The following is a 143,640-nucleotide window of genomic DNA, read 5'->3' as shown; positions in this document are numbered from 1 at the left end:
TTGGAACACATAAAGAAAGAGGAGAGTTTGAGGAAATGGGGGGATATGTGAAAAATCATTTGCATGACAGGGGAGCATTCTGGTCAATGCAAGATTAAGTTTTTTTGTGCTTTTGCAGCCTGCAAAATGAGTGAGCCTGGGAATAAAGGGGACTCACTAGCTTGCTCCTGGTCATTTAAGTGGCTTGGGAGGTGGTTACAATCAGCTGGATGCCACTCTAGGGAGAATTTCTGACAAGGGTGAGGGTGCAAACCTGCATCGCTAAGATGGAGATGACAACCAAGGACCCTGTCAGGCATCGTGCAGAGGAAGCTAAATTCTCATGGTCTTCAGGGACATTCACATGCAACCAGAATTACTTTCTTCCTAGGTTCCCAGGATCAGAACACTCACTGGCCTCATTGCCAGGGTCCAGCTAGGCAAGAAAACCAACATTCATAGTTTAGAAGCCGTGTTTCTTCTATATAAATCCTTTCCTCGCTTTCTGAGATGAAATCAATCTACACTGTTTCCACTCGTTACAAGTAAATAATATGCCAATAATTAACTCAATGTCTTTGAGTTATTTTTTAACTGAAGGCTCCCTCACTTGCTAGCTGGGAAATGACCTCTGGCATGCCATTTAAGCAACTGAGCCTTATTTTTTTTCCTTTTTAAAAAAATTATTATTAATACCTTTTAATGTTTCACATTTTCAGAAGATTTGTAACAAAAATACATGGAATTTAGTGTGTTTCAATAAAATGGGTAAATACAGAATCTGAACAAGACAAGTCTATAAGGTATAATCCTTCTTGTGGGGACAGAACATTCCACTCCACTAAGAAAAGAGAATCACAACATTATTAGGCCCGATTATCTCATATTGCTTACTGTTCTAATTTCAGAGACTGGCGGACTTGGAGAAATAAACAAATGAAAAATAAATAAATAAGACTGAACACAGTCAACTGCCTCAATTCCCCTCTCCTTTTCCCTTTTCCCATTTTCTCCATACAAGCCAGATGAGATGAGGATGTGATGAGCCTCATTTTTCTTCTCTCTGATATGGTGGATAATAGTTTCGCTGCTAGGATTCTTGCAAGGATTATATAATATAATCTATGCAAAGAGTCATACACATGCCCCACATGTACTAAATGCTACTGTTACAATCATTATCACTTTCGTCTTGCTGCTGTTAACAAATTGCCACAAGTTTGGTGGCTTAAAACAACACAGACGTATTCTCCTAGAGTTCTAGAAGTCAGAAGTTTGAGATGAGTGTTACAAGACTAAAATTCACCGTGTCAGCAATGCTGCATTCCTTCTGGAGACTCTTGAGGAGGGCCCATTTCTTTGCTTTTTCTAGCAGCCTCTTGCATACCTAGGCATGTGGTCCCACTCTCCCTCTTCAAAGCATCTCTGATCTCTTTCTGACTCTGGCCATCCTGTCTACCCCTTATAAGGATGGTTTCGATGACAGGGGACCCACCTGCACAATCCAGGCTAGCTCCCCATCTCAATCGCTTTAATTTCATCATCTCTGCCAATTCTCTTTTGCTATATAAAGGTCACCATATATCCAGATTCTGGGGATTCGAAGGTAGACATCTGGGAGTGGGGGTGAGGGTGATTAGTCTGTCTACCATAATCATTAACATTTTTATCAAGACTAGCTCATTTAACTCACCTAATCCTCACTAAGACCCATGAGGTAAATAAAATTTTATCCCCCTTTGGAAACTGAGGCACAGGGAAGTTAAGTAACTTGCCCAAGGTCACACAGGCAGTAAGCCGTGAAGCAGGGATTCCAACCCAGAAAGCCAGCTTTCGAGTTCACGTTTTTTGTTTTGTTTTGTTTTGTTTTTTGAGACTGAGTCTCGCTCTGTTGCCCAGGCTGGAGTACAATGGCGCGATAGCGACTCACTGCAACCTCCACCTCCTGGGTTCAAGCGATTCTCCTGCCTCTCAGCCTCCTGAGTAGCTGGGAATACAGGCGCACACCACCACGCCCGGCTAATTTTTTTTTTTGTATTTTCAGTAGAGACAGGGTTTCATCATGTTGGTCAGGCTGGTCCCAAACTCCCGACCTCCTGATCCACCCGCCTCAGCCTCCCAAAGTGCTGGGATTACAGGCGTGAGCCACCGCGCCCGGCCCAGGAATTCACGTTCTTAAGAGCTGAAATATGTAAAGTGGCACATAATAAGCACTATATTAATGTTAGCTATTATTCTTGTTATTTCTACTAAGATTAATATAATAATCCTTATCTCGTACGCTCTTTTAAGAACAAACTATTTAGCGTGTGAAAAGTGCCAGGCAGCAGGTCCTCGAATTGTAGTTAAATTCTTCCGATCCTCCCAATCCACCTTTCCCGAGACGCTCGAGTTCACTCCCTCAACCGTCAGCCTTCCCCAAGATGGCGTTATCTTTGTTCCCAACCCCACATCCGCCCCACCCAATATGGCGTCTATCACGATCAAAAGCTTTATTCCGCCCTTCTCAAGATGGCGCCCACACCAATCTTCGTTACCTTCCGCCCTCAAGATGACCTTAGCAGTTAGTGTCAACCTTCGCACTCTCTGACCTTTCCAAAATGATGGCGAACGGAATACGCACCACACTCTGACCTTCTCAAGATGGCGTTGAGCTGACAAACTCGCGCCGCAAACTCACGCAAACTCAGTGTCGCTATCGAAGACACTTCCGGTTGCGGCGGAGGTAGGCTTACGAGGCCTGTGTTGGGTAGGAAGGGTCTTTCCTGGGCCAGGACACTCTGGCACGACCATGGACCGTAGGAAAAAGCCTTTGGACGTCACGGCCTCCTCGGTGAGTGAGGGTATGAGGTAACTCCACGGGCTCCGGGTTCACCCTCTCTCCATCAGACAAGAACGTCGACCTAGCTTGTTTCTTCACTCGGGGACCCACAGACCGGACCTTTCCCCTCAAACAGGAACCCCTGAACTGGATTTTCTTCTCCGGCGGGAATCCGGTTCAGTTTTCTTACAGGACCCTGAACAGGGCTACTCTCCTCTGACATGCGCCCGGACCAGAACCCTCAGACACGTATCTGAACCTGGTGTCCCGTGGGTCAGGAATCTCCCTACCTCCCCTCTGCCCTGCCCACAAGGACCTGCACCTCGTCAGCCTTCTCCCTTACAGTCGGAAGGAACCCTAGCTTCTTTTTGCTATGCAGATATATCCTCTTCCTGGTTTCTCCTCCATCCAGGGACCCGCAAAGTCCTCCCAGAACTTTAGAGTGTGACATATTCTGCAGGACCCGAAAGTGCCCAGCGTACCCTCCCTGGAACTAAACAGTTCTTAATGCAGCCATAGGGAGCTGTGAGGTCTGAAAGGATGTAAGCAGTTTTATTAAATCAGCTACTCTAGAAAGAAAACTTGTTCTAAGTACACATTTTGTGCCAGCACTTTATATGCACTATCTCATTGAATCCTCCCAATGGCTTTAGGAGGTAGGTGCTATTAATATCTCTGTTTTATAGATGATGAAATTGAGGCCTAGAAAGATGAAGTAGCTTTCCCCAACTTACAGACAGAAATCTTAGTGATAGCTGGGCGTGGTGGCTCACGCCTGTAATCCCAGCACTTTGGGAGGCCGAGGCGGGCAGATCACCTGAGGTCGGGAGTTTGAGACCAGCCTGACCAACATGGAGAAACCCCGTCTCTACTAAAAATAAAAAAATTAGCTGGGCGTGGTGGCGCACACCTGTAATCCCAGCTACTCGGGAGGCTGAGGCAGGAGAATCGCTTGAACTGGGGAGGCGGAGGTTGCGGTGAGCCGAGATCGTGCAGTTGATCGTGCAATAACCTGGGCAACAAGAGCGAAACTCCGTCTAGGGGGCGGGGGGCAGGGGGGGAAGAAATCTTAGTGACAGACCCTTGCTCACTCAGTCTAGTTGACTCCAAAGCTGCTGCCTTTTCATCATCAGAGCAAATTGCCCAACCTTTGATTTAATCTTGAACTTACTTCAAAGTATTAGGACACAAAGTGATTACGAAGGAAAACATATAGGTGTCCCAATATTTGAGTACTAGTTATTATTGGTAACTAGTATTGGTTAAAATTGGTACTAGTTATTATGTTCGTTTGAAGATCAGGAACCAAAAAGCTATAAATGTTAAAGCCAACCTATACTGACAGGTTAGCAATAATTGTAATAAGAATGCTATTTGAGAATTTACAATTTTTTGAGCATCTTTTAAAGTTAAAGGCAATTGTAGACTAGGAAGATATGTGGCTGGAAAATTTGGTGTGGTTAAGTAAGCTCAAAAGAAAAAGTAGAAGTTTTTCATTTGTTTTTAAGAATTTACTGTATTAGGGTCTGCAATGAAACTGCCCTTTGCATTATTAAATGGTTACCTTTTAAATCGATTTCTTCCAAAATGGAAATTGAACTCAGCCATTTTTATTTTCCTTAACAAATAAAGTGATTTTTTAAGTATCTGATGATTAAGTCATTGGTTAAGTATCTGATTTACAAATGCCCATCCATCAAAGCAGCTTTACCTGGACCCATATAAGCAGCTGTACCTGGACCCTTAAAAAGGAAACTTGTTATATCCTTTTTTGCAGAGTAGGCAGGGGTGACTAATGTAGCTGAGGGAAAGGTACTAATATGTCACCCAACTGCCCCACTCCCTATGCCTTGGCCTTCTTTCCTGTTCTTGAACCGTGTGATTCAGCCAAGCTTACGGTTTTTGAAATTGATTAAGTCAAATGTGGAGCTGTTATAATTCACCCAGTCTATTTTATTTCTAGCTGTTGAAATAATGTGTCTTTAAAGGCTCTGCTCTAAGCTTTCTCTGATCACTCTGCTCAGAAGGAAATGCCCCCTTATCTGAACTTATGTGCTACTTTGTTCCACTCTAGAGTCATTTGTTACATTTTGCTGGTATTATAAATTACTTTCCTTGTTACATTGTAGGCTCTTTGAGGCAGAGAGTATGTCTAATTCATGTTTATGTTCTGCTCTTCAGTGTTATTTCTACAGCATTTCCCTGTAGAAATAAGTTGTGATGATTAAATGAGTGCAGTGCTAGTCAGAGAGAAGGTGCTTAATAATGCAAGTTTAATCTGAAACTAAAAGATGCAGACTTCATTAGTTGATTTTGCTTTATCACTTTCTCCTTGCCTAAGGAAAGCCTCGAGTGTTGAAAGTTAGAGTAAAAATGCATTTGCAGCAGAGGTAGAATGAAACATGACTTAGCTTAATTTGTGTACTGGATTCTACATTTAAACATTTAGTTATTTAAACATTTAGTTTTTTAGCCATATTTGTCCATTTAGCGGAACTTGAAATATTCCTTTGGAAATTATAATAATTTAGTAATCCAGTCACCTGCAAGAATTTAATATTTTTGTTTACTTACTGCTTTTATTCTAGTTGGTAGATCTTAAGGCTGAACTCTTCCGAAAGCAAGAAGAATTCAAACAAGAAAAACTTCTAAAAGATTCTGGAGTTTTTGGAAAACCAAAAACAACTAACAAGGTAAGAAATAAGATCTAATTATCTCCATGGGTTCCAAACATGGGAGAATTATACCATATTTAAGTGTTTTAAAATTGTCAGTGGTATCCGTACACATAAATGTTAAGGAAAAATCTCTGTCTTGTATTTAACATCTGCATGAAATGTTATTAAAATAGAAAGTAGTAAGATTAGGTAAAAGTACATAGTAATGTGCTAATTCTTTAGCACTTCTTTTGGAAAAACGTGAATTGTTTACATTTCATAAGCAGATGGAAGGTTATCTGGTTCTATAGGTGTTAGGTATCCAAACAGAGATAAACAATTAGATAATATAGGAATATAGCAGAAAATATGAGGGTGTATAAGAGCTGTGAATGATTTTTCCAGTTTTATAGGTAATAGTGTCTACTATTTGTATTACTAATTCTCTGTAATATGTACATTTTCATTAGTCTTGATTTAGGTTGTAATCATTCAGGAGATAAAAGATAGTAGGAAGTGATTCTGCACTCAAGAAGCAATATAGGCTGGGCGTGGTTCCCACGCCTCTAATCCCATCACTTTGGAAGGCCGAGGTAGGCAGATCACTTGACCCCAGGAGTTCGAGACCTGCCTGAGCAACATGGCAAAACCCCGTCTCTACAAAAAAAAATTAGTTGGGCATGGTGGTGCGCACCTGTATTCCCAGCTACTTGGGAAGCTGAGGTGGGAGGATCACTTGAGCCCAGGATGATGAGGCTGCAGTGAGCCGAGATCACACCACCACACTCCAGCCTGGGTGACAGAGTGAGATCCTGTCTCAAAAAAAAAAAAAAGTTATTTATATAATTGAGGGCTCTTTTTTTAGCTCCTGCTTGCCATGTATAGTCAGTATCTTTGTAGGACACAGCTTATCTAGTTATCTCCGTTGATTCATAAGAGCTCATGATCTCCTTTGTTTTTTTTTTCCTGATGCACAAGTTGAGATTTTTTGGCAATCATGTGGTTCTGTTTTGTCTTCTAAAATTATTCTCCAGAAACCAAGTATCTGGAGCAAACAGAATGTAGGCGTTTCAAATCGAGCTGAGAAGGATGCTGAACAGAAGATTGAAGAACAGAAGACTTTAGACAAAGCAAGGTAAAGTTATAAGCTCTGGTAAATATAGTTAGCTTTGAGGCTACCCAGGCAGAGAAATGGAAGTTCAAATTTTGTCCTTTTTGATTTACAAATTTTATTTTTAACATCCTTCTAGCCCAATGCTCTAAGTACTCTAAAAATAATATAATTTGCAGATATATCTGTAGTCTTATAAAAAGGTAAGACATAGTCACAGTTTGTAAGATGAAACATTCCTGCTTTCAGCCTTTGTTAGACACTAAGATGATCAATACATTTTTAAGAAGTTTCCCCATGGTGTGGGCTAGGCGGGATGACATTAGAATTTAGAAACCCTAAATTTTTCACCCACCCTTTTATTTTGAAAAACTTCAAGGGTACATAGAACATTCTAATATTCTTCACCTAAATTTCCCAGTTTACATCTTGTCACATGTGCTTTCTCTGTCTCTCTCTCTTACACACACACGTGTGTGTAGAGAGACTTTGTTAAGCTTCATACTTTCCCTCTAAATCGTTCAGCATATATCTTCTGAGAACAAGGACATTTTCCTACATAACCACAATAATGCTATCATACCCAAGAAATTTAACACTGATAAATTAGTATTATCTATTTTGTGGTCCATATTCAGATTTCACCAGTTGTCCTAGTACAATTATGTACTTTATAGATTTAAAAAAAAATCTGGGATTCAAAGATTACACATTGTTTGTAGTTGTGAAATCTGTTTAGTCTTCTTTAATCTAGAACAGTTCCCTTGCCTTTTGGTTGTCTGTTATGCCATTAACGTTTTTAAAGGGTCCAGGCCAGTTATTTCTGCAGTGTACCACAACCAATTAGAGTCATATGAAATGTTTTTGGTAAGAATACTGTGTAGGCAGTGGTGTGTCCTTCCCATTGAATCACATCAGGAGGCTCATAAGGTCAGTTTGAGTCATTATTGGTGGTGATAGGTTTGATTACTTGGTTAAGGTATGTATGCTTGGTTTCACCACTGTAAAGGTGCCTCCCCAATTTGTAATTAATAATAATCTAAAGTGGGAAATTTGGACACTTGTGTTAATATCCTCTTCACCAACTTGTTTCCATGCAATGATTTGTTATCACTGATGAGTCTTGATAGTTATCAGTTATCACATTGCTGGTTTCAGAATGATGATTTTTCTAATTCTGTCATTCCATATTTATTATTTTTCTAAAGAAAAGACAGCATCACCCTCAGAATCCCAAGTTTTAATGTTTGGCATGACTGCTACATGTGCTTTTGGATACATGGAATAATAAAATTCTGTGGTCACAAACAGTAGTTGCCAAGGTTGCTCAGCAATCTTGGGTCTGAAGATAGAAGGCAGACTATTAGTCCATTTGGGGACTTTTTCTTAGCATTTGACCTGTCCCCAACAGACCTCAGGCTTTTCTTAAAGATATGATCAGTTTTGAGACATTTCCCACTGTTGGACATATTCTCAGAATTTTAATTTTGTCCGAAGTTACCATGATCTTTTATTATTTTGCTCTGTGTATCAAGAGTTTTTCTTGGCACTTTGCTTTTTCTATGCAGTAACTTTTATGAAGCACTTTGGTTTTGCTGTGTTGTGGCAGTCAAGACATCTGCAGGGTGTCTGTCTCCCTCCAGAGTTCAGAACACACAAGCACAGTCCCAGGCTTTTTTGAGGTAGAAGGCCTTGGGCAAGTTAGTTATCCATTAAGACTCTTTCTTTATCTATGAAGTGAGGTGTTTAATATTTAGGTTATGAAGTCCTTCAGGGAATTAAAGGAGATACATAGTGTCTGGCACTTAGAGGTTGCAGGCAATGTCCCTGCTCTCATGCTCTGAATTCCATCTTTCTCACTCAACAGAAGAAATTGTTCTTTAAAGTCACTAGTGACATCCTCATCCACTAAATCTAGCGGCCGTTTGCCTGACACCTTCCTTGATCTCGATTATCTATTTGTAGACTGTTCCTGACCCCTGAAAACTGTTCCTACACTGCACCAAGTTTCATATCCTTTCTCATGTGCTCTCGTCCCTGCCTGTCTCTATCTATATTTTGCACCATTCTCTATTTTGCTCAGCGCCCTCTGCTCTACTGGTCTGTCTTTCTTGAAAATGTCAAGCTCATTCTCACTTAATCTTTCCTTTTTCTGACCTACCTCCCCTGCCCCTAGATCCTCCTGTGGTTGGCTGCTTCTTGCTGTGCAAGCCGTGGCTCAGTTGTCAGGTTCAGAGAGGTTTCCCCTGACTGCCCTCTGTCAGTCAGTGTCCTGCCCACTCACTCTAACCTGACGCTTGTTGCTTTGTGTTTTGTTTGACTTTTAAATTTTTTCTAGTTTTCTTTTCATTAAAACAGTAAGATCCTCTGATGACCAGCTAGTTACATTAAGAGCCCTCCAAAATAGGGGTCTTAGAAGCCTGATTTGAGTGAGCCGGTCCACCATGCACTGCATTACTGCATGTCAAGGGGCCTCTCTGCTGGCATGCGTCTGTTCCCTTCACAGCTCTTCTCACAGTCTCAGGTCCTCCCTTTCATTGCTTTATTTATTGTCCTTCTCCATCTCTAGAATGGGAACTCCCAGGAAGCTGGGACTTTTTCTTGTTCCTGTGAGTCCTCAGTGCCTAAAACAGTGCTTGGCAGGTAGGAGTTATGCAATAAGTACTTGGTGAATGGATGTGTAAAATAAAAGAGGAGTGTTTCTGACATTGTGATTAAGAGTGATCATTCACAAGAGAACTCGCAGATGACCTCTTTGGGGCTTCTCTTTACCATCATTAAGTATTTCCAGAAGAAAGAATTGCTCACCCTCTCATGGTCTGTACCACTGAAAAATACATGTCATCAGAATTACTGTGAGCAGAGAGGCTGCTTTGTTGGAATGTTGATATTTGTTTTAAGTTGGCAGTTAAATTAAGTTGTTGGATTCTTAAGTCAGTTGATCCACTTATTCATTCATCAAATATTGATTGAGAACCTACTGTGTGCCAAGTGTTATTTTAGGCCCTGGAACCAAGTAATAAATAAGAGGACACAAGCCATGCACTCACGGAGCTTCTGTTTTCCTTGGCAGAGCAGACTTGGGGCAGGGTGGTCTGAGGGTCTCCTCAGGATGGTGTGGTCTGTGCTGATTGTGGTTGTCTTGACAGGCTGGGCCTCATGGGCAGATGGTACCTGTAAGGCAGGGAGTGTGGGGGCAACCAGGATGAACAGTTATAAGACCATTTCTGATACTTGTATTTTTTTTCTCCTAGGGAAAAATTGGAAGAAAAAGCCAAATTATATGAAAAAATGACTAAAGGAGACTTTATAGGTAAATAAAATTTTTTATTTCTACTTTATTTTCTGTAATGCATACAGCCCTTTGATATTACATTACTTGTTAAAATAACTGTAGGAGTAGAGAGAATATTTAGACGTCAAAATTTTACTTTCTGTGGCTGCACAGAGACAAGAAAATCAGCAATAACTTACCAATTGTCTGGTGGGTGCCTGGCAGCATGTCAGGTGCCTGGAAGGGACAAACAAGTACTGGAAGCCAGATCCTCTGCCTCTGCCCTCAAGGCAGGGTCATCTGGTGGAGGAAAATGACACAGAACAAAGCAAAGTTAGGGAACAAGGTCTGAGTAGGCCACAATTAGCTACAATTACAGCTGTGCTAAAACAGGGTGGGTTGGGCTGGGTGGAATTTTGGTTCTGTCAGGTGCTAGAGTTATGTTTCTTGTTTCCCTATTTTCCCTTTATTTTCTATTTTTTTTCTGTGTTGTGCTTATAATTGCTTTAAATCTGTTTGGGTGTAGTGGCTTATGCTTGTAATTCCAGCACTTTGGGAGGCCAAGGCAGGCAGATCACCTGATGCCAGGAGTTTGAGACCAGCCCAGGCAACATAGTGAGACTCTGTCTCTACAAAAAGTAATTTAAAAATTAGCTGGACATGGTGCTTCATGCCTATAGTGCCATTACTTAGGAGCCTGAGGCTTGAGCTCAGGAGTTTGAGGTTACAGTGAGCTGTTGATCATGCCACTGCATCCTGGGTGCAGTGAGCTATGATCCAGCCTGGGTGACAGAGTGTGACCCTGTCTCTAAAAAAAAAAAAAAAAAACCCTTTTCTCATACCCCCCAGAAAAAACCCAATCCATAATTAGACAACAGTAGAAGAGATTTTATGAGGCAGTACCTATTTCATTCCCAAAAGGCAGGGAAAGTGAATATGTAATCAGGGAAGTCTCTTGGGAGAAGTTGGGCTTAGCTTTGACAAGTTGGAGAAAGGGATCCTGCAGGGGTAGATTGGTAAGCAGACCAGCCAAGGAGGGCAGGGCCAGAGGTCAACAGAGTCACCTAGCCTAGCATGGCTGGGGCCCAGGTACAGTAGGAGAGAGGCCAGGCTGGTCCTAGGTCCCTGGCCGCTTCTTCCCAGATAGCAGGGGCACTTTCGTTGTATAGCAGGAGCCCAGCACAGGAAGGTCAGACACTCAACAAAGCTAGGTACTGTGGGAGAGATTTTGCCTTCTTCCTGAAGGGGCAGCAGGATGGCCGCCTACCAGGAGGCCTCACTAGCCTATGGCCTTATAACTCAGACTGCATTTCCTCTCCATTTCAGGTATTTTGTGGTTTTTAAAAGTAAGTTTATTTTAGGCTAGGCGTGGTGGCTCACGCCTGTAATCCCAGCACTTTGGGAGGCCGAGGCAGATGGATCACAAGGTCAGGAGTTTGAGACTAGCCCGGCCAACATGGCGAAACCCCATCTCTACTAAAAATACAAAAATTTGCCGGGCATGGTGGCAGGTGCCTGTAGTCCCAGCTACTCGGGACGCTGAGGCAGGAGAATCACTTGAACCCAGGAGGCGGAGGTTGTAGTGAGCCAAGGTAGTGCCACTGCACTCTAGCCTGGGTGACAGAGTGAGACTCAGTCTCAAAAAAAAAAAAAAAGTTTATTTTATTAAAGTCTTTTCTCTTTTGATTCAAACTTTACTTATATTGTTAATATAGAAATCAGGTCCAAAGGAGTGTGAGTGTAGAGACCTGATTTTGTCAAAGCCAGCAAGCCCACCTCCTGATAGATATGTCAGACCTGCAAGTTTGGGCAAGTTATATTTTGGAGCCTCAGTTTCTCTTCACCTTAAGGTGGGGAAAACACCACCCCTGGTAATAGGGAGCCTAATGTGGGTTCAATATAGCTTAATCTCTGTCATCAGAGAAAAAGACTCAAATGACTGTGTCCTAAATCCAGCATTGTGAAACTTTAGGTATGCATTATTTATGCTACATGAGCTATCCTGGGTTAAATTAGGTAAGTCACGGATTGTTTAACTTTCAGTGTGTGTTTTAGCTCCTCAAGCGGACCATAAGCCCTGCAGGCAGAGAGTGTCTTGCATATCTGTATATGCCCTGCAGGGCCTGGCTCCATGCCTTGCCTGGAATTGGTGTTCATTGGCTTGACAAGAACTCAGATGACTTCTTTTACCTGTATTATTACCTTTAAAACACATATCACAGCAGTATAATCAGGGTTAGTGATCCAGCCCACATGATGAGACAGATATATAACGCCTAAAGCAAGAAGTTCTACTGTCCTGATCTGATGACATGGAAAATACAGTTTTGCTTCTGTATGATGTAATTGGTTGGATGAGTTGCATAAAATCAGACTTGTGTTATCTTAAAATGACATTCTAAGATAGTTTTGCTCACTCAGGTAGTGTATTGATGAGGCGACAGAAAACTTTAGGCTTTTTCAAGATTTTTTTGTGTAGTATATGTCAGTTCCCAAGGTAGCTGTGTGTCTTTGTAAACGTTTGGGGAGTGGAGGCATTGGCTGATGACCTGTCAGGGGTGATGGGGCCACCAGGCAATGAATGTGACTGCTTCTTGTCAGTTCCATGTGTGATTTTCCTTTTTGATGTCTGAAAACTGATTTTTATGTCCTAGATGAAGAAGTGGAGGATATGTACCTTGTGGATTTCACGCAGAAGATCATAGACAAGCGCAAAGAAATGGAGGCATCTGGTGCCCATAGAGATTCTCAAAAGGCAGGAGAAAGGGACGACGATGAGGAAAACCTTCCTGAGGGAGAGATCCCTCCTCCCCAAGACCCCAGTGAAGAATGGTTGGTAACATCATGGATTAGCTCAGAGGAACATCCTCAGACTTGTGCTGACATTTTGGGAGTGATTTTGTTGGGTTGTTATCAAGCCATTTCTCTTTATTCTTCCTGGGTGTTCTTTTGAGACTTCCCTTTAAGTTAGGTTGGATTAGGTTATTATTGTTGTAAAAACAGTAGCTCAAATGAAGACATAATTACAATAATTACATATAATTACAAATACTGACTGGGCTTCTGCTGTGTGCCCAGCCCTGTGCCAGGCTCAAGGAGACCCAGTGCCTGGCAGACTTGGCTTGCCTGGCTCACTAACATGAAACAGTGCAGGCAGAGCGCCTTCCTTTTGTACCTGTGCTGCTGCCTTACCCATGTTCTCGTTCTGACATGGTGGAGAGCTGTCATCTAGGAGAAGGAAGCTGGCAGAGGTGGCACAGTGTGTTTTACTCCGCCTGTGGCATTGTTTGGCACTGTGGTGTGGACTCGTGGGCCTTGGACGGTTCCAGCTGCACCTTTTACTGGCTGTATGATCTTAATCAGGTTCCTCAGTCTTTGAGGCTCAGGATCTTCCGTTATAAAATAGAGATTATAATGCCTCATTCCCATGGCCCTTTGCTTTAACCCCCGCTTCAATAAGTAAGTGTTCTGGGCTACACAAGAAAGTGCAGCCTGTGGAGTATAAGCAGGCATTTTGTAAACCTTTATTATTGACATTTTCCTGAATTTTGCCTATATGTAGATGAATGATAGAAGAACCAAACTCGTCTTTTCCTTAAAGAGACTTTGTATCAATAAGTAAAGAGACCAGAATGGGAATTCTGTTACAATGATTTTTTTCTACCTAAGATATTATTGTTTGGAAACTGTTCAGCAGTGCTTGAAATTGCTGAGAGCTGTACCGATGCTCTGACAATTTCCTGGGAACCCATCCTCTTGCCTTTGGGATCCTTCTTATCCTCCTTTCAAGGCTCAAATATCCTCCTCATGGTGGGCATTTGTTAGCAACTGCTCAGGACTCTTTGCAGCAGGCGCTGATCTTTTGTCAGCCTTTGGCCCTGTGGGCAGTCATTGATGAGATGAAGAGAGCAGTCCCAGCTACTGTGGATGGCAGAGAAACTGCATCTTCATTCTACTGAGGGTGTCCATGTTGGTTTAGAAATAACATTCTCATTGGGATAAAACAGGTATCTTACCTACTTTCTTAAAAACTTACATCTAAATAGTTTGATACCTTTTGGAGCAGGCGTCAGCCTGCAAGCTATAAGGAACCAAAACAGAAGAACATACAGTCTCTTCTTTTGGTGCCTTTCTTCATCATTTCTTTCTTTCTTTCTTTTTTATTTGTTTTTGAGGCAGGGTCTCCACACTCGGTCACCCAGGTGAGAGTGCAGTGACATGATCATGGCTCATCGTAGCCTCGACCTCCTGGGCTGAAGCAATCCTCCTGCCTCAGTTTTAAATTTTTTCTGTAGAAACAAGGTCTCACTATGTTGCCTAGGCTCTTCTTGAACTCCTGGGCTCAGGCAATCCTCCCGCCTGGGCCTCCCAAAGTGCTGGGATTACAGGCGTGAGCCACCATGCCTGGCCTATCATTTCTAATGTCTAAGTGATTGCTCCCTCCTCTGAAGTCAGGTAGCACTTAATATACTTCCTGCTCTTCGGGTATTACCTTTTATTTATTATTGACACATACTAGGCCTCATTATCAGAAAAAGATTTTAGCAAACTTTTGGTAGTCTTTACGTACCCAGTGTTGTTAATAAGCGTTTCATGGGTGTGTGCCTTAACTTCCCCAGACCCTTGGAAGATGGCATGGCTGTTAGCCCTCTTGTATTACTCTCCTTGCCTGAGGAAAGCTTTGTGTGCCTGCAGGGGTTTGCTCAGTGAGTGATTGCTGATTAGATGGAGCCGTGGCTGACTACTGTCTTGCCACTTCTATTTAATGGGATCTGTATGTTTTGGAGGCCTTCTCCAGAAACAGAATGGTCTATGATTGCTTTTCATAGCAGAAATCTCATCTCCTTTGAAAGGTCTAATGTCTTTTTAAAAATTTTTGCTTATTAATGCTTGTGTGATTACAAGCAATTTGCCAGTGATTTGAAGAGTTTGGAGGGCAATTGAAGGTGTCACATGCCACCATATGGTGAAGGAAGACGCTCTGCAAGCAGTTCTGACACATTTTTTTGTTTTGAAATTAAGCTCCAGAATTGTAATTGCTTGTAAAATCCTTTTGATAGTTAAATTCCAGGTGGTAGAAAATCTTTCCATAAAGATACTGTAAATAATTACACAGACCATCTGGCTAGATGGTTTTCTACCCCCATCCATTTGGGGGGAAAAAAGAGGAAGAAAGAAACTGCTTGCTGCAGTTGGAGGTTTTATTTCTTGTGATAATCAACTTCAGTACTAGAGTAAACACTCAGTTTTTAAATCACAACTAACAATTGAAATCAGCATTGCTTGAGAGGAAAAAAAATTGCTAACAAAAGCAAAGCCACATACCTGCTGAATCTGACCTTGAATTGGTCTGCCAGCCAGTACTTATTGGACCTTACTGTGTATTTGGTACCCTGCTAAAGGCTCTAGGAGATTCTCTGCCCATAATTTAAAAAGTAAAATATCTGTTGCGTCATAATACAAATGAGATGTTTTTCATGAAAATCTGCCCATATTTTCTATTGTAGGAAGTCAGAATATTTCACTTTGCCTTGCTATCTGCCTGGCTTAGCTGTCTGACCACTGTCTAGTTTGAGCAAAGATGAGGAGAGAGGTATGGTGTTTGGCTTCCTCCTAATTAAGAAGAGTCCAACTCTGAAAAATACTGTGCATTTCTTACATTACGAGATTGCTAATACATTGGGTAGAATTATACCAATTAGAGGAAATAAGAGAAAGAATAAAAAGTCAGACTTGAAGACTGTGAGGAAATGAGCAAGTTAAGAATCTCAGGCACAAGGCAAAGTTATTAAGATACTGATAAAATGTCTGGAAGTTTCTCAACTAGATTAAAGTAAGTTCGTAGATGCTAAAGCAAAATTCTATGTGGGTGATTTGTCTGTGAAATCAAAGACATAAATGATCAAAATTACTGTTAACAGTTTCTAAAACTAATATTTAGTAAGGGGCACAATGAGCTTATTGTGTGTCAGCTTTAAAAAGCATATTCCTATCAGTGGTAGTGGTCTCTGAGGTTGAGGGCTTTTCTTGGTAGTGAGGCCTATCTTCCCCCTTCACTGTTCACCTACTCCCTGACTTAGGGGCTTGTACATGTGTACAAGTCCTTCTTCACATCTTTTTGCTTTCATTTCAGGGTGGATTATGTGGACTCTTTGGGGCGTTCCCGGCGCTGTATGAGAAAGGATTTGCCAGATCTGCTGGAGATGGATAAAAATCTTCAGGGGAGACTGTAAGTGTGTGTGGTATGCAGAGCTCTGCCAAGGTCTGAAATGCAGCCACAGGGATTGTTTTGTGAGGGGAGGCTGTTTTATAATTAATGATCTCTGTTGCTCCAGTAAGGAGATATTGATTGATTGATTGATTGATTGAAGCAGTTTTTAGTGGTTAGCATGCACGTACACACATAATCCACACTTGGGGAACAACCTGACTGGTGGATGAGTAGAGCTGTCTCTTTCACTTGGAAAGATGTCTGACTACAGAGTAACAGAATAAGCCCAAACCAAACCAGCAAACCAGCCTTTGTGAAGAAAAGTGGTTTGAGAATATACACTTGATTATCCCACAAACAAGTGGCTCCAGGGAGAGAACTTAATTCACTTTTTCTTTATGTATCATTGCATTTTTGAAGTAAGGGCCTTATAACTAGATTTTTCAGCAGGGCCTAAGACCTAAGAGATAACTCTAAAACTTAAGACCTAAGAGGTAACTCTAAAACATAAGACCTAAGAGATAACTCTGAAACATCCAGGGGAATAAATTCCTCTTACCACAGGAACTTTTACGTGGAAAGTGTTGGAAGAAACTCCACCTTGTCCAAGTCCTGCAGGTTCAGGCATCCAGCAGGTAGCCTTTGGCTTGTCATAAGAAAGGGAAAATGGAGGCCGGGCGCCGTGGCTCACGCCTGTAATCCCAGCACTTTGGGAGGCCAAGGTGGGCGGATCACAAGGTCAGGAGATCGAGATCATCCTGGCAACACAGTGAAACCCCGTCTCTACTAAAAATACAAAAAAAAAAAAAAAAAAAAATTAGCCGGGCGTGGTGGTGGCCGCCTGTAGTCCCAGCTACTCAGGAGGCTGAGGCAGGAGAATGGCGTGAACCCAGGAGGCGGAGCCTGCAGTGAGCCAAGATGACACCACTGCACTCCAGCCTGAGCTACAGAGCGAGACTCCGTCTCAAAAAAAAAAAAAAAAGAAAGGGAGAATGGAAACCTTGAGCCTCTCAGGGCCCGGCCGTCTGCAAGGACAGGAAACACCACTCAGGCCACAGTGTTAAGCAGTTTTCATGTCCCTGGATGAGAGACCATCCACAGGAGGAGACCCAGAGTTCCTCTTTCCTGCCTGGGCCACCTCCCATCTGGTCAGCCCAGGACCTGGGTGGAAGGAAAGTTTTTTGTCTTGAGTGCTCAGGCAAGATTCTGTCATGCTAACGTAACAAGTCTGGTGCTTGAGTAAGAAGGGTGAAGGCTGGCCGGGCGCAGTGGCTCACTCCTGTAATCCCAGCACTTTGAGAGGCCAAGGCAGGTGGATCACCTGAGATCAGGAGTTCAAAACCAGCCTAGCCAACGTGGTGAAACCCTGTCTCTACTAAAAATACAAAAATTAGCCAGATGTGGTGGTGGATGCCTATAATCCCAGCTACTTGGGAGGCTGAGGCAAGAGAATCTCTTTAACCTGGGAAGCAGAGGTTGCAGTGAGCCAAGATCGTGCCACTGCACTCCAGCCTGGGCGACAGAGCAAGACTAGTCTCAAAAAAAAAAAAGGGCATAGGCCGTTTTATTGATTTTCCAGCAGTCTTGTGGGTCAAAAGCCTCTGTAGTTCCCTGTTTTCTTTATCAAATAGTGTTACTTATCCATGATGCAACTGACAGTACTTAAACACTGATATCTCAATCCTTATCTGAAGATAGTTTTTGCTCTGTTTTCCTGCTAGTTTTATTAGTCCTGCTAATGAAAAAACCCTATTATCTGAAGATATGAGAAAAGAACTTCAGCGCCAACAATGGGAGGAAGAAGAAAGAGAGGCCCTGAAGAGGCCCATGGGGCCCGTACATTATGAAGACATTCGGGAAAATGGTATGACTATTTTCTTGCAGCTTTGCAAATCTTATTTTTAATCTTAAACTGATGGCAAACATAAAGGGAAGTATTCATAAAGCAATAGCTTTTACATGGAAATTAAAGATCCTGCTTTGGAAATAGAAAATATCTCCTTTGTTCACTTAATAGCCTTAAAATACTCACATTGGGAATATCTTCCTGACAGAGGGTCTGGTAATCCAAGGGATTGTTCTCCGAGAGAAGTGGAGACAGCCCATGGCTGAAAGCAAATGAACCCTTGTTATGCTTCCCTTGGCAAACAGGACGAAAATTTGGTCTAACTTTTGTGTTTCTTTGGTTTTTTGTTTCTTCACTTAGCTGTTTTCTTTTTCTTTTTAAAATTTGTGCCAAATATCACTGTGTTTCTTTTTGCTTTGGTAGGAAATGTGGCTTGAGTGTAGTTGAATGATCAGGACAGTCTAATCTTTTGGGTAATTTGTACTTCTTTCAGAGGCCCGGCAACTTGGCGTTGGGTATTTTGCTTTTGCCCGAGACAAAGAGTTGAGAAACAAGCAGATGAAAACCTTAGAGATGCTGCGTGAACAGGTACAGATAAATCCCAAGTGACTGTGAGGAAAGATGTGAGCGCTTGGTTTCTTGCTGGACCATACTGCAGAAAAACCTAGTAAATTAGTTAGAAATTAAAATTGATATTCAGAATTGCATAAAGGTATTTGCCATACTATTTTTGTGTTTCAGATTTTATAACTGCTCACAAGTAACCTGTGTAACTTTGATGTTTTAAATCTGGTGCCAAATGTGGTACTTTTGGAGTGGCTTGGATGGGAAAATAGAATACTTAAGGGATTAAGGTGTAGTACGGAATGGGTTGGTTTTCTTGAGTGTTAAGGCTTGCAAGATGCTCTGTGAACTCTTATGAAACTTTGTAAGACATCAGAGGGTTCGTACAAGAGTATTTCATAGGGCTTCATTGTAAGGATCTCAAGGATAGCTTCTTAGAGGTGGCCTGAAGATCAATTAACTAGTCTATTTTTAGAAGAAAATTTCATCTTTTTGAACAGGAATATTGCAAATTTGGCTTCAAGCAAATAATTTTCTGATTTTCTGTTCAGACAACAGATCAGAGAACAAAACGAGAAAACATAAAGGAAAAGCGAAAGGCTATCTTAGAGGCAAGACTTGCCAAACTTCGACAAAAAAAGATGAAAAAATCAAAAGAAGGTGGAGCAGAAGAAGAAAATAGAGGTATATTATGGCTATGTTGCTGAACTTCAAAAGGGAAAATTTTATTTCCGTTGATGTCTTGCTAATAGGGCTGGCAATGTGAAAATTAGCCATTTAATTTTATATTTAAGGAAACAGTATACCTTTGAGGTACTGGCAGGAGCAATTTTTATAACCAAGGTGATGCAGAATGACATTCAATATTTTTAGGCTATAGATGAGGATATGAAGCAACAATACATTGTGTTGCATCTTAGAATGGCATAGTCTTGTAATTGAGACTTAGTAAAGAAATATTTTGAGATAAAGTTTAGTTTTGCATATATATGTTTTAGACTTAAATTTTTTGCTATTGGTTATTTTATATATATTTAAAGAAATTTATATTCATAAAGTTACATAGTAAAATAATATAGAAATACAGATATCGACAGCTTGCCAAAGCTTACCAAAGAACTGTGCTCCAGAAGTTGGTGATGTGGAACTTGGAGCATGGTTCCCCTTGGAAACACTATTAAATGCTATGTCAGAATAGCTTATTGCATGAGTTGTGGTAGTATAGGCTAAATTGCCATCAATCTAGAGACTCCTACATAGAATGGCTCAAACAAAATAGAGATCTGTTTCTCTACTTAACAGCTTGGAGGTAGGTGGGTGAGTGGGTATCCAGGGCAGGTGAGTAGCTCTGCCCTGGATGGTCATCTAGTCCCAGGCTTCCTCCAGTCTTGCTGTTTCTGCCATTTCCTAGAGTATTTTTCTCTTCTGCACAGTCAAAGCTTGCTCCCCTGCTCACCTGTTCATGATCCAGCCTAGGGGTAGGCAGGGAGACTGGGAAGGGGAGCTACCTTCCTTTTTAGAGATGTGAGTGGGAAGTTACGTACAACCTATGCATTTACATCCCGCTGGCCAGAGCTCAGTCCTGTGGGCCACACCTCACTATAGGAGAAGCTGGGAAATGGCCTCTCCAGCAAGGTGGCCACATGCTCAGCTGAAACCTGGGGGCATTCTGTTACTCAAAGGAAAAGGGGGAGTGTGGGTATGAAGGGACCTACGGCCCTCCAGCTCTCACAAAGCTTATGTGAAGCCATGGGCCATTTCCTAACGTCTGAACAAAACAGACCAGAAACATTTAGGAATTTGAAAACCATCTGTTTAGTTTCAGATAAATGGTCACTCTATAACATGTTAAGCTGTGCAGATTGCTTCTCTAATTTTGCTCCATCTCCTGAACATGTGTCATGTCCAGAAAATGTGAAGTGCCACCACAGTGTTTTTTAAAAATCCATTTTTCTTTTACATTTTAAAAATGTGACCAAAATTGAACAGCCTACACCAGACCCCAGCTCTTCATCCCCTTGGCTCTGCTTGCTTCGCCTGAGATTGTGATGTTGGTTGAGTGATTTGGGGATTTCTGTTCCTGCAATTGCCAGTTTGGAGAAGCAGAGTGGCATAGTGAGGGGCACAGAGACTAAAATCCATCCAGCCCAGCCCAGGACTCCAGCCCGTATCACTTTCTACCTGTGTACCATTTCTGAGCTTAATTTTCCCCCTCTATAAAATGGGGATAATATGGAAACACTGAATTTATTAGGATTGTTAAAAGAATTAAATGACCTGTTGTATACAAAAGACTTAATCCACTGCCTGGGACATGTTAGATACTTCATAAATACTGATGGTTACTTTAATTTCAGGATAAGCATGTTCTGTATTTTTAAAAATAGCTTTAGGCTTTATTATAACAGTGTCTTATTCTCTTACAAAAAATAGATGGAGATGTTATTGGGCCTTTGCCACCGGAGCCAGAGGCTGTGCCAACTCCACGTCCTGCTGCCCAGAGTAGCAAAGTAGAAGTCATTGTCCAGGAGAGGAAGGACACCAAGCCCGGAGTGCCACACATCCGGGAGTGGGACCGCGGAAAAGGTAAGGGAGGTGGGCTCTGAGGTGTAAGAACTCTCCAGTGAATGGAAAATGGTTTTTTTTCCAGAAGCACTTGGGGTAAGTTTTAACTTCGTGCTGCCTTGTGTGGTTTTACAGCTTTAGAATGCCATTTCACAGGACCTGCCTTTAAAGTATTATGAAAGTTTGGTGTTCTCATGTGCTCTGTTTTTAGCAGGCTCTTTTATATTCAGTTGAAAATGGTCTACATGCCAGTGTACTAACCTGGATTCACACATGCTTCCGTTGAGGAATTTCCCTGGGCATTTTTTTCTGTAAATTCTCCAGAGTGTCCACAGCAGCCTCTCTTTGGAAGACTATGGTTTATGCCTCTTTGAAAAAGATCATTTCAGTAGAACATTAGCCCATGCTGTCTGAGCTGATAAGATCCAAAGCTAAAGTAAGAGAAATGCAAGAGCCACTGTTAGAAATAGAGGTGAAATACCAGACAAGGTTGGACAGGTCCCTTTTGTGTCTCCCAAAACTCAATAAAAGACAAAATTTGTATTTTGGTATGAAATACCTACAATGTCATGTCAAGCAGATAATTTGTCTGTATTTCTCTTTTTCTGTATTTCCCCATCTAGAGGTAGTCACTCCCTTTTCTTAGCCTGGTCTTTTATACTCGTTGTAGGTATTACTTATACCTTGTAATGTAGTTTTGCTGTTGCCATTCTTATTCTTTGGATAATTTGTGGTGGCTTTTAAGAAATATATGAAACAATTAGATAATAGTAACAATAAATTCAACTGATTCGTTAATCAGTTCTAATAACTTTCTTCTTTTTACCAGAATTTTCCTTTGGATACTGGTCGAAGAGGCAGTCAGATCTCCGGGCTGAGAGAGATCCTGAGTTTGCCCCACCGTCAGATTACTTTGTGGGTCAGAAGAGAACTGGTTTTTCCAGCAACCAGGCATGGAGCAGGCCTGGGCCAGCACAGAGTGACCTAGGGCAGTGCCCTGACCAGAGCCACGGACCTAGCCCTGAACATACGTCACCCACTCCTGCCCCCGACAACCCACCACAAGCCCCCACGGTTACTTTCAAAACTCTGGATGACATGATTTCCTATTACAAACAAGTGACATGATCTTTCAAAGCACGCTGACTTGGGTTTGTACTTTGACAGTGCCTTTCTCTCCCAGAGAGGGAGAAATAACTTTAGGAACTGAATTGTACCTTTGTCCTGTCCTTTCCCTAGGAGGCACAGACTTCAGGTTGGATTTGTCAGCAAGGCGGAAAGTTATGGAAACTTTGGCCACTTGGCTGTTCATTTTATTCTAAGTGGGATAGGGACATACCTACCAGGATTTACATGTGAACTGCGATAGAATAGAAGTATTTATTCTGTAAAATTTGACACTGAGATGTGCTTATAACCCTATCTGTTTCATATCTACTCCCACAACTTACTCATATTTAAGGGTTCTTTTCCATTCCTTTTGCAAATACTAGCATGCAGGTGTCTTTATTCCAAGGGTTCAGCTTCCAGATCAGCCGATGGACCATAGGTGAGGAGGAATTTCTCCCTGTAAAGCAGTGGCAAACTGCATGGGAGGCAAAATGCTCTGTTCTCCAAGACGACCCGGAAGTAATCACATAGGAAATGATAAGGAAGACCAGGAGGAGCTCTTCATAGTCCAGAAAGGTAGAAGTGGGAGTCGTTTACTTACTTTTACTGTCATACCATGCTGTTACCTACACTCCTGTGTGCAGTGGGCATTCAGTAAATGTGTGTTGAAGGACTAGGACATACATGGAGGCCGCTGGACCTGGTCAGAGACTGATGCGCCTTAGTGGCAATGGTTAGAGCTTTTCAGCGCATCCCACCTCCCTGTCGCCCCCATGCTTGGCTTCCTCACATTCAGGAGCCTGACTTGGATCAGACTTGGGGCTGCACAGTGGAGCAGGTGGGTTCCCATGTCATTAGTAATAAGGAGAGGGTTGGGGGTGGGCAGGGCTCCAGAAAGTCAGCAGGGTGCCTGGGCACCCACCCCATCCTCTACCTACCACACCTCAGAGGGTTCCTACAGCTGCAGACAAGCAGTTGAGAGTTGATGACCAGGCCCATAGGGCTCCCACAGCTGGTTCCCAGGCCAGTGAGTGCTGTGAGAATGTGGTAGCACAAGTCCTTGATGTTCTCTGAAGAGTGGGAAGGAGAGAGTGAGTGAAGTAGCCTGTCCCCTGCGGATCCTCTGCGATGGCATTGTCTCTGTTCCCGCAGTGCTGCAGTGTGGAAGGGAGTGCCCCATCCTCATTACAGATAACACACTGGAGTGTGGAGGGGTCGATGACTTGTGCAGGGTCATATGGTACCTAAGGGGCAGATCTCAGACTTAAACACAATTGAGGTCTAACCCCTAGACAGTCTTCTTAGTGCCTTCTGCTCTCAGTCTTGTTGCCCTAGTATCAAGCAATCTTAGACAAACATCCTGAATGCTTACAAACTTACCTCTAAACTCCGAGGATAAAGTTGCCAGTCCTATTAATGGTCAGCCTAATCATTCTGTCAGCCTAATCGGGTAATTGCTTTTTTTTAATAAATACACATAAAAACCAACTAACCCAGCTGCCTTTTTTGCAGAAATTGACAAGCTAATCTTAAAATTCACATGGAAATGCAAGGAACCCAGAATAGTCAAAACAATCTAGAGAAAAAACAAAGAGGACTCACACTTCCTGATTTCAAGACTGACCACAAAGCTACAATAATCTACACAGTGTGGTAGCGGCATAAGAATAGACACATAGATCAGTGGAATAGAAGCGAGAGTCCAGAAATAAAACATGTATCTGTGGTCAGTTGATTTTTGACAGTGGTGCCAGGACCATCCAGTGGGGAAAGAACAGTCTTTTCAACAAATGGTTCTGGGACAAGTGAATATTACATGCAAAAGAATGGGTTTGGACTTCTGCCTCACACCACATACAAAAAATCAACTCACAATGAATCAAAGACCTAAATGTAAGAGCTAAAACTACAAAACCTACTGAAACAGCTTGTAGGATAAAGAGGGAGGAGACAAAAAGAAAAATTTGAATACTAAAAAGAAAAATAGAATTATTAGACATGCTAGAATCATAGGAAAAATAGAAAAAAGAAAGGGTAGAAAACAGCTGGGCGCGGTGGCTCACGCCTGTAATCCCAGCACTTTGAGAGGCCAAAGCAGGCAGATCACGAGGTCAGGAGATCGAGACGATCCTGGCTAACATGGTGAAACCCGGTCTCTACTAAAAATACAAAAAATTAGCCGGGCATGGTGGCAGGCACCTGTAGTTCCAGCTACTCGGGGGGCTGAGGCAGGAGAATGGCATGATCCCAGGAGGCAGAGCTTTCAGTGAGCCAAGATGGCACCACTGCACCCTAGCCTAGGCGACAAGAGCAAGACTGCGTCTCAAAAAACAAAAACAAAAAAAAAAAAACGAATAGACAAAGAAAGATGGAAAGAGGATGTGTGTGTAACGCAGAGCAGAAGGACTCGAGGCTGACTGTGGAGTAGAAAGGAGAAGGGAGACAGGGCCAAGGCAGGCAGCAGGAAGAGCTGTAGGTGTGGGAGCCAGCATCACAAAGGTTCCATCCCACGTGACCACATCCATGCCTGCAGCATCCGGGTGGATGGCGAAGCAGTTGTGCTCGTTGGCTCATGGTCACTGTTATCTAATAACTGTGAGTCACAGTTCCTCTGGGATTTCAAAAACTAAATAAACCTATTTATAATCCCCTCTTAACAGTATAATTTAGTTCAGTGTTTTGTGAGCCCTTTTCTGTTTCAGATCCAGTTCTTTTGAGTATTGACACACCATCACAGTCTTACTGTGTGACATGGGCCTGTCTTGTACCAGTGTATCCAGCAGATGGCATTAGAATTCTTAGATGTCAGCTCCATACTCAAAACAGCGCCCTCCAACAGAAATAAAAAATAAACCTGTGGCGCATGCCTGTAATCCCAGCTACTTGGGAGGCTGAGGCAGGAGAATCACTTGAACCCGGGAGGCAGAGGTTGCAGTGAGCTGAGATCGCGCCATTGCACTCCAGCCTGGGCAACAAGAGCGAAACTCCGTCTCAAAATAAAAAAAAATAAGCCCAGAGTGTCATTTTCAATTTTCTAGCAACCATATTTAAAAAGTGAGATTATAATATATTTTATTTAACTCAGCATATCCAAAATATTTCAACATGTACTCAATATATGCAAATTATTAGTGAGATCTAAAATTATTCTTTTTCACGCTAAGAATTCAAAACTCAACTGTGTATCCGGTTGTAGCATATCTCAATTTGGATGCTAATGTTTCACCAGGAATACTTGATCTGTATTTAGATTTTGTAAAATATGCAGTTGAAAAACACAAATTCATATCCAAGTTGTTCCAAAGATACTTAAACATAGTAAAGTTTTTCAATAACTGAATTGAACATCAAGTTTGAAAAAATAAAACCCAGTTCCTTAGTCATGCTAACCTTATTTCAGATGCCCAAAGGGCCCATGCATCTAGTGCTGCTGTCCTGGACAGAGCAGCTCTAAGTGATCTGCTTTTACACGCTTTATGGTCTGACTATACATAATCCTCCCATTAGTAACTAAAGTATTGGCCAATAAATTTCTCCCAGGCATACGTTAAACATTCACAATACTCTGTGGCCATGTTTAACTTGGGAGCAAGTAGTGGCAAAACCTCCTATACAAAAACGTGACCACACCTCATTCATGCCTTTGTAGAGCTAGGCAAAATGCTTTAGATCAAAAATTACCTTGAATTATTTACTTTCGTTGTAATCTCTCCTCTAGGCCTTTGTGTGTTTTGATAGAGTTTGTTTGAATTGGCTCAATAAATCATTTTGTTTGCTGCAGAATTCCCAAAGAACATTCAGATCCATATACATGAGATTCCTGCTGCGTTTAGCCATACATTTGCCAGACTTGTGAGGTCGTTTATTCCCTGTGAAAGCTCAAGTGCAGCCCACAGGGAGGTTTTCAGCTGACCTTGTTGTGACATACAGATGAGGTAGTAGAGTTTAGAATTTGGAACAGGGATGGGTACTGGTCTTTACAGTTAACACAACCTGGAGTAGCCCATGCCATACTGTGTCCTTTTAAGTCAGTAAATTGAACTAAGTCGGTTATTCGGCAAGCAGTTCCTGTAAAAAACTACATGGCTAAGGTGAGTGATGATCATTGAAAGGAATTCATTGACCCACTGAAAAGATGAGAGTAGATGAAACTACCACAGTCATCCTGCCTACCCCTGTTAGCTGGCTGGGTGAGGTGTTTTGTCCCGGTGGGCTGTGTACATTATCTTCATGTTTAACGTGTGTGTACTGGGGGTGAGAGGCCAGGGGTGGTGTGATTGGTGTAGGTCATTGTCTAGGAAAACCAGAAAATCCAGTGTTCAAAGGAAGTAAGGTGTTGTAGTGAAAACCTGTCACCCTGGCCTATTGATGTTCTGTTATGGTGTTTCTTAGTAAATTCCAGGCTGCATCTATATAGTCACTCATAGTAAGTGTGCTTTTGTCCAGTGGTAGGAGTGGCCAGAAATATCGCATCTGTTCCACCCTCAATTGAAACAGCTTCTTTCTCCATTGTATTTCTTTTGTTTTTGTTATTTATTTATTATTTATTTATTTATTTATTTATTTATTTATTTTTGGAGATGGAGTCTCACTCTGCTGCCCAGGCTGGAGTGCAGTGGCTCACTGCAACCTCCACTCCCCACGTTCAACTGATTCTCCTGCCTCAGCCTTCCAAGTAGCTGGGATTACAGGCATGCACCACCATGTCTGGCTAATTTTTGTATTTTTAGTAGAAATGGAGTTTCACCCATGTTGACCAGGCTGGTCTCGAACTCCTGACCTCAGATGATCTACCAGCCTCGTCCTCCCAAAGTGCTGGGATTACGGGTGTGAGCCACTGCACCTGGCCCTCCACTACATTTCTAATTGCCACATTCTCCCTAACTCTGAAAGCTCACATGCTTGGTAACAGTTTGGCCAGGTTTTAAGCATTTTCTGTGGGGTGTACTGCATTCCTTCCCCCTCACCCCTGCCTTTTTTTTTTTTTTTTTTGGTCATTATTCCCTGAGGTTGAACAGAGTCCACCTCCCTGCACCCCACCCCACACCACCCTCTCCACGCACAGCCATAGTTGTTCAGGGTTTTTGAAAACCAAAAAATACAAGAGTGGGCCTTGCTCCCAGCCCAGGTCTCCCAGGTTGCAAGTGAGTCTGATAACTGTGCCACTGTCTTTGCTGGGAACCCAGGTTTTATTGCTTTTCCAAAAATAATCACCTTTTCCTTAAAAAGAAAAGGCTTTGTATCTCTGTGTCCAACTTACGATCTGCACAGGTTTCCATGGAATGTGTAATCAGTGTATACACACCATTTGGTTCTTCTTTCTTTAACATTTCTAAAACCGAGCTTCCTAGTTATTTTTAATTGTTGCCTAATAGTTCATCAGCTTAATGTACATCATTATTTCACTATAGGGAATGAAGTGGCTATAAGCATCTTTTAGTATGGTTTAACAAACATCGATCTTTATACAGATACCTTCCCTGACACTCCTCCCCCCATTTTGAAACTGTCCCCTGGGGTGCCACTTTCATAAGCAGGATAACTGGGTCAAAGAGATGGTCGATTTTATGTTTCTTGATGGGTCTTCTCAGGAGACCCATCACAGTAAGGACCCTTTGATACCGCAGTGAATCTCCTTGAGAATCCACTCCAAGATGGCCACCATGAGATTCCAGTGTCACATTAACATTGGCTTCCCATGAAGTTAAGCTCAATCTTACGTGCAGTGGCCCTGACCCTGCTCACGTTAAGATCCACTTCTCTCTATCAGAGCCCTTCTTTCCTTTTCTCTGCCAAGCATCTGTCCAGAATGCTGTTTTATATGCTTAACAGTACAGAGAACAGCATCTATTAATTTTCCTAGGCCCACCTCCATTTCTTTTATGCATCTCGTGAGGGCTGATTCTCAGACCTGTCCTAGCCTAAAGCCATGCCTGCTCACAAATTGCAGTCATGCGCTGACATCTGGACTTGCTGCCCTTATCAGAAGTATTTCTGATTAAAATCAGAGAGCCAGAAACTAGAGAAAATAGCAGAGAATGCCATGACCAGATAACCTGAGGAGGCTTAGTTTGATTTTCTTCTTAAGTATACAGCTGTGTATACTTTGACCAAAAAATGTGTTTTGGATCAGTGCCAGTAAAGGGGTGGAGGTGTGCCCTCTCTCTGCCTTTAAATCTATGCTCATTTCCCCTCAGCTGCCTTCTGGCCGGGTACCCTTGATTTTCCTGAAGCTCATTCAGAACGTCTTCCCTTTTCCTCCCTGTCCTGCTTTAGCACCACCAGGTACCCCTGGCAGTTTGCTGGGTCTGTGCATTTTTATACCCTTCCAGGTGCTCCTAGGACTGGACATCCTTTTTTTTTTTTTTTTTTTTTTTTTTTTGAGATGGGATGGGAGTTTCACTCCTGTTGCCCAGGCTGGAGTGCAATGGCGCGATCTTGACTCACTGCAACCTCTGCCTCCCGGGTTCGGGCGATTCTTCTGCCTCAGCCTACTGAGTAGCTGGGATTACAGGTGCGCACCAGTACGCCTGGCTACTTTTTGTATTTTTACTGGAGACGGGGTTTCACCACGTTGGCCAGGCTGGTCTCGAACTCCTGACCTCAGGTGATCTCCCCGCCTCAGCCTCCCAAAGTGCTGGGATTACAGGTGTGAGCCACCATCCCCGGCCTGAACATCCTTTTTGATCGTAGGCAGAAATAAGTGTGCTATGGGTGCAGCTCACATCCTTGGCTAACCCCTAGCAGCAGCTGTCCATATCCACTCACCCTACCACACTTCCCTCCATGCTGCCAGCAGTGGAAGGAGCACCCTACAATGCAGATGCCTCCTTTGTTTGCCAACTTCAGTAGTTTCCCATCAGCTACAAGATTAAGCTCAGGCTCCTCTCACCTGGTCCTACCCTCCCCAACTCTACACTATCCTGTAGCGGCATCCAGTTCCTTGCTGTTCCACAAACTTGTCAGGGCTGTTTGGAGCCTTCAGCCTGTACAAGAGCTGTGCCCATCGCCTGGAATACAGCCTTTGACCACTTCAAATAATGACCTTTTTTCTACTTAACATTTACTGAACATTCAACTGTGTGCTGCGTGTGTGCTGACCCTTCACACACATCATCTCACTAATCCTCACAGTCCTTGAAGATGGGGACTAGTGTCACACGTGGCCATTGGGAACATCACACAGATCAAAGGCTGGGCTCAAGGTCGCATCACCTGAACACACGTTCATGTGACGTGAGAACCTTAACTCTTGGCCTCCCAGTGACACTTCCTTCTCTGGGTTTCATTCCGCCTTGCAGAGAGCACTCTGACTTACTGTAGCCTTCTGTGTGTGTGTCTCCCGTCTCTACTGTGAGCCCCTCGAGAGCAGGGCCCATGCCTTCCCCATCCCTGTCCCAGAAGCTAACTGGAAACAGTGGAGACATGCAGCAGATTGTTGATTGAAGAAGGTGCTGCATCCATGGTCATCCCTCATATCCTTTATACATTTCTTATACATTTCATTTCTTTGTGGGAATTGCATCTTGAAGCTTTGTTTATAGCCATCTGCGTAGGTCCCTTAGGCTATGTGGCTGACTTTAAGGCTACAGATATTTTTCCGTTTCTGGCAAGTAGCAGCGCTGGGCTTAGCATTGTAGAGATTGTAAAAGAGAAGACATGGTCCCTGCCCTCCAGTTGCAGAGATGAGACCATATGGGACACAATTAGCCATTAAAGACATACATTTCAATATTTGCATGGAGTATTTGATTATATAGCAGATGCAAATTCTTTGGAATGACATACAAGGCCCTGCAAGATCTGATTCTAGGCCACTTTCCCAGTTTCATCTGCTACTCTCCCATGGATCCCCCCACACCCCAGACATACTGAGGTGCGTGCAGTCCTCGGAGCCCACCATGTTTCCGATGTCACCATCTCTTTGTAGGTGCTGTTCCTTCTTCCTAGAATGCCTGTCTTCTTCCTAACTGCCTGGCAACTTCTTACTCATCTTTTAGAACACTGTCTAGTGCCAGTTCTTTCCTTTTTGTTTTTGTTTTTGTTTTCATGGCCTTTGTACATTTTTCTTTAGTGTGACCCTTATCACATACGTCGATTTTGTAAGTCTGCTCTGCCTGTTCACTGTTGAGTTACTTTAGGTCAAGATCCATGTCTCAGTGATGGAAAAATGAATGACAAAATAGCAATTGGATAAATAGAAAGGAAGGAGTGATGATCTAACATGGCGGTGGGTCAGTGGGGAATCACTTTCACTGGCCAGAATAGAGAGCTAAATAAAGTGGCTTAAAGGCATTAGAGGTTCATTTGCATGCGGAAAAAGCTTGGAGGTGGATGGTTAAGTGCTGGTGTGGGTGCCACAATGTCATCAGGAGCCCAGGCTCTGCTGTTGACATTGGCCACCTTTAATGCGAGGTTTCCCTCTTCAGGGTAACCTCGTGGCTCAAAATGGTTGCTGGAGCTGCAGCCATCTTATCCATTTCAGGCAAGAAGGACTAGAGAGGTCAGCTGGTTAAAAAAAAAAAAATTGTTCATTCCCTGAAGGCAGCCTCCTTCAAACAGATTTCTCAGGGTCCTTTACCCAGGAGCTTCATCTGCATCTCAGGCCGGGGTGTAGTCACATGGTCACCTCTGAGTTTTGAAGAGATGTAAATATACAGTAATAAACATAGGTTATCTTCACATTTAATTTAAAATGGCATTGCTTTTTAAAACAGATTTTAGATCTGAATACACATTTCTCAAAAAAAAGATATAAAATGGCCAATAAGCGTATGAAAAGATGCCTAGGGAAATACAAATTAGTCATTCGGGAAATGCAAATCAGAACCACAATGAGACATAATTTCACATCTACTAGGATAGCACTAGAGTCAAAAACACATAATAACAAGTGCTGGCAAAGAGAGAAATTGGAATTCTCATAACGCCGCTGGTGGGACTGTGAAATGATACGGCAGTCTGGCAAGCCCTCACAAAGTTAAACACTGAGTTACCCTATGACCCAGCAATCCCACTTCTAGGTATACATATGTGAGAGAATGAAAACATACATCCACACAAAAGCTTATGTATGCATATTCATAGCACTATTCATATTAGCCAAAAAATAAAAATAACCAAAATGCCCATTAACAAATGAGCGAATCAACAAATTGTGGTATATCCACACAGTGGAATATTATTCTGCCATTAAAAGGAATGAAGTACTGATACATGCTATATAACATGGATGAATTTAAAAAACATTACAGCAAGTGAAAGAAGACAATCACAAAAAAAAAAAAAACACATAGTTGATGATCCTGTTTTTATGAAATGTCCAGAACAGGCAAATCCATAGAGACAGAAACTAGATGAATGGTTGCCTGAGGGTGAGGGGAAATGGAGTGACTGATGATGGGTTTTGTATGAGGGCAATAGAATGTTCTAAAATTAGATAGTAATGGTTATACAACTCTGAATATACTAAAAGCCATTGTACACATGTTAAAAAGGGTGGATTGTATGTGAATTTTATCTCAATAAAGCTGTTCGAAAATTCAGCTTTTATCTGTAAGATATATCTTCAAAATTAACCTCAAAAAACAAAGGAACTGGTGGCAGGGGGGATAAGTTTCCCAAACCAGTTAATATTTCAAGACTTATATTAGTTATCGCCTTCTTCTCATTTGAGTCCCGACTTTAAAAAAAAAAAATCTGCCCTGCACAGTCAGGATTGGATCCCTCTGGCTGGTTGCCCAGATGACCGGGATTCTGAGTGGTTTCTTTGTCCTGTGGACTTATCATTTCAAAAACAAAGCTCTTTTTCCCAATCTGCAAAGCTGAGGAATGGAGATGCCAGGGGGTCAACAAATAGGTGTAGGAAGCCACTGTATCTGCAAACCAGCAGGATGCTAGAAGGGTTTGCTCTTTGGGGCTCATGTTCCTTGGAGATTTTGTTACTGATAGATGGGACAGAGGCAGGTCAGAGGCCATGAAAAATTAGTGTGGTGTTTGGAAAGGCCTCTGTGCCAGGAGTCTGCAGATGGGTGAGTCCTGACCAAGAGCTCTGATTCCTCAGCAAAACAAGAAAGATGATAGCCTTCTCACCACTGGGTGGGCACACGAGCTCATGGCCATGAGCCTGCCCTGTAAACACGGAAGGTGGGCACCAGGTAGGCCGTCCTGGAATGGCGAACTTGGGGTGGCTCCAGGGGGGACAGAGTTTGAAAAGGGAAAGGGAGCATTGTCTAGTGGAAAAGAAGACATAGGTGTGTTGGCTGGAGTGGTTGTCAGGATAAAAGGTGGTCAAAGAGATGGTTGGACAGCTGCACTCACTGACAAGTGTGGTCAGAAGCCTTGGGCCAGCAGCCCTTCCTGGTAAGTGAGCTGGTTAGGGTCGTTGGAGTTGGACAACAGGAACAACTCGCTGACTCTGCATCAAGATGCTGGAGATGGCCATCAGCAGAGAGGACAGACCCCCCCACCCCTCATTCTCTAAGTCTCCCTCGGGTTGATCTTTGCTACGTGCTCTGGATTCTTGAGTCTTTCACGGAGGCTCACACGCTCATAAGTCCCTTGGGAATTTTACAAGAAACAAATCATTTTTGTGTAGCATAAGATGTGACTAGTTTTAATTTGATATATTATTAAGGACTGCTATAAGGTTCATTTTGTTCAGAAAAATGAAACTTTTGGGATCTGGTTACAAAACTCTACCAGTGTATTTACAGGTTTTTCTAGCCATTTTTTTCCTTATTAAATTGTTCTTTATGCTTCCTCTCTTCAACCAGTGGTCTATTTTTGGCATAAGTTAAGAAGGTAAGAATAAAACACAATGTAGAAATATGTCAGGGTAAACATTACTGTGGTATTAAAGTGGAAAAATATTTATTATAGTCCATTGATTTTCAGGCACGTATTTTCCAACTGTAACATCTCTGAAATTGTGATATGTCTTACAGTCAATGGCAGCTTACATTCATTTTTTTCTTATAAGATGGTGCATCTTTTGATCACTAATGTCTTGGATTTGATGAAATTTGGCAAATCATATTAGTGATTGAGCTTAGTAAATGCATTGTCCTCATTCCTTCCTGTCTGCCCTCAGATGTACATGTTGGATAATTCCATGCCCATCTTGGCATTGCAACCAGGAGCTTCTGCATCCCTTGCTTCCAAAGAGAACCAGTGAAACATCTTTTTGTTCTTGCAGGTTCTTATTGATTGACCACAAGCAGATCTTTCACCCTCGGATCTCTAGCTACAAAAGGTGCAATGGGACCCTTCTCTCTTCCCCAGCCCTTCCATTCCTCTAGCCCCCCCAGGGTCCTGTACCCAGTTTATGTGACGGTCCTTGAAGCTTTCCTGGAACCATACTTATCACCAGACCCTTCCCAAAGTGACTCACTAACATTGGTCTCTCTGATGGTGTCTCTGGGTAGGTAAGGGACGGGGGACATCCCCTTGCCCTACTATGGGGAGAGTGACTAACTCTTTTCTTGTCCCTTCCGGATAGGAACCACTGGCTCAATGACCTGTAAGGGCCACTTCAGCACATCCATTCTGTCCATCTCCAAGCCTTCACCGTAGGGAAGAACTTTTGCTCTAAGTCACCTCTCAGAGAGCTCTCTTTATAGCTGAAGATCCCTCTCATGAGTTACATCAAGAGTAACCTAGAATTATACCAGCAATACACAGCCATGGCCCCCAAGCTACTGGCCCGCATCTCCAAACTCCTCATGATGTGCCAGAATGCAGGCATTTCTATACCAAAGGGCATCAGAAACATCTTTGAGTTCACTTGGGAAGAGCTCATCAGCGACCCTTCAGTGCCTACCCCGTCCGACATCTTGGGCCTGGAGATCAGCTTTGGAGCCCCCCTGGTGGTGCTCATGGAACCCACCTTTGTGCAGGTCCCCACACTGAAGAAGCCACTACCTCCACCACCACCAGCACCACCACGTCCAGTGCTGCTGGCAACCACTGGGGCAGCCAAGTGCTCCGCCCCCTCTCCCACCATGGCCCGTCAGGTGCGCGCCCACCAGGAGACCTTGAACAGGTTTCAGCAGCAGTCCATCCACCTGCTGACGGAGCTCCTCAGACTGAAGATGAAGGCCATGGTGGAGTCTATGTCGGGTAAGGCCCAGATGTTTGTGTATGTGCCCACCACAGCCACTACAGACAGGCGTCTCAGAGGCACATGCTGGGAACAGGTGGCAACCATGGGTCTGCTGTAGGAATTGGATGCCTTCCCTCTGCGGCTCCTGGAATCATCCTCTCACTCCTCCCTGTTCTCCCATTTTTCCTGCCATTGCCCCAGCTTTGCAGAGTCCACATTGGAAGGTTAGTAATAGGAACGGTGCAAGGTCAGAGACACTGAGGGGTAGTGTTTGTGAGAACGATGCTGAGGTGGGGAGATAGCATCCATGTCCAAGTGGCATGTGAAGTTTTCAAATCAGGAGGGCTGACTGGGAAGTAGCCAGATGGAGCCCAGTAGAGCTAGAACAAGGGGGAGTCATAAGTACCAGGGTCCCAGGCCAGGCACGGTGGCTCACCCCTGTAATCCCAGCACTTTGGGAGGCCGAGGCAGGAGGATCACGAGGTCAGGAGTTCGAGACCAGCCCGGCCAATATGGTGAAACCCTGACTCTACTAAAAACACAAAAATTAGCTGGGCGTGGTGGTGCACACCTGTAATCCCAGCTACTCAGGAAGCCAAGGCAGGAGAATCGCTTGAACCCAGGAGGTGGAGGTTGCACTGAGCCAAGATCATGCCACTGCACTCCAGCCTGGGTGATACAGCGAGACTCCATCTCAAAAAAAAAAAAAGAACTGGGGTCCTTCCAAAGTGAAGGTGTCATCCCAGGATCAAGGCCAGGACCTAGAGCAGCACCAGTGATGGAGCCTTCTGGATGCTGCATCATTTCAGAAACCAATAGCATCGGTACCCAGGCCTATGGGTAGGAAGAGAGACAGGCAAAGGGAGGAGAGCAAAGCGACACCTGAAGGGTCCTCAGAGCTTGAGAGCCTTTCACAGTAGCCCCCTCACCCCCGCATATCCTAGGAATAGCACTCTAACCTTCTTTCCTGGGCCATTTACAGAGGTCCTTTTCTGGAAGCATTAGCCCCGTGCTAGGAGGGACACGTGTTGCTTTCTATCATTGCTTTAGTGGATGCCAACCCCTTGGACATCACCAGGCGCTTTGTGGAGGCCAGCCAGCTCCTCCACCTCAACGCCAAGGAGATGGCCTTCAACTGCCTGATTGGCACAGCTGGGAGAAGTGGCTACAGCAGCGGACAGTTGTGGAAAGGTGGGTACCTGAGCTTCAACCCTTAGGTAAGAAGTGCAAACAATATCAGCAGGAATGCAATGGAAAGGCAAAACCCACAGTTTGAAGGTTTGACATTTCCAAGAATTGAGGTGGTTGTGGAGCAACAGGGATTTTCAAATGCTTTGGGTGAGTGGATGAATTGGTGCAATTCCTGTGGAGAGTGGTTTGGTGGTATCTGCTGAGTGGGCGACGGCTATACCTCACAACCCAGCAGTTCCTCTTAGAGGTCATTCCCTAGAGCTGTGCTCTCAAGCTACGTGCAGTGAAGGACTCATGTTTAAAATTTCCAGTGTGTTGTGGACCGACCCTTTTAAACACATGATAAATGTCACAGCGGTGTCAAGTTGCTGCACAGGCCTCTCAGTGCACACCTTCAGTTTTTGTGCTCACCTGGTCATGGCCTGTGTGGGTCAGTGGCAGTCCACAGGCTGCACTCGAGTCACACAGCCTGAGGGAAGCTCACGCATATTCCAAAAGTCATACAAGAATGTTTATTGCAGGCAGGCATGGTGGCTTATGCCTATAATCTCAGCACTTTGGGAGGCCAAGGCAGTAGGATCCCTTGAGTCCAGGAGTTCAAGACCAGCTTGGGCAACGTAGTGAGACTATCTTTAAATTAAAAATAAAAAAAGAAATGTTTATTGCAGAATTCTTTGGACTGGCAAAAATTAATCCGAATGTTTATCAACAGGAGAAAAAGATATAAATTAAGGTCCATTTAGACAGTGGGACATAATCATGAAAATGAGTGAGGCACTAAAGCATATTCACAGAGAGAAATCTCCGATGATAGTATTAAGGAAAAAAAAGAGGAAGCTATGGGAGGATATTATTTTTCAAAGTTTAAAAGCATGGAAAGTAGTAATATATCATTTATAGGTACATTACACAAAGTACAAGTATAAAAGCATGAAGGGGGAAATTCGAGGAAGTGATCTCTGGGGAGAGAGAAGGGGAACAGGATCTGGAAGACAGCAAGCAATTGAGTCTGTAATGTTCTTTTTGTTGCTTTTTTCTCACCCAGTGACCTCTCTCTCTCTCTCTCTCTCTGTGTGTGTGTGTGTGTGTGTGTGTGTATGTTGAGAACACAAAATCTCCCCAAGCAAATTTTGAGTGTGCAATACAGTGATATTAACTATAGTCACCATGCTATATATTAGTTCTCCACAACTCATTCCTCTTATAAGTGAGTTTGTACCCTTTGACTAATATCTTCCACTCCCCTGCTGCCACCCTCCAGTCCCTGTCAACCACCGTTCACTCTCTGCTTCTATGAGTTTGAGTTTGACTTTTTTAGATTCCTCATATATGTGAGATCATACAGGATTTATCTTTTTTTTTCTGGCTTTTTTTTTCATTCAGCATATAATGTACTCTAGGTTCACTTATGTTGTAGCAAATGGCAGGATTTCCTTTTTTTTTTTTTTTTTTTGAGACGGAATCTCACTCTGTCGCCAGGCTGGAGTGCAGTGGCACGATCTTGGCTCACTGCAAGCTCCGCCTCTCGGGTTCACGCCATTCTCCTGCCTCAGCCTCTCGAGTAGCTGGGACAACAGGCGTGCGCCACCATGCTCGGCTCATTTTTGTATTTTTAGTAGAGACGGGGTTTCACCATGTTGGCCAGGATGGTCTCGATCTCTTCACCTTGTGATCCATCTGCCTTGGCCTCCCAAAGTGTTGGGATTGCAGGTGTGAGCCACCACGCCCAGCCCAGGATTTCCTTTTTTAGTAGCTGAATCATATTCGTGTGTGTGTGTCTGTGTGTGTGTGACATTTTCTTTATCCATTTATCCTTTGATGAACACTAGGTTGTTTCCATGTCTTGGCTATTGTTAATAATACTGCGATGAGCATAGGAGTGCAGATATCTCTTTGAAATACTGATTTCTTTTCTTTGGATAAATACCCAGAAGTGGAATTGCTGGATCATATGGTAGTTCCATTTTTAAATTTTGGAGGAACTCCATACTGTTTTCCATAATGACAGCACCAATCTCCATTCCCACCAGCTGCGTACAAGGGTTTCCTTTTCTCCACACTCTTGCCGGCACTTCTTAGCTTTTGTCATTTTGGTAATAGCCATTATAACAGGTGTAACGTGGTATCTCACTGTGGTCTTGATTTGCATTTTTCTGATGATTACAGACATTGAGCATTTTTTTCATATACCTATTGGCCATTTGTATCTCTTCTTTTGAGAAATGTCTATTTGGGTCCTTAATCCATTTTTAAATCAAGTTATTTGGTTTTTGCTCTGCAGTGTTTTATGTCTTAAGCTCGGTAAATACACAGGTGTTCTTTCTGAATGCCTAAAAGTACTCACTGACGAGAGGTTTTATAGGAAGCATAAAAAAATTCTATCTCCCAACTATTTGCCCTCACCTGTAGAGTCAGTCCCCATTTAGTCTCGCTCCCTGTCCACTGAGTCAGTATCTTTGTCAGGCTCCCCTGATGGTCAGAGATTAAACATGTGCTAATACACACATACAGTGCAAATAAATTGCATAGAAAAATTGCAGATCTTGGGGGAAAAAAATGTAAGATTTCATGAAGTCAATGAAAGTGATGCTGGAGAGCTGCAGAATGCCCCTCCAATGCCCCTGATGCCTGATGGGGGGCGGGGGAGCAGCACTAGCCGCCTGCCGCAGAAGGGAAAACCGAATGCAGGATCATGACTCCATGGAGAGAAAATAAAAAGAAGTAAAGCTCTTCAATAATTTTTCAAAAGGAAAACATGAAGGGCCTTATGTTTTATTGCCATAATACAATCATTGAGGAAGAAAGAAACCATACTGCCTTGAAACACCCAGCAGTCATTTTAATTTTCTTTGTAAGACTTAATGTGTTCTTAGAGTACCGACTAATTTTTTAAAATACAAGATAAAATGTTATTTTCATAAATTTTGGCTTCCTTTTCTAAGACAAAGTTGTGATAAAACACTCTTCCCCACAGTGTTTACCATGAAATGAAGATCTCTGTTTTAGGGGAAGTTACACTGTGCCTGTTTTGTTTAGGATCAGCTAGCCTCTGAGACCAGCTAGCCTCTAGGTCCTCTAGCTGTGCTGTAATTATTTGTGCAGGTGGGTGATCGCCAGACAGAGCTCTGCACCTTGCATTCTGTTTTGGGGCTTAAAGATCTCCCTCATTTGGGGGCACAGCTGCTAAGCAGTCAGTTGCACGTGCATGAGAGTCCCATGGCAGATGTCAGGGTAGCTCCAGCCCAATCCTCGGACCTCACACCTGCCTGAGCCACTCCTACCTGAATATCATGTCTCCTCACCTTTAAAAGGAAAATGGTCCTCACCACTAACACTCCTTCTGATAAAGTGTTTCAGCATGCTTTCAGGATGAGGGAGGCGCAGTGGCTTCTGGCATCCTCTGTGGGCTGCAATTCATCTAAGAGAGGAGAATGGGAAGAGAGTTAAGCTGAGCTGGGGGCAGGGGGCCTTTTGGGTGATCTCTGCATCTTGCTGTCCTGCTGCAGCAGCTGATTGCTGAGAGCGCCCCTCTCCATCACACTCCCTAGCAAGCCTCCCTGTCTTGTTGGCACTTGCTGGTGCAGACGCCCCTCTCTTTAAATAAGCCTAGAGTTTAAAGACAAAAATCTAAGTAGCAAAACAAAAACGAAGGAGTGATCCATTTCTTTTGGAAAAACACTCATTCATCCTAAAAGGACTTTACTTAGATAGCGCTCCTGGGGCATAAAAAAGAAGATTCAAACTCTGATTATTTGTTTTGCATGAATTATGTTTTTCGGGACCATCCTCTTATGTGAGGTCTAGAGTTAACTTCTTTTAAAGTTGGGACCAGGCCGAGTGTGGTGGCTCATGACTGTAATCCCAGCACTTTGGGAGGCTGAGGCAGGAGGATTGCTTGAGGCCAGGAGTTCAAGACCAGCCTGGCCAACATGATGAAACCCTGTCTCTACTAAAAATACAAAAAAATTAGCCGGCCGTGGTGGCACACATCTGTAGTCCCAGCTACTCGGGAGGCTGAGGCTGGAGAATCGCTTGAACCTGGGAAGCAGAGGTTGCAGTGAGCCGAGATTGTGCCACTGCACTCCAGCCTGGATGACAGAGTGAGACTGTCTCAAAAAAAAAAAAAAAAAAAAAAAAAGCTATATCCAGAATATCCCCTGTGCTAAGTAGTCTCCTGTCCTGATACCTACTAGCCCTGGCTTGTCACTGAAGAAAACCAGACTGCTCCTTTATTTTTAGTTGACGACAATATTATTAATAAAAATGCAAAAAAGAGGAAGCAATCCTGCCATCTTTATATAAGAGCTACTTTTCACCTTTGCAGTTTCCTTTGTGGTTCCTGTGCTCGTGTGTGTGTGTGTGTGTGTGTGTGTGTGTGTGTGTATACATATTTAGAGTATTGCAGTTTTTCTGTTTCTTAGTTTCTTTTACTTAACAGAGTACAACTATTTTCCAACATGGCTACATACTTTAAATAATTGTCATTTTGAGTGGGCATCCTTGTAATGTTCATGTTCCGCATTTACTTAAATGCTTAGGTTTCCAGGCTTTTTGTTATTTGTATAATATATATTGTAATAGGCAACTTTATGCACCTGGCTTCTTATTTCTGTTGTACTTGGTTAACTTCACAGAAGAGGGATTATTGGAGCAGAGGTCTCAGTATATATATATAGCTCTTCTTCTGAAATCACACTTAATTTGGATTCTCTCTACACCAACAGGGTTAATGGATTTTATTCCTTCTTTACCATTACTGGCTATTGTTAGTTCTTTTCATTTCTACCAAGTTAGAAGGTCCTGAAGTTGTCTTAATTTCAACTTCTGGATCACTAGCAGAGGTGATTACTTTTGTGTTTTATCATCCATTGTGGAATCTCTATAGTCTTTGTCCACTTAGGAGGTCAAGTTTGCCATTTTCTTTTTGAATTTGAGTGAGCTGTGATGAATGAATCACCTAAAATTTTCTAACAATGGTTTCATGCCTAACCAGTGAAATGACTAGATTTGGAGGAAGAATGAACAAATGATTTGGTGGGGTTTGTGTAAGAATGAATAAGATTTTCCACCAGCCATAAGGGTGCTACATTTTAATTCTTAAGTGGTCAGATATCAAATGATTCTACACAAGATGGTATGATTCTGCAAGAGACTGATATATTATTGAAGAAGCATCTGATTTCTGTGGCTTAGATAAGGGGGAATAGATGATTCTTAATTTCCTTCTTGCTGGCCCAAGGCTTATCCTCTTGACCTGGTGCAGCACTGATACCTGCCTTTGCCCTTGGAGTAATATCACTTTTTGTGCTTGCTTGCTGTTCCTTGCTCCGGTCCCCCTCTTGAGAGGGTTGGGGAGGAGAGGCACTGCAGAGGGGAACTGTAAAGACTTCCCCTAATTGCTCTGCCAGTGCATTGCAAAATCTCCTTCTTCCAAGATCTAGGTGTTTTGTAACAACGCGGCACTTTACAGTATCTGACCCACCTTACTACTAGAACAAGAAATCCATGTTACATTTTTGGCTAATAAAATTAAAAGTAAACAGTTGAAAGAAGAATCTCTCTCTCCCACTCCAGAGTCCCTCGCAAACATGTCCGCCATGGGGGTGAACTCGCCTTACCAGCTGATCTACCACTCTTCCACAGACTGTCTGAGCTTTTCCCTCTCTACTGGAAAAGAAGCCAAGAAGAAAATAGGTAAAAATGGTTCCTAGCAAGATCTCATGGCCTACCATTCATTGGTGGTAACCAATGAATGGGGTGGGGGATAGGTTTCCGTCTACCCTGTGTAGGTCAGTGGGATGGTTTGATTTGGTCTTCTGATTAGAAGGATACATAGCGGCTCTGCCTGGAGATCCAGCAGCTGTCCACACAGATTTGCTCATGGAAGGGTTGTCACAGTCCAGCCCTATCACTGCATAGCATGGGCTCATCATTTCAGCTTGCTCATGCCCTATATTCCCAGCGATGTGGCATCCCTCCCCTGGGACAACATCCCACCAAACCCATCTCTTCCATCCCTACAGTATCCCAAACTCACGCCTCTGCTCAGACAGCTCTGTCCAGTCACACAGCAAGTGGGGGAACTGGTATCTGAAGAAAGGTATTTGGATACCAAACCTGGTAGACCTCAGTTGCACATCCCAAATTGGGCAAGTTTGTGTGGGCAGGAAACAAAGACATAGAAGATATTCCTATTCTGCTGAGGAAGACACACACAGGAGAGGCTTCGGGAAGAGAACAGGTGGCAGACAAAGACAACCAGTGTAACAACAGCTGCTCAAGAAGAAGCTCAGAGGAGAGACAGGCTTGGGCTACAGACAGCAGGGCAAGGCCTGGCAGAACTCCCAGGCCCACCCTGCTAGCCATGACAGCTGGGTTGTGGGGACAGGGTAGGTAGGAGAGGACCATGTTCCTGAAGGTGGTGGGAAGGTGGGTGGCAGGCAGGAATGCTCAGGCTGTCCAGTTGATTTCCACAGACACTGGAGGTAAGGCTGGAAGCCAAGGAACTTGGATTTCCTCCGTGCCCCCGCCCCTGGCTGGCTGTTTGACCTGCCTTCCTCAGCCCTCACCTCCATGTTGGTAAAAGGGGGATGGTCATCATGGACGTGCCTTGTATTTCATCACTCACCATATCAAGCTGATCCTATACTCTTTCCGTTATTGAACAAATGGTTATTGAACACTTGCTGTCAGTCTCTGTACCAAATGCTGGGGATACAGATGTGGACTTGTAAGACAGAAAATACCTTGCTTAAAGGAGCTGACCTCCCCCTTCCGGGCACGGAGTAGCTTCAGCGGCTGCCACACCTACCTGACTGCTTTACCTGTGTTGATGTGCTTCATCTCATTGTGGTACAATAACCCACAGCACCATTGCCAGCACACCATTGCATGTGTGCCTGGCTTAGTACTCCATTATCATGTGCCCTCCTGAGCTGGCCCTAGATCTGGCCCTGTGATCCCACAGTCAGTTTGAGGGAAAAGAAAGTACCCTCAAGACACCTGGTGATTTAATGACTTTTTCTGCCTAATGAACCTGAGGGTGATGTCTTGAGCAAGGCTGTTTCAAAGCAAAAGTTAAATACAGAAGTCCTCCTTATCCAGGGTTTCCCCTTTCTGTGGTTTCAGTTACCCATGGTCAACTGTGGTCCAAAAATATTAAGATATTTTGAGGCAGAGAGGGAGAGGGACCACATTCATATAACTTTTTTTAATTTTAAATTTTTGTGGGTATAGTTGGTATATATGTTTATGGGTTACGTGAGATATTTTGATACAGGCACACAATAATCACATCAAGCCAAATGGGGTGTCCGTCACCTTATGCATTTATCCTTTGTGTTACAAACAATTCAATTGTACTCTTTTAGTTATTTAAAAATATATAATTAAATTATATTTGACTGTAATCACCCTGTGTGCTATCAAATACTAGGTCTTATTCATTCTTACTGTTTTTTTGTATCCATTAGCCCTCCCCACTCCACACTACCCTTCCCAGCCTCTGGTAACCATCTGCTCTCTATCTCCATGAGTTTAATTGTTTTAATTTTTAGCTCTGATAAATTAGAACATATGAAGTTTGCCTTTCTGTGTCTGGCTTATTTCACTTACCATAATGATCTCCAGTTTCATTCATGTTGTTGCAAATGACAGGATCTCATTCTCTTTTTGTGGCTGACTAGTACTCCATTACGTGTAGGTACCACACTTTCTTCATCCATTTATCTGTTGTTGATTGACACTTAGGTTGCTTCCAAATCTTGGCTATTGTGAGTGCTGCCCTAAACATGGGAGTACAGATATCTCTTCATTACACTGATTTCTGTTCTTTCAGGTATACACCTAGGAGTGGAATTGCTGGATTTTTTTTTTTTTTTTTTGAGACGGAGTCTCGCTCTGTCACCCAGGCTGGAGTGCAGTGGCGCAATCTCGGCTCACTGCAAGCTCCGCCTCCCGGGTTCACGCCATTCTCCTGCCTCAGCCTCTCCGAGTAGCTGGGACTACAGGCGCCCGCCACCACGCCCAGCTAATTTTTTGTATTTTTAGTAGAGATGGGGTTTCACTGTGGTCTGGATCTCCTGACCTCGTGATCCGCCCGCCTCGGCCTCCCAAAGTGCTGGGATTACAAGCATGAGCCACCGCGCCCGGCCATGGAATTGCTGGATTGTATAGTAGCTCTATCTTTATTTTTTTGAGGAGCCCCCAAACTGTTCTCCATAGTGGTTGTGCTAATTGATGTTCCCACCAACAGTTATGAGGGTTTCCTTTTCTCCATATCCTCACCAGCATTTGTTGTTGCCTGTCTTTTGGACAAAAGCCGTTTTAACTGGGTGAGATGATACCACCTTGTAGTTTTAATTTGCATTTCTCTGACTATCAGTGATGTCGGGCACCTTTTCATATACCTATTTGCCATTTTTGTCTTTTTTTGAGAAGAATGAGCTTGAAAGATCATTCAATCAGATTATTAGATTTTTTTTTTCCTATAGAATTGTTTGAACTCCTTATATATTCTGGTCATTAATCCTTTATCAAATGGGTAGTTTGCAAATATTTTCTCCCATTCTGTGGGTTGTCTCTTCACTTTGTTGATTGTTTCCTTTGCTGTGCAGAAGCTTTTTAACTTGATGTGATCTGATTTGTCCATTTTTGTTTTGGTTGCCTGTGCTTGTGGGGTATTACTCAAGAAATCTTTGCCCACTCCAACGTCCTGGAGAGTTTCCCCTAATGTTTTCTATTAGTAGTTAATAGTTTGTGGCCTGAGATTTAAGTCTTTAATCCATTTTGATTTTATTTTTGTGTATGGTGAGAGATAGGGGTCCTTCTGCATATGGATATCCAATTTTCCCAGCACCATTTATTGAAAAGATTGTTCTTTCTCCAATGTATGTTCTTGGCACCTTTGTCATAAATGGGTTCATTGTAGACGTGTAGATTTATTTTGGGGCTCTGTATTGTGTTTCACTGGTCTACACGTCTGTTTTTATGCCAGTATCATGCTGTTTTGGTTACTATAGCTCTGTTGTATAATTTGAAGTCAGGTAAGGTGATTCCTCTAGTTTTATTATTTTTGTTTATGATAGCTTTGGCTATTCTAGGTCTTTTGTGGTTCCATATAAGCTTTAGGAATGTTTTTTCTATTTCTGTGAAGATTGCCATTGGTATTTTGATAGTAATTGCATTAAATCTGTAGATTGCTTTGGGTAGTACAGACATTTTAACAATATTTATTCTTCCAATCCATGAACATGGAATAGCTTTCCATTTTTTGATGTCATCTTCAGTTTTTTGTATCAGTGTTTTATAGTTTTCATTGTAGAAATCTTTCATTTCTTTGTTTAATTCCTGACTATTTTAAATGGAATTACTTTCTTAGTTTCTTGTTCAGACTGTCCACTGTCGGCATGTAGAAATGCTACTGATTTTTGTGTGTTGATTTTTGTATGCTGCAACCTTACTGAGTTTATCAGTTCTAATAATTTTTTGGTGGAGTCTGTAGGTTTTTCCAAATATAAGATCATATCATCTGCAAACAAGGATAGTTTGACTTCTTCCTTTCCAATTTGGATGCTCTTTATTTCTTTATCTTTTCTGATTGCTCTAGCCAGGACTCCCAGTACTATATTGAATAATAGTGGTGAAAGTGGGCATCCTTGTCGTGTTCCTGATTTTAGAGGAAAGGCTTTCAGTTTTTCCCCATTCAGTATGATATTAGGTATGAGTCTGTCATATATGGCTTTTACTATGTTAAAGCATATTCCTTCTATACCCAGTTTTTTGAGGGTTTCTATCATGAAGGGATGTTGAATTTTATCAAATGCTTTTCCAGTATGAGTTGAAATGGCCATAGGGTTTTTGTACTTCATTCTGTTGATAGGATGTATCACATTGATTGATTTGCATATGTTGAACCATCCTTGCATCCCAGAGATAAATCCCACTTGGTCATGATGAATGATTTTCTTAATGTGTTGTTGAATTCAATTTGCTAGTATTGAGTATTTTTGCACCAGTATTCATCAGTGGTATTGGCTTGTAGTTTTCTTTTTTTGATGTGTCTTTGTCTGGTTTTGGTATCAGAGTAATACTGGCATCATAGAATGAGCTTATAAGTATTCCCTCCTCCTCTATTTTTCAGAAAAGTTTGAGTAGGATTGGTATGTTCTTTAAATGTTTGGTAGAATTTGACAGTGAAGCTATTGGGTCCCAGGCTTTTCTTTTCTGGGAGACTTTTTATTATAGTTTCAATCTCGTTAGTTGTTATTGGTCTGTTCAGGTTTTGGATTTCTTCATGGCTCAGTTTTGGTAGGTTGTATGTGTCTAGGAATTTATCCATTTCTTCTAGATTCCCAATTTATTGACATATAGTTGCTCCTAATAGGGACTAATGATCCTTTGAATTTTTGCAATATCAGTTGTAATGTCTCCTTTTTCATCTCTGATTTTATTTAATTGGGTCTTCTCTCTTTTTTTCTTAGTCTGGCAAAAGGTTTGTCAAATTTGTTTTTAACTTTTAAAAAAACAGCTTTTGTTTTTATTGATCTCTTGTATTGTTTTCCTTGTTTCAGTTTGTTTATTTCTGCTCTTATACTTATTATTTCTTCTACTAATTTTGTGTTTGGTTTGCTCTTGCTTTTCTAGTTCTTTAAGTTGCATCATTGGGTTGTTTATTTGAAGTTTTTCTTCTTCTTTTTTTTTTTTGAGATGAAGTCTCACTCTGTTGCCCCAGGCTGGAGTGCAGTGGTGTGATCTCAGCTCACTGCAACTTCCACCTCCCGAGTTCAAGCAATTCTCCTGCCTCAGCCTCCTGAGTAGCTGGGATTACAGACATGCATCACTATGCCTGGGTAATTTTTGTATTTTTAGTAGAGACAGGGTTTCACCATGTTGACCAGGCTGGTCTTGAACTTCTGACCTCAAGTGATCCACCTTCCTCAGCCTCTCAAAGTGCTGGGATTACAGGAGTAAGCCACCGTGCCTGGGCTGAAGTTTTTCTTCTTTTTGATGTAGGCACTTAACAGCTATAAATTTTCCTCTTAGTACTGCTCTCACTGTATCCCATGGGTTTTGGTATGTCGTGTTTCCATTGTCTTTTGCTTCAAGAATTTTTAAAATTTCCTTCTTAATTTCTTCACTGACCCACTGGTCATTCAGGAGCATATTGTTTAATTTCCATGAATTTATATAGTTTCCAAAATTCCTCTTGTTGATCTCTAGTTTTATTCCATTGTGGTCAGAGAAGATGGTTGCTGTTATTTCAGGTTTTTTTTTTTTTTTAATGTTTTAAGACTCATTTTGTGACCTAACATATGATATAGCTTTGAAAATGATCCATGTGCTAAGGAAAAGAATGTGTATTTTGCAGCCATTGCATGAAATATTCTGTAAATATCTATTAGGTCCATTTGGTCTATAGTACAGATTAAGACTGATGTTTCTTTGTTGATTTTCTGTCTGGAAGATCTGTTCAATGCTGAAAACGGGGTGTTGCTATCTCCAGCTATTATTTTATTGGTGTCTTTCTCTCTCTTTAGTTCTAATAATATTTGCTTTGTATGTCTGGCTGCTCCAGTGTTGGGTATATATATGTTTACAATTGTTGTATCTTCTTGCTGAATTGACTTCTTTATTATATAGTGACCTTCCTTGTCTCTTTCTATAGTTTTTGTTTCAAAATCTATTTTGTCTAAGTATAGCTACTCCTGCTCTTTTTTGATTTCCATTGGTGTGTAACATCTTTTTTTCATTCCTTTATTTTCAGTTTATGTGCGTCTTTATAAGTAGAGTGTGCTTCTGATCATGGGGTCTTGTTTTTTTATCCATCCGACAACCCTATGTCGTTTGATTGGAGAGTTTAGTCCATTTATATTCAATGTCATTATTAATAAGTAAGGACTTACTCCTGCCATTTTGTTGTTTCTCTGGTTGTTTTGTGCTCTTCTCATTCTTCTTTCCTTCCCTTCTGTCTTCCTTTTACTGAAGGTGATTTTCTCTGGTGATATGATTAAATTTCTTGTTTTTTTTTTTATTTTTTGTGTACCCATTATGTGTTTTTTGATTTGAGGTTACCATGAGGCTTGCAAATGCTATCCTATAACTCATTATTTTAAGCTGATAACAACTTCACACTGTTTGCATAAACAAAGAAACAAGCAAAGAGAAAACTAATAAAACTCTACACCTTAACTTCATCCCCCCACATTTTAACTTTTTGTTGTTTCTATTTATATCTTATTGTACGATATCTTGAAAAGTTGTTGTAGCTATCATTATTATTATTATTATTATTATTGTTATTATTTTGAGACGGAGTCACGCTCTGTTGCCCAGGCTGCAGTGCAGTGGCACATCTCGGCTGACTGCAACCTCTTTCTCTTGAGTTCAAGCAATTCTCCTGCCTCAGCCTCCCAAGTAGCTGGGACTACAGGCACATGCCACCACACCCAGCTAATTTTTGTATTTTTAGTAGAGATGTTGGCCAGGCTGATCTTGAACTCCTGACCTCAAGTGATCTGCCTGCCTTGGCCTCCCAAAGTGCTGGAATTATAGGCGTGAGCCACCATGCTGACCTGTAGCTATTATTTTTTATGAGTTTGTCTTTTGGTCTTTCTGCTTGAGATAATAGTAGCTTACACACATCAGTAACAGTGTTGTAATGTTCTGGTTTTCTCTATACTATGACCGGTGAGTTTTATACTAACACCTTTTCTTTCTGTTTGAAGTACTGCCTTTAGCATTTCATGTAGGAGAGGTCTGGTGTTGATGAAATTCCTCAGCTTTTGTTTGTCTAGGAAAGTCTTTATTTCTTCATGTTTTAAGGATATTTTCACAAGATATACTATTCTAGGGTAAACAGTTTTTTCCTTCAGCTCTTTAAATATGTCATGCCACTCTCTCCTGGCCTGCAACATTTCCACTGAAAAGTCTGCTGCCAGACAATTGGAGCTCCATTGTATGTTATTTGTTTCTTTTCTCTTGCTGCTTTTAGGATCCTTTCTTAGGATCCTTGACCTTTGGGAGTTTGGTTATTAAATGCCTTAAAGTTGTCTTCTTTGGGCTAAATCTGCTTAGTGTTCTGTAACTTTCTTGTACTTGAATTTTGATATCTTTCTCTAGGTTTGGGAAGTTCTCTGTTATTATTTCTTTGAATAAACTTTCTACCCCTGTCTCTTTCTCTACCTCATCTTTAAGGCCAATAACTCTTAAATTTGCCCTTTTGAGGTTATTTTCTAGATCTTGTAGCCATGTTTCATTCTTTATTCTTTCTTCTTTTGTCTCCTCTGACTGTATTTTCAAAGAGACCGTCTTCAAGCTCACTAATTCTTTCTTCTGCTTGATAAATTCTACTGTTAAAAGATTCTGACTCATTCCTCAGCACATCAATTGCGTTTTTAAATCCAGAATTTCTGCTTGATTCTTTAAAATTATTTCAGTCTCTTTTTTAAATTTTTATTATTTTTTATTATACTTTAAGTTCTAGGGTACATGTGCACAACGTGCAGGTTTGATACATAGGTGTACATGTGCCATGTTGGTTTGCTGCACCCACCAACTCATCATTTACATTAGGTATTTCTCCTAATGCTATCCCTCCCCCAGCTCCCAACCCCTGCCTCGCCGCCAACAGGCCCTAGTGTGTAATGTTCCCTGCTCTGTGTCCAAGTGATCTCATTGTTCAATTCCCACCTATGAATGAGAACATGCAGTGTTTGATTTTCTGTCCTTGTGATAGTTTGCTGAGAATAATGGTTTCCAGCTTCATCCATGTCCCTGCAAAGGACATGAACTCATCCTTTTTTATGGCTGCCTAGTATTCCATGATGTATATGTGCCACATTTACTTAATCCAGTCTATCACTGATGGACATTTGGATTGGTTCCATGTCTTTGTTACTGTGAATAGTGCTGCAATAAACACACGTGTGCATGTGTCTTTATAGTAGCATGATTTATAATCCTTTGGGTATATACCCAGTAATGGGATTGCTGGGTCAAATGGTAATTCTAGTTCTAGATCCTTGAGGAATCGCCACAATGTCTTCAATCTCTTCATTAAATGATAGAATTCTGAATTCTTTCTCTGTGTTATCTTGAATTTCTTTGAGTTTCCTCAAAACAGCTATTTTAAATTCTCTGTCTGAAAGGTAACATATCTGTTTCTCCAGGATTGGTCACTGGTGCCTTATTTAGTTCATTTTGTGAAATCATGTCTTGCTGTATGGTCTTGATGCCTGTGGATGTTCATCAGGTCTGGGCATTGAAGAGCTGGGTATTTATTGTAGTCTTCACAGTCTGGGGTTGTTTGTACTTTTCCTTCTTGGGAAGGCTTTCCAGGTATTTGAAAGGGTTTGGGTGTTGTGACCTAAGTCATGTCTGCATTAGGGGGCACCCCAAGCCCAGAATGTTGTAGTTCTTGCAGACTCAGAAAGGTACTGCCTTGATGATCTTGGATAAGATCCAGGAGAATTCTCTAGATTATCAGGTAGAGACTCTTGTTCTCTTCCCTACTTTCTCCCAAACAAATGCAGTCTCTCTCTGTGCTGAGCCACCTGGAGCTGGGGATGGGGTTACACAAGTACCCCTGTGGCCACCACCACTGGGACTGCACTGGATGAAACCTAAAGCCAGCACAGCACTGGGTCTTGCCCAAGACCTGCTGTAACCACTGCCTGACTACTGCCTATATTTGCTCAAGGCCCTAGGGATCTACAATCAGCAGGTTCTGAAGCCAGCCAGGTTTCTGTTCTTCCCTTTAGGGCAGACGGTTCCCTCAGGCCCCAGGCAGGTCCAGAAATGTTGTCTGGGAGCCAGGACTAGAGTAAAAAACCTTCAACATCTACCTGATGTTCTATTGTACTTTGGCTGAGCTGGCACTCAAACCGTGAGGCACAGTCCTTCCCACTCTTCCCTCCCTCTTCCACAGGCAGAGGAGTCTCACCCTTTGGCCACCACCACCAGGTCCATGGGGAGTACTGCCAGCCTACTGCCATTGTTCACTTAAGGTCCAAGGACTCTTCAGTTAGGCCTGGGACTCACTCTTCAGGGCAGTGGGCTCCCCTGTGCCCCAGGACAGGTATAGAAATGCCACCTGAGAGCCAAGGCCTGGAATCAGGGACCCCAAGAGCCCCTTAGTGCTCTACCCCCTCATTGCTGAGCTAGTACATAAGGTGCAAGACAAAGTCCTCTTTACTTTTCCCTCTGCTTTTCTCAAGCAGAAGGAGTCCCTCACTGTGACCACATCTGAGAATGTGCTGAGTCTCTCCTGAAGCCAGCATGTCTCAGAGTGTCACCCAAGGCCCACAGCCTACTACCTGGGTATCACTGCTGGTTATTCAGGGCCCAAGGGCTCTTCAGTCAGCAGGTGATGGGTCCGCCAGGACTGGGTCCTTCCCTTCAAGGCAGTGGGTTCCCTTCTGGCCCAGGATGTATCTAGAAATGTCATCTGGGAGTAGGACCTGGAATGGGGGCCTCATGACACTGACTGGTACCCTATCCTACTGTGGCTAAACTGGTATCCAAGATGCAAAACAAAGTCCTTTTTACTCATCCCTCTTCTCTCCTCAAGTGGAAGAAAGGGGTCTTTTTTGGAGCCATGAGCTGCACCACTTGAGATTGGGGCGGGGGGTGTCACAAGCACTCCCTTAGCTGCCCCAGCTGGTGTCTCAGTAGGTTGCATACTCTCTAAATCCACTGGCTCTGAGCCCAGCTCAGCACTAAGGCTTGCCTAGGAGTTGCAGTCCTTACGGCCTAGGCTGCCTTTCAAGTTTATTTAGAACTCCAGAGCCCACAGTGGACAGGCTTGCCAAAACGCAGGATGCAGCCACTGGGATGGGTGATTCCCCTTTGGCTAGGGCAGGTCTAAATGCTCCCTCCATGAGTGGGCTTCAGCTGAGTTCAGCCTGGTTTTGCTTTCCACTGTGACAGGAAAGCACTGAGTTCAATGCAAAGTCTGACAATCACTGTACTCTCCCTCTCCCAAATGCATAGACTCTCTGCCATGCAGCTGCTGCTGGGGATGGGGAGGGGTTGTGTCAGCAATTCAAGACTGTCTTTCCTACCTCTCCAGTGCCTCTCTCAGCAATATGAAGTTAAAATCAGGTACTATGAGTGCTCACCTGGTTTTTGGTTATTTTGAAGATGCTTTTTTTTGTGTAGGTAGTTGTTAAATTTGGTGTTCCTATGAGGAGAACAATCAGTAGAGCCTTCTATTTGGCCATCTTTCCCCACCCCTCCACCTAACTTTTATTACAATATATTGTTTTAATTGTTCTATTTTAGTAGGAGTTATTGTTAATCTCTTAGGGTCTAACTTACCAATTAAATTTTATCATAGGTGTGCATGTAAAAAACATAGCATATACCGGTTTGGGACTATCCATGCTTTCAGGCATTTACTAGGGGTCCTGGAATGTATCTCTCAAGGACTTGGGGGACTGCTACATGTCTATTGGCCTCTTGTCTATGTGGCTGCTTTCCTTTGCCACCCAACTTTTAGCTGCCTTGTTGCGTCCATTGACACTGGGATGTATATTCAGTGATGCTGCATTATAGGGTCTTAATCTTGTTTAGGAATTAGGCTCACACATGCATGCTAGCATGGGTGATTAGCCTTGCCTCATAGCTCATAAGTAACTCTAGCCCAGCAATGTCCCAGTTTATGCCTGTTGTCCTATGACATATGTATGAATGATGCCTGATTTTGCTATAGCCATTCTGGTTTGACATCACTTTGGGTGTGGGGGCCTCCACCATCCATTCCATGTCCACATGCTATTTCACCTCACCTGCTGACAGTTCTGGGGCCAGACTGACTTTGAGCATCAGCTCCAGGAGTTGGGCTTACTCCCTGAGGGGACGGCAGCTATTTCTGGAAGGTGTCCAACATTACAAGAAGAGAACTGTTAATAGCAGTTCCTAGTCAGAGCGAGAGACCGTCACCTTTGAGGAGCCCAAGGCACCTGGGGCAGGCCAGACACAGAGGCTCAATCCAGCAGATGCTCCAGGTGGCCTGCCAGCAGGTCGCTGGACCTCAGGCCCTAGGCTTGAGTTCAGGGTTCAATCTCTGGTCCCTGTTGGCAGGAGAAGTGGGGGAAGTGACCAGGAACCACTCAGGGTGGAAGATACCAGAGATGGTCCCCAAGCACTGGCCAGAAATCCCCAGGCTTCACCAGCAGCAAGGAAGGCTCTATTCTGAGGCCCTCAGGGCTTCAGTTAGAGCCTGAGAAATGCCCCCACCCAAAGCCAGGTTTCATCCTCAAATCCAAGGTGAAGTTGAGCCTGCATACTTCGAGGCTGCAGCTGGGTGGGAGTCAGAGGTTCAGTGTAGGTAGGACCTGACACAAATGACTAAATAGATGCCCCTGGAACCTAGGGTGGGAGGATCACTGCCACGACTCCACATGACCACATCCTCATACCACCTGACACCTATCATGGAGGACAGCTGTGAAAATTAGTATCACAGGCACAGATCGTTGTCATCCAGGTCATGCAGATCATTGTCATCCGGTCTGCAGAGACTCAGATGACAGTGATCTGTGCTTATGGCACTTGGGCTCCCTCCAGAAGACCCAAGATTAGCCATCATCAGAGATGTTTTCAAGCTGATTGAGAAGAAATAGAGACTTTGTGTCTTTAATCAAGAGAATCAAAAGGGTCCAATTCAGTGAGGGCAGTCCAGCCCTGAAAATGCTCTCTTTTCCTGGAACCCGGGGAGACATGGCCAGTCTCATCACTTTGCACAAGTCAGTCCCTGACACATCCGTCACGAATGACTTGCAGTATGAGTAACATCTCTGTTTGATAACTGACCAGTCAACAATTCCTGGTGAGCATCAATGATACCCCCAATATTCTGACATTTAAAGGATGCCGCTCTCCTGCTCTTCTCGGCCCCATGTCCCCTGGTAAACACAATGTCTTGAAAAACCGTTTTCTGAAACCCCTTCTGTATTAGTTTTCACACTGCTGATAAAGACATATCCAAAACTGGGAAGAAGAAGAGATTTAATTGGACTTCAGTTCTGCATAGCTGAGGAGGCCCCAGAATCATGGCAGGAGGCGAAAGGCACTCCCTTCATGGCAGCAAGAGAAAATGAGGGAGGCAAAAGCGGAAATGCCTGATGAACCCATCAGATCTCATGAAACTTATTCACTATCACGAGAATAGCATGGGAAAGACCAGCCCCATGATTCAATTACCTCCCCCTGGGTCCCTCCCACAACAAGTGGGAATTCTGGGAGGTGCAATTCAAGTTAAGATTTGGGTAGGGACACAGCCAAACTGTATCATTCTGCCTCTGTCTCCTCCAAATCTCATGTCCTTATGTCCTCACATTTCTTTCTTTCTTTTTTTTTTTTTTGTTTTTTTGAGTTGGAGTCACACTCTGTCACCCCAGGCTGGAGTGCAGTGGTGTGATCTCAGTTCACTGCAACCTCCACCTCCCAGGTTCAGGAGATTCTGCTGCCTCAGCCTCCTGAGTAGCTGGAACTACAGGTGCACACCAGCACGCCCAGTTAATTTTTGTATTTTTTGTAGAGATAGGGTTTCACCATGTTGGCCAGGCTTGTCTCTAACTCCTGACCTCAGGTGATCTGCTTGCCTTGGCCTCCCAAAGTGCTGGGATTACAGGCACGAGCCACCATGCCTGACTATGTCCTCACATTTCAAAAGCAATCATGCCTTCCCAACAGTCCCCCAAAGTCTTAACTCATTTCACCATTAACCCAACAGTCCAAAGTCTCATCTGAGACAAGGCAAGTTTCTTCCGCTTATGAGCCTATAAAATCAAAAGCAAGCTAGTTACTTCCTACATACAGTGGGGGTGCAGGTATTGAGTAAATACAGCCATTCCAAATGGGAAAAAATGGCCAAAACAAAGGGGTTACAGGGCCCATGCAAGTCCAAAATCCAGCGGGACAAATTTTAAAGCTCCAAAATGATCTCCTTTGACTCCAGGTCTCAAATCCAGGTCACACTGATACAAAAGGTGGGTTCCCATGGTCTTGGGCATCTCTCTAACTTCTTGCCTTCCAACTACAGGCAAATCTAGAACTATAGAAGATGTCAGCATGCCGCCTCCGCATCGAGGAGTGGGAACCCCTGCCAACAGCCTGGAGTTCAGCGACCCCTGCCCTGAGGCCCGGGAGAAGCTGCAGGAGTTATGTCGCCACATGTGAGCACCTCAGTGCTTGGGTCGGGGGAGGCAAGGGTTCTCAGAAAGACCGGCCCCCAGCTGGGAGTCCCTGTGTATATGTGAGTGGACAGTCACAGAAGTGTGTGAGACATGCCGCCTGGGAGCATGGGTTATGTGGTACTCCCCATGACAGCCACAGGTGCAGCGTCCCTCACAGGCACACACACACTCGTGTCCTTCCCTGCTCACCATCCTCCCTACAATATCACTGCAACCATGCAAGGAAGACAGGATTGATACCCATTTTGTGGATGGGGAAACTGAGGCAGCCTAAGCAGGTATGTGAGTAAGAAATTGCCTGAGCTCACACAGCTCCAGTGGCTTGCCTCCTGCCCCTGTCCCGCAATGCTCTCTGCCTCTGCAGCACCTTGCCGGGGATGCCCCTTTGCATGGCTCCTTACATTTAGGGCTTTTGTGCCCTGTTTGCTTCTTAACTTAATTTGCCAGATGTTCTACCAGACAGACAAAAACCTCTCAAAACAAACCAAAAAGACCCTTGAGATGGGCGATTAGTGGTTTTTATCATTCTGTGGGGCCATCCCACAAACCCTAGCAATTTACTCAACATTTCTCTGAGGGCCCAGGCCATTGGGTGTAAAGGACTTAAGCGCCTGTTCACATCTAATAGCTTAGTCATGTACATCTCCTGGGGTTGCTGGGCCAGAACATGGGGAGAGGGCAGCCACTTTTTGCCTCCTCACTGTGACACTCTGGAAGGAAGCTCTCTTCCCCACAACCTCAGGACTGGGGTGAGCAAGGTCTTCAAACCACCAGGACCCACCCCCCTACTTCCACACACAGTCCCACTCCATAGGTCCTCACCCTCAGGCACAGGTGGAAATCAGGCAAGGGCTATTCTTAGACGGGCACTGGGAACTTCCCAGTTCTTCCCAAAAACTACCTTTATGGACGAGGGAGCATGGGTTGGGAATGTGTACTTTGGGGACAGGGGAATGGGATAGGGGTCTTGGGCACTAAGGAGGGGCTGTAGAGAGCATCCCTGGTGCGTGAGAACCAAAAGGCTAGACAATATATTGGTCTCCTTCTCTGCAGAGAGACCGAAAGGGCCACGTGGAAAGGGAGGAATATCTCCTACCCCATGATCTTACGAAACTACAAGGCAAAGATGCCCTCTCATCTAATGTTGGCCCACAAAGGAGACTCTCAGACCCCGGGTTTACATTACCCTCCCGCTGCAGGTGCTCAGACTCTCACCCCCACCCCTCACCCATCTTCCACCAACCATCATTTCAGTCGGCATTTTCAAGAGGGGAAGGCACCCAAGAAGGCCTTCAAGTTTCATTACACCTTCTATGACGGCTCCTCCTTCGTTTAGTATCCTTTTATTTGGTGCCACCCTATCTCCCCAGCTACTCAACCCCAGAGAAGTCCAGGACTTGACACAGCCTAAATGTTTCCTTGGGCCTTTTAGTTATCAGAGAAGCCTGGTGATGGGTCTCCTGGGTATTAAGAGTTTGTCTAGATCAGACTCAGGAGGTCAGAGGAGGAAGTAATAAGTTTCAAGCCTCAAGTTCAGTTCAGATCAACATGAACATACCAAACCCCAGCTACCTGTGAGAAGCTCGTCAGTGCAGGCTGGGAATGCAGACAAAGTCCCTGCCTTTGAGGACGTCTCAGTTGAGATGAGGTTAAAGACACAAAACAAATCATGTCTAGCGGAGAGGAGTGAGTTAGGAGGCCTTAAACAATTGAGAACCTTCATCCTTCTCTCTCTGGCTCAGTGGTTAAGCTCTGTGGTCCTTGCATACTTCACCTATCCACATCCTTGGAGCCTGAGACCTCACCCCAAATGCGCTATCTCCTGGGCCCTGACTGCTCTCAGTTGAGATCTGACTGGCCTCATGAGCATAGTGCTAGTTGTGTCCCAACCTTGGATGTGGGAGCAACAAAAGGAGACACATTTTCTCTTTGAGAATCTGATGAAAGCTATAGACCTTCTCCCTAGAAATAAGCACTTATCTACACATGCCTGTAAGGCGTTACCTGTGATTGCAGGGCATTTACCAACCTCCAAAGCCTGTCTTTGGATCTGAGTTTGAGAAGACAAATCTCCTTGGAGGGTGAGCCCTGAGGGCTGTGCATACCTCAGAGTGATTTGAGTCTGATTATTTTCTTCATTCACAGATGTGTATCGAGTATTTATCACGTGCAATGAATTCAGATAATGAAGTTAATAGACCATTTGTACTTCAGAGGGAGCAACTTTAATTGCTCCTTTTAAAGTGAAGAGAAGGAGTTTGAATTTGGGTGGTAAAAGCAAAAGAGAGGGCCCCCTTTAGAGAATGTCTGGGTAGGAAGTCACCTTGTACCCTATGTTCTTTGTGGGGGTCCTGTTGCCCAAACCCAACATATTCTAGAGCTGCACCAGATCACAGATGTCTCATTCATTTGGCCGCAAGGACTCTGAGGCCAGAGAGGGCAAAGCACTTATTCCAGGTTACGCAGTCTAGAGTTATATAAAATGTCACGGATGGGAAACAGAGTCATTTGTTTCTGCTCCTTCACTGTAGAAATGGGAAAACTGAGACCCAAAGGCATGGTGTGACTGACTGTATGCCACAAAAGGAATTCTGTAGCCAAGCTAGGCCTGGGTTCAGGGCCTCCTTGCCTCAATTTAGGGTCTTTTCTTGGGTACCATTTTTATACCTTTAAGGATTATTTCCTCCAGCACAGAGCAGGGTAGAGGGCGATGGAAGTGGATCTCATTTTAATAATAAAATCACTGGGCACTCAGGATCCCCTGCCCCTTTCTTGGAGGACAGGACGGGTCTCTGGGCTGTCCCAACCACTTTCACAAACACCAAGCCCCCCAACCAGGCTCTCCTGGCAGCAGCCCCCTTGCGTCCTTTGGCCTCCTCTTGACTGAACTGGGAATTCAGATTTAAGCGTTCTGTCAAAGAGGTGTTACTGTTTCTCAGACCATAAATGAATCCATTCATCACACTCTGCTCGGCCCTGCTTGCAGCGCGTCCTCCAGCCGCTGCTGCTTGCAATGGGTTGTGTTGTGCCCCACCCCCGCTTCTTTCTGACTCTTCGCTGCATTTAAAAGGATGATCTCCCTGAGCTCCTCATGAAGCTGTGTCTATGAATTAGTCTTCTATCAGGGGCATCAGAAAGGAGGATGGGCTTGTGTATGATAAGAGCACAGCACCCTAGCCTGCAGGAATCTCTGTTCTCTCACTTGTCCCAGAATTCTGAGCACCCTCCCACCCCCCACCCTCAAATGGTCTGAGAGATCCCCCAAACTTTTGATCCATTGCTACTGGCACTCCTGACTCACACCCCAGCAATGATCACATCCTCGCAATTAATGCTCTTATCTTTGGAAGTCCTAAAAGACCAGGGCTCTGGGCTCAGTTCTTTTTGGTGACCCTGCACAAGTCACTTGATCTCTGTGCCTCACTTCCCTTGATTATAAGATGAGGAAGTTGAACTCAGTGATCTTAAAGGAGAAATTCTGTGTTACTGTGTTCAAATGGTCAGAACACATGTGCAGCTATTTGATCCCTCTCAAGTACAGAAAATGTTTGGAAAACTCTTCTTTCACATAATGGCTTCCATAGAACACTGGGCTCAGCAGTCGATTCTGTTTTCACAGAGATTGCTGGTCAAGCTCTCAGGCAAAAATTTTATGTCTGGGCCGGGCGTGGTAGCTCATGCCTGTAATCCCAGCAGTTTGGGAGGCTAAGGTGGGCAGATCACGAGGTCAGGAGATCGAGACAATCCTGGCTAACATAGTGAAACCCCGTTTCTACTAAAAATACAAAAAATTAGCTGGGTGTGGTGGTGGGCGCCTGTAGTCCCAGCTACTTGGGAGGCTGAGGCAGGAGAATGGCGTGAACCCAGGAGGCGGAGCTTGCAGTGAGCCGAGATCAAGCCACTGCACTCTAGCTTGGGCGACAGAACAAGACTCCGTCTCAAAAAAAAAAAAAAGATATGTCTGCACTGGAAATATCATAAAGCTCTAAGCTATAATCGGTTTGCACTTGGCAGCTTCAGACCCCAGACCCGTCTTAATGTTCATTCATTCATTCTAGTGGGTGTGAGTGGTATCTCACTGTGGCTTTTACTTATGTTTACCTAACGATGAATGGCGTAGAGCATCTTTTCGTGTGTGTGTGTGTGTGTGTGTGTGTGTGTGTGTGTGTGTGTATTTTGGTATATATTCTTTGGAGAAATGTGTATTGAAGTCCTTGTTCATGTTTAGATTGAGTTGTCTTTCTTTAAAACAAGTTGTAAGGGTTCTTTACATATTGTGCATAGATACTAGATGCTTATTAGATATATAATTTGCAAGTATTTTTCCTATGCTGTCAGATGGCTTTTCACTCTCTCAGTAGCATCATTTAATGCACAAAAATTTTTAAATTTTGATGAAGTCCAATTTTTTCCACCTTTCTTTTGCTACTTATCCATTTGGCTTTATGTCTAAAAAACCATCGCCAAATCCAAGGTTATAACATTTACCCCTGTGTTTTCCTCTTTTTTTTTTTTTTTTTTTTTTTTGAGACAGAGTTTCGCTCTTGTTGCCCAGGCTGGTGTACAATGGCGTGTTCTCAGCTCACCACAACCTCCGCCTCCTGGGTTCAAGTGATTCTTCTGCCTCAGCCTCCCAAGTAGCTGGGATTACAGATATGCACCACCACGCTGGACTAATTTTGTGTTTTTAGTAGAGATGGGGTTTCTCCATGTTGGTCAGGCTGGTCTTGAACTCACTCCTGACCTCAGGTGATCCGCCCACCTTGGCCTCCCAAAGTGCTGGGATTACAGGCATGAGCCACTGCGCCCGGCCCCCTGTATTTTCTTCTAAGAGGTTTATAATTATAGGTCTTGTGGTCTTTGAAGCATTTTGAGTTAATTTTTGTATGTGGTATAAGATAAAGTTCCAATTTCTTTCCTTTGCATGTGGATAGCTAATTGTCCCAGTACCATTTATTTAAGGGCATTCTTTCCCCCATTGAATGGTCATGGCACTCTTGTCAAAAATAGACTATAGAATTATAGATGTATGGGTTTATTTTTGGACTGTCAATTCTAAGCCATTAACACATATGTCTGTCTTTATGCCTGTACCACACTGTTTTGGTTATTGTAGTTTTGTAGTAAGTTTTGAAATAAGGTAGTGTGAGTCCTCCCACTTTTTTTTTTTTCAAGACTATTTTGGTTGCTTGGAATCTCTTACAATTTAGTGTAAATTTTCAGGTCAGGTTTTCCATTTCTACAAAAAAAAGCCAATAAGATTTTGATAGGCATTGCACTGATTCTGTAGATCCCTTTGGGGAATAATACCCTTAACAGTTTTTTGTTTGTTTGTTTGTTTTTTTTGAGACAGAGTCTCGCTGTGTCATCCAGGCCAGAGTGCAGTGGTGCTATCTCAGCTCACTGCAACCTCTGCCTCCCGGGCTCAAGCAATTCTCCCGCCTCAGCCTCCCAGATAGCTGGGACTACAGGTGTGTGCCACCACACCTGGCTAATTTTTGTGTTTTTAGTAGAGATGGGTTTTGGCCATATTGGCCAGGCTGGTCTCAAACTCCCGACCTTGAGTGATCCGCCCACTTTAGCCTCCCAAAGTGCTGGGATTATAGGCATGAGCCACCACACCCGGCCAACAATATTAATTCTTCCAACCCATGAGCACTGGCAACAAGCAATACAAAATGGTGTATAAACAAGAACAAAAAATCAATGAACAAAAGGAAATTATGCCATTTGCAACAGCATCAAAAAGATTAAAATACTTAGGAATAAATAACAAAGAGGTACAGAACTTGTACACTGAAAACTACAAAACATTGCCAAATTAAATTAAAGAAGACCTAAATAAATGCAAAGACATCCTGTGTTCATGGGGACAACTCTTTTGTGTGTTTTGATCTTATATCTGTAACTTTTCTAAATTTATTTGTTTGCTCTAGATTTTTTTGTGTGGACTCTTGATTTCTATATATAAAATCATGTCATCTGCCAACAGAGGTAATTTTACTTCTTCCTTTCCAATTTTGAGGCTTTTTATTATTTTGTTGTTGTTGTTGCTATTTGCTGTGGCCAGAACTTTCAGCACAATTTTGAGTAGAAGTGGTGAAAGCAGGTCTCCTTGTCTTGTTCTTTATATTAGAGGAAAAGTTTTCATTCTTTCACCATTTATTATGATGTTAGTTGTGAGTTTTTTCATATATGGCTCTTAATATGTTGTGGAAGTTCCCTTCTATTCCGAATTTGTTGAGTGTTTTTTTAATCATGAAAGGGTATTGAATTTTGTCAAATGCTTTTTCTTTATCTGTTAAGATGATCATGATTCCCCCCCAACCCCCGCCATTCTATTACTGTGGTACATTACATTGATTTTTGTGTGTTGAACCATACTTGCATTCCTGGGATAAACCACACCTGGTCATGGTGTATAATCCTTTTGATAGGCTGCTGCTGAATTTGGTTTGCTGGTATTTTGTTAAGGTATTTTATGTTTATATTCATAAGGGATATGGGAAGTTTTCTTTTTATGTATTTGTCTGGCTTTGGTATCAAGATAACCCTGGCCTCATAGAATGAGTTAGGAAGTGTTCAGGTCTGCTCTTCTATTTTTTTGGAAGAGCTTGAGGAGGATTGGTATTAATTCTTTAAATGTCTGATAGAATTCACCAGTGAAGCCATCTAGTCCTAGGCTTTTCTTTGTTGGGTGATTTTTCATTAATGATTTAATCTCCTTACTTGCTATAGTTCTATTTAGGTTTTTTATTTCTATTTGAGTCACTTCTGGTAGTTTATATGTTTCTAGGAATTTGTCCATCTAGATTATCTAACTTTATGGTGTACAGCTGTTCGTATTATTGTATTATTGTCTTAGGATTTTTTTTATTTCTGTAAGTTCCCATTTTTATTTCTGATTTTAGGAACTTGAGTCTTTCTTTTTTTTAATCAGTCTACTAGAAGTTTATGCTTTCTTGATTTATCAAAGATGCAACTTTTGGTTTTGTTGGTTCTATTTTTCTATTCTCAATTCTGTTTTTCTCCACTCTGATTCTTTATTGTTTTCTTCCATCTGCTAGCTTTGCTTTAGTTTGCCCTTCTTTTTCTAGTTCCTTAAGGTAGAAAATTGGGTTATTGATTTGAGATCTTTCTTTTCGTTTAATGTTGGTATTTACAGCTATAAATTGCTTTCTGAGTGTTGCTTTGCCTTTCTCCCATAAGTTTTGATATGTTGTGTTTTGTTTTCATTCATTTCAAAGTATTTTATAATTTCCCTTGTGATTTCTTTATCCATCTGTTGTTTGTGTGTTGTTTAATTTTCATGTATTTGTGAATTTTCCCAATTTTCTTTTGTTAGTGATTTCTAGTTTCATTCCATTGTGATTGAAGAAGATACTTTCTATGGTTTCAATCTTTTAAAATTTATTGAGACCTGTTTTGTGGCCTAACATATTGTCTGTACTAGAGAATGATCCATGTGAATGTGAGAAGAATGTGTGTTCTGCTGTTGTTGGGTGGGATTCTGTATGTTCCTATTAGTTCTAGTTGGTTTGCAGTGTTGTTCAAGTCCTCTCTTTCTTTCTTTTTCTTTTTTTTTTTTTTTTTTTTGAGGTGGAATCTCACTCTGTCACCCAGACTGGGGTGCAGTGGTGCAATCTTGGCTGGCTGCAACCTCTGCCTCCTGGGTTCTAGTGATTCTCCTGCCTCAGCCTCCTGAGTAGCTGGGATTACAGGCATGCACCACCAGGCCTGGCTAAGTGTTTTTGTATTTTTCATGGAGATGGGGTTTCACCATGTTGGCCAGGCTGGTCTCAAACTCCTGAACTCAGGTGATCCATCCACCTTGGCCGCCCAAAGTGCTGAGATTACAGGCGTGAGCTACTGCAAGCAGCCTAAGTCCTCTATTTCTTTATTGATCTTCTGTCTAGTTGTTCTATCCATTATTGAACATGAGGTAGTGAAGTCTCCAACTATTTTTGTAGAACTATTTCTTCCTTTAATTCTGTCAGTTTTTAAATTTATATATATTGAGGCTCTGTTATTAGGTGTGTTTATCTCTATAATTGTTACATATTCTTAAGATATTCACCCTTTTCTCAATATGTAATGTTCTTCTTTGTCACTTGTAAAAATGTTTAACTTAACATCTATTTTGCATGCTTTTAGTATATTCACACCTACTCTCTTTTGGTTATAATTTGCATAGAATATCTTTTTCTATCATTTCACTTTCAACCAAGTTGTGTCTTTGGATCTAAAATGAGTCTCTTAGACACAGCACATGGTTGAATTGTTTTGGCTTTTAAAAATTTATCCTACCAGCTTTTTTTTTTTTTTTTTTTTTTTGAGACTGAGTTTCGCTCTATCACCCAGTCTGGAGTGCAGTGGCGCAATCTTGGCTCATTGCAACCTCCACCTCCTGGGCTCAAGCGATTCTCATGCCTCAGCTCTGGCCTTTTTGATTAGAGAGTTTAATCTATTTCTGTTTAAAGTAATTGCTGATACAGAAGGACTTAATTCTTTAATTTTTCTATTTGTTTTCTATATGTCTTATACCATCTTTGTTTCTTGGTTCCTTCATTACTTCCACTTTTTGTGTCTGACTTTTTGTAGCATGCCATTTTGATTTACTTCTCATTTCCTTTTCTCCGTATTTTTAAGTTATTTTCCTAGGGTTGTCTTGGTATAATGGGTTAAATGGTGTCTCCCAAAATTTGTAACCACATGGAACCTCAGAATATTACCACATTTGGAAATAGGGGCTCTGAAGATGTAATTTTTAAGATGCAGTCATATTGTTGGGGTGGGCCCTACTGCAAGGACTAGTGTCCTTATAAGAAGAGAAAACAGACACACACATGCACACACACGCACACACACACACGTGCACACACACATACACACACACACAGAAGAAAGCTATGTGATGACTGAGGCAGAGATTGAAATGATGCATGTACAACCCAAAGAGTACCAAAGATTTCTGGCAACCACCAGAAACTACAAGGGGCAAGGAAGGATTCTTCCCCAGAGCCTTCCAAAGCATAACCCTGTTGACACCTTGATCTTGGACGTTCAGCCTCTGGAACTGTGAGATTATAAATTTATGTTGCTTTTAGCCATCCAGTTTATTGTACTTTGTTATGATAGCCCTAGGAAACTAGTATACCTGTGTATTACAATTAACATACTAGTTTGAATTAATAACTTAGCCACAATAATATATAAAACTCTGCTCCTATATAGCTATATCCCTCCCCCTTTGTTTTGTTATCAGAGAATTATGTTTTATAGATACATTGTGTGCCCATTAACATAGGTTTACAATTATTGTTTTATGCATTTATCTTTCAAATCATATAGGAAAAAAAGAAAAATTATATGCTGAAAATACAATACTGGATTTTATATTTACTTATATAGTTAACTTTACCAGTGTTCTTTTTTTCTTTGTATGAATTTGAGTCACTGTCTAGTGTCCTTTCATTTCAGCCTGAAGGATTCCCTTCAGAATTTTTTTTCAGGGCAGGTCTACTGGTGATTAACTTCCTCAATATTTGTTTATCTGGGAATATTTTAATTTCTTCACTTTTGAAGAATAATTTTGCTTGATATAGAATTGTTGATCAACAGTTTTATTTTTTTCCTTCGAGGGCTTTAGATATTTCATATTGCTGCCTTCTTAACCCCATGGTTTCTGATGAGAAATCAGCCATTAATCTTATTGAAGTTCTCTTATATATGATGAATCTCTTTTTTCTTGCTGCTTTCAAGATTCCCTCTTTGTATCTGTCTTTTGACAGTTGAATTATAATGTGTCTCAATGAGAATATCTTTGAATTTATCCTACTTGGAGTTCGCTAAGCTTTTTGAACATGTATATTATTGTCTTTCATCAAATTTGGGGAGTTTTCAGCCATTATTTCTTCAGATATTCCTTTTACCCTAATTTCTCTTGTCTCTCCTTCTGGGACTCCTATTATTCATATGTTGGTATGCTTGATGGCCTCCCATAAGTCCCTGAGAATCTTCATTTTTCTTCATTTCCTTTTCTTTCTGCTTTCATTCTGAAATGCTTCTGTGTTGGGAGTACTGCTTGTGAAATTCCTGCACACAGGACAGTAGCTGCCCACACCATGTCCTCCTTGGTCAGGACCAGTGCTTCTTGGGGCCTCTTTACTAGAAAATGAATAAGGAGACATTACCTGTCCTCCTTGATTGGTCAGAAGTGGGAGCAGCCTGATAGCATTAGAAATATTGCTGGCCTCAGAGATCAAATCCTGGCTCTGCCACTTCCTTGTGATGTGACATGGGGCAGATAATTTTCTGCACTTTGGATTCCTCATCTATAGGATGACCAACTCATCCTGGTTTGCCTGGGACTTTTTAGGTTTTATACCGAAAGTTCCATGTCTCAGGAAACCAATTAGACCCAGGGGGACCCTACTCATCTTTGAGAGGAAGATAATACTACCTACCACAAGGTGGTTGTGAGAAAATAGAAGATACAGAAAAGCAGCTAGGTCATCGTTGTGTTCCATAATCATGTAATTATTACTTATGCAAAATGCAAGGAGGGTGTTTGAAGATGGAGAATGATGCACCAAATAGCTAACACTTTGACATGTGGACTTGCTTCAATGGGACAACTGAGAGCAGAACCAGGGAAGTTTTCTGTTAGTTCTACCTGAACATTTCTGCCAGCTATCCCTCTGGAAACATCGCTATATGTCAGATCCCCACATGCTGCAGAGGGAGAACCATCACCTGCCTCTTTAATGACATACCTGGATTCTCCTTGCTGGCCCTATTCAATGCTGAAGGTCAGGGCTGTGTTCACTACAACCTAAAAACCAGGTAAGTGGACTGGGAGAGTACTAGTCTCATGGAAGTACCTCTGAGGGTGATGGAGGGAGGACTGAGGTGGTGACTATGAGTCCCTGGTTAAAGAAGAAGCCAGGTGGTGTCCAGAGGTCTAGTAAGGCAGTGAGGTAGGGCTGAGGCACTGTTTCTGCAGGGACATAGGAACTTTAAGGCTCAGCCCTTCCTTGCTGTATCTCTGTCACAGCCAATGAGAAGGACACCTTCCCAAGTCCCACTCCACTTGGTACCCCAGAGCACTAAGATCTTGATTGTTAGTTATATTAATGGAAGAATTATTTAGTGGAAAAAATATGTTTTATACTGGGAGTGGGTGAAGGAGAGGCATGAACACACTACTTCTGTGGCATCTTTTAAGAGAAGTGCATATTCTTGCCAGCCAAAGGGATATTGTCTGACTTTTCTTTTTTGTTTTGTTTTTGTTTTTGTTTTGAGACAGGATCTTGCTCTCTGTCACCTAGGTTGAAGTGCAATGGCATGATTATAGCTCACTGCAGCTTCGAACTCCTGGGCTCAAGTGATCCTTTCACCTCAGCCTCCTGGGTTAGCTGGGGCTGCAGACATGCGCCACAATGCCCAGATAATTTTTTAAACTTTTTGTAGAGACAGGGTCTCACTGTGTTGGCCAGGACGATCTCAAACTCCTGGCCTCAAACAATCCTCCTGCCTCAGCCCCTCAAAGTGCTGGGATTATAGGCATAAGCCACCATGTCTGGCTTTGCCTGGCTTTGCCTGGCTTTTCATAAGGAACTGTTCTTGGAAGAAATGACTTACTCTTATGTTACAGGTATTCCAGTTCCCATCTTGGTGCCTGTTATATACTCAGGCTACTAGGCAACAGAGCACAAATCCCATTTCTTCCCCTCTTGGGTTTGGCCCGAGCCTTCATCATCTCTCTCAGAATAGGCTCCTCCGGTAGCATCAACAGGTGTTAAGCGGCCTCAGACCATAGCAAGTGGGGAAAGTAAGGCTGCCTTCAGGACTCCACCACTCCTCCAGCCTGGGACTTAGTATTACAGACCTGCCTGCCCATAGCCTGCAGTGATGAGAGCTTCCTTCAGGGGCCCAGTGGCAGCTACTCACTTCTGTATCTCTTCTAGTTGCCCATATGTCTTAATCTTGGATGAGGAAGGTGGGACCACCAATGACCAGCAGGGCTATGTAGTCCACAAATGGAGCTGGACTTCCAGGACAGAGACCCTGCTTTCCCTGGAATACAAGGTAGGGATGGGCAGCACAGGTTGGGTGGCAGTGAGCACCACTGTCACAGGGAGGGCCTTGGCATCCTGCCATGCACTGCCTAGCATTAAAAGCCCAGGGCTACCCGGAAGACAGGAATCCTGCCCTGAAGGAGCTCATAATCTCATTCAGAGGTTTCCAAGTTGGTGGATGGTGGTCCAGGTTGGCTGAAGGGAACTTTTCACCAGCCTAAACTATTGGCTGCTTTACAGACATTTCTTGGTAATATCCTTCCTGTGTAATTTTTATTATTAATATTATTCTGTTTTTACTGTTAAAATGTGTTTTATGAAGTCACAGTTATAGTAGTTGATAGCTTTATTTTTAATGCCTATGTGTGGCAATAATAAAAATTAGCAATTCTATATTGGTCTCCTCAGTTTTTATTTTTATAACTTTATTATCTATAAAATAAAACAATTTAGAAGTCAAAAGTGACTGATAGATACAAACTCTTTTTTCATTCATTTGGCTGTTCAGATAATTGTTCACCAAAGATTTATTAAATAACAAATAATAAAGAGGGCTGAATTATTAATAATAAATTAATAAACTTATTAGTAAAGCAACTAAGTGTGCTTGTCACTTATCTGTGGCAGAGTTCCTCATCACTGACACTACTGACATTTTGGGATGGATACTTCTTTGGTATAACTGTGCATTGTAAGATGTTTAGCATCCCACTAGATTCCAGTAGTATCCCCTTCTCCAGTTGTGACAACCAAAAATATCTTCAGGTATCACCAAATGTAGCCTCTGGAGGGCAAAATTGCCCCCAGTTGAGAATTACCAATCAGAGGATGGAAGGAGAAACAAAACCCGTCAAGGAACTCAAAAGTCTAAGGGAGTAATAAGAACACAGGGTAGACACAGATAAGAACTGTGAGAGAAGGGCAAGTGTTGGGATTCAGAGAAAGATCACAGAACATAGCAGCCACTCAAGCTGGCCTGAGATGAAGAGCCCCACAGTAAGGGTTGTGGACACAAGCACTTGGAATGCATGGGAGGGCTCCAGCCCCCTACCCTTAGTCTCCTGTTTCTTATCCTCTTGGTTCATCCTCTACACTGGCCACTGACTCTCCTCCTTATGCTCTGATTCCTCAGACCACACCTCTGCTCAGGAATATTCACTCCCTTGAACATGTCTCACCTTTCCTACTCCCTTGGCCTGAAATGCACCCCATCCTCTCTTTGCCAGTGCAAATGTCCTCCCAAATTTCTTCAAAACCCTGCCCAGACTCCCCTCCTTTGTGGCATCCCATCCCACACCCATTTCTATCTTCCCACAGTGCACACAGTTTGGATTAATCACTTGGTAATTAATGTCAGGAAGAGGTTCTCATCTCTGGCTGGGTATCTTTTGGAAGTGATGATAAAGAGTAGCTGCCGCTTTTCCACCCATCTTTGGCTCCTCCTCAGGGGAAGAGTAATGACATATTCGTGGAAGGGGCTGAGTATGTGTGGCCCAGGCCCTTCTGGGTCCTCTTTGACATCTTCCCACCCATCTGCAGAGGGCTTTCCAGCACTTTCTGCCAAGTGGTCACCTTCCTACCACTGTAGGACAAGAGTCACAGTCAGACCTTGTGCCTGAGTGGACACATCTGTCTGATTCAGGGATAAAGGGTTACCCTCTGATCCAAGCTGCATTCCCAATTCATCTTTACAAGAACTGAAGCTGATTCATCTGCCAGACACCTGTGACTCTTTCACAGTGGGTTTCATGCCTGAGTTGGAAAGGGAAGGAGCAGGAATAAGGAAGCATCATTTACTTTTTCAGTGGGTCCCCTAGGGGAGCCTGGAATTTTACTGTCTTCTCCATGAAGCAGAATTCTAACATAAGAACTGGAAAGCTCTTACAAATCTTCTGCCCCAAGCCAACAGGGGCTTTGTGCTTCGTGGTGGGTCAGGAAGGGGTGGCTGGGGCCATAGAAGCAGGGATTCTCTGAGTACTGTTTCTTCATCTACAGGTGAATGAGGAAATGAAACTAAAGGTGCTGGGACAGGACTCCATCACAGTCACCTTCACCTCCCTGAATGAGACAGTAACACTCACTGTGTCGGCCAACAGTTGTCCCCATGGAATGGCATATGACAAACGGGTAAGGCCAGGCAGACCAGGCACCCAGCCCTGACCCCTGGGCATCTCAATGTGGGTTGCTGTTTCACATCTCAGGGCCTTTGCTCTTACTCCCCACCACCCTTCCATGCAAGGCCCTGCCTCTTCCTCTGCCATTATTCACCGCCTACTCTTAGTACCACCTTCCTGTGAAACTTCTTATATCAATTAAGAGTCTTCCAGTTGTAAGTGACAGAATCCAGTGTGGACTAGCTTAAGCATGAAAAAAGAATATAGTGGCTCAATAAACTGAGAAGTCTGTCAATACACCGTTTCAGGCATGGCTGGATCCAGGCCCTGAAATGATTCCACCAGATCTTCCCATCTCTTAGCTCTGCTTTCCTCTTTGTTGGCTTCGTTCTCAAGGAGTTTCTCTCCTGTTGATGACAAGATGACCATGAACATCTCTGGGTTATTATTATACCAGCTTTAGATCCCCTGGAAGAAGGAGGGCTTCTCTTTCCTAAACACTCCAGTAGAAATGCCAACATCAACACTCATTGGCTCTATTAACTGCCCATGCATGAAACATTCCCTGTGGCCAGGAATATGTATTGCTCTCATTGGCTAGGCTTGAGGCTCATGTCCATCCTGGGGGCCAATGTGTCAGATTACTCTCAAATGAACCACGTGGGCAAAGGATAAAGCAGAAGAGTTTCCCTAAAGGAAAATCAAGGTGCTGTTACCAGAAGAAGAAATGATGCTGAGTAGAAAACTACCAGTTCATGTTGATGACCCTCTCTCTACCATCCTCTTCCCATCCCAGGTAGAGTCAGTCTCTCCCTCTGCTCAACCCCCCTGGCCGTGACAACCTCCATTCTAGACTGCTTTATTTTCAAGTCTATCTTCTCCACAAATTGAAAATTCCCTGTGATTCCCTCTAATGTCTGTTGTCCCAGGGCCCAGCATGAGGACTACTTCAAATTAAGTCTTTACCAAATATTTTTTGGGTGGATGAGAATACAGTGGAGACTGGGAGTCTGATTCTTCCATTCAGTGCGTCATCATGGATCCTACTGTGTATCTGGTGATGTCAAGTCAACATCAGGGAGAGAGGTGGAGAGGATTAAGAGGACACAGTCCCTACACCCTGAGTGTATATCCCAAAAGAGAACACTTGACCTCAACAAAAGATGGGGTAACCAAAGCTCAGGTGGGTAGAGCAGACTATTTGAGCTCCCCACAGGGCACTCTGCCCACTAAAGGAAGGCTCCTAGAAGCAAAAGCAGGGTGACCACACTTCCCAGTTTGCCCAGAGCCAGCCCTAGTTTATACCAGAGCAATTATATACCTGGAGCAATCGTAAATGGCACTATGTGTCCCCCTCAAAAGTGTCCTGATTTGGATGATAGATTATATGATCATCCTGAACAAGAAGCTCTTAAGCTGTGTGGGCATTTGCCACTGTATGCCACAAGCTTACAGACGCCCAAAGCTGGCAGAGCCCAGCAGGGCAACCAACCCAGTGTCCAATAAGGACATAGGGCGTGGGCATTTGTTAGGGGTCTCCTTTGTTATTCCTGGAGGAAAGCATTGCATCTGTTTTTTTTTTCCCACTACATTTTCATTCCAGCAGCATTTCACCTTCATTAATTCATTAACAAATTCAATAAACATTTATTAGCACCTGCCGCAGGCCAAGTTGGCTGCTGGAGATGTAGAAATAAAGAAGTCTCATTCCCTCTAAACTCTGAAATTCTGTCAATCTAATGGAAGGGGCAAAAGCATGGGCACCAATGATCATCTAGCTTGACCCTTGTGGTGTGCCAGAGGGTCGTGTGGAATCTGCTAGGAGAGGAGGAGAGGAAGTACCAGAGAAATGCAGGTGCCTGTGAATCTGGCATGCATTGGTTACTTCAAAGAGCAAACTACCCGCAAGAGTTTGAGTCCATCTGGGCTGAGATGAATGATCTTGCTTATTGATCCATCTACCCTGTCAATTTGGTTCCACACTCTCACTCTAAAAGGCCATTGGTTTTATTTTATTTTATTTTATTTTATTGAGACCAAGCCTTGTCTGTCGCCCAGACTGGAGTGCAGTGGTGCAATCCTAGCTCACTGCAGCCTCCGCCTCCTAGGTTCAGGTGATTCTTGTGCCTTCAGACTTCCAAGTAGCTGGGATTACAGGTGCCTACCACCACGCCAGCTCATTTTTGTATTTTTAGTAGAGACAAGGTTTCACCATGTTGGCCAGGCTGGTCTCAAACTCCTGACCTTAGATGATCCACCCGCCTCCGCCTCCCAAAGTGCTGGGATTACAGGCGTAAGCCACCGTGCCTGGCCAGAAAAAGTTATTGTTAAGTGATTAAGTACGCACTGGGTATGAAGTCACGTATCTATGTTTCTTGGAAACCTTTTTAGATTGCGTTTTAAAAATGTGAGTCTACTTTTCTTATCAAAGGCAATGGATATTAGAAAATTATTCTCATAAAATTGTGGCAATGCTTCATTTTTCTGGCAACCTCTTGTCTGATTATCTCTGAAGTTTGGAATGCAGCTGAGAACCAAGATACAAGCAATTCAAGACCTCCATGAGCAGCTGAGAAAAATTACTCTCAGTCTGTGTACCCAACAAGCCCCTTAGGCCTAGAAAAGCCCCTAGGAATTCAAGTCTTCTTTTCTTACCTTAAAGCAACCTCCTCAAGCTGGAATTAGAAGTCTAGAGCTGTGCTGTCCAATATTGTAGCCATGAGTCACACATGGCAATTGAGCCCTTGACATATGACAAGTGCAAATGGAGATGGGCTCTGCATGGAAACACACACTGCATTTCAAAGACTTAGTGTGAATTGGAAATGTAAAATTTCTCATTAATAATTGACTATTTTGATGATATGTTGACATAACCTTATTTTTGATATACTAGGTTTAAATCAATAGATAATTAGAATTAATTTTCCCTTTTAAAAATGTTTTTAATGTGCTACTAGGATGTTTTCAACTACATGTGTAGCTCACATTATATTTCTAGTGGATCATGCTGGGCTAGAAGGTAGAGTCTCTACTAAGGGAAGTTTATCAAGGCATGGTTTGACAGTGCAGTAGAAGACTGAGAGATTTTTTAAAATGACACAGTAATTCAAAAAGCATAACTGTCTTAAGGAAATGTAACATAGGGACAAACAGACCAATACATTGAGACAGATTCTGAAAACAGTGCTGCGTTATAGAAAGCAGAAACAGATGTTGACCAAGATTGACTTGCCAAAAAAGTGTTCCGATCATAACCTCTTTGAGAGTGCAAGCATGTGTACTATGTATGACAACTTTCTAACAAGATAAACAGAAACAATGAGTAAATATGCTTTCTTGTGGGTAATGGGATTTCCAAATGTTGACCTTAACCATGTGGTTAAGCATCTCAGGATATTTTACATGAAATCCTGGGGCTTAGAAAATTAGCTCATCTTGCATTCTTGGACCGTGAGAGCTGCAAGGAGCTTCCAAGAAAATGTGCCGAGTGTTGGGGCTGGCAGAGAGTCTCGGCTAGGAAGAGGCCATAGAGCCTTGGGCCAGTCCATTCCCTGTCTGGGTCTCAGTTTCCTCATCTGTGTAGTGATGCATAAGGGCCTGCCCAGCTTTAACACACTCCCACCCTGGGACTTTTACAGTCCATTCAGTTCCATCTGTGGGTGTTTATTTGGGGTCGGTGATCACTCGTTAGCAAAACCATGGTCGCCTCTGTAAGGCTGGAGGTGGGGGCAGGAGCAGCCTCCTCCCTCCAAGTCCCTGTCACTGAGAAGCTTGTTAAATGGCTTCCCCAGACACCCATTGCCCTGGAAAGAGCCACCCATCAGAGAGACAGGCAGAATGGCAGTCCCAGCTTTTACAGCCCTGAGGCCTGGCTCCTCACTAAATATTTCCATCAAGGCAGCTCTTGGGAAGCGAGACAACAGCCTCTGTTTAAATGCTTTATTAGCCCAGTGTGCCACCTCAGGTCCTTTTTGGAAGCAGGCTGGGTATAAATTTCAAATAAATAAATAAATAAGATGAGCGCAGAAGCAGCAACTGGGGCTAAGAACCAGAAGGACGGTTGAGGCTTTGCCATTTGTTGGGGACATCTTTTATAGATTTCCTGCCTGCAGCGTAAAGAAGGACTCGTGGGCTGACTTTGTTGTTCATCAGGAAATCTGATACTGCCCACCCCACTCTTGCCACTTGAGGCTTAAATTCCACAGAAGACAGTTTTTTTTCCTACCTTCTCTATGTTACATGGGAGATGTAGAAATGATAGATCTTCCTCTCAAGTTGCTGAATGAGTTTAGGGACAAAGGAAGTGAAAAAAAAAAAATGACCAGGACCCAGGCAGAAAGGACAGGAAGGGACATGTGTGAAAGTGCAGCAGAGGGAGCAGTTGCTATTGGCTGAGGAAATCAGGGAAGGCTTCCTAGAGAGAAAGACTGAATATAATTACCTCTGGAAACTGGGCCTGATTTTGCAGTGCCAGTGACATACCCCAGCTGTTCAGAGCAGGTCTTAGGTTGGGTCTCCTGGGAAACAGACTGTGGAATGGAGCCAAGTATGCAGGAGTTTACTGGGGACTGCTCTTAGGAACAGCCCCTTTGAGAGTCTGAAGGAAGGCAGAGGGAGAGGGCAACCATGGCAGAGGCCTCAGCGATCCCGTGGGGAGCCCTGGAGTCAGAATGATCCTTCAGCGTAATCCCAAATGGAAGCAAGAGGCCTGGGCCTTTGTGGCCTGCAATGACCAGTCAGCCTCTGTAACCTTGGCCAGAGGCAGGTTCTCAGCTGGGCAATGTCAGCAGCCACTGTTTTGACAGCTAGAGGGATGAAGGGGCTCCTGGGGGATGCACCGCAGCATCCACTGCAGAGGGAGGCCGGCAGAGAAAGCTCTGCAGAAGGCTTTATCGTCCACTTACTCACGAATGCAATAGCATTTACTGAGCACCTGCATGGCAAACACTCAGACACACAGGAGACCAAGACTCGGTCCCTTCCCTCCAGAAGCTTGCAGTCTAGTGGAAAGATAGGCTCAAACACAGCTATCACTTGGCAAAGTGCTAACTTCCATCTTCAAGTTGCATTGAGCATGATGAGAGTTTAAAGCAAGAAGCAGTTCTGCCCAGTTGAATCAAGGAAAACTCTCCGAGGAGAGGCCATGAGTCAGGCCTGGGCCTGTGTGCAGGAATTCACTGGACTGAGAGGGAGAGAGGTGTGTTCCAGGTGGCGGGGTGGGGGCGGGGGTGCGGGGAGCGGCGGCAATAGCACATCCTCTGAACCAGAGCAAGTCTTAGTTATCCTGGGCAGCTGGTTCCTTGAGGGGCTGGTGACACCTGCCCTCCCCTTTGCCTCTCTCCAGCTGAACCACAGAATCAGCAACATGGACGACAAGGTGTATAAGATGAGCCGAGCCCTGGCTGAGATCAAGAAGCGGTTTCAGAAGACAGTGACTCAGTTCATTAGTTCTATCTTGCTGGCTGCAGGTAAGGAGGCTGAAAGGTGGGTGAAGGCCTATCTGCTGGCTTCCCCAGTCCTGAGATTCTGGCAGGTCATCTCAAGAGACAGACCTTTACTTTACCGCCCATTCCATCTTTAGTCTGAATGTCCAGGGAAGTAGGCATAGCAGAGGTATTTCCCCATTTTAGGTGGGATCACTGGGCTCAGGTCACTTAAGGCCACACAGCTAAGAATAGTGACATGGGCCCACTTGCATTTCTGAGCTTTCTCCCGGAGTGTCTTGCACATCTCCATGAGATTGTTTTATTTTCCTGGTTTTCTCAGTGGCTGGCTGTGTCTCTCTTGGTCCCCACCCCACATCTACATTCACCTTTAGCTCCATTTCTCATATCACCCATCATCCATCTGGAGCCCCTGCTCCCCCCTTCTTTTTGTGGATCTCAGAAGGGAAAAATGCAGTCACCTCTCTAGGCTGTCCCTGTTAGGCCCACAGAGATCCCCCAAGGCCAGCATGGGTGACCTCAGGACCCTTCCACCTCTGAGCCCCTCTCCTGACTGCTGATGGGCCTGGGAACAAGGATACATTAACCCCTATTCTGTGCCACCCCCTGGCTGGGCATAGAAGGGCTGTGCTCCCCTCACTGCCTCTCTGTGGAGTTTCTCCTTGTCTCCAGAGACTTTGATTGCCCCCTTCTCTGGGAAGCCTTCCTTGACTTCCCTAGCAGAATGGGTCACACCTCCTTTGGGCTCCCATAGCACTTAATTATTTTTTCTTTTTTTTCCACACAAGTGAAAGAAAGGATCCCACAGCACTTTGTACATGTTCTAATTATACATCTTACTACTTAGCATTGTGACTATGTCCCCCATCCTGCTCCCCACTGGGAATTTCCGGAGGCTGGGAATTCTGTCTTGGGGTGCCTCTGCATGCTCAGTACCCACATTTGAGAAACGCTGGTGAGTGAAGAGACGAGAGGTCCCTGGCCTTAGAAGTTTTCCAGTCTAGTAGGGAAAGCAAGACAAGAATATAAATAAATACAATACAACAAAGAAAGTAGATGGAATTGACTTAAAGCTGGAGACAGAGGGAACAGCATTCTCAAGGAAGGAACAGCATGAGTCAGGAATGCATTGTGTAGTTAGCCTCTACATTTGGTGCTGGGAGGACACAGGCTGAATGGAACAGGCCCCAGCGTGGGTGGGGAGAGTGAGATTGAAGCTAGGTGTCTTGAAGAATGAGTACGAAAGGAGACCTATTCTTTCTTACATTCTTATAACCCAACATTTGGCAGTGTCACTGATGAGTGCACTGGGACAGGAGTACTATACTGGACAGCAGAGGGGAGGTGCCGGAGAATCAGTCAGAGCGGAGGGAAGGAGATGGGGGTGAGTCCAGGTGCACTTAGATGTTTCCAGTCTGGAACCAGGGGCAGAGGAGTCCTGGCCATGAAGGGAAAATGACAGCAGCGTCTTCTGTTAACAGGTCTGTTTACCATTGAATATCCCACCAAAAAGGAGGAGGAAGAATTTGTTCAGTTCAAGATGAGATCTGGAACTCATCCCGAGCGGTTCCGCAAGCTAAGTTTATGCTCAGGAGAAATTCTTTTACGATCTCAGTCAGGCCAACTGGAATCCTCAATTGCAGAGACTTTGAAGGATAAGCCTGAGTCTGCTCCTGTGAGCCCAGTTCGGAAGAAGACAACCAAAATCTATCCCAAAGCCAAGGTCACATCCAGGTTGGCTTGGTCCTTCATGTCTTCTGCGGCATCAGGTGTTGTGATGGGCAGTGGGCACAGGATAGTGAACCCAACAGATGGGGCCCCTCTCTTTTGGAGCTTAAATTCCAAGGGCAAGTAAAGTGAGGAGATAAACACATGAACAAATGATATAATTTTAGGCAGCGATAAGGACTAGGAAGAAAAGAATTGGAGTAATGTGTTAGGGCAGGGGTTGGGTATGGACCAAATTTGGCCCAGCTGCCAATTTTTTGTTGGTGAGCTAAGAATGGTTTTTATATTTTTAAGTGCTTGAAGGGGGAAAAAATCAAAAGATTTCATGACAGGGGAAATGATATAAAAATTTAAATGTCAGTATCCCTAAATAAGGCTTTCTGGGAACACGGCTACACCCACTCATTCATATATCATCTACAGCCGCTTCCTTGTGACAGTGGACACACTGAGGGTCAGGCCTGCAAAGCGTCAGGTATTCACTGCCTGGCTCTCTACAGAAAATGTTGCCTGGCATATGGGATAGAGAGTGGCTGGAAAGTGGCGTGGGATGGGCTGTGGTAGAGGGTGAGGGAAGGCAGATCTCAGGAGATTATATTGAAACCCAGATGCAAAGGATGATAAACAGGTGGCCAGGAACAGATATGGGGAAGGAACACCAGGCAGAGAGCACAGCAAGTCCAAAGGCACTGAGACAGGAGTGAGGCTGGTATGGGTGAGAGAGTAAGAAGGCTAGTGAGGCTGGAGTGTGGTGGAGAAGGGGACAATGACGCGAATTGACAACCGAGATGTAGGCAGGAGTTTGGTCATGTAGCCTTGATAGTGTTATGGAAGGCCATTCCATAAGGAAGTGACAGCATCGGATTTATCTTTTTTTTTTTTTTCAGACAGGGTCTCTCTCTGTCAGCCAGGCTGGAGTGCAGTGGCACGATCTCAGCTCACTGCAACCTCTGCCTCCCGGGTTCAGGCGATTCTCCTGCCTCAGCTTCCCTAGTGCTGGGACAACAGGCATGCACCACCACGCCTGCCTAAGTTTTGTATTTTTAGTAGAGATGGGGTTTTGCCATGTTGGCCAGGCTGGTCTCAAACTCCTGACCTCATGTGATCCACCCGCGTGGGCTCCCAAAGTGCTGGGATTACAGGCGTGAGCCACTGCACCTGGCCTGGGATTTATCTCTTTTTAACTGTAAAAAAGTATTAAAATATTTTTCATGTTTTAACTTTTCAAAAAATATAAAAGGCATACAGAAAAATGAGCAAATCCTAAGTGTGTAGCTCAATTAATGTTACAAAGTAAACATATCCTATAATTACCAAGTCAAGAAATAGAGCATTACCAGCTCCTTAGAAGCCCCCTTTTGTCCCATCCAAATGACCAATCTCACCCTCCTTCCCAGGTGGAAGATTGCTAACACCAGAGATTAGTTTTTATTGTTTTCTAAACCCTGATGAAAGTAGATCTCTTTGGTGTGTCTTCTTTGGTGTCTGGCATCTTTGTCTCAACATTATGATTGTGAGATTTGTGCATGTTGTTATGTATAGCAATAGTTTCTTCTTTTTCATTACTTTATAATAATCGATTGTAGGCCGGGTGCAGTGGCCCACGCCTGTAATCCCAGCACTTTGGGAGGCTGAGGCGGGCGGATCACGAGGTCAGGAGATAGAGACCATCCTGGCTAACACGGTGAAACCTCGTTTCTACTAAAAATACAAAAAATTAGCTGGACGTGGTGGTGGGCGCCTGTGGTTCCAGCTACTCGGGAGGCTGAGGCAGGAGAACGGCGTGAACCTGGGAGGCAGAGCTTGCAGTGAGCCGAGATCGCGCCACTGCACTCCAGCCTGTGCGCAGAGCGAGACTGCGTCTCAAAAATAATAATAATAATAATCAATTGTAAATACACCAGAAAGTATGCATTCTATGTTGATGAATATTTGGTGGTTTAGGTAGCAGCAAACTGTGCTACTATTGATTGGCATATGCCTGGATGTGAAATTGCTGTCATTGAGTATGTGTATATTCAGCTTCTAGTACAGACTGTCCATTTTCCACCATGGTTGTTTTACGTTCTGCTCCCACCAGCAGTGTGTCTGAGAGTTCAGTTGCTCCATATCTTCACCAATGCTTGGTATGGTCAATCATTTTAATATAGCCATTCTGTAATGATGAAATGTGTTGTCTTAGTGACGAAATGGTTTTTTATTTGCATTTCCCTGATGACTATAGAGGCTGAGCACCCTCCATTGTTTATTGACCATTTTAAATACAGCAGTCCTTCTTATCCTCAGGGGATACTTTCCAAGACCAACAGTGGATGTCTGAAACTGTGAACAGTACCAAGCCCTATATATACTCTGTTTTTCCCTATACATACATATACCACAGCCAAGATGCAGGACGATTCCATCACCCCCAACCAAGAGAAAGAAATTCCCTTATGCTATTCCTTTGTAGTCAAACCCTTCCCTCGCCCTTAATCCCTGACAACCACTAATCTGTTCTTTGTAGATATAGTTTTGCATTTTCCAGAATGTCGTGTAAATAGGATTCTACTGTATACAGCCTTTTGAATCTATCTTCTTAACTTGGTGTAATACATGTAGGATTCATCCATATTGTTACATGGATCAGCAGTTCATTTCTTTTTATTACTGAGTAGTGTTCTGTCTCAGGGGGCCCCAACATCACCCCCACATTCAGAGATTTACTAGGACCCATGAGACTCATTATATAGTTGTATTCATGGATAAGGTTTATTATAGTGAAAGGATACATGATATGATCAGCAAAGGAAAAAGACACAGGTAGAATCTGAAGGACACAGGTGTGTCTTCTGGTGCACAGTGAGAGGACACACCTAGCACGCTCCTTTCTCTAGCAGAAAAAAATGCAGTAACATGTGCAATGTTTCTGCTAAGGAAGCCCACTAGGGACCCAAACCCAAGCTTTTTAGTAGGTACTGGTCCCATAGGCACCCTAAGCCTAGCAACTAGCAAAATTCCAGGCTGCCAGAAGGAAAACAGGTGTTCAGCATAAATCACATTGTTTGCAGTCTAGGCATAGAGCAGGGTGCCAAGTTCCCAGACACCAGCCAAGGGCTAATGTTCTAAAGAAGTTCTTCTAAAGATAACAGCCTCAAGCCTTCTAATGTTAATTTTTTTCTGTATATAATACATGGCATGGATGGGCAAAATTTGTTTATCCATTCAACCACTGAAAGACATTTGGATTGTTTTCAGCTTTTTCTGGTTATGATAAAACTGCTATAAATACTCGTGAGCAGGCTTTTATGTGAGCCTAAGTTTTCATTTCACTTGGGTAAATACTTAAGAGCTAGATTGCCTGGTTTTATAGTAAATGCATGTTTGACTTTGTAAGAAACTGCCAACTGTCTTCCCAAGTAGCTGTACCATTATCCATGTCCACCAACAATGTATGAGAGTTCCAGTTGCTCCAAATCTTTGTTAGCACTTGATATTGTTGGGGTTTGGTTTTTTGCCATTCGATAGACATGTGGTAATATCCCATTATCATTTTAATTTGCATTTCCCTAATAACTAAAGTTGTTGAGCATCTTTTCGTGGCTTATTTACCATTCACATATTTTCTTTGGTGAAGTATCCAAATCTTTTGCACATTTCAAAATTGGATTGTTTTCTTATTGTGAGTTTTGAGAGTTCTTTATTCTGGGTATAAGTCTTTTATCAGATATGTGACTTGAAATATTTTCTTCAGCCTTTGGCTTAATTTTTTATTCTCTTAACAGTGTATTTGCAGAGTAAAATGTATTTGGATGAAGTCTAATTAAAATAGGTTTTTTTTTCTCTGGATTGTGATTTGTTGTCATGTCTAAAAACCCTTTGTTTAACCCAGTGTTTCTCAACCAGAGATGAGTTTGCCCCCCAGGGGATATTTGACAATGTTTGGAGATATTTTTTATTATCACGACTAGGGAGGGAGTACTACTGCCATCTAGTGAGTTGAGGACAGAGATGCTGCTAAACATCCAGCAATGCACAAAACAGCTCCACATAACAAAGAATTATGAAGTCCAAAATGTCAATAGTGCCAAGATTGAGAATTCCTGGCCTAACCCAATGTCACAAAAATTTCTGCTATGTTTTCTTCTAAAAGCTTATTATAGTTTATGTTTTATATTTAGGTCTATGATCCATTTTGAGTTAATTTTTATATAAGGTATAATGTATGAATTGAGGTTTGTTTGTTTTACATATGGATAGCCAATTGTTTCAACAGTACTTTTTTTTAAAAAAGATAAATTTCTCCATTGAATTATCTTTGCACCTTTGGGTCTCTTTCTAGACTCTGTTTTGTTAATATGGTGAATTGCACCCTTGGGTCTCTTTCTAGACTGTTTTGTTAATATGGTGAATTACTTTGATTTCAAATGTTGAACCAGTCTTGCATTCCCGGGATAAACTCCACTTGATCATAATGTATTATTCTTTTTCTGTATTGCTGGATTCAATTTGCTAGTATATTGTTGAAGAGTTTTTCATCTGTACTCATAGGGTTATTGGTCTGTAGTTTTCCTTTCTTGTAATGTTTTTGTCTATTGAGACAAGCATATAATTTTCCTCCTTTATTCTATTATTGTGGTGAATTATATTGATATTAACATGGATATATTTCAGATGTTCAACCAATCTTATATTCCTGACATAAGCTCAACTTGGTCATGATATATTTCCTTTTTATGTATTTCTAGACTTTAGGAGTTTTTGTATCTGTGCTTATAAGGCAGACTGGTCAATAATTTTTCCTTTCTTGTCATGTTATGGTCAGAAGTATTTCTTCTTTATCTATTATCTAGTGGACTTTGTGTACATATGGATTGTTTCTTCCCTAAATATTTGATAGAATTTGCCAGTGAAGTCACCTCTTCCTGGGATTTTCTTTCTGTGGAAGTTTTTAATTAAAATTTTTATTTTTACTAGATATAGGACTATTCAGATTTCTTTTTGTGTTTATTTTGATAAGTTGGATTTTTCTAGGAATTTACCATTTTATCTAAATGTTTAAATATGTTGAAGTTGGTTTTTTGTTTTTTGTTTTTTTTGAAATGGAGTCTTGCTCTATCGCCAGGCTGGAGTGCAATGGCGCCATCTTGGCTCAAGGCAACCTCTGCCTCCCGGGTTCAAGTGATTCTCCTGCCTCAGCCTCCCAAGTAGCTGCGATTACAGGCATGCGCCACCACACCCAGCTAATTTTTGTATTTGTAGTAGAGACGGAGTTTCACCATGTTGGCCAGGATGGTCTCGATCTCCTGGCCTCATGATCCGCCCGCCTCGGCCTCCCAAAGTGCTGGGATTACAGGTGTGAGCCACTGCACCCAGCCTACGTTGAAGTTTTTAAAAAGATCCTTTTGCAATGTTTTAAATGACTATATTGATCTCTAGTGATACCCTCTTTTACAATACTAGTGTTAATTATTTTTGCCATTTTTCTTTTCTCCTTGATGAGTCCCAGGATTTATTGATTTATTAGTGTTTCCAAAGAACCAAATTTTAATTGTGTTGATCTTCTCATACATTTGTCTTATTACTTTATTAACTTTTACTCTTATCTTTATTATTTTCTTCTGTCTACTTTCTTTGGGTTTAATTTTATATTCTTTTTCTGACTTCCTGAGGTGGATGCTTAGATAATTGGGCTTTTTCTTTATCTTTTTTGAATATATACGTATAATATTATAAATTTCCCTCAAAGTCCAGTTTTAGCTGCATCCCACAAGCTTTGATATGCCGTATGGTAATTATTAAGCTCAAAATATTTTATATTTTTCATTCTTGTTCTTTCTTGTCCCGTTGGATATTTAGAGTGTGTAACGTAATTATATCATTTTGGGATTGTCTAGTTATCATTTTTTCTTTTTAACATTAAATTGTGTTGTGGTCAGAGAAAAAAACTGCATAATTTCAATCCTCTGAAATTTGCTTAGACTTGTTTTATGGACCAGCACGTAGTCAATTTTGGTAAATGTTTCATGCAGAGCTAAAATGATGCATATTCTGCAGTTTTTTGATACAGCGTTTTATAAATGTAAGGTCAAATTTATTAATTTAATTTATTAATCATATTGCTTAAATCTTATATATACTTATAAATAATTTCTTATTTGTATCATTTACTGATAGAAGTGTGTTAATATCTCCCACGATAATTTTGGAGCTCTCTATTTCTCCTTTTATTTCTGTCAATTTTTGCTGTATGTATTTTGAAACTATGTTATTAGACAAATGCAAACTTAAAATTGTAAACATTGTGAATTTTCCATTTTATTAAGGACTCTCTTTATTTCTAGAGATGTTTTATGTATTACAGCCTATATTCTCTAGTTATTAGTATAATTGCATCAGTTTTCTGTTTATTTTTCATAATATATCTTTTTTTGTTTTTCAATTTTTTACTTTCACCCTTTCTGCTCCTTTATTTTAAGGTCTGTCTCTTGAAAGAATTATGTATTTCTTGTTTTTTAATTAAATTCAGTCTTTCAGTCTTTGTCTTTTAATTATTTAATCTTTTTACATTAATATAATTACTTAAATATTTGGGCGAATATTTTTACATTAATATAATTACTTAAATATTTGTACCACCTTACTGTTTGTTTGCTGTTTGACTCACTTGCACTGTATTCTTTATTCTTTCCTTTTTTGCCTGATTGTGTATTAATGAAAGATTTTTTGTTTTTTTATTCTAAGTTTCTCCACCTATTATTTAAATATTTAAACATTATTTTAGTATTTCTTTAGTGGTTACTCCAGAGACTATAACACAAATCCATGATTAATTACTAAAGTATAATATAATCTAGCATTTTTACTACTTTGCAGACAATGCAATGATCTTAGAATACTTTGTCCATTTACCCCTTATTTTGCACTATTGTTGTCATGTGTTTTAATTCTATATATATGTTATAAACCACCCCATGAGACACTGTTATGAATTTTTATTTTTTTGAGATGAAGTCTCGCTCTGTCACCCAGGCTGGAGTGCAGTGGTGCCATCACAGCTCACTGCAGCCTCCACCTCCTGGGTTCAAATGATTCTCCTGCTTCAGCCTCCCAAGTAGCTGGGATTATAGGTGCCCACCACCACGCCTGGCTAATTTTTTGTATTTTTAGTAGAGATGGGATTTCACCACGTTGGCCAGGCTGGTCTTGAACTCCTGACCTCAAGTGATCCACCTGCCTCGGCCTCCCAAAGTGCTGGGATTACAGGCGTGAGCCACCGCACCTGGCCTATTATGAACATAATTATACAGTTTATATTTAGATTTGCCCACATATTTACTCTTTTCTTTGTTCTTTATTTTACACGTAAGAGTATTCAGATTTTTAGTTCCTTTTTGTGTCTATTTTGGTAAGTTGGCTTTTTCTAGGAATTTATCCCTTTCATCCAAATGTTTAAATATGTTGAAATAAAGTTTTTCAGAATATTCTCTTGTGATATTTTAAATGACTGTAAGATCTGTGATGATACTCCTTTTCACATTAACTAGTATTAAACATTTGTGCCTTCTTTTCTTCTTGCTTCATGCTTCCATTTGGGATCATTTTCCTTCTGTCTGAATAGCTATCTTCAAATTCTTCTTAGAGTATGCTGGAATTTTTTGGATTTTGCCTGAATATGTTTTTATTTCACTTTTTTTTTTTTTTGAGACAGAGTCTTGCTCTGTTGCCCAGGCTAGAGTGCAGTGGCACAATCTCAGCTCACTGCAACCTCTGCTTCCTGGGTTCAAGCAATTCTCCTGCTTCAGCCTTCTGGGTAGCTGAGATTACAGGTATGTGCCACCATACCTGGCTAATTTTTGTATTTTTAGTAGAGATGAGATTTCACCATATTGGCCAGGCTGGTCTTGAACTCCTGACCTCAAGTAATCCACTTGCCTTGGCCTCCCAAAGTGCTATGATTACAGGCATGAGCCACTGTGCCCGACCTTTTTTTTTTTTGAGACCAAGTCTCACTTTGTCACTCAGGCTGGAATGCAGTGGCATGGTCTCAGCTCACTGCAGCCTCCACTTCCCAGGTTCAAGTGATTCTCATGCCTCAGCCTCCTGAGTAGCTAGGACTACAGGCATGTGCCTTCTTAGACCCATGGGCATTAAGCAATCATCTCAAAATGTTGAGCTAACATTATCCTGTTGGAAGAACTGGCATTACAAATATTAGACAGACAACAAGAACAAAGCTTAAAGATCATAATACAAAAAATAACCAGCAACAGTATCCTAAATTCAGTTTTGAACCAAGAGCCAAGCCTAAGGGCAATTAACTAAACAAATCAAAACTGGGAACTGGGGGAACTGGGAACTGGGGGAACTGGGAACTGGGTGAGAACTGCTGTAGCTATTGAGTAGCATTTTATGACTGGGTTGAATTAAAGCAAAGAGTGGCAACTCTAAAAGAGACTTTTAGTACAATTTGAACAAGTTAGGGATGTTGTCAAAGTTACCGACTAGGTGGCCTAAAGGATTTATTAGGTTAGGTTCTGCCAAGTTACTCATAGCAGTTACTGACTGTGAAATTTTGATTACAGCCATTACTCTGTTCAGTCAAAAAGGTAGGTATTACAAGGGGTAAGAGTCTCATTATGATATGAAGTCTTGCTTGGCGTCTTGGGAAAAGCTGTCTACAGCATGAAGTTGGCAATATTGCAGCTTGAATATCTCTGGTTATAGTGGTTATGGCACCAGCTGGCTTTGTTAACTCTCTGTGTGGCCCACCCATTAAGCGTAAACCTTGTCTTTTGAAATTTACACCAAATTATCTAGCCTCAGTTTACAGGTCTTTAGGAAAGAGCAGTTCCTGCCCTTAGTAATTCAATGAGAGAAAACTGGATTGAAAGAACCAAGACAAATTTAGGATCCAGTCTAGTCTACTGATCACATAGGAATCTCAGATTTGACCTTTTTAACAAAATGTTGAGGCTAGGAAGACAAAGGCAGGCTTTGTATTTTATATATATGACATATATTCTATAAACAATTTTTAATATGACATCTTAGTCAAACTTTTGTTTGCTGGTATTTTGCTAAGAATTTTTACATCTATATTAATAAGGTGTATTTGTCTGTTTTTCTTTTTTGTAGTGTCTTTGTCTGGCTTTGGTATCAGGGTAATGCTGAGGTTTCCATTTCTTCTGTTTTTAGATGAGTTTGAGAAAGTTTTGGTGTTAGTTCTTCTTTAAATTTTAGGTGGAATTCACAGGTGAAAATATCTAGTTCCAGGCTTTTCTTGGGAGGTTTTTGATTACTGATTCAATCTTTTTACTTGTTAGAGGCTTATTCAGATTATATATTTCCTCTTGAGTTAGTTTTGATCATTTGTCCGTCTTAGAAATTTGTCCATTTCTTTTAGATTATCTAATTTGTTGGCATACAATTGTTCACAATTTTCTCTTATAATTTTTAAATTCTGTAAGGTTTGTAGTAATGACCCACTTTCATTTTTTATTTTAGTAATTTGCATCTCTTCTCTTTTAGTCAGTCTAGCTAAATATTTAGTCTGCTCTATACAGAGAACCAACATCTGTTTTGTTGTTTCTCTCTATGGTTTATTTATTCTTTATTTATTTACCTTGACTGACTCCAATCATTATTATTTTCTTCCCTCTGCCAGCTTTGGGTTTAGTTTGTTCTTCTTTTTCTACTTTAAGGTTAGGTTAGATTATTGGTTTGAGATTTTCTTCTCTTTTAATGTAGGCATTTACAGCTATAAATATTCCTGACTACTGCTCTCATTGTATCCCTTAAGTTTTGGTACATTGTTTTTGTTTTCATTTCCTTAAAGTGTTTTCTAATTTCCCTTGAGATTCCTTCTTTGACCCATTTGTTGTTTAATAATGTGTTGCTTAATTTTCACATATTTGTGAATTTTCCAAATTTCTTTCTGTTACTGATTTCTAATTTCATATCATTGTGCTTGGAGAAGAGATTTTATAATGTTTTCAGTCTTTTTAAATTTAGTGAGATTTGTTTTGTGGTCTAATATATAGTCTGTCCTGAAGAATGTTCCATGTGCAATAGAGAAGAATGTGTGTTTTGCTGTGCTTGGATCAAATGTTCTATATGTGTCTGTTAGTTCTAGTCAGTTTATAACGTTCTTCAAGTTTTCTATTTCCTTATTTGTCTTTTGTCTAGTTATTCTATCCATTATCAAAAGTGGGATGTTAAAGTATCTAACTATTACTATAAAATTGCCTATTTCTTCCTTCAATTCTGTCAGGTTTTGCTTCATATATTTAGGGACTCTATTGTTACAGGTGTATATGTTTGCAATTGTTATATTTCTAGATAGAGTAACTGTCGTCTCAATATATAATGTCCTCATTTGTCTCCCATAATAATTTTTTACTTAAAGTCTATTTTTGTCTGATATTAGTATAACCACTCCTGGTTTTTTTTTCCTTTAGGTTATTATTTGCTTGGAATGTTTGTTTTCAATCTTTCGTTTTAAACTTAGCTGTATGTTTGTTTGTTTAGAGATGGGGTATCACTATGTTGCCAAGGCTGGACTCAAATTCCTGGGCTCAAGAGAGCCTCCCACCTCAGCCTCCCAAGTAGCTGGAACTGCAGACACACGCTACTGCATGCAGCTTTAGTTGTATGTTTGAATCTAAAATGCATCTCGTGTGGGGAGCATGTAGTTGGGTTACAGTTGCGTTTCCATTCCGCTGATCTGAGTTTTGTTTAAGACTTTAATCCATTTATGTTTAAAGTAATTACTGACTAGGAAGGACTTCTGCTATCTTGCTGTTAGTTTTCTAGAAATCTTTCTGTTTTTCAGTTCCTCCATCATTACCTTTTGTATGTTTAATTGATTTTTTTACTGTATGGTTTTGAATTCCTTCTCATTTATTTTTCTGTATATTTTAGTTATTTTCTTTGTAGTTACCCTGGTGATTATAAGTAACATCTTAAATGTGTAACAATCTAGTTTGAATTAATACCAACTTAGCTTTAGTAGCATACAAAGTTCTCTGCTCCTGTACAGCTTCATTCCCACCTCTCTACTTTATGTTGACATTGTTATAAATAACATCTTTATCCATTATGTTTTATGTATTTGTCTTTTAAATCATACAGAAAAAACAGAAAAGTTACAAACTGAAAAATATGACAATACTTTTTTTATGTTTACCTATGTAGTTACCTTTATCAGTGTTCTTTATTTCTTCATATAGCTTCAAGTTACTGTCTAGTATCTTTCCATTTCAACCTGGACTCAATGACATGTTTTGTGGTGCAGGCCTACTGAGAGCAAACTCCCTTAGCTTTTGTTCGTCTGGGAATGTCTTACTTTCTCCTTCATTTTTGAAGGATAACATTGCTCAATATAGAATTCTAGGCTGAGGCTGGGTGTGGTGGCTTATGCCTGTAATCCCAGCACTTTGGGAGGCCTAGGCAGGCAGATCTCTTGAGTCCAGGAGTTTGAGGCCAGCCTGGGCAACATGGTGATAACTTGTCTCTACAAAAAACCTGTCTCTACAAAACACCCAGCAGTAGTATCACATGCCTGTCATCATAGCTACTCAGGAAGCTGAGATGGGAGAATCATTGTGCCCTGGAGGTTGAGGCTGCAGTGAGCTGTGATCATGCTACTGCATTCCAGCCCGGATAACAGAATGAGACCCTGTCTCAAAAAAAAAAAAAAAAAAAAAAAAAAAAAAAAAAAAAAAAAAAAAAAAAGTTCTAGGCTCACAAGGGTTTTTTTTTTTCTTGTTTCTCTTTCGGCACTTTGAATATGTCCTCCCACTGCCTTCTAGCAGCCATAATTTCTCATGAGTAATTGGCTATTAATCTTATTGAGGATTCCTTGAATTTGATGAGTTGCTTCTCCCATTGTTTTCAAGATGTTTTCTTTGTCTTTTGATAATTTTATGATAATGTGGGTCAATGTAGATCTCCTTGAATTTATCCCACTTTGAATTTGGTAAGCTTTTTAGATATGTAGATTTATGTCTTTCATCAAATTTGGAGAGTTTTAGGCAATTATTTCTTCAAATACTCTTTCTGCTCCTTTCTCTCCTGTCCTTCTGAGATTCCCATTATGTGTCTTGGGTATATTTGATGCTGTCCCACAGGTATCTTAGGCTCTGTTAATTGTTCTTCATTCTTTTTTCTTTCTGCTCTTCAGACTAAATAATCTTAATTATCCTATCTTCAAGTTTGCTGACACTTTCTTCTGCCTGCTTAGATCTATCATTGAATTTTTATTTTAGTTATTTTACTTTTTAACTCTAGAATTTCTGATTGATTACTTTTCATAATTCTTGTCTCTTTATTGATATTTTTTATTTGGTGAGATATTGTTCTCCTGGTTTCCTTTCGTTGTTTTTCCATGGTTTCCTTTAGCACTTTAAATATAGTTAAGTGGTTGAAGATGACTGATTAGAAACAGCTCTGGTCTACAGCTCCCAGCAAGATCGACACAGAAGACAGGTGATTTCTGCATTTCCAACTAAGGTAACTGGTACTCCTCATTGGGACTGGTTGGACAGTGGGTGCAGCCCACAGAGGACGAGCTGAAGCACGGCAGGGTGTTGCCTCACCCAGGAAGCACAAGGGGTCAAGGGATTTCCCTTTCCTAGCCAAGGGAAGCTGTGAGTGACTGGTAAGAGAAAGAAATTAAGGATATTCAATTAGGAAAAGAGGAAGTCAAATTGTCCCTGTTTGCAGATGACATGATTGTATATTTAGAAAACCCCATCATCTCAGCCCAAAATCTCCTTAAGCTGATAAGCAACTTCAGCAACATCTCAGGATACAAAATCAATGTGCAAAAATGACAAGCATTCCTATACACCAAGAACAGACAGAGAGCCAAATCATGAATGAACCCATTCACAATTACTACAAAGAGAATAAAATACCTAGGAATCCAGCTTACAAGGGATGTGAAGGACCTCTTCAAGGAGAACTACAAACCACTTCTCAATGAAATAAAAGAGGGCACAAACAAATGGAAGAACATTCCATGCTCATGGATAAGAAGAATCAATATCATGAAAATGGCCATACTACCCAAGATAATTTATAGATTCAATACTATACCCATCAAGCTACCACTGACTTTCTTCACAGAATTGGAAAAAACTACTTTAAATTTCATATGGAACCAAAAAAGAGCCCGCATAGCAAAGACAATCCTAAGCAAAAAGAACAAAGCGGGAGACATCACACTACCTGACTTCAAACTACACTACAAGGCTACAGTAACCAAAACAGCATGGTACTGGTACCAAAACAGATATATAGACCAATGGAACATAACAGAGGCCTCAGAAATAACACCACACATCTGCAACCATCTGATCTTTGACAAACCTGACAAATACAAGCAATGGGGAAAGGATTCCCTATTTAATAAATGGTGCTGGGAAAACTGGCTAGCCATATGTAAAAAGCTGAAACTGGATCCCTTCCTTACACCTTATACAAAAATTAACTCAAGATGGACTAAAGACTTAAATGTAAGACCTAAAACCATAAAAACCCTAGAAGAAAACCTAGGCAATACCATTCAGGACATAGGCATGGGCAAAGACTTCATGACTAAAACATCAAAAGCAATGGCAACAAAAGCCAAAATAGATAAATGGGATCTAATTAAACTAAAGAGCTTCTGCACAGCAAAAGAAACTATCATCAGAGTGAACAGGCGACCTACAGAATGGGAGAAAAGTTTTGCAATCTATCCATCTGACAAACAGCCAATATCCAGAATCTACAAAGAACTTAAACAAATTTACAAGAAGAAACCAACCCCATCAAAAAGTGGGCAAAGGATATGAACAGACACTTCTCAAAAGAAGACATTTATGCGGCCAACAGACATATGAAAAAATGCTCATCATCACTGGTCATCAGAGAAATGCAAATCAAAATGACAATGAGATACCATCTCACGCCAGTTAGAATGGTGATCATTAAAAAGTGAGGAAACAACAGATGCTGGAGAGGATGTGGAGAAATAGGAACGCTTTTACACTGTTGGTGGGATTGTAAATTGGTTCAACCATTGTGGAAGACAGTGTGGCAATTCCTCAAGGATCTAGAACTAGAAATACCATTTGACCCAGCAATCTGATTACTGGGTATATACCCGAAGGATTATAAATCACGCTCCTATAAAGACACATGCACACATGTGTTTATTGCTGCACTATTCACAATAGCAAAGGCTTGGAACCAACCCAAATATCCATCAATAATAGACTGGATAAAGAAAATGTGGCACATATACACCATGGAATACTATGCAGCCATAAAAAAGGATGAGTTCATGTCCTTTGCAGGGACCTGGATGAAACTGGAAACCATCGTTCTCAGTAAAATATCACAAAGACAGAAAACCAAACACCACATGTTCTCGCTCATAAGTGGGAGTTGAACAATGAGAACCCATGGACATAGGGAGGGGAACATCACACACCAGGGCCTGTTGCAGGGTCAGAGGCTGGGGGAGGAATAGCGTTAGGAGAAATACCTAATGTAAATGATGAGTTGATGGGTGCAGCAAACCAACATGGCACATGTATACATACGTAACAAACTTGCACACTGTGCATATATACCCTAGAACTTAAAAGTATAATAATAATAAATATATATATATAGTTAAGCTGTTGATCTAAAGTCTTTGTCTAGTAAGTCCAATATCTGGGTTTCCTTGGGAACAGTTTCTAGTAAATTTTTTTCCTGTGAGTGGTCCATACTTTTTTGTTTCTTTGCATACCTCAGGTTTTTTGTTGTTGTTGTTGTTGAAAACTGAACATTTTAAATATTAGAATGTGGTAACCCTGGAAATCAAATTTCCCCTTTTCCTTAAGATTTGTTGTTGCTGCTTGTTGTAGTTTGTAGCTGTTTATTGTTTAGTTACTTTTCCAAACTATTTTTATAAAGACTGTACCATTTGTAATGTGTAGTCTCCATTCAGTTAGGTAAGTGGTCAGCTAGTGATTTGATAGAGATTATCTGGAGCCAAAACAAAAACAAAAACAAAACTCTTCCAGTCTTTGCAGACTGGCTGTGTGTTGAGACATTCATTCAATGCTTTCAGTCAGGCTGTTGACATCAAGGCTAATCTGCATTAGCCTTCACCTTCTACTTTCAAAAAGTCCAGTGGTCAGCCAGAGATGAAAGCTTAGTGTGTTCTCGGGCCTTTTCAAAACATGGTTCCAAAGCTGGTATCTATATTTCCTGGTATGCATGTGAGCCTTTCAAAGCCTTATTCTCCCATATACCTCCTTCCCCAACCTCTTTCTTCCCAGGCTTTTTAGCCTATCTATCTGTGCCTCGTCTGTTACCCCTTGCACCAGGAGGCTGTGTCTGGTATCTTTGTCTTTAAATACACCTGACAGATGCTTCCCAGGAAGGGCTGCTCTAGCCCCGAGAAAGTTGCAAGGCAGATAAAACAAAGTCAAGCTCTGAGCTGATCCCTCAGGGAACCTCCAGACAGGCCAGCCCACAGAACCACAATTCCTTGAGAACAACGTTCATATTGTCCCCTCTGGTACTAGCAAGGTGCACCAGGAACAGGGGCTGTCATTCCATGGATGCTACTGAGCAGGGCTATGAGGGATGGCAGGGGAGTAAGCTAAAAATGCTACAATGCTCTGTTACCAAAATTTAGCAGTATCTTTCTTAATTAAGCATTCCTCTGGTTGTTGCAAGTTTTTTCATTAGATTCCAGAACCCTGGATAAAGTTGTTTCTGACAGTGTTTGCCAGCTTCATTGTTGATCTAGTCAATGGATGTGGTTTTTGAGTTCCAAAATTAGAGTAACCACCATTTTTGGTGGCTTCACTCCCCTCTTTTTATTAGTTTATTTTTAAATTTTTATTTTTATTTATTTTAGAGACAGGGTCTTGCTCTGTCTGCCAGGCTGGAGTGCAGTGGTGTGATCATGGCTCACTATAACCTCGAACTCCTGGGCTCCAGCATTCCTCCCACCTCGGCCTCCCAAGAAGCTGGGACCACAGGCATGTGCCACCATGGCTGGCTAATTTTTTAATTTTTAGTAGAGATGATGTCTTGCTATGTTGCCCAGCCTTGTCTAGAACTCCTGGCCTCAAGTGATCCTCCTGTCTCAGACTCCCAAAGTGCTGAGCTTACAGGTGTGAGCCACCACACCCAACCCTCCCTCCTTTATAATTTTTAAAACCTATATTCTTTTCTGTGAATTATTTGTTCACTACCTTTGTCCATATTTTATTGGGTTATTAACTTTTTCTAATTGATTTGTAGTATTTTACATAGTGGAGACATCGGCCACTGTTCTATGGTAGGGGTTTCAAATATGTTTCTTGGTTTGTCATTTGTCGATAGTTTTGGTTTTTTGTGTATGTGTATTTTTTTGCCACAGAGGGATTTTGGAGGCTTTTTTCTTTCATGTAGTTGACTTTATCAATCTTTTTCTAGTATGACTTCTGGATTTTTTAGTCATAATTATAAAAAGTCTTCCCTGCTCCAAAATTATAGAATAATTTCCCCATATTTTCTAGTAGAAACGTTATGGCTTAATTGTCCCACATTTAAACCTTTGATTATTTTGAACTTATCCCTGGACAAGTTATAATTAATAGATCCAGCCTCCCCCACCCCCTGCTCTGCCCCAGATATGCAGGTTCTTGAATAAGAGATATTCTTAAAAGTTTGTTCAGCAAGTACTTATCAGTATTAATAGCCCCTGAGAAATAATGCTCATCTTGCATTGCTCTTGTTTCAGGATGTCCTGGTTTCTAATCTTAGCCCTTGCCACTTAATTACCATATGAACTTGGGCACCCATTCACCTGGTGGGAACCTTCTGTTTTCTGGTCTGTAAATGGCAATAAGAGTTTCTGTCCTGCCTATTGCACAGAGTTGTTATAAAATTAACCAAGACAATGTCTATTCCAAGACTGTGATGCTGTAAAATGCTGAACATGCTACTGCCTTTCGTCATGTTTAGCATTTTACAGCATCCACAGTCTTGGAATAGACATTGATAAAGGTAGAATCACAGCAGCACTTTCTATCTGGATGGCGCTTATTCCTGTGTAAATACCACAACCCTCACAACAACCCAGTACAGTGTTTGGCACATAGTAGGGGCCCAGCAAATATTGGTTTGAATATTTATTGAATCTCTATTGAATCTTTACTATTTTTCGAATGCTACTGTTTTATTACACTGAACAAAACACACCAAATTCATGTACTCATGGAACTTGCGTTCTAGTAGGACAGAGAAGTGCAATAATAAAATTTAAAAGTAAAAGATGTGTTAGATAGCAAGCAATGCTAAGAAGAAAAATAAAACAGGGAAGGGAAAGAGTCCTGGGAGAAGAGGGATGAAATAGGTCACTCAGAAAATCTCATTAAGAAGGTAACATTTGGACAGGGCCTTGAGAGAGTGACATAATGGCTCTACAGAGGAACAGCAAAGGCCACTATCCTCCAAGACTAAAGGACAAGTGGAGGCCAGTGTGGCTGAAGTGCAGTGAGCAAAGGCAGGAATGCTGGAGAGTAAGAGATGTAAGGAGGACGAAATGCAGGGGGCAGATTCTTGCAGCCTTGAAGCACATGGCAGGGACTTTGGCTTTTATTCTGTAAAAGGTAGAAAGCCACCAGAGGGTTTTAAAGAGAGTAGTGACATGACATGAGCTAGGTTTTAACAGGATCCCTTGGTCGGAGAACAGACTGAAGACAGGCCAGGGAAGAAAACACAGGACCCATTAGGAGGCATTTGCAGGCAGCCAGGCAAGAATGAAGGAGGCTTGGACCACATCCGTGGGGGTGGAGGGCAGGAAAAGTGGTCAGATTGTGGGTCTGTCTTGAGTGTAGAGAGAACAAGCTTGCTGACAGATTAGATGGGATGTGTTCGGTGTGAGAGAAAGGAGTTAAGGATGACACTAAAGCATTTTTTGACCAAATGGATGGGCGAAGGATTAACTTGTTACTCTCATTTTGCACCGTGGAAAGAGGCCCAGAGAGGTTGGGGACCTGTTCAAGGTGGTGCAGCACATTGGCAGCAGGGCCCAGACTAAAATCTGCCTGCAGCAGGGCCTTTGACCATCAGGAGCCAGGGGGCTCTGGGAACCACAGACCTCCACCACCTGCTGAGGGCCCCTGTGCACTGTGCTCGTCCTTGCAGAGGGAAGGCCCGCGAGGGGCGCAGCCCCACCAGGTGGGCAGCCTCGCCCTCAGACTGCCCGCTGGTGCTGCGGAAGCTCATGCTCAAGGAAGACGCCCGTGCTGGCTGCAAGTGCCTGGTGAAGGCGCCCCTGGTCTCTGACGTGGAGCTGGAGCACTTCCTGTTGGCGCCCCGAGACCCCAGCCAAGTGCTGGTGTTTGGGATCATCTCAAGCCAGAACTACACCAGCACTGGGCAGCTCCAGTGGCTGCTGAACACGCTCTACAACCACCAGCAGCGGGGCCGTGGCTCCCCCTGCATCCAGGTTGGTCTGGGCCCAGTGAGGAGGCCCTGGAGGCCAGGGGTAGGGGTAGTGGGGCAGTCCTAGAAGATCCCCACAGTGCTAGGACTGGCTGAGCACCTGCCTGAGGGGCCACCCTCCTTCAGCTCCTTTCTCCTTGGAGCCTTTGTGTGTATTCTCCTGTCTGCAGTGTCCTTGCTCCCCCTGCTTCTCTCCTTCCCACCCATCCTCTAGTTCCAGGGCGAATGTCACCACATAAGGGCCAGGCCCTCTTCTGACCCTTGAGACAAAATCAGGGCACTGTCCTTTCCTTCCAGTTTGTGACTGTTCGTTGGTGTGAATATTTAGAGCACGGGCAGTGCCCACCACCGAATCCTCAGGGCTCTGAAAATACTTGTAGACTGTCACAAGTACCCACTGTGTGCTGGGCATAGGCCGGGCCCCGGGCACCCAGCATGACTCAGATGCAAACCGGGCCCTAGAGGAGCTCCCAGTGTGGCAGCAACTCTAGCGCCGCCAGTGAGGCCGTGAGAGGACAGCTCTGGGTACACAGGAGCCTGGGAACATGTGCCTGCTGCCTCCTGGGGGTCCGGAGGGCCATCCAGGTTGAGTGGGGTTTTGGCAGGTGATTAAGGTTCCTAGAAGAGGCAGTGGCCTGTGCGAAGGGGGAAAGGAGAGAAGCACTGCTCAAGGTCCCAGCTGGTTGCGGCTGAGGTCTAAAGGGAGTCTTCGGGCCCATGGAACGCACTCCTGCCTACTCATCGCTGCAGTAGAGTCATTCCCACCTATCAGGCTTATGTAATCCTCCAAGCATGCAGTCATTCCCAGCAGCACTGGCACAGTTTGAAGGCTGGCCCCAACCCCAGACCAACTGGAGCAAAGGATGGCACATGAGCACATGAGCTGGGTGTCCACGTGGTGACTTCCTTCGAGCCCTCTTTGCCCTCCTGTCTCCTAGAATCCACTGTCTTTGCCCATTTCCCATTTGCTGCCACAGAGTTCTGGGTTTTCATGTACACCAGGGGTGGGGGCTCTGCATGGACACCCTCCTCCCAGGAGTGGCCCCTCCCTGACTCTAGCATGTCCACCCTCGGGTCTGTGCTCCAGACCTTCTGAGCAGACACCAGTAGCCCTTTAACCATCTCAGTCCAAGAATGTAGACTCAGCCACAAGCCTTTTCACTCATCCCATACAGCAAAGCCGTGTTTGTTTTCCAGAGCCAACCTCCAATTTAGTTCAATCCAGTGAGCATGTATTGAGTTCCTTCTGTGTGTCTGTCCATGTAGAGACAGATAAAATTCCTGCCAACAGGGGAACTTAGAGTTGACTTTAGCTTATCATGGGGCTAGTCATTGTTCGCTAATAGTTGTCCCTAAGCAATTGGAGTGCTCAGGTGGCCGAGCCCAGCCGTGGGCAGCATGAGTGAGGACAGGGTGTGGCCTGAGGCAGTTGAAGTTCATAAAGGAGTGGGCAGCAGGCCTGGAGGACAGACTTGGAAGCAGGTGTCAGATTAGAGTGTCTTTGGTGAATGCAGAAATGTTCCCAGACTTTCTCTTTCCCTGACAGCTAGAACACTGGGTGTGGTTCTGAGTTTCTTATTGTAGACTGAAAGGATAGCTGGAGGTACCTGGAAATAAAGGCAGATAAAATTGGAAGACAGCACGTTGGCTGTATTAATAGATCTGAGGCATCCAGAAAGAAGGAGGGGAGAGAGGCCAGCTTTCCTCTGAATTGCCCAGACCCTACCTCGAAGTATGGGTTCAGTTCAGGTCCTCTCCCTAGATATAGTGACTGGGAGGGTCCTGAGGGGCTTGCCAGCAGTGGGTAGGGAGTGGAGGAATTCTTTATGCTGTGTAAAGTAGACTCAAAAGCCTGGAAACAGGTCCACCCAATAACACAGTTCCCATCTTCAAACCTCTGCAGTGCTACCCCCAGGGCAATGGAGCAGTCACATTCTGTGGACCCCAGAGAGCCAGGCTAGTGGGCGTCAAATGTGGGGCAGCCATCTCGGAAATGGCCTTCTCCCCTAGCGGGCTCTAATCAGATCCAGGGACATCCTCAAGGGACAGTCATGGGAGGTGTGCATACAGGCCCAAGGGCCCCTGGAGCAGGAGGAGTTGGGGAGAGGGAGTTGTACAGGGCTCCAGGACTCAGGGGGAACCTGGCCTAGCTGAGAATATGGCAATCCAGGTACATCTTCTTGACATGGGGGTGACCAGTTCTCTTATTTCTCTCCTGGTAGTGCCGGTATGACTCCTACCGCCTGCTGCAGTATGACCTGGACAGCCCCCTGCAGGAGGACCCTCCCCTGATGGTGAAGAAGAACTCTGTGGTGCAGGGGATGATTCTGGTGAGCCAGCAGGGACTTGCCATCCACTGCCTGCCACCCCAGCCGCAGCCACCTCTGCCCCTGCAGAATCACACATGTGGGAGGAGGAGGAGAGAGGAGAAGAAGGGAGGGGCTGCAGAATTATCTCCCCACCCTGGCTGAGGCCCAGAGAGCAGAAAGACTGACCAAGAGTCACCCAGCACACGCAGCTGGGGCTGAAGCCCAGGACCCTATGTGTCCCCCATCCCAGGAGGCTGAAGGGACAGGTGACATTCAACCTAGCAAATCAAATTCGCTTCATCTGTTTTTAAATGGCTTTATCCTAAAAACAGTGCACTGTAAATACTTACATATGTTCGTTATGGAAAGCTTAGAAAATATAATTTAGAAAATAATGACATCGTCAGATCACCCAGAGAGTCTCATTTGCTCATCCCACAGATATGTACCTGGCACCTGCAAGGGCCACTGCATGCTAACATTTTGGTGTCTGACCTTTGCAGTCCTTTTCTGCATATATTCTTTGCAATTCTTCTTTTTAAATTAAAATACCATGAGCATTTCCCCATGTCCTTATATAGTTTGTAACACCTGATTTTTAACTACTGTGTAAGAGTCTGTCTTCTTTTTTTTTTTTTTTTTTGAGACAGGGTCTCACTCTCTCACCCAGGCTGGAGTGCAGTGGTGTAATCTCGGCTCACTGCAACCTCTGCCTCCCGGGTTCAAGGGATTATCCTGCCTCAGCCTCCCAAGTAGCTGAGACTACAGGTGCCTGCCATCATGCCCGGCTAATTTTTGTATTTTGAGTAGAGATGGGGTTTCACCATGTTGGCCAGGCTGGTCTCGAACTCCTGACCTTGTGATCTGCCCACCTTGACCTCCCAAAGTGAAAAGTCTGTCATTTTATCTATTTGTGCTGTTTTTGTTGATATTTAAGTTATTCGTATTTTTTTGCCATAACAAATAATGCTGTCATGAATATTTTTGCACAGAAATATTTGGATAGGTGTCTACTTGTTAGGGACTGACCTATGGGGGTGGGAGCCCTGCCCTCAAGGGGTTCTCATTCCATAGGATGAGCCAAAACATACATACACAGCAGGGGAACACCTTTCTGGCCCCAGGGCTCTGTGGGGCTGAATGTGAAGTGCATTTGAGCTGGGTGGCCAAGCAGGCAGAAGGGAAGGAGTGCTGCCCTCCCCAAGTTGCCCAGGGAGGTATGGCTGAGCCAAACCCCTGCCCAGACCCCCAGATCATAGAGCAACCCCACCATCCCAGCCTGGGCAGGGGCTGGACTCAGCCATACCTCCCTGGGCAACTCAGGGAGGGCAGCACTCCTTCCCCAGCCACCCAAAGCCTGCCTCATGGTGCAAGCTCTGAGAGGCCTGTGGCACTCTCCTAGTGAAATTCCGAACTTGCCTGTCTTATCGGTGGACACTGCTGTGCTGATGTGCTGAGGATCTCTCCTCGTTTCCTTCCTGTCAACAGATGTTTGCCGGGGGGAAGCTCATTTTTGGGGGCCGTGTTTTGAATGGATATGGCCTCAGCAAGCAGAATCTGTTAAAACAGATCTTCCGGTCTCAACAGGATTGCAAGATGGGCTACTTCTTGCCGGATGACTACAAATTCAGGTAAAACAGGAAACACTCAGGATGAGGGATGGGCCTGGGGAGGGATGGAGGGCAGAAAGGAGACTTGGGCTGTGAAAGGGGAACTGAGGGGAGCAGGCGGGGCTGAAGGGATGGAGTGGGGAGGGGGGCTGGAGGTGGGAAGCCTCCACCTGTGGCACACATGGCAAAAACTTCGGCAGGAGGACTTCACAGGTGGGCAGGGGAGGGATGGGAGCGGGTGCAGAGTGGGAGGGGATGTGTGAGCAAGGCCATGTTGTGGGTTTCTTTGGGACACAAGTTTGGCAAAAGGGCTCTCTTGGGGAAAGAGGGACGTGGTAATGCTTGCACAGTGCCTGTTTCTGTTGGAATAATCTAGACAGATTTGGTGGGCAGGAGCTCTGGCTACACCCCCTCTCTGTCCCACCACACCCTACCACCACCTCAGGTGCAAGCTGGGCCCTGCTTCTGCTTTGTTTTTGTTTGTTTGTTTGTTTTTGTTTTGAGAGAGGGTCTCACTCTGTCGGCCAGGCTGGAGTACAGTGACACGATCATAGCTCACTGCATCCTTGAATGGCTGGGCTCAAGTGATCCTCCTGCCTCAGCCTCCCCACACAGACAAAGGCCATTCATGAAGTGATCCCAGGCCACTGTAGCAGGAAGTGCTGGCTTAAGTTTGCCTCTGGGCCTCTGAGCTTGGGCCTTTCAACTAGGTGATGCCAACTTGTTGAGCATCTCCTGGGCCCAGCTCTCGTGAGATGATCTTCTTGAGCCGAGAGACCTAGCTTTGAGTGGCTCAAGAAGAATACATCCTAGTCCAGGAAGGAGCCTGCGCTGCATGAGGTGCCTGAAGACCGCTTTAGGGGAACATGAGCAGATTTGAGAATGCCTGGGCAGCACGGTGCAGTGAGACACTTGCAGGATGAGGTAGGAGCCCCTGCTCCGCTCTCCTGGCTGGGCGACTGTGGTGAGTCAGTTTACCTCCCTAATCCTCTGTTTCCTCACCTTCAAAATGAGGAAATAATGCCCACCTTGAGAGGCTCTGAGGATATCATGAAAGTGTGTTTGTTAAAGAGCTTTGTGAACTGTGAAGCAAATGACGGGGCATGTGGAAAGTGTTATTTATATGCAGACCTGGGGTATGCAGCCCTAAGTCCTGTGACTTGCACCTTCACAGCACCGAGTCTGGGCACCCCCCACTCCCACATAGGACCCTCAGTTTTCTAGGAGTCCTTACGCCCTTCTTACTGCAGTAAGCTGAGTCTGGGCCTTGTCTGAGTGGGGGAACCCACTTCTGGAGGAACTGAGGAGGTCATGCCAAGTGACCCCCACAACTCAGAGCACTCAGCGGGGAAGGCAGGCCCAGGAGGAGCCTGTGGATGGTAAGGAGGGGCAGATGCTGAAAGGTGCAGACAGAAAAGTCACTGAGACCCCACTGCCTGAGACTTCAAGAGGGAGAGGGCTTGGTGGTCCTTGAAGACCAGTCACCAACAATCCCAGGGAGAAAGACAGAGGCACCAAGGGCAGGACAGGACAGGACAGGGGGATGCTGTTGGGAAGGGCCCAGGCTGAAGATGAGCTGAGGCTGCAGGAAGATGCCAAAGAGGACCAGCAAGGAGATTTTCAGAAACATTCAGAAGAAGGCTAGCCTGCTATGGTGCATGGGGAGTGAAAGTCTCAGCCTGTTGAACATTTATTTCCCACTGTCTGGAGGCTGGTAAGTCCAAGACCAAGGCGCCAGTGGATTTGGTGTCTGGCGAGGGCTGCTTCCTGGTTCATAGATGGCGCCTTCTTGCTGTGTCCTTGCGTGGCAGAAAGGACGAGGGTCTCTCTGGGGCCTGTTGTATAAGGGCACCAATCCCATTCATGAGGGTCCCACCCTTATGACTGCCTTACCTCCCAAAGGCTCTGCCTCCCAACACCATCATCTTAGGGATGAGGATTTCAGCATATCAATTTGCGGGGACATAGACGTTCAGACAATCACAGTGGAGGATGCCAGAAAGTAGTTACAAAGAGACATAGCTCTTATTTGGCTCTAGATGTCCTCAAAAGGAAGATGCTCTTTAGTAGGAAATGACAGCTTGAGGAGTCTGGCCACCTTTCATAGCTGCATGACCTGTGCAAAACACTCACCTTCTCTGTGCACCAGCTTCTTTGTCTGTAGAGTGAGACTGACTGTATTGGGTTATGGGGATTAGAGGAGTCAGCACATGGGAAGTGCTGGCACGTAGCTCACATTTACTGAGATTACTACCTACCCTTGTTAGTGATACTATTATCATTAAAATGAGCTCTGGTCTCCTAATTTGTTATATTCAAGGATTCTGAAAGAACTTAGTGGTATGCTTACAACAGTCTTCAACAATTGTTCAGGAATGGTGAGGAAAGAATCAGAAAACTAGACACACACACATACACACAAACTAGGTACACACATATACAAAGTATACACGTACATACAAACTATAAACACACATGTACACACGTTAGATTCCTGCACATACTAGACACACAAACACACACAAACTAGACACACATACACATGCATACACTATACACATATACACAAACCAGACTCACACAGACTAGATAGAAACATACACACATACATACAAACTAGAAACATGCACACAAGATGGTCTAGGTTCGTGAAAATGGAAAGAGGCAGATTCGTGAAACTATTAACCAGTAGGACTCCTCCTAATCCTAGAATAGCCAAGTGGGTTGATGGTTTAAGAGCACTTAGGTGAAAAAAGGAAATGGAATCTTTAATTGAAAGCATTGCCATAGCAGTCGTTCCTATAATCTGTATCTGTGAAACAAACCACCCAAGCTTTATAGGATAAAACAACACAATCGTTTATTATTATTATTATTATTATTATTATTATTATCTGTCATGGTCCTGGTGCCAGCTGGGCTCAGCTAAGTGGTTCTTTTTTGGCGGGAGTGAGAAGGTCTGTCATACAGTTGCAGTCAGAAGTTGTCTGGGGTTAAGTCATCTCCAACGCTTGCGCACTCCCATGCCTGGTGGTCAGTGTGGGCTGTCAGCCAGACTACTCAAATGTAGCCTTTCCAAGTGGCCTGGGCTTCCTCACAACATGGTGGCTGGGTTCCAAGAGGGAGCTTCCCAGGAAAGGACCAGCAAGAAGCTGTCTTGCCTTTCATGCCTTAGCCTCATAAGTCATGCAGCATCACACATTCCACTGCACTGAAGTCCCTAGGGCCAGCCCATATTCAAGGTTGGGGGGAATCAGACACCACCTCTTGATGGGGAAAGAGTGTTGAAGAATTTGTGGACATGTTTGAAAAGTACTTCATCCACCCCAGTTCCTCTTCCAGCAGGATGACTGGTTTAGTAGTACAAGACATGCTGTTGGCCTGCATCACCTGGATTCCAGAAGATGCTGGTGAAATCTCACAGTGTCCTCATGGACAAGGTGGATGCATGTGGTTCAGATAGTAGCTTCTGCAGCCACACTCCAGTGAGTGAGGTTCAGCAGCAGCCTAAAGGGCAGACCTCTGTGATTGGCCTGTCCATTTATTTTCTAAATATGCAACCAGGATGAATACATAGAAGGCTTGCTGATCAGTTGTGCCCTTGAGGGAGAAGAGATGGCTGAATCAAGGTCTCAGCAGGCTCAGTTGCTAAGGGATGGTTTGGAAGAAAGAATAAATGTTCACCTTTAGGTTTGGAAGGCTGATGGTGAGAGGCCATGGAAGGGGTAGCGTGAGGGACGATTATGCTGGAAACAGTCTGTGAAATCAGAAGTATCCATGCCTAGAGCAAGGGAATCTGCAGTGCCGGGAGCTGACATTGCTTTCTACATCCTCCGTTTACTGAGGGATGTTGACCAACAGCTTTGCATCTAGATTGCTAGGAAAGGGAGGCCCTCACTGTTGCTTGGTGGGAATCATGTCTTCCTTACCCAGAGTAGACTTGGCTTTGCACAAGTGTAGCGGGGGGAGTCCAGGAAATCCTTCTGTGGAGGCGAGGAGGTGGAGAGAAAAGCAATAGGCTGAGGCAGGAGAATGGCGTGAACCCCGGGGGGCAGAGCCTGCAGTGAGCCGAGATCGCGCCACTGCACTCCAGCCTGGGTGAAAGAGCGAGACTCCTTCTCAAAAAAAAAAAAAAAAGAAAGAAAGAAAAGCAATAGGTGAGCAGAGCAGGTGCAGGGAAGCTGGGCTGGAAGCCGGGTCCAGTCAGGCTGGGGTGGCCACCAGCCTGGGGGCACTTCAGCCTTCTCTTTCCTCAGAGGAGCTGGCCACAGAAAGAGTTCTCATTGTGGGCCTGGCATCTGTGAAGCCACCATGGAGAGGCAAGGGCCAGGAGCAGGAAGAGGAACCCACAAAGGAGCCGGGCCATGGGTGCTGGGGAAGAAGGGGTCCCCACAGGGGCCTCATAAGCTCCAGCAGGGGCTGGGGCCAGCTGTCACCTGGCAGGTAGACTGCCTTCTGACAAACAGAGCAGAAGGGTGAGGGCCTCCCAGGCCAAACACAACTAGGGGAGGCTGGGGGGCCTCTGGGAGTGGCAGGCCCAGTGGGCTGCACCAAGATAAGGCCACAGAAGGCTCCGAGCTCAGGAAACAGCAGCCCAGCTGGGGGGCCAGGACTGATCAGAGACCAGAGCTGTGTGAGGCTTAGAGCCTCCCTGTCCCCCACTCAGCCTGTGCCTTTTCTCCTTTCTCATGTGGCAGATAGTGATCCCCTCCCCAGGGCAGCCCTGTGCGGGGCGCTGGGTCCATATCTGGCTCAGCCCCTGTCCTTGCCAGACTCTGCCCATCTGGGCACCAGCACAATAGGGACCAGAGAGACCAAGGGCTCATCCTCACTCCCGAAAGCTTCCAGGCCCCCAGATGGAGGGGACTGAGGGAGTTCTGACACCTGCTGGTCTCAGGAGGCTGGAGCTGCCAGGAAAGCTTTCGAGTGGCCAGCAGTAGCCAGGCTGAGAAGGACAGCCCAGAACACATGCAGAGCTCATGAGTCTGCACTGTGTCCACCTGCACGCGACAGTCACTGCTCTCCCCCTGCCTCCCTCATCACCCTCAGGGGCAGCCAGCGGGGGGGAGGGGGGTCACACACTAGTCACTTTGCAGGCCCCTATCTATGCCAGTAAGCAGAGGTGCTGCCCCACTGCACTCATACAGCAGTGGGGACGAGGTACACAAGAGACCAGAACTGGACTTGTGACAGTGGTGACAGGGGTGTGAAGGGCCCACCAGGCAGGGAGGGCAGTTGGCCCTGTTAGCTCAGCCTGTCAGCACCCAGGATGCAGAGAGTGGGTAGGTGAAAAGGTGGGGCGCCAGGGTAGCTGGAGGCCAAGTGCAGGCGGCCTGACCCCCAGCCGCGGCAGCTGTCCCCTTCCTGAGTGTGGCCAGAGCTGGGGGAGGCTTTGAGGAGTGTGGCCGGGCAGGTTTGTCAGGACGACGGCTCCGACTCACTGTGGAAGATGTCCTGGAGCACACAAGACCAGCAAGGGCCGGGAGCCTCTGCTTTGTCCCTCCATTGTCACATCCTCCTGCTAGGACCTCTTGGAAAGGCTGGTCTCCAACTACCTAGGACTGGAGCTAACTGGCCAACTGTCTGCCTCGCCTGTAGCCAGTTAGGTCCCCAGGATGGGAATGTGCCAGACCTGGTGTCCTGGAGCCCTCACAAGCGTCTGGGGTGGAGGCGCCTGGCGGTGCCCCTTTGTGGTGCTGCCCATGGGCCTGGCATGGGGTGGTGGGGAGAGGAGAGTGAAGCCTTGGGCTCCAACCCCAGCTGCTAGGCAATGTGGGAGTCTGGTGGGTGAGCTTCCTGCAGAAAAGATGACCCCGGGCCCTGAGCGCCCATATAAGAGAAGGGAAAGTGGAGGCCCAGCCAGAGTAAGGAGGTGCCCTGGAGGGACAGTGTGCCCAGGCGATGCCACAAACCTGGCCTTGCCCTTGCTGGGCCTCAGTCCCCTCCTTGTGGGATGGGGGTGTAGTTCTTTCTGGACCATTCTCAGAGGAGTGAGTTGAGAGGATTAGAAGCTGTCAAAGATGACTGCACCTGTGATGATGAAAGTGTTCCTTAAACTGTCATGTGTCCTGTGAACTGCAAAGCCCTGTGTAAACTTTAATGCACTCAGTAAGCCACAGAGTACTTTGCAAATTGTCATGAATTCTGTAAAAGACAAAATCCTTTGTAAATTGCCACGTGCCCCCAAAATCACAAAGGGCTTTGGGAGCAGCAATGTGCCCTGTAAACCAGAAAGCATCTTCTACACTGCTGTGCGCCCTCACGGGCCTGCTCTCCGGAACAGCAGAGCACTCCATAAGCTACTGTGAGCCCTGTAAAGTGCTCTCTAAACTGTAATGCGCTTCCTACTCTTCAAAGCACTTTGTAAACCATAAGACACTCTAGAAGGGACAAAGCACCGTATAAACTGTCAAGGGCTCTGTGAAATGCAGACCACACTACCAACTGGAATGAGACCTGATAAAGACAGAGCGCTACAGAAACACCAATTTGAGCCTCAAGAGGCTTTGTATCCTGTAACATGCTATCCAGATGGGAGGGGAAGCTCTTTACAGCTGCGCCACTTGGTAGCACCCCTGCCCCTTGCCCACCTCAGAAGAGGCAGGAAGAGACTGGGTGGATGCAGGAGGGGTAAGCAGGGGAGTGGGGAGGGCACAGGGTGAGGAGACCGGGTCTCTAGTTGGATCAGCAGTGCAGGGGGCCCACACCCTCATCCGCTGCATACACCAAGACCCCTCCAAGGATGGAGCTGTGGAGAGCGGGCCCCGTGCTCAGCAAGGAGCCAGCCACCGCCAGGCCCTCCCTCTACGATGCTGCTCTGAGGAACAGCAATCCACCCTTACCGGCTGCTCATGTCAGCAACCCCACACCCCACTCAGCCCAAGGAAGCCCCTTGGACAGGCAGGGGAAGGGCATGCAGACGTAGGCTTTCCTGACTTGATCCTACAGGCAATGGGGAGCTATTGAAGGTTCTTGAGCTGAGAGAGGCTTGATCAGAGTTGCGCTTTAGACTCATGAACCTGGCAGGGACTGGGTTGGGGCTAAGCAGGGTATCATGAGCTTGTCACAGGAGCAGACAGTAACGATGGATGAGGATGGTGTTAAAACTACCTCTTTTCTGGACTGGGGCCTGAGGGGGCGCTGAATAGAGAGAAATTACCTTCCTGAAGTAGACCAGGGGCTCAGAAACAGTGGGCTAGCCGCAATGCCATGGGGAGGTGGGCTCCACACCTGACAAGGGCCTGTTCTTGTGGATACTTTCCTTTCACTGTGGTGAGTACAAAGGCTTTGAAATTCCTGGAGGGACTGGCCTGTTGCAAAGCCCCACATGGTCTTTTTTGCTTATCCCTGACCAAGGATGGTCTCAGAATCAACCTCTAGATCAGTCTTCCAGAGAAGCACCTGGCCCACTGTCAGCAGGGACATGAGTGTTCCTGTCACCCCAGCAGGACAGCTGTGTGGCTCTGCTGGCCTGGTCGTTCATGGTCCTCTGATGTCCCCATCATTTGGTTCATTTGTTCATTCACTCACTCATGCCTGGCTAAGAGCAAGACACAGGAGGTGCCAAGGCGCCGAGACCAAATCCTGCCGAGGCACTTGCAGGGCAGATTCATAGAGCTGTGAGCAGTGCACCATAATAAGCACGGAGGCAGAGGGGACGGTAGAGGAAATCTCGCCTTCTGCTAGAGCTCAGAGGGCTTGGCAGAGGAGGGGACCTGGGAGGCTGGCCTTGAAGGATAAGAAGAAGGCCCAGCAAAGGAGGAGAGGGAAAAGGCACCCAGGAGGGGCTAGGGCAGGCAAGGGCTCAGTGCACCGCAGGAACCTGTGAGCAGGAGGGCTGTGGATTTAGGGGAGCTGCCAAGACAGGCTGTTAGAAAAACATGCTGGTAGTTTGGGCCAGATTCTGACAGACCCTGACCCAGGTGTCATGCCAGGGGGCTGAAGCTTACCTCTGCAAGCATCAGGGAACCACAGACTGGCTTTAAGTGGGAGAGACAAGGCCAGATCAAGGAGGACCAGCCCTCTGGTGGGGCGTGGGGTGGGGGCACTGGATGGAAGAGGGTGAGGCTGGAGACAGGGAGAACAGGGAGGAGGCCAGTGCCCAGGGTGGGGACATTTCCTGACTGCTGGGACGGAGGGGCTGGCTGTGAACTCAGGGCCTGCTATAGGTATTTAGTCCTAGAGCTGAGCTCAGGGAGGAGGTGCTCTGGGAATGAATGAAAGAAAGAATGAATGAAATGTCCAGGTGAGGGGAACCATGCTTCTTTCTGAGCCTTTTCCTGCACTCCCCAAGCACCCAACACCAAACAGAGCTGCCAGGACCTCCTCCCCATCCACCCTGGGCTGCGGCTCTAGGGGGGCCCTGGAGGAACCCATCAGCCTACCCTGTGCCTCCTGCCCCCCACCCCACCCCCTGAGAATGGCAGGGACTGGACCATAGGCCCAGACACTTCCACAGTCCACCCCTTCTCAAAGGGCCTCAGGCAGGCCTCTAAGAGAGGTGTTTAAAGGGTCAGCTTAGTTTTGTGTGTGTGCTCCTTTTGAGGCCGGATTGGAGTTAAAAGGCTGCAAAGAGGCATTAATTTGCCAAATGTAAACATTGTGCATATACCCAGATTCTGAGGCCCTGTCTCGGCATTTCTTGGTGTTTTGTCTTTCTAGGACCCTTGAAATGATGGGGGATAGGCTGTGTCTCCTCTTGTCTCTGAAAGGTCCTGGCCTTAAGCAAGTCACCTTTGATTCGCTTGCTTGATCTATACAAACAAAACAGATTTAGATAGCCTGTAAACACTGTTTCTTGCTCTAAGCCTTGTAGGATGGCCCGTGCCTGGCCCGTCCCTCCACACCCACTTCCTGTCCCCAGCCCAGACTTAGCCACATACTCCCAGAGCTACCTCAAGACCCCTCCCCAAGCCATGGCCCCTCCTTCAGCACCAGATACTGCTACCCATGACCCCCACCAGGTTGTAAACTCCTCAGGGCCGGGCGCATAGTAGAAGCTCAGTAAATATGACCGAGTGACTAGACAGTGCATACATGGGCCAGTCCTGTCTCTGCCATTGACCTACTATGTGCCTGTGAATAAGCCTACTCACCTCTCTGGACTTCAGGGCCCTTGTCAGGAAAATGGGACAAACGTCCCAGAGTTGCCTTCTTCCCAGGGCTGCTGTGAATCTCAGAAACATCCTGTAACTCAGAAACACTGACAATGAACAGCTGCAAAGCTGTGAGGTGTGGCACAAAGGTGAGGAATAGCCACGTTTGTGTTTGCTGGAGCTGCTGTAACAAGGGGCTGTGGTCTGAAAGTCTGTGTCCCCCCAAAGTTCATGTGTTGAAATCCTCACCTCAAAGGGAATGGTTTAGGAGGCAGAGCCTTGGGGTGGTGATTCATGGGATGGAGCCCTCATGAATGGGATTAGTGCCCTTATAAAAGGCCCCAGAAGGACCCTCGCCCCTTTCCGTATGTGAAGTTATGAGAACACGGCCATCTGTGATGCAGCGGGTCCTCACCAGGCACTGAATCTGCCGGTTCTTTGATGACAGGCTTCCCAGCCTCTAGAATGGAGAGGAACCTCTGTTGTTTCACAGCCACCCAGCCTATGGTATTTTGTAATAGCTGCTTGAACAGCCTAAGACACAAAGGTGACCCAAACCGAGTGGCTGAAACAACAGAAGTTCATCCTCTCACAGTTCTGGATGCCAGAAGCTTGGACCAAGTTGTGAGCAGGGCCACACTCTCCCAGAAGCTGCTAGGGAGGCTCAGTCCCAGGCCTTGCTCCCCGTTCCTGGTAGCTCCTTGGCCTGTGGCCACAGAACTGCAATCTTCACATGGCATTCTCCCAAATTTCCCCTTTGTAGAGGAACACCAGTTATGTTGGATTGGACCTACCGTCCTCCAGTATGGCCTCATCTTAACTAATGATGTCTGCAACGACCCTATTTCCAAATAAGGCCACATTCTGGGGTCTCGCGGTTTAGGACTTCTACATATGTATTTGGGGGACATGTGTCCAGCCCACAATATCACACATGATGACACATTTCCTTTGCCGCCTGTCATCTCTCCTGTGGTCACTTACGGAGCCCTCCCACCCCACCTCAGGCATTTGCTATGGTCAGTGTTGGGGGTGCGAGTGTAGCAGCATTTGGGTTAGGGCTAACCCAGCCCAAAATAGAAGCCAGGGAAGCCAACCTCCAGCGTGTCACTGTGTCCCCGAGGCGATCAGATTCTCCCTTCGCCGCCCTCAGGAGGAGAAGCACTTGTGTCCTTGTCTGTCTGGGCTCCCAGAACACTGATGGGACAGCATGCAGTGCACCCTGGGTCCTGAGCACTGCCCATGACCCTGCCTCCCCTGCAGTGTTCCCAACTCTGTCCTGAGCCTGGAGGATTCTGAATCAGTCAAGAAAGCCGAGTCAGAAGATATCCAAGGAAGCAGCTCCTCATTGGCCCTGGAAGACTATGTGGAGAAGGAGTTACCTCTGGAGGCTGAGAAGTAGGTGACCACACCAGCTGCCAGAATGGGCGTGGCTCACAGCAGGCCACCTCGGGGCTATTTGGCCTTGGGCAAGTGACTCCCCCCAGGCCTGGGTCATGTCCAACCATCCCTGACATCTAGCCCATGTAATCAACACAATATTGGGCGGGCATGCAGGCTGCCCTGGAGCTGCTCGCAGTGGTCTGGGTGGTAGAGATGGAGGCCTTTTGCAGACTTTGCAGCAAAACCCCACAGCCCAGACCCATTAGTCTGAGAAGGGTGGAGACTACCCCGCTGTCTCCTTGCAAGAAACTTGCTGTACGTGTTAAAAGCCACTGACTTGCTGGTGCTGGTAACCATGAAATGAATCACACATTTGGCATGGCGTGGAAATCACATACTTCTCATGAAGATAGAAAAGCAAAATTAGGAGCATGTAGAAAGGTCACAGGTGCCACCGGGACCCTCTGGTTGGAGCAGCACCCAACAGCCTCACCTGTGCAAGGGAGAGGGCCTAGCCCGTCCTGGCCCAACCGAGCCTGGGCTCTGGGCATTGTGAAGAACAGCCCTTCCCCCGCCCGGCCCTCTATTTTGATCTTTAGGGCAAGAGAGCCTGAAGTGGAGCTACATCCTCTCAGGAGGGACAACAAGAAAACCAGCTGGAAGAAGCAGGCCTCCAAGAAGTAGCGCCATCCTGGCAGCAGCCAAGTGAGCCAGGCCCTGGACTGGGGTGCTGGGGCTTCCTGCCAGCCCAGCCCTGCCTCCCCAGTCTCCCACCCTGTCCTCCAAGCCTCTATAATAAACCAATGGGCCTCCAGCATCGGGGTGAGGCTCTGGGGAAGGACAGACCCAGCTCAGTCTGTCTTCTGTGAGGCTAGAGGCCCCCAACAGACTTGTCCCAGGTCAAGTCCTTGGAAACTCTGTTCCCCCAATGCAGAGCTTCCTCTGCGGCCAGTTAAGTCAGCTGAGGCCCTCCCACACTCAAGGAAGGAAATGTTTCCCTCCAAGGGGTAGCTCCAGGATAGGTGACCCAGTAAGCCCTGGGACACCCAGATGGGACTGAAATGGGCCTCCTATAGCCTTCCTGGGTGGGGGAAGCTCAGTCTATGGCCTAGATGGAAAAGACAGCAAGAAGAAAACAGTGAAGAGGCAGAGAGAAAAGCCAAAGACAGGGAAGAAGAGACAAAGGGAGAAATGAGAGGAGGAGCAAGGAGAGAGAGGAAGAAACAAGTGATGGGGGAGGGGAGGGGGTAAGAAAGAAGATGGAGGGGGGAGATGGAGAGAGGAAGAGTAGAAGGAATAAACAAGGAGGGAGGGGGAGGGGAACAAGTAAGGAAGGAGGGAAGGGAGGAGGGGAACAAGTAAGCAGGGAGAGGGAGGGGAACAAGTAAGCAGGGAGAGGGAGGGGAACAAGTAAGCAGGGAGAGGGAGGGGAACAAGTAAGGAGGAGGGAGGGGAGGGGAACAAGTAAGGAGGGAGGAGGAGGGGAGGGGAACAAGTAAGGAGGGAGGGGGCAGGAAGAAGCAAGTGTGGAGTGAGAAGGGAGTTAAGAGGGTGACGGGGAAGAAATCACTGAGGGGAGATCTGAGGAAGATGAGAATGGTGCAGGCTGGGAGACTTAATGACAGAGTGCTCACCCCTAGGGACCCTTCAGTGATGCCCTGAAAGCGACAGCCCTGTGGCCTCCTGGGGGCAGACATCCCCACTGAGCCCAGCCACAGTGCCGTTTGGTGCATTTTGGGCTTCTTTCCTGAGCCACAGGCCTTAGAAATCCTTACCAGCATCAAGGGGCCCAAGACAGTAGCCCCTCTCGGGTGCTAAGTTTCCCCATGCCCCTGAGGGTGCCCGTGAGGGACAGAGAGAACCCCTGCTCTGGGCCCGTGGCTCTGGGCTGTCTCGTCCTAACCCCTGCTCCGGGCCCACGACACTAGGCTGTCTTGTCTAGGTTCACGGGAGCCCTTTCCAGGAGCAGCTGAGGACTCCAGAAGGTCTACCTTTTCCTCCCAGCCCAGAGCAGAGCTCAAGCCTTGAGCTGCAGGCAGCATTTAGTGAGATGTTGCATTTAGAAATGCTTATGCGTCCTCTGTAATATAAGCTTTTTTAGTCTGAGTTTTTCAAGCTTATGTTTTTTTGAATTACAGACTTGTTCTTCTAGAAATGAATTTGAAATGACTTGCGATATTCGTAAGCTTGTATCTTTGATATTTAAGGACCTTGATGTTTATCACGGGTCCCAGGGGCTCTATCCACTCTCCCCTCCTCCCCTCCTGAGCACAAGGACAGACAAGGATTGGAGGGCAAGGGAAAGAAAGTTCCACCTCTGTCCTTGCAGGCAGGCACCTTCCAGCCCCCAAGGCAAGACCTTGGTAAAGGCTGGAATGGAGACCTCGGTTCAGGCAAGGGCCTGAAAGAAAGCCTCTCCCCTGCCACCCTAGACCTGCCCTGTGGGCCGTGTGCTCAGGCGTGCTTGCGTGGGTATGCCAAGCAGTCTGCATGTGCATGTCAACAGCCGCGTGCACTGTGCACACAGACCTGTCTCTGAAGGGCAGGTCCTGGCCCTACCCACGGGGCTCACCACACTGAAAGGGGCAAAAATGAGCTGCTCTTGAGCGGGACGCCTCCCACTGGTGGAACAGGCTCAGCGAATGTCCAAGGCTGCAGAATCAAATGTACCTTAGGGAGGAGGGAGAAAAGGGGAAGCCCCTCTCCATGGAAACCCCAGGAGAGCAGGATAAGCCTTCACCCCTCAAAGATGCCCCCAACAAACCAGGCACGATGGAAAGGTGCTCGATCAACTGAGAACTGAGCCATAAACTGTTTTTGGACTCTTCAGGCTTCCTTCTGTTGTCGTTTTGGCTATAGGGAGGTCCAAAGCTTTCTAAGGAAAAAGCTGTGGCCCGATGCACATGGATCCTCTAGGGCAAACACTGGCACATCTGCTGCTGCCTCACCCCCAGTCTTTGCAGGCAGCCCCTACCAACTACCTTCCCGTGTCTTCCATCCACGGAGTAGCTCTTTCCTCTAGCCAAGACTCAGTTTTTAGGAAGACTCCTTGGAGGAAGTGAGGGTGCAGCTACAGCTAAAACCTACAGGGCGGGTTTTGTTAGGAGGCATTGCCGTGTGTGACCTGTGTCTGAGTAGGCGGCATCCCATTACTCACCTCCCAGGTTATCAGCCTGTCAGGGAGACATGGAATGGTCAGCAGCCCATGGCCTCTGGGAAATGGGAGCAGGGTCTCCCCTTATTACTGAGAATCCTTTCTTGTTCAGGCTGACCCAGTGGAAGGCCCAGGAGAGGGCAAGACTATCCATGAATAGACTCGGCGACCAAGAAAACTAGGGCAAGGAGGAAACCCAGGAATCATGCTGTCCGACCCCTTGATCTGCAGGTGAACCCCAAAATTGGGGCTCAACTCAGGAAAGTTTTTGGCTTTGCTTAGGAGGCAGCCCACAGTGAAAGAAAGCAAGTTTATTACAGCAACAGCTACAACAAAATCGCTGCTCCATAGACAGAGCAGGGCTAGTTTATACCCACTCTTAATTATGTGCTAAATAAGGGGTGGGTTATTTGTGAACTTTCTGGAAAAGGGGCGGGGAGTTCCAGGAACCATATAAGGTAATGTTCAGGGTGTTGCTGTGGCATCATTCATAAACTATCGTGGCACTTATGAGTGGCCTATGCAAATGTATTATAATTAGCATATAATGAGCAACAAGGGCAACTAGAGGTTGCTTTCATCACCATCATGGTCCCAGCTGGTTTGGGCCAGCTTTTTTGTTATTCTTGTTACAATCTGCTTCCATCAGCAGGGCAGTGACCAAGGCTTGGAAAACAAGTCCTGCTGATCTCCCACCTCACCCTCACTTTATAAAAAAGGAGACTGAGGCCCAGAGGAAGGATGGTGGTACAGTCAGCACACAGCAGCAGCGGGCAAGGTCTCCTCCCACCCCTCCCTGTGGAGGTGCATCCAGGACCTAGAGGAGGGAAACAAGGGCGAGGCTTCTGTCTCCAGCAACACTGTGCACTAAATGGCCTGAAAACACCATCTTGTTACAAAACACTAGAAATACTGGATAACATAAATTAAATACCCCTTTAATTGCATATGGGAACTCACTAGGTCATAGGGAAAATCTTCAGGGGCAAAAAAACAAGAGGAAGGAGGGGAAACCAGGTGGTAAGCACTTGTCTCAACATAGGTGACAAGGTGGTCTTTTCAAGGAATGGTGCTGGAACAACCAGACAGTTGTATGGGAAAAATTAAATCAATCTTTACTTCATACCACTCACAATAATTAATTCAAAATGGATCATAGACCTCTACTTAAGAGCTAAAATTACAACAATTCTAGAGGAAAACATAAGGAAATATTTGTGATTTTAAAACAAAAATTTCCTAGGACAGTAAGAAAAAAATAAAAGAAAAATAAAATGGACTGGACTTCACCTTAAAAACTTCTCCTCTAAAAACACTTTTAAGAAAATATAACAGTGTACCATAAACTGGGAGAAAAATATAAATTTCTGGAATAAAGACCCCTTACAACTCAGGAAGAAAGCCCTGCATTTTTTTTAAAGGACTAAATATTTGAACATACATTTTGCAAAAGTAGATATACAGTGGTTAAAAAAAATATGACAAGATGTTCAGTGTCATCGGTCTTTAAGGAAATGCAAATTAAAACCACAAATGAGATAATACTAGAAACCTATTAGAATGGCTAAAAAAAATTTTTTTTGAACTGAAAATGCCAAGTACTGGAAAGTATGTGCAGCAGCTAGAACTCCCATACATTGCTGGTGGGAGTGCAAAATGGTAAAAGTACTTTGGAAGAGCGTTTGACGGTCTCTGATTAGTCACGCTTCTTATAAGATCAGGGCGAAGGCCCAGGGTGAGGAGCAGGTGGCAGACCCATTCTGCGAGGAGTGGTTGGAGGGCTTGGGCTGGCTCAGCCTGCACCCAAATCCTGAGAGAGGCTCAGTCACTGTCCCTCACCTCTGCATGTCTGTCCCAAGGCCTGAAACTGGGAAAGTGAAATCACAGGCAGGTTTCAGCAATCTTCTGTTGAAATAAGATGGGATTTTTAGGCTGAATCCCAAAAACCATAGTCAGAAATTTCCCCAAGAACCCCTGTGTCCAAAGATGAATAGGGCCAGAGCTAGAACCAACAGGACATCTGTTCTGCAAGATATAAACACCCACCGAGGGCAGCCTGGTTTTCACCCACCTGGCAAGCCAACATGAACTGCTGGCTCCTTCCCTGCCCCGGAGAAACTATGAAGCAAGTGTGGACACCAGGAACTAAACCCTTTAAGAAAAACCTGGAAGGCTAAACGTGTCTAAAACTGGTTTGGTTGCAGGGGGAAATGTGGGTGGCTGCAGCCTGAGGAGGACAGGAGATGGGTGCAGTGGAAGAGAGCTGTATGAAATCTTCCCCAGCTCTGCCTGCCTTTCCTCAGCAGAGCCTTGGGACAGTCTTCACCTGCCTCTTTACTGCAGCCACAGTGGCAGCCCAGCCACTGGTGCAGATGCAGGGGTTAATACTGAAGGACAGCAAAAGCTTCACCATTAAGGTGTTGACGAAAGCATATGATAACTACCAGGTGCATTTGACCATTTAAAAGCTCCATCTTGGCCAGATGCGGTGGCTCACGCCTGTAATCCCAGTACTTTGGGAGGCCTAGGCAGGAGATTTACCTGAGGTCAGGAGTTCAAGACCAGCCTGGCCAACATGCTAAAACCCAAACTCAACTAAAAATACAAAAAACTTAGCTAGGTGTGGTGGCGTGCGCCTGTAACCCCAGCTACTGAGGAGGCTGAGGCAGAAGAATCGCTTGAACCCGGGAGGCAGAGGTTGCAGTGAGTCAAGATCGCACCACTACACTCCAGCCTGGGCAACAAGAGTGAAACTCCATCTCAATAAATAAATAAATAAATGCTCCATCTTTTCCCCTCCGAACTACTGATTACAAGGCCGTGAGAGGCCCCCTCTGATGGTGGGTGCTGCTTCCCCCAGGGATTTTTAAGGTCATACTCTAGCCAGGGAATTTGCCTAGTGGAGTGACAATAAATCTGAGTGAGGAACTGAGGTTCTGGGGTAAAGGGGTTCATTCGTTTACCAGCTCTGACATAGATTGGGACTTGGCTTTTCTTTTTTTTTTTTTTTTTGAGACGGAGTCTCGCTCTGTCGCCCAGGCTGGAGTGCAGTGGCACAATCTCAGCTCACTGCAAGCTCTGCCTCCCGGTTTCACGCCATTCTCCTGCCTCAGCCTCTCCGAGTAGCTGGGACTACAGGCGCCCGCCACCACGCCTGGCTAATTTTTTGTATTTTTTAGTAGAGACGGGGTTTCACCGTGGTCTCGATCTCCTGACTTCGTGATCCGCCTGCCTCGGCCTCCCAAAGTGCTGGGATTACAAGCGTGAGCCACTGCGCCCGGCCGGGACTTGGCTTTTCATTCTTCCCCAAAACACATTAACAGAGCAGCTGATAAGGAACATCATACATATAAGACAAAAGCTGAAGAGCCAGTTAGTAGGTTAGAAGACTATACTGTAGAACTCTCCCAGAATCAGGAAAGGTTAACTATATATAAAATATAAAACGAGCCTGGGCAACAGAGTGAGACCCTGTCTCTACAAAAAATTTAAAAATTAGCCAGGTGTGGTGGTGTGCCTGTGGTCCCAGCTACTTGGGAGGCTGAGGTGGGGGGATTGCTTGAGCCTGGGAGGTCAAGGCTGCAGTGAGCTGTAATCACACCAATGCACTCCGGCCTGGGTAACAGAGCAAAACCCCCATCTCAAATATATATAACACTGAAAGATGTGGAGAAAAAAATAAAGTACCAAAACCCAGATGATAAGGGTCCTGGAGGGTAAAAAAATAAAAAGGTAGAGAAGGAACTATTATTTGAAAAAATAATGGAAATAATATGCCATAATTATGAAAAATGAAAGACTTTAGTTTAAAATTAATCAGAGTGCCAAACAGAAGAGTTAAGGAAAAACCTACACATGGACATATTACAGTGAAATCTGAGACAAAAAAATCTCTAAAAGATACCAGAGAGAAGCAGACCACCTACAAAGAAACAAGGGTCAGGCTGACATCAGAATTTTCATAGCAATGCTAGAAGTGAGAAGAATGTAATATCTTTAAAGAATTGAAGGCAAAGTACTCTAAACTGTAGGGGTAGGAGTAGAGACACTAAAGAGACATGGCAGTGTGAAAAAGTATTTAGCTTGTTTAGGGGAAAACTAGACACTGATAAACATAAGCGTCAATAGGAATAAACAGGTATAAAATTGGTCTTAATGGCACCCACCATAAGACCAAAACAGAATATATAACTTTTTGACTGCTCAGGAATACTTTGTTTGTCCAAGGGAAACAAGTGAAGATGAAAAAAAAAAAAGTAAAAAAGTAATACCAAAAACAAGTCTCAATATAAGGTTAGTATAATAAATGTAAATGGGTTAAACTTGCCAATCAAAAAATAGAGACTTTCATGTACAAAAACTTGTACATGAATGTTCACTGAAGCATTATTCACAATAGCCATAAAGGGGAAACAACTCAAATGTCCATCAGTTGATGAATAGATGAATAAATTATGGTATATCCGTAAAGTAGAATGTTACTCAGCAGTAAAAAGAATACAATTTTGATTCATGTTACAACATGGGTGAACCTTGAAAATATTATGCTAAGTCAAAGAAAACAGTCACAAAAGATCACATATTATATGATTCCATTTATATGAAATATACAGAATAGGCCAATTTATAAAATCAGAAACTAGAGTAGTAGTTGCCTAGGACTGGAGGGCAGGAGAAACAGGGAGTAATTTTTAATGGATATAGAATTTCTTTTGGAATTATGGAAATATGATAAAATTAGTAGTGATGGTTGCACAACTTTGTAAATATACTAAAAATCACTGAATTTTACATTTTAAATGGGCGAACTGTGTGGTATGTGAATTATATCTCAATAAAGCTGTTAAAATGTTTAAAATGTCGGGATTCTCAGATTAGGTTTAAAAATACAAGATCGGACTCTATGTTGTCTACTTGAGACAGTCAAAATAGAAAGACACATAAATATTGAAGATAATATATACCAGGCAAATACGAACCCAAAAAACTAGCATAGCAATCCTAATATCTGACAAAATATAATTTAAACCAAAAATATAGAGGATAGAGAAAGATGTTATATAGGGATAAGAGAAACAATAGAACAAGAATGAAAAGGCACCAGGATGTATGCAGTTTCAAAATACATCAAGAAAAAAAAACATATAACCAACTTAAAGTGAATTTTCTTTTTTTTTTTTTTAAGAGATGAGGTCTTAGTATATCACTCGGACTGGTCTTGAACTCCTAGGCTTAGGTCATCCTCCCACCTCAGCCTCCTGAGTAGGTAGGACTATAGGCACACACCACTGCACCCAGCTAATGAAGTAAATATTTAAAAATACCATTCCCAGAAATTAATAAAGCAGACAAAAATAAGCAGAGATATCAAAGATCTGTATAATGCTATCAATGAGCTTGACTGCATGTATGTGAATCTACCTAAAATATAGAGAACCCCCATTCTTTTTTGATGCCTGTGGAACTTTGTAAAAGATATACCGTGTATTAGATCATAAAGGAAGCCTCATTCAATCCAAAGGAATTTACAGATTATATTCTCCAAGTAGGATGCAATGAAGTTAGAGACAAATAACAAAAAAATATCTTAACACTCTAGGTCTTTGGTTAAAATTGAAATCCTAAAGGAAATTCAGAAATATTTAGAATTGAATGATAATGAAAATGCTACAATGTCAGAATTTGTGGCACACAGATAAAACAGTATTTGGAAGAAAATGTAGAGCTTTAAGTACATTTATGATTATTACTTTCCTATTTTTTTAGCCAAAAAAGGCTAAAAATAAGAAAGACATGCAGACATTAATGAAATGGTGAAGATGAACAAACCCCAAAACTAGTCCTTTAAATGAATTAATAAGATGGACCTCCAGAAAGATATGTAACAGCTTGGGAAAAAAAGGGAAATAAAGATCTTTTTAAAAATATTATTATGAACAATCAGACAACAATAAATGTGAAAACCTAGATGAAACCTGGGGCAAAGCCTGCCATGTATTCCCAAATGATTTCCCTTCCTTCTGGGCACACAGCCCGGTTATGCTTCCCATTCTCCCATGGATTCATGGAGGCGCCTAAGTTCTGACTAATGAAATGTGGGTGGCAATTAAGTTCACCACCTCGAGGCCCAGCCTGTAAAAGCTAACCCCGCAGCGCCCCCATGCTCTCCGCAGGGAAGAATGCTGGATACAGAAGCGCCAGTGGAGGACTCTGAGCTCCCAGTGCTCCCATGAGATGGGAGAGTTCTGGCTCTCAGAGCCCTTCCCCAGCGCACAGTGGACAATGTCAAGAACGGGAAATAAACTTCATTGTGTTAAGCCACTGATATTTTTGGGTTTGATTGGTATATCAATTACCTCCCTAATGTAAATGGATATATTTCTTAAAAAAACACCAGTATTGTTGCAAAAAGAAATTGAAAACTGGAAAAAACCTGGAATTGTAAATAAATTGAAACAGCAGTCTTATGCATGTGCATGTGCACACATGCACACCCCAAAACCCAGGTCCATATGGTTTTACAGTTTAAAATAGCCCATGTGGCTCACGCCTGTAATCCCAGCACTTTGGGAGGCCGAGGCGGGTGGATCACGAGGTCAGGAGATCGAGACCAGACTGGCTAACACAGTGAAACCCTGTCTCTACTGAAAATACAAAAAATTAGCTGGGCGTAGTGTCGGGTGCCTGTAGTCCCAGCTACTCGGGAGGCTGAGGCAGGAGAATGGTGTGAATCCAGGAGGCGGAGCTTGCAGTGAGCTGAGATCGTGCCACTGCACTCCAGCCTGGGCGACAAAGCGAGACTCCGTCTCAAAAAAAATAAAAAAATAAAAATAGCTCATGTGGCTCACGGCTGTAATCCCAGCACTTTGGGAGGCCAAGGCAGGTGGATCACTTGAGCTCAGGAGTTCAAGACCAGCCTGGCCAACATGGTGAAACCCTGTCTCTGCAAAATATACAGAAATTAACTGGGCATGGTAGCCTGTAGTCCCAACTACTCCAGAGGCTGAGCAGAGAGGATGGCTTGAGCCTGGGAGGCAGAGGTTGCAGTGAGCTGAGATCACACCACTGCACTCCAGCCTGGAAGACAGAGCCAGACTCTGTCTCAAAAAAAAAAAAAGAAAAAAATTGTTTATGGGTATCTTTTATAAGCTGTTTCTAAAAATAGCAAATTTTATTTTATTTTATAAAGCTCTATGTAAGTTTTGTCAAAGTACAATGTAAGTATAGAAAAGTAAACAGTGTTTAAGCTCCATTTGAATGAATTTCTCAAGGTAAACATACCCCTATGATATAGTTTGGATATTTGTCCCTGCCTAAATCTCATGTTGAATTGTAATCCCCAGTGTTGGAGGTGGGGTCTGGCGGGAGGTGTTTGGGTCATGGTGGAGAATCCCTCATAGCTTAATCTTGTTCTCAAGACAGTGAGTTCTTGTGAGATCTGGTTTTTGTAAAGCATGGTACCTCCCCACCCACTCTCTCTTGCTCCTGCTTTCGCCAGGCAAAGTGCCTGGTCCCCCTTCGCCTTCTGCCATGAGTAAGAGCTTCCTGAGGCCTCCCCAGAAGCTGAGTAGATGCTGGCACCATGCTTGTACAGCCTGTAGAAACATGAGCCAATTAAACCTCTTTCCGTCATAAATTACCCAGTCTCAGGTATTTCTTTATAGCAGTGCAAGAATAGACGAACACAGTACATGACTAGAATCCAGAGCAAATCATCACCTGCCTCCGCCATAGGTTAGTTTTGCCTGTTTTTAAATTTTACTCAGATGGCATCACATACTGCACACTCTTTTGTGTCTGGGTTCTTTTTTTTTTTTTTTTTTTTTTTTTTTTTTTTGAGACGGAGTCTTGCTCTGTCGCCCAGGCTGGAGTGCAGTGGCTCGATCTCGGCTCACTGCAAGCTCCGCCTCCCGGGTTCACGCCATTCTCCTGCCTCAGCCTCTCCGAGTAGCTGGGACTACAGGCGCCCGCCACCACGCCCGGCTAATTTTTTGTATTTTTAGTAGAGACGGGGTTTCACCGTGGTCTCGATCTCCTTGTGTCTGGGTTCTTTTATATTCATTATGTTTATGAAATTCATCCTGTTGTATGTGATTGAAGTTCATTCAATCGTGTTGGTTTATAGAATTTCACTGTACAGTTATACCACAATATATTTATCCATTCTACTGTAGATGGGCAATTGGGTTGTTTCTGAGCCTAGTGTACCTCAAAATCAGATAAGGTCAATATGAAGAAGAGAAGATGAAAATCTCATTGCTTATTTCACTGATGAATGTAGGTACAAACATTCTAAATAAAAGATTAGGTAACTGAATCCGATGGTATATTTATTTTTTAAAATAATACATTATGTCAGGTAAGGTTTATCCTAGCAATGCAAAGACAGTTCAACATCAGAAAATAAATCAATATAATTTGCTATATTAATAGACTAAATAAGAAAAATCAAATGCTATCTTGACTGGTGAACAAAATTTATTAGGTAAAGTCTAGCAAGCTGGAAATAGAAGGTCACTTTCTTAACCTAGTGAAGTTTATATAAGAAAAACCCACAACAAATATTTTTCTTAATGGAGACACTTTATTTTATTATTATTATTATTATTTTTTGAGACGGAGTTTCACTCTTGTTGCCCAGGCTGCTGTGTAATGGAGCAGTCTCAGCTCACTGCAACCTCTGCCTCCCAGGTTCAAGCAATTCTCCTGCCTCAGCCTCCCAAGTAGTTGGAATTACAGGCGCCTGCCACCATGCCCGACTAATTTTTGTATTTTTAGTAGAGACGGGGTTTCACCATGTTGGCCAGACTGGTCTCGAACTCCTCACCTCAGGTGATCCACCCGCCTCGGCCTCCCAAAGTGCTAGGATTATAGGCATGAGCCACCGCGCCCAGCAGTAGAGACACTTTAAATGTTTTAATCTTCCCTGTAAAAAGACAAGGATACTACTTCAACACCACTGTCCAAAATACATTAGAGCTCTTCAACACTCTACAGAAAGAAATTGAAACAGGTAGAAGGATGTAAGAGCAAAAGATAAAATTGTCAGTATTTGAAGATAATTTAATCATCTACCTAGAAAAACCAACAGAATCAATAGACAAACTATTAGAACTAACACGGATTCAGCAAGATGCCAGATGCAAGTGCAACCTATAAAGCTGGTTTCCCACAGTGAAAAGCAGCAGGCCAGGCTGCAGGCACAGTGACACAGGGTCTTAAAACACACAGACGATGGATAAAAAACAGTGGCATTAGGTGCCAGGAATGGACTGAGGCAGGAAAAAGACAGCATGCCTGAGAGGATGGGGCCCCTCTGCAGAGGGCCCGGGATGTCCTCCTAGGCCACAAAGATCCAGAACAGATACGTGGCTGCAGGTTGCTGAAACCCCCAACACCCCTCACCCAGAACCCTTAAATATTTACCCCTTCAATAAATATTAATAACACCTGTTTCTCCCTGCACTGCCCCCCCACCCTGGCCTTGAGGCTATGGGCGAGCAGCTTTGGTCTCTGGACTGCCACTTCCTTATCTATAAAATGGGGTGATCCCAATAAGCAACTTCCCAGGGATATTGGGTGGGTGAAATATGATAATACAGAGAAAGGATTTAGCTCATGCTTAGTAAACATAAGTGAGAATAACTATTAATAAAATGATTAAGGAGCTCCCCCTGCCTTCCATAATGCCAGCCTGCACTCCAGCAGGGCCCACCCCGCTGCGGGCTGCTTCCAGTCTGCAGCTCCCTCAAGGGTTAAGGAGCTTGGCTGCCTGCCAAGGAGCAGGAGCAGGAATGAAGCATCAGCCCCAGCAGCAGCATCTCCCTATCTGTGAGCAATCTCCTCTGGCCCCCAGCTCAGGCCTTGGGAAATGAAAGCCCATCCAGCTCCTGCCAGCTGCATCATAATGACTTTCCCCTTCCAGGAAGGAGATTGGCTGGGCCCTCCCCTGCTGCCTCTTTCTCCCTTCCCTAGGTTCAGGGGCTGCTGGGGACCCGTGAACTGCCCTGAAGCTGTCAGTCACATGTGAGAAAGAGAGTGGGTCCTTTCGGCTGCTGGCCTTGTGGGGTTGGAGGGGAAGGACAACAGGGAGGGGTCCTGGCTCTGGGAGGTGGGAAGCAGGGGCAGGGGGTAGGAGGTGCCCTGTTGGTAGGCCCTTGGTATTCTGCATCTCAGCATATCCTGCCCTGGGTCTGGACAGGATGTTTCCAACTGCAGCTTGTGACCCAGTAGTGAATTGCAAAATCCATGGAGTGGGTTGTGATGCGCATTTTGAAAGAGACAGCTGGGATAGAAAATATGCCTTGCATATAATAAAGCACAGGTTTTCTTTCAGTCATCCATGAGTACACTGGTTAAAAATGCAAGCCCCAGGCCAGGTGCGGTGGCTTACACCTGTAATCCCAGCTACTTGGGAGGCTGAGGTGGGAAAATCACTTGAACCTGGGAGACGGAGGTTGCAATGAGCCAAGATCACGCCACTGCACTCCAGCCTGCACAACGGAGCAAGACTGCCTCAAAAGAGCAAAACAAAAAATGCAAGCCCTGGAGCCCACCTGCCCAGCCACATGACCCCAGGTGTGTTAACTTTCCAGGCCTCAGTTTCCTCATCTGCCCTTGGGGGGAAAACAGCACGACATGGGTTATTGTGAGAAGTGAAGGAGTGGTTCAGGAGTGGAGCTCAGGGAACATGCAAACGCCGGGAGTGGGTTCTTTCGTCTTCACTGTGCAAAACGTATTTCTTCCTCAAGGAAGTGGTCAGGAAAGCTTGAAAGCCACCAGATTTGAGGATTGGGTACAGAACCAGCTTATGGCAAGAATTCAGGGTACAGCCTTGGGCAGGGAGGTTGCTCCTAGCAAATTAAAAGGGAGGGGCCCGAGAGGAAACGGAAAAGTGAGAGTTCTCAGAGGCTGATCTGCCTGTGCACAGCCCTCTACAGTGGACACCACCCGCTGGCTTTCCTTGCTCCTCCCTCACACAAGTATCTTTACAGGAATCCTTACTCATTGCTGGTCATTCAGTCAGCTGTTTTTTAATGAGCAGCTAGTACACACCAGGCCTTGGCCGTTTAATGGTGAAATGGAAGGCAGAGCCCACCCCTCCCTGATTGTACAGGTGAGGAAATCATCGTGCTTGTCTTCCACCTACATGGGGCAGGCGCCGAGCTGACCTGGCTTTGCCTCATGTGATGCCCACCTCCGTGCCTCCCACGCCCAGCGGTCCATTTTCAAATGGGAAACGGAAGCTGGGAGTGGGGAAAGGCCTCGTCCATGACCTCACAGCCTGTCCGTGGTGGAGCAGGATCTGATCCGGGACTCCATGCCCCACAGCTGCCTGGCAGCCCTTAACAATCCTCACTGGGCTGGCGAGCCCCGGCTGCTCTCTGTGCAACCAGAATATACACAAGCCCACCTTCCTCCCTCCACTCTCCACTCCACCCCTCAGCCTTCCCTCTCCATCATGGTGTCCTTCTTTCTGTCCTTCAGGCATGCTGAGATCCACCCCAACCTCAGGGCCTTGGCATGGCCACTCCCACTGCCTGGAAGGCTTGTTTGCTGGATCTCCACGTGGTCAGCAACTTACCATCCGTGAGTCTCAGCTCCTCAGAGGGGCCCCTGCCCTCCCTGCTAGTGTTGTCCATTTCCATCCCCCAGACTCCTGCCAGCAGGTCACCTATTTTATTTCCCTCTTGGGGCCTATTGCTACTTGGTTTTGTTCAGTTGTGCACTGTCAGTCTCTCTGATGCAAATGCAAGCTTTCAGGTTCTAGTCCTGCCCTACAAAGCAGGGCAATCTTGGATAAGTCACTTTCTCTCTGTCAGCCCCAGTTTCCTCATCTGTATCATGGGGACACTAACATCTACCTTTCAGCATATTGGCGAGGATGCAATATGACTATGACACAGTGCCCAGCACACAGTAGATGTATATCACACAGAAGGTGGTTTAATAAAAGTGGACATGACAAACACCCCAATTAAGAAATGGACAAAGCCACTGAATAGACATTTCTCCAAAGATATATAAATGCCCAATAAATACGAGAAGACATTCGATATCATTCGCCATTAGGGAAATACCAATCAAAACCACAATGCAACACCACTTCACACACACTAGGATGGCTATCATCAAAAGACAAACAACAACCAGTGTTGGTGAGGATGTGGGGAAACTGGAACCCTCATCCATTATTGGAGGGAATGACAATGGAGCAACCACTTCGGAAATCAGCCTGGCTTTCCTCAAGCAGTTAAACATAGAGTTGCCAGAGGAACAGCTGAATTCCACTCAAGAGAAATGAAAACATATCCACACAAAAACTTGTACACTAATGGCTAAGCAAATTTTGATAAATCTGTAGCAGGGAGTATTATTCTCCAGCAAACAGGAATGAAGTACTGATACATACAATAACATGGATGAACTTGGAAAACATTTTATTAACTGGGAGAAGGCAATCTTGAAAGGCCATATGTTGAGTGATTCCGTTTTTTGTTGTTGTTGTTGTTGTTTGTTTTTGTTTTTGTTTTTTGAAACAGTCTAGCTCTGTGGCCCAGGCTGGAGTGCAGTGGTGTGATCCCGGCTCACTGCAACCTCTGCCTCCTGGGTTCAAGCAATTCTCCTGCCTCAGCCTCCTGAGTGGCTGGGACTACAGGTGTGCACCACCAGCTAATTGTTTGTATTTTTAGTAGAGACAGGGTTTCACCATATTGGCCAGGCTGGTCTCAAACGCCTGACCTCAGATGATCCCCCAAGTCTGGGCCTCCCAAAGTGCTGGGATTACAGGTGTAAGCCATCATGCCTGGCCTTGAGTGATTCCATTGTATGAAATGGCCAGAATAGGCAAATCTATAGAGACAGAATCTAGATGAGTGGCTGACTGGGCAGCAGAGAAGGGGTGAAGTGTGACTGCCAGAGTGTGTGGGGTTTCTTTTTGAGGTAATGAAAATGTTCTGAAATTGACTGTGGTGATTCACAGAATTGTACATTATCTGTGAATATACTAATAACCACTGAATTGTACACTTTAAATGTGTGAATTGTGTGCTATGTTGAAAACAACCCTATGAGGTCAATTCTCTTACCATTTTACAGATAATTCAGTTGAGGCATAGAGAGAAGATCACACAGCTAGGCAGTGGCAGGGTGAGGACTGGAACCCAGGTGGTCCAGCTCCAGAGTGCACGTTCGTAACTGCTTGCACATCTGTCACCTAGAAACATGTTGGAATTCCTAAAATACCTGCTCTTGTAATCTCTAACAAGCCAGTAAAAATAGCTACTATTTATTTAGTAGACAGACACATGCCTCATCAGGCACTGGGCACAGTTCTTCCCCTGAGATTAGCCAATTTAATCACTCCCATTTTTCAGATGAGGAGATGGGCTTGGGGAAGCCCAGGAAGTTGTCAGAGGTCCCCCAGTGAGTGAGCAGCTGAGCTTGGCTGTCAGTTCTTCCATCTGGCAGGTGAACCTTCACCTTCTACTCCTAGCTGCCTCCTAGAAGGGGTCATGGAGCCCGCCAGCTTCCTTTCCAAACGGGGAAACAGAGACTTCAAGCAGGCAAGTGCCTGGCCAAGGTGAGGCAGTCCCATGGGCCTCAGCTTCCCCACCAGTGAGATGAAGGTGGGAGTGGACTCCCAGTTCCTTCTTCTGCTTTCCAAGATTTAGTGGTTCTTTATGTGGCAGGCTAATCTTGCCATTCTAAATGCTTTCCCCTGGGAAACAAGAAAATAAATAAAAGCTTGCCTTGGTTCTCAGTCTGTGGGTGTCACGGGAATGGCCAGTTAGGATATTGAAGCAAGAGGCAACTGGTCACAGGGCAGAACGATATGGAGGCAGTTCCAGCTAGTGGGCAAAGCCCCTAGGTGAACTCTCAGAGCAGATAGGCTGACAGGCTTTTCTAGGTGTGGGAAGGAGAAGGGAAGGGGAAGCATTCTGAGCATCCTTGGTCCAGCCCATACTGAACACCCACTAAGGACTGAGACCCAAAGCAGGCACATTTACAGCCACTGCCCTCCTTAATCCTTGTAATGTGTGCTAATAGCTCTCCCTTTCACAGATGGGGAAAGCGAGGCCAGGGAACCCAAAGCCAGAGACAACTGAGCAGGTTGCCAGGGACCATGTCCTAGGTGTGGCCGGGGAGGTGGTGAGATGGGCTGGGCTGGGCTGAGGTGGGGGCAGATAGAGCCTGCAGAGGCTTCTTACAGGGGGCATCACTGCTCTCTGGAAGTGGTGGCAGGGGTGGTATTTGCCTATCTGGAATGAGGGGGCTGGGGCTCTTTCCTGGCCTTCATCTCTGCCCACCTCCGCAGACTCTCATAGCCTGGCTGTGGCCACAGCAGTGGCAGCTAGCTTCTCCTGTGAAAGGAGTGATGCTTCCAGCATCTGTAGGTCAGTCTCGGGGAAGGCTCGGATTGGCTACTTCTCGAACCAGTCACTGTTGCCCCAGGGACAGAGAACTGTGATTGGCCAGGCTGGGTCACATGCCCACCACATGTAGGGCATCAGAGTTTGTTACCAAGAGAAGGCGAATGGGAAAGCTTACTGGGCAATCAAAAACAATAGTTGCCACGATTTGTTCCCTGTGCTGTGTGGCCTGGATGGTGTCATGCCTCCTCTGGGCCTGTTTCCTCATCTGTAAAAACTGGGTTAGAGGCAAAAGAAGGGGAGGAGTCTCTGATGACTCCTCCCCCTCCTTAAGCCTGCAGGTTCTACAAATGTACCACACTTTGAGGGTGACTTTGCCCCATCAGAGTTCCCCTCCTTGTGGTCCCTTTGGTCTCCACATTACTGAGCTCTTCTTTCAGACCCTGCACTAAGGCCTGTCCACACTTGCTGTCATTCCAGCCTGACATGAGCTCCAAGTGGAAGGGACTCTCATTCTCTCCATTTTAAAAAAGAAACTAGACTTTATTTTTGGGAGTGGCTTTAGATTCACAGCAAAATTGAGCATAAGGTACAGAGAGTTCCCAGGTACTCCTGGCACCACCCCCAACATAGCCTCCCCCACTGTCAGCCTCCCCACTAGAGTGGTACAGTTGTTACAATCAATGGGTCTACATTGACACATGATTACCACCCAAAGACCACAGTCTACATAAAGGCTCACTTTTGCTGCTGCACATTCTAGGGGTTTGGACAAATGTATGACATGTCCACCACTATAGCATCACACAGAATAGTGTGTGGGGAGCACTGGAAGGACTTTGGGTTTTTCTGCAATTGAGGTGGGAGCCATGGAGGGGGCTGAACAGAAGAGGGACCTCCTGCTTTCAGCAGAGTCCTTCTGACTGCCAGAAAAAACTGACTGTCTGGGGGCAAGATGGAGGCAGAGAGAATGTGGATGTGTCTTGAAGGTCAAGGCAATAGGATGTCCTCACAGATCAGATTTTGGGCAAGAGAGAAAGAGAGGAGGCAGGAATGACGTCAGTGTTTTGGAAAGATAGGGCTGCTTCTCCTAAATGGGAGAGACTGTGAAGGAGCAGGCTCAGGAGGAGGACTGGGGACTGGGTTCTATTTGTGCTTATTAGAGCTGCCCACTCAGCATGGCCTGGCGGAGAGGGCTGGTGCCACCTTCTGCAGGTCCCCATCCAACCTGTCACCTTTGCAGGTACAAGAGGCAGGGACAGGACCTCGGCTCAGGGAGGAGATTGCTGGGGAAGGGGAACATCCTGGAGGGGCTGTACGCTGTAAAGGAGGTAATGGAAATGACGCACACCCCTGAGAGCTGGGCCGTGGCCCACATCCTAAGATGCCCCAGCCTGAGATCCAGGACTCTTCCGCAGGCTGGTCTGGGGATATGGAGACAGTCAGGAGGGGACTCTCAAGGGATGGCAGGAATGCTCACCTCGTTAGTATTTTCTTTTGTTTGTTTGTGACAGTCTCTTTTTGTCGCCCAGGCTGGAGTATGGTGGCACGATCTTGGCTCAGTGTAGCCTCTGCCTCACGGGTTCAAGCAATTCTCATGCCTCAGCCTCCCGAGTAACTGGGATTACAGGCACGTGCCACCATGCCCAGATAATTTTTTTATTTTTACTAGAGACAGGGTTTCACCATGTTGGTCAGGCTGGTTTCGAACTACTGACCTCAAGTGATCCTCCTGCCTCGGCCTCCCAAAGTGCTGGAATTACAGGCGTTTGCCACTGTACCTGGCCTCACTTTGTTAGTATTTTCAAGCATAAACTGCTTCATTTTAGGTGGAAGCACAAAGGAACAGAGTGAGAAAGATATTCCTTCCCATTCTGTTCCCATCCTCCCATGTCATCAAGGAGTCTCAGGTGGCTGCCACCCCGACTTTAACAGCTCTTTGATGCTTGCCAATTTCCCTATTTGGGTTTTTGTTTTTGTATTTGTTTTTTTGTTTGTTTTTGAGACAAGGTCTTGCTTTCTTGTCCAGGCTGGAGTGCAGTGGCACAATCATAGCTCACTGCAGCCTCAAACTCCCAGGCTCAAGCAATCCTCCCACCTCAAACTCCCGAGTAGCTGAAACCACAAGTGTGCCACCACGGCCAGATAACTTTCTCTTTTTTTTTTGGTAGAGACAGGGCAGAGTCTCACCATGTTGCCCAAACTGGTCCATTTTCCCCTTTTAACTAAGGCAGAGCAGGTCTCAAGCTCACAGCCTCGGGTAGGCAACAGTGTTTGGCTAGAATTTAACAATGTAGCTTTATGCCCTGTCTGTCCATTTTACAGTGACCTTATATTTATGGCAAAGCAAGGCAGTAATTGGAATTTTCCTTTTTAAATACAGCTAAGTTGAAAATGTGGATGGATTTAGTGAAAGATATTCAATAAATAAGATGTGGCAAACATCCTTAAGATGATGTATGTATCTCTGGCGTGTGGGAAATGGCCCTGAATAAACACGTTTCCAGGGGTGCTGAGGTTTGGCTGGTGTGCTCCTTTCATTTCAGGGTGCTTGTTGTGTTCGTTCCCACTGTCTGTGATATTTCGCTTCCCTCTCCCTTGTCCTCTGGGATGTGGGAACGAGTGGGGGATCCAGCCTTTGTTCCATCCTTAGCCAGGTTCTGAGGACTCTTTTTTTACGACGTGTGGTCAGTGCTCCTGTCACCTCCAGTCCACTGGGGGGCGTCTCTGCACTGGCCAGACCCGTCCCGCTTGCAGGGTCTGGATGCACTCACTGCCTTCTCACCTTGCAGCGGGGTACTTGGGCTTAGGAACAGCAGCAAGTTGTGCCCTCTGTCGCCTGGGACTTTCCATGGCACGGCCCCCAGCTCTGTGCACCATGTCCTCTGTCCCTCTTAGCAGCCCTGGAATGTGAGGAAACAGAGATGACGAGACCAGCTGAGGTCACCTGGCAAACCGGTGGCTGACCCAGGATGATAGGATGACAGGGATGCTGGGTAGGCTGAGCTCCCACACTCTATGCAAGTGCCTGGGAAGGGGTGGGCTAGAGGAGCAGGGGATGAATGGAGGGAAGGGGGCTTTGGGGCTGTGCCCCTTCCCAAACGTGTGACTGAACCATGTGTCCAGTGGCTGTCCCTGCCACAGGCCCAGCCTATTAGGGAGCAAGCCAGGTCCCCAGACCTTGGGGATTTATTCCTCCTTCCGGGGGAGGCTTAAATTTGACCCCAGAAATGGCAACGTGTAACACAAAAAGCCTCCATTTCTGACATATGAAGAGGGAAAACCCTCCTTGGAGTCCTTCAATAATAATGATAATAATTCTAAATCCTGTTTCCTCGGTGCCAGTCACTGTTCTAAATGCTTTACAGGGCTGCGCACAGCGAGTGGCTCATGTCTGTAATCCCAGCACTTTGGGAGGCTGAGGTGGGCGGATCACCTAAGGTCGGGAGTTTGAGACCAGCCTGGCCAACATGGTGAAACCCCGTCTCTACTAAAAATACAAAAATTAGCTGGATGTGGTGGCCCACACCTGTAATCCCAGCTACCTGGGAGGCTGAGGCAGGAGAATCACTTGAACCCAAGAGGCGGAGATTGTGGTGAGCCGAGATCATGCCACTGAACTCCAGCCTGGGCGACAGAGCGATACTCTGTCTCAAAAAAATAATAAATAAATATATAAACACTTTTTAAGTATTAACTTGCTTATCCCTCATAACAGCCCTAAGATGTAAGTGCTTCTTCTCATTCCCATTTTGAAGATGGGGACATTGAGGCAGAGAGAAGCAAAAGGCTTTTGGAAGGTCACACAGCAAGTCAGTGGCAAAGCTAGAAGTCAAGCCCAGAGGATTTCACTCCACACTTGTCAAAAGCCACAGGCTAGGCCAATGTGGGCAGGGGGCAAGGCTGCTGGAACCTCTGAGATGGCTGGTGCAGCCCCTCCTTGCTGGCCTGGGGTGGCCACAAATGCAAGAACCGGGAAGGGCCCTTTTAGCACCTGACCCTCACCTGGCACCGTCAGCCCTTGACCACTTCCCCGGTGGGTAGGCATGCCACCTGTGTCTGCACCCTCCAGTGACCAGGTGATCAGCTGTTCCCCTGGATGCCTGTGCTCTCCCTGCTCTGCCCTGGCTGAGCGGAATCTCCTCCTGCCCTTTGAATCCACCCCGCAGTGGGATCTGGCACCACCCTGTGGACCTCCAGACCTGCCTGTTCCCCAGCTCTGGGACAGCACATGTGACTCCTTAAGTCTTCTCGGCTGTAGCCTCTCTGACCTCTACAGATCTAGTAACTTTTCTGAAGTCCAAAATCTGTGGCTGTGGCCCAAGGGGCTCTAAGGGCAGTTTGAGGAATTAAAATGAAGACAGTCCTGCAGCCACCTGTGTATGTGTGTCAGGGTTGGCAGGGAAGTGGTGGCTTCAGGGCTCTACTTCCATCCAGCCTCCCCACCTTTGCCCCCACGGTGAAGGCAGCCTAGTGCACTGTTTCCAGGGTCTGGCCCTTTTAAATTTAACTGCGGGAAAAAGCAGTTTGTGCAGGTCTGGAACTCAGAGACAATCAGCAACAGGAAAAAGTCATCCGAGGGGAGCTTTCAGTGAATTATGGAGGTATTGTTCCTGCGCCCAGTGAGCCAGGGCTGCTGGTCCAAACCTCACTGACCCAGCCCAGGCCTTTGGGGCAAAACATTGCCTGGAGCTGCGTCAGGACAACACAATGTGGGCCTCTGAAGGCCAAAAAAAAAAAAAAAAAAAAAAGGCCAGAGGAAGAAAAATACTGGAAATTCCCTGCATCCCAGCGATGGAAGAGCCTTTCTTGAAAATCAACAGCAAGGGAAAGGTTGCTGCCCGCCCAGGCGGGGCCTCGGGGAGCAGGAGGAAGTCGCAAGCGATATTTTGAGATATTTTCAGTCTGGTGTGATGCCGGTTGATTTTCCAAAACACAAGGGCCTCATGCTGGGAGGAGAGTTGAGGCTGGACTGAAGCTCACCAAGGGTGGGGCCGGGGTGCAGGATGGGCCAGGACAAGAACATAAACAGAAGCTGACCCAGTTGGAGAGCTCTGGTGCTCCAGATGGCTGACTCACAGGCCCCTCGCCACCCTGGGAGGCCCAGGGGGGTCTCCTGTTGACCCAAAGGCCCTTCCAGACCTCACCTAGGTAGGAAAACTGCAGATGAATACTGGGATCCCCCTGCACAGAATGCCTGCTAAGTGGCCAGGCAGATTCTGCTTGCTCGCCTCTCCTGATGGGGCACTCACTACCTATTCAGCGGCTCATCCCATTTCTGCATAGCTCTGAGTGGGAGAAACAATAACAATGGTTGTGGAAGGGACACAGCAGTGAAAAACAAACACTCCTGTCCTCATGAGGCTGACACTTTAGGAAGGGGACACAGTACACAAAATTAATAAAATGTATGGTATGTTAGAAATTGCAAACACTGCGAGGGAGAAGATAAAGCAAGAAAAGGGGTAGGAGGCACTTGGGATGCAATTCTGGAAGTAGGTGGTTAAGGAAGAAGTTCCTCCTCACTCTCAGCTGGGACTCACCTCCCTGGGATGTCTCGTGGACCCCACTCTGCCCTCTGGGCACAGAGGTTCATCTGCTCCCCCTAGGCAGGATAGTCTTGCTCTGTTCCAAACTGAGCAGGGCCAACTCCTCACAGGAAGGGGGCTCCAGCCCTCTCACCCTTCTCTAGGGCCTCAGAGTGAGCTCCTTTCACAGAGGTGGGAAGGACATTGTAAACCCTCTATCTCCATGAAGGCATGCGAAGGTCCCTTTTCAGCTGTTTTAGCAGCTGCATCCCCCTGTTACCTCCCACTGAACTCATCAACCTCTGATGTCATGAATGGTCAGCACATCCCGCTTCCTCCATCCAAGGATAGCATGAGCTTGCAGACCCAAGAACAAGATTTTGCATTTATTCCTATTGTTTCATCTTGCAGCATTTCATCCATGCAGAACTGTAGCTTGCAGAGATCTTTTTGCGGCTTGCAAAGATCTTTTTGGCATAGAGGTGGACCACACATGAGATAGACAAAGGATTAATATTCTCAACATACAAAGAGTACCTAAAAATTGATAAGAAAAATACAAAACAAAAATAAAGACACATGGACAAAGAAGATGATCAGGCAACTCACAGATGCAAAAACGCAAATGGCCAATAAACAAATGAAAAGATGCTCAACCTCTCAGGCAGTCATAGAAATGCAAATTAAAAGAATAACGATATGCCAAATGCCATTTTTCTCCCATCAGATTGGGGAAAATATTAAATATTGATGACATCCAGTGCCAGCCAGGTGGGGGCAGTTGAGCAGTTTTGACGCAGCTGGTGGGAGTGTGAGCTGCCACAATCTTTTGCGACACTAATCTGTATTTGAGTTTAAAATGTGTATGCCCTTTGATCCAGCACTTCCACTTTGGAGAATTTATCTTGCAAAACCATATAGACACATAAGGTGATATGTACAAGGATGTTTGTTGCAAAAACAAAAGAATATACTAAATGTTGATCGTTAAGGCAATGATTGAATGAATTATGGGACATTTGTTCTATGAAATGTTAAGCAGCTGATAAAAATAATTAGATCTGCGTGTATGTTGTGTGTGTGTGTACATATGTATGGACCTGAAATTGTGCTTATGATATATTACATAAAAAACAAGATGCAGAGTCAGGTATATGGTATGATCCTATTTTTGTAAACATGTTTGAAAGAGCAAAGAATAAACTGGAAAAAAATATTCACTAAACTGCTAACATCAGTTATTCCAGAGGAAGAGAATCACTAGCAGCAAGATTAGTAAATTTTTTGATGTCATATGTCTTTTGTTTGGCTTTTGCAATAGGTTTTTATAGCTCTAATAATTTTGGTAACAAATACTCATTCTTAAAAGTTACTTTTAAACAGTTCTTACGGAGCTCTGCCCATCATGTCTTCATTATGAGCAAAGGCAGGAGTCAGCCCAAGGACTGGGACAGAAGGTTGTCCTCTCATTGCTGAGCTGGGGGTCCAGCTTACCATGAACCTTCTACTCCTGGGCTTTCCAAGAGATATTCAAGTGCCCACCCCACTTCTCATCTTCATGCTAGCAGGAACTCCATTGTTCACTGAGCCTCGTGGGTTTTCCCTGCCTCTGTTTCCCGTATCTTCCTCTTCTGTGCCTCATCCTACCTTCCCTGTTCTGTGAATAGTACTGCTTCCAGAAACTGCAGAAGAGACTGGGCTGGATTTCCTAATCTTAGTCAAAGATTTGGAGGCGCAGAGTCTAGGCCCAGGACAACAAACAGTTTCCTTCTTGCATGCCAGCTCTCAACAGTGGTAAAGGAGCCCAGGAATGCTAAGCTGAAAGGGTTTCTAGGCTCCACCAGCAAGAGTGCTGGGATTGATTATCAATGTCTGCTCTTGGCTGGGGACTGGTGAACAGGAACACCAAAGTTACTGCCTGGCCACGCTCCATCTCGGCAGGTGATTCACAGACTGGAATAAGCACAGGAATCACTGGGGATCTTAGTAACATGCAGATTCTGGTCCAGCTGGGCTGACATTCTGTAGTTCTGGTCTGATAAGCCCTTAGGTGACATGGATGCTGCTGGTCTCAGGACCACCCTTTGAGGAACAAGGGGCCAAGATCTTTGCAATCTCCATTCCTAGCCACCTCCTCCTCTCCCTCAACTCTTCAAACATTTGCAAGCCCTCCCCAAATGTCCAGCACTTCTTATATCTGTCACATAGTTTGATTCTTGGAACAGCCCCGGTTATTATCTTTGACAGATGAGGAACTGGAAGGGAAAGAACTTGCCCAAGCTCCCCCAGCCAGCTGACAGGGGCCGATCGATCATCAACCTCCCTCGCCTCCCTTTCTCCTCTCCTGGAGCCAAAAACCAGCCAGAAAGACCCTGCTGCCACCCGAAAGCACCGTGTTCACTGCCATAAATAAGGCCTCCGCTGAGCCAGCTCCCTCCTCCTTTCTCAGCAACATCTCACAGCAGGCTGGGATGAGAGAAGCCAAGGAGGGATGGGAGGCTCAGCCGACAGCATGAGTTATGGGCTCAGGGAAGCCCATTAGTCACTAAAGCAAGAGAAGTTAACTCGAGCTTATTAACTCTAAACGTTTATTATTCACATTGATCATGGCAGCAGACAGCACTCACCCCCACCCCCTTCCCCACAGTGCTGCCCAGCATGTTCGGATCGCAGGATGGTGATGCAGGCTGAAGAGGCTCCCTGTGCTCCAGAAGCCCCAGGAAATGCAAGCAGGGCATGCACAGGCTCCAAGGGGCTCTCCCTGAGCCAGGGGCCGGGGAGCCATCGGTGGCCCAATCAGACACCATCTCCATCATCATGGGCCAACCAGGAAGCTAGCAGGCAGGCCGCGTGGGGGATGGGAGCCTGCCTCCGGGTCAGCTTGACCCTTAGCAGCAGATGACCTTGCCTATAAGTTGCATGACTTTGCAGAGTCTCAATTTTGTCATCTATAAACCAGGGACACATTCATTCATTCGACAAATATTTATTGAGCAACCACTAAATGCCAGGCACTTTCTAGGCCCAAAGGGACAATAAAGAACAAGAAAGCTCCCTGCCCTCATGGAGTTTATACTCTGGAGTTGGAGACAGACAAAGTAACTGAAGACATGAACAAGCAGAATAATTTCAGGTAGTGGTAAGTGCAGTGGAGAAAACAATCCCAAGTCACACGCTGGAGAGTGGCTCGGGGCACTGGGAGGATGTCTGCAGGGCCCCGGGGACGACCTCTCAGGAGGTGCATCAGAGCCGACATCTGAGAATGGGAGAGAGCCAGCCATGGAAAGATCTGGGCAAAGGGGAGTGAGCAGAGGCAGCAGATGGGTAAGGGCAAGGCCGTGAGTCAGGCAAAGTGTGGCGTGTGTGACGACCAGAGAGGTGCCAGGGCGGCTGGGAGGGCCATGAGGGGCGAGTGGAATGTGAAGAGGAAGGACGGCGATGGGGCCACTGAGGACTGTGAATCTGATTCTCAGTGCAGTGGGAGCCTCTGAGGGGTTTTAGGTTAAAAAGGCTGTGAGGGATAAAATCCCAGCTAACCTCGCTTAGCAGCTGTGAGGAAGTGCAGTGGACACTGGGGGCCTTGCTTGGCTCTGTATGACCAGGTTGGGGCTGCAGTGACCTTGGCTGCTAATGGCTGACAGCTGCCCCTTTCTCCTGAACATTGCCCTTGGCGGCCAGCAGGCACTCTCCTAGCACTGTGCCCCCCTTCTCCAGGGTGAGTCACCCCCTCAAGGTGGGACTCATGCTGTGGTGCCCTGTGTCCTCCAGATGCCCTGGAGGTCAGGCTGAGGCCAGTGTCCAGCGAGGACACAGCCTTTTGTGGTGTTTTCCCTGCCTCCCTGCATCACTCACTCCCTGCTGGCAGCATTTCTTCAGGCTGTCCTTCTAGGGAACCTGGTGTAAAACATGAGGATGAGACCAAATGGTGGCTCTAAAGCCTGAACCCAACACTTGCCACACAATTGGCCTAGAATGTTCTTGATTTTAGCACTGAAAGTCCTGCATCCCAGGAAAACCCTCAGTCTCAGGCAAACTGGAATGATTGGTCAGCCTTGGTAACTGCTTCATAAGTAAGACTCATTGACTCATTCAGTGGCTATCTTCTGGGCATCTCCTTGTGCCAGGTTCTGTCGGTGAAGCCATGGCAGCGGCCCATCCTTATGGAGCTCACAGTCCCACTGCAGCAGGCAGTCACCATCCTAAGATGATCATTCAGGCCTGCAGATCAGGAGAGCCGATGCAGGGTGGTGAGATGGGGGCTGCCCTTGAAGGAGGGGAAGGAGCTGCCCAGTGAGTGGGGTGGGGACATTCTGGGCTGAGCACCCACCCTGGTGAGCTGATGACCAGGAGAGCCCCGAGCTTTGGATCTGCAGATGCAGAGAGAGATTGTGAGAAGGAGGTTCAGGGTACCCACTGGCCATGCCTTTAGCTTCTCCAGGCCTCAGTTTCCCCATCTGTGAAGGTCTCTCCAGCTCCAGCAGGAAGCCTAGAATATCCACAAAGCAAAGAGCTCTTTGGGAGGAGCCCTCTGTAGTCACCAAGGTTCCTGGGTGACCATCAAGATGGTTAAGACCTCAGGGAACCTCCTCTGGACCAGCAGACACTATACTGGTTCCTGAAGCCCCAGGATGATCCAGACAAATAGGTCTATTATTTCCATTTTAGAGACAAGGAACCTGAGGCTTAAAGAGAAGTAATTACTCATCCAAAGTCACGTAGCCAGTGAGTGGTGGACTCGGCGGGGGTGTGGGGGTTCCCAGGGCTCTCAGACCCACAGCCACTGAGCCACTTCATAAGTTCAAGAAGATGAGAAAGGCATCGTCACTTCCATTCTATTCATTCCTTTATGCACCCCCTTTTTATCCACTCACCTACCATAGAGGCGAGTGAATAAAAGCACAGATTCCAGAGCCAGTCTGCCTGGGTTCAGACCCCTGCCCACCATGCAGAAGCCATAGGACTGCAGGCAAAAGACTTAGCCTTCCTGTGCCTCGAATTCCTCATCTCTCAAAGAGGAGACCAAAACTGCACCTCTCTCCAAGGGTTGTCACGAAGATTAAATGAGTTAATATATGTAAAGCACTTACAGCCTGGCACACCATCTCAACTATGATTGTTTCTTTATTGCTATGACTCAGTATTACACAAGTAGTTATAATAAAACATTGGCAACAACCTAAACGTTCAACAATAGGAGAGTTACTAAGTCTAGTATGATTTCTCAATTTCAGTGGATATGATAGTAATTAAGACGGGGTGGTCTTGGTGCAAAGATCAACAAATAGACCCAAGGAACAGAAAGGAAAGTCCAGAACTAGCCCAACATGTATAGAAGTCCCAAATTTATAACAGGGGAGACACAGCAGTACAGTGAGAAAGGGTGCTTTAAATAAATGGTGCTGGATAAATTGGACATTCACATGGGAATAAAAAGATTCTTGACCCCTTCCTCACACCATACACCTAATTCTGTTTCCATGACCTCTAAGCGGCCATTTCAACTTGACCAGAATATTGGCTCTGTGTATGTTCACTCAGCCCTGTGCATTTGAGAAAGGTAACATTATGAGCAAATGTGTGAACTTTTTTTTTTTTTTTTTTTTTTTTTTTTTTGAGATGGAGTCTCGCTCTGTCACCCAGGCTGGAGTGCAGTGGCGCAATCTCGGCTCACTGCAAGCTCCGCCTCCTGGGTTCATGCCATTCTCCTGCCTCAGCCTCTCCGAGTAGCTGGGACTACAGGCGCCCGCCACCATGCCCGGCTAATTTTTGGTATTTTTAGTAGAGACGGGGTTTCACCGTGGTCTTGATCTCCTGACCTTGTGATCCGCCCGCCTCGGCCTCCCAAAGTGCTGGGATTACAAGCGTGAGCCACCGCGCCCAGCCAAATGTGTGAACTTGAAATTATAAAGCCACTTCAAAAGTGTGCACAGACTGACGAGGAAGCCATGGTGAATTTCAGTGGTGTTGATGGCTCCATGTGAATGAAATCTTTGGTTGTGATGGTTGTCCTTTTAGTAAAATGAAGGACATTCCTTTATTTTGAAGTTAACTTACGTATCTCATCCAATCCAAGATTATCACGGAGAAGGAAGGTGAATTTTAGGCAACGAGTAGTCAATAAGAAAGTTCCAATTTCCTTTGGAGAAAAAGGAAAACATGTTTTGTTGTCCCCCAACGGTGAGATGGAAAAAAATAACCAAGGGAAAAGTCACCCCACGCTTTCCTCGAGGCCATGGGCCCCCACCACTGTGGCGCCATGAGGAAGTCGAAGGTTGAGCGAGCAAAACATGTTTTCCTTCTGCAGGACGTCTGTAGGAACTGTTGGAATCAATTATTGGAAAACACAAAAATAAAATAAACTCCAGCCCATGGTAAACACTATCGCTTCTTTCTGGGATCAGGAAAACAAAGGGCAGGATGAGGGTCAGCATGGAACAGTGGGCAACCACGGGCAGTAGGAGGCAGGGGCCTGGGCTTCAGGTAGAGCAGGATGAATCTGGAACCTTCCCGAGCCTCAGTTTACCCATCTGCAAATTCATGATCCTGAGTCCACCTCACAGAGTTGGGGGTGAACATGCCATTTCGCTCACTCGATAAATGTGTATTTTGCTCCCAGTCTGTGCCAGGCTGTGAGCAGGGGCCGGGCCAGCTCCATGGCTATGCAACCAGTGCAGCCACACTGGGCCCCACATTGAGGAGGGCCCTGTGCTTGGCTCAGACCCCCACATGCTGCAGTGACCTCTAGAAATTCTTAATTTTTGAAGAAAAGGTATTGCATTTTCATTTCGCACTGGGCCCCACCAATTATATCTCTGATCCTCAGAGTGAGGCAAGAGCCAGTGTTGCTTTTAATTGCTCGTCGGATGCATCTGACCCCACTGGGTTTCCCCCAATGCTTGGAGTAAAGAGGGTGCTGATAAATGGGGGTTAAAATGAAGGTGCAAGGAGAAGCCAGGGGTATGGATACTGCTCTACCACCCACCCAGGTGTGCCTGGCCACAAGGGGACCCCTTCACACCCTTGTAAGTGCTGCGCCTGCCACTGTTTCAGGGAAAATTATCTCGATTTTGGTTGGGAGGGTCTTGAGTTAAAACCAGGTGTGTGGTCACAAATGACCTGGGGTCAGACCTTTCCGCTGCTTGCCAGCTGTGTGTCTAAGCAAGTCTCTGCGCCTCAGTTTCCTCATCTATGAAAAGAGTCATACATGCTCATATACATGACATACATACGTGCAGGGTGCTTATGGTACTGGGAGCACCAGTAGCCCAACCAGCTTGAGGAGGCCCCGAGCTCTCACCTACGCAGACAGGCAGGGAATGTCTGGATCCTGAGGGAGGTGTTTATAGCCAGTGGCAAATCCTCCTCGGGCTTCCAATTTAAGAATTTGACTTGACCCTGGGATGCTGTGCCTGGACAGCGAGGGCTGGCTGCTGCTGCCTGTTTATAGGTGAGACGTGAACAAATGGTATTTATAAAAGGTTAAACATTGGTTAACCAAACTATCAAGTCAGTGAGAAATGGCACGTAGATTAGATCTCCAAACACAAGGTCCACCTGCTGAAAGACATGAAATCCTAATTCACTGCCTACTATGTGCCAGGGGCTTTGTTAACAATGCTCAGTAAAAAAAATCTAACATTGCCGACAGTTACCTGTGTGCCAGGCACCGGGCTAAGGGCTTCAGGGTCACTATCTTATTTCATCTTCCTAGTGGGCATGTGCCATAGGTGCCAGAAAAGCCTCATTTTACAGATGAGGAGAGGGACACCCAGAAGGAACAGGGACTTTCTGGGGGCTCAGGGCTGGTGAGTGGTGGGGCTGGGGCTCCATCCCAGCGTCAGAGATCACACTGTAGGAAATAATCAGCCCGATTCAGTGTGCGGCTCCTGCTGGGGGTAGAAGGTGCTTTTCCCACACCCGGCCCCGCCCATTAGGGACTCCCCTAAGCTGTAGAGGACCAGGCTTCAGCCTGGGGCCCCCCTGCTGGAAGGCAGCTTGGAGGCTGCTCCTGCAGGGACTGTGTGTGTTGACAGCAGCCTCTTCTTGAAGGACAGAGCCCCAGCAGCCACAGGGCAATGGACCGGCGCCCAGAGTAGCCAAGTGTTTTAATGGTGTTCCCAGACTGGCCCTGATTCATTTCTCTAAGTGTCTGGGTTTTGGGTGGGGGGAGATGCACCCCCAGCAATTAATGATGTCGGTGACAGAGGTTCACACTTGCCTCCCATGTCTGTGCACACAAATGCACAAGTGCTCATTAAGCTAATTAATATGGTCTTTCCAGAGTCACTACCTCCCTCACCCTCTGCCACAGGGCTGGCAGAGAGAACGCAGTCTCCACTCTGGAGCTCGAATGGGGAAAATAAATCAGGAGTCGGCCCTGGTGGCTCATCAAAACACCTCTCTTTAAACCACCACCCTTCCTGGTGCATTGGGGAAGGTGACATTGCTACCTCTGGTCTGCAAAGCCAGCCCACAAGGGAAGGGTCGGCCCTGTGAGGACTGAGCTTCCCGTCCCCAGAATTCAAGGACAGGTGGCTGTCAGAGGTAGGAAGTTGGAGTCAATTGCTTGCCAGGGCCTTCCTGAGCTGCCCCGGCTCCCTAGCTGGGCACAGCAGGGTACGGACAGGCCCTGGCTCTTAGACTGTACCACACATTGAGTGAATGATTAATGGCCGGGTTCTCCTCTGATGGCCTAGTTTGGACTTCAGGCCCTTTGGTGAGAAGGAAGTCCCTGTGTTCCCCCAACCCCAGGCTTTTAACAGGACCTCCAGAGCCTTAACCCCGTTTCTCCAAACGAAGAATCTCATTCAAGCTGCAGGGAATCTCACCTCACTGGGCCTGGGGGCAGGCATCGAAATGTGTATTATACCCAGCCCGGAAGATCCTTCAGATCAGGGAGTTTGGGATCCCCTGCTTTAACCCAAAGGTGTGGAGCTTGGCAGTGACCTTGTCAACTCCTCAGAAAGTCAAATCACCTTTTTTCATTCTCTGTGCATGAGGCCCCTTTCAGCTTGGTGGGAGGGTAAGCAAGAAGGCACAGGTTTACCCTGGGTTTAACCTCAACTCCTCTGGCATGAACCTTTACTTCTCTCAGTCTCAGTCTCCTCATCTGAAAAACGGGGATAATAATACATCCCTCCAAATGCAATCAGCACCCCAAAAAGTTCCTGGCAATTGTACTTCCTCAAGAAATGTTAGTTCTCTTACACGGCGAACGTTTAATCTTTGTTCCCCGCGCCCCCCACTAACTCCTCTTGAGAGATGGTTCCCTGCACTGAGCAGATGTTAGAGTGAGCACTTACTGTGTGCCGGGCTATGTTCTCTGTGCTGGAGGTGGAGCAGCTGCAAGGGAAGATCCAGCCCTGCCCTCCCGGGGTTGGCATTCTAAGCGGGGAGACAGCACGCACATACGCAGACAAATAAATGGGACAGTTTCAGGTAGGAATGAGTGCAGAGAAGGAAGAGAACCAGGTGATGGGATGGCAAGGGACTAGGGAGTGGTGTCAGAGGTGCCTCTGTGAGGGGGGCATTTGAGACCTGAGAAATGAGAGGAGCCAGCCCAGCCATGTGAACATTTAGGAAGGAGTTTTCCAGGGGATGGAAATAACAGGTGCAAAGTCCCTGGGGCTGGAAGGACTGAGCAGGGTCAGGGATGGAGAGGAAGGCCAGTGTGGCTGAAGTGAGTGAAAAGGGGGAGGTGGTGAGAGATGGGGTGTGGAAAGGGGACGTGATGAGGTGGGTGGGGTGCTGGGGCTTAGAGGCTGTGGTAAGGAAGGAGGATGCTATTCCCAAAGCAACTGGTGAGCAGCTGTTGTGGGCAGCCACAATGCTGGGAGCTGTGTTCGCGGCATCCTTACAGCGGCCACTGGAGGTGGGGGAGGGATGGCTGGTAGCTGGTTACGGAGAAGGCTGGGCTCCTGAGTGGTGGGCACATTTGGGTGCAAGCCACAGGCTCTCCACCCTCCCCCACCCTCCACAACAACAAATGACTGTCTCCCCATGACTCAGGTCTCTCCAGGGTTCTCAGGGCAAAGTCCCCCAGAAAAAACACCTTTCAGAGTCCCAAGTCCCTGTCACTCTGCACTGAATCCCACCAGCACCCATGGCCAGAAGAAAATCTTTTACAATGTGAGAATCCATCCCTCCCCTGCTTCACCTCCTCTGCGGCTCCACATTTTTGTTCAGAGAATGAAACCCAAAGTCCTTGTGCTGTGTGGTCCAGATGAGGGCCAGCCTCTCCACTCCTCTGAGTTCACTTCAATGTTGCCCTCCATCCAATGGGTATAACATCGACTTGCCTTTCCCTTGGAATGGTGGTGAGACTTGGGGGGTGTCCCTTGGGGGATGTGACCCCCACTTGTCGCCTGTATGCCCAGGAGGGGTTGGTGAAGAGGCTCTCAGCCAGGCCTGCCCTCAGAAGGGTTAATGTGGCCTCTTTGTCCCATGGTTGCCATAGGGACAGTTCCTGCCCTTCAGGAAGCAGGGAGAGCAGTTTCCTGTTTTGAAGAAGGCTTGAGGGCTGTTTTCCTCCAGTCCGCCTGCCCAGAGAGGGGCAGGAAGCCTAAGGCCAGCCGCCCCTGCTGCTGGGTGTGTGGCGGAGCCGTGCCCACACCCAGCCAGCCAGGAGGGGCTGTTGTGGAAATGCAGCCTCGGGAAAAAGCCAAACAGGCCAGTGCAAGGAAAAAAAATGGCTGGCCGGAAGAGGGTGGCTGCTTCCTCCACAGACCTTGAATCCCACCCAGTGATAAAAATCCCACCCAGTGATAATAAAAACTCCAAGCTGGTCCTGCCCAGCCTCTGACTCCCCTCCTCCAGAGCTCAGCCCTTCCTTGGAGAGCCGAAGACTGCTGGACTGAGACCTTGAGGCCCCTGCCTACCCCTCTCGCCCAAATGCACTCCCACCCAGCACGCTGGACGCTCCAGCTTCATCAGATTAGGCCCCCATTTTCCATCCCTGCCCCTGTCTGGAATGCCCTTGCCTCTGATGAGAGTGCAGATCAAAGTCCACTTCCTCCTAGAAGCCTTCCAGCATGCATTTGAGCCCGTGCAGCCCCTGTGGGTCAGAAGCATTCATGAATTCAGGTCTCATCTCCTCTTATGGCAGCCCGGCTCCTGCCTTCCAGGTTTCCCACCTCCAGGTCTTGCCCCTCTGACTCATCCACCACTCCAGCTACCACATAGCTTTCTACCACACAGGTCTGACCATGTCACCCCTTCCCCCAGACTATGGCTCCTCTTCACCTGCAGGGTAAAGTCCAAAATCTTTGGCCCACCATCGGTCAGAGAGCTTTCACATGCATGTCCTGTGCTATGACCACGAAAATTTCTCACCGTGCCCACCTGCCTTCCTCTTCCATCCCTCCAAGACGCTTGCTCAGGCAGTTTCCCTGTACCTAGTAGGGCCACTCTACTGCTGCACCTGGAAAATGCTGCCTGACCTTTCAGGCCTAGCCCAAATGTCACCTCCTCTCCTCTTAGGGGTAAGCTTAATTCGATCCCCTACTTTCAGCTCAGCTGCCCTGCATCACCGTCAGCTGATCCCAGGCCCTTCTCTCTGACCACACCATGAACTCTTTAAGGACAGGGAAGTGAAGAGAGAAGAGAATTAAAATTCGCTGAATCCTCACTTCAACCCAAGAGAAGTTTCATTATGCCCATTTTACAGAGGAGAAAAGTGAGGTGCAGCGAGGTGAAATGACTTGCGCAGGGCTACAGAACCAGTAC

At 45.0% G+C, this 143,640-nt stretch overlaps 2 protein-coding genes across 4 annotated transcripts; both read left to right on the top strand.

Moving 5' to 3' along the window:
• The first annotated feature begins 2,685 nt into the window (after positions 1-2,685).
• Positions 2,686-23,630, top strand: CCDC174 (coiled-coil domain containing 174). Its single transcript, XM_003265021.3, has 11 exons — positions 2,686-2,812; positions 5,389-5,493; positions 6,492-6,592; positions 9,823-9,881; positions 12,497-12,674; positions 15,976-16,071; positions 17,775-17,917; positions 18,393-18,487; positions 19,015-19,147; positions 20,897-21,049; positions 21,858-23,630. The coding sequence occupies exons 1-11, from the start codon at positions 2,771-2,773 to the stop codon at positions 22,154-22,156; spliced, it is 1,404 nt and encodes a 467-aa protein (XP_003265069.1). The 5' UTR covers positions 2,686-2,770; the 3' UTR covers positions 22,157-23,630.
• Positions 23,631-25,231: 1,601 nt separating this feature from the next.
• On the top strand, positions 25,232-109,707 carry C21H3orf20 (chromosome 21 C3orf20 homolog). Of its 3 annotated transcripts, none has more exons than XM_030801980.1 (17): positions 25,232-26,229; positions 33,231-33,392; positions 33,639-34,258; positions 35,292-35,432; positions 41,007-41,126; positions 54,478-54,610; positions 55,685-55,966; positions 65,324-65,476; positions 66,601-66,721; positions 68,707-68,838; positions 74,173-74,296; positions 75,754-76,006; positions 94,166-94,469; positions 96,688-96,795; positions 98,263-98,405; positions 108,743-108,877; positions 109,462-109,707. In XM_030801980.1, exons 3-17 carry the CDS (start codon positions 33,775-33,777, stop codon positions 109,544-109,546), a joined length of 2,718 nt encoding a protein of 905 aa, XP_030657840.1. In that variant the 5' UTR covers positions 25,232-26,229; positions 33,231-33,392; positions 33,639-33,774; the 3' UTR covers positions 109,547-109,707. The 3 variants fall into 3 exon arrangements, with proteins under 3 accessions (XP_030657840.1, XP_030657842.1, XP_030657841.1); XM_030801982.1 differs by having other exon boundaries at positions 33,336-33,392; positions 34,036-34,258; positions 109,462-109,705; XM_030801981.1 differs by having other exon boundaries at positions 34,036-34,258; positions 109,462-109,676.
• The last annotated feature ends 33,933 nt before the right edge of the window (positions 109,708-143,640 follow it).

The sequence above is a fragment of the Nomascus leucogenys genome, chromosome 21, assembly GCF_006542625.1.
Source record: "Nomascus leucogenys isolate Asia chromosome 21, Asia_NLE_v1, whole genome shotgun sequence".
NCBI classification, from domain to species: Eukaryota; Metazoa; Chordata; class Mammalia; order Primates; family Hylobatidae; genus Nomascus; species Nomascus leucogenys.
Note: the sequence above shows the minus strand (reverse complement) of the source record. Positions and strands in the feature narration are given on the sequence as shown.

Bases quoted from the DNA above. Each gene is read 5' to 3' on its own strand.
- CCDC174 (XM_003265021.3), top strand. From the start codon at position 2,771: ATGGACCGTAGGAAAAAGCCTTTGGACGTCACGGCCTCCTCG. The intron at 2,813-5,388 runs GTGAGTGAGGGT...CTTTTATTCTAG, and splicing joins TGGACGTCACGGCCTCCTCG to TTGGTAGATCTTAAGGCTGA. The intron at 16,072-17,774 runs GTAAGTGTGTGT...TTTTCCTGCTAG, and splicing joins AAAAATCTTCAGGGGAGACT to TTTTATTAGTCCTGCTAATG.
- C21H3orf20 (XM_030801980.1), top strand. From the start codon at position 33,775: ATGAGTTACATCAAGAGTAACCTAGAATTATACCAGCAATACACAGCC. The intron at 35,433-41,006 runs GTGGGTACCTGA...CTCCCACTCCAG, and splicing joins CAGCGGACAGTTGTGGAAAG to AGTCCCTCGCAAACATGTCC. The intron at 66,722-68,706 runs GTAGGGATGGGC...CTTCATCTACAG, and splicing joins TGCTTTCCCTGGAATACAAG to GTGAATGAGGAAATGAAACT.